General features: G+C 54.5%; 4 protein-coding genes across 11 annotated transcripts in view; all 4 read right to left on the bottom strand.

Moving 5' to 3' along the window:
* The window catches only part of TNFRSF1B (TNF receptor superfamily member 1B), a 33,324-nt gene extending 23,033 nt beyond the window's left edge, over positions 1-10,291 (bottom strand). Inside the window, exon 1 of one of the 2 annotated variants that reach the window (XM_059375706.1) lies at positions 10,122-10,291. In XM_059375706.1, the coding sequence (XP_059231689.1) occupies positions 10,122-10,199 (78 nt within the window). In that variant the 5' untranslated portion in view covers positions 10,200-10,291. The remainder of the gene's footprint in view (positions 1-10,121) is intronic. The other variant, XM_059375705.1, reaches the window with a different exon arrangement.
* Positions 10,292-30,794: 20,503 nt separating this feature from the next.
* On the bottom strand, positions 30,795-93,272 carry TNFRSF8 (TNF receptor superfamily member 8). Of its 4 annotated transcripts, none has more exons than XM_059375644.1 (15): positions 92,967-93,272; positions 79,820-79,907; positions 71,833-71,949; positions 63,912-64,064; positions 60,017-60,086; positions 59,488-59,648; positions 56,533-56,649; positions 53,422-53,571; positions 47,432-47,525; positions 47,078-47,223; positions 45,556-45,657; positions 45,379-45,432; positions 38,605-38,630; positions 36,287-36,494; positions 30,797-32,788 (listed from the first exon to the last, which is right to left on the bottom strand). In XM_059375644.1, exons 1-15 carry the CDS (start codon positions 93,027-93,029, stop codon positions 32,544-32,546), a joined length of 1,794 nt encoding a protein of 597 aa, XP_059231627.1. In that variant the 5' UTR covers positions 93,030-93,272; the 3' UTR covers positions 30,797-32,543. The 4 variants fall into 4 exon arrangements, with proteins under 4 accessions (XP_059231629.1, XP_059231627.1, XP_059231628.1 ...); XM_059375645.1 differs by having other exon boundaries at positions 59,488-59,645; XM_059375647.1 differs by lacking the exon at positions 30,797-32,788 and adding an exon at positions 32,823-32,954.
* Positions 93,273-119,604: 26,332 nt separating this feature from the next.
* Positions 119,605-127,016, bottom strand: MIIP (migration and invasion inhibitory protein). 2 transcript variants are annotated; one of them, XM_059375640.1, is made up of 10 exons: positions 126,916-127,016; positions 125,519-125,706; positions 124,934-125,269; positions 124,424-124,508; positions 122,407-122,515; positions 122,274-122,326; positions 121,464-121,593; positions 121,245-121,341; positions 120,210-120,344; positions 119,605-119,941 (listed from the first exon to the last, which is right to left on the bottom strand). In XM_059375640.1, the coding sequence occupies exons 2-10, from the start codon at positions 125,630-125,632 to the stop codon at positions 119,864-119,866; spliced, it is 1,137 nt and encodes a 378-aa protein (XP_059231623.1). In that variant the 5' UTR covers positions 125,633-125,706; positions 126,916-127,016; the 3' UTR covers positions 119,605-119,863. The 2 variants fall into 2 exon arrangements, with proteins under 2 accessions (XP_059231623.1, XP_059231624.1); XM_059375641.1 differs by lacking the exon at positions 126,916-127,016 and adding an exon at positions 126,726-126,900.
* Positions 127,017-134,844: 7,828 nt separating this feature from the next.
* Positions 134,845-139,767, bottom strand: part of MFN2 (mitofusin 2) — a 26,259-nt gene continuing 21,336 nt past the window's right edge. For all 3 annotated transcript variants that reach the window (XM_059375630.1, XM_059375629.1, XM_059375631.1), the window contains 3 exons: positions 139,239-139,435; positions 138,278-138,412; positions 134,845-136,888 (listed from right to left, as the gene is read on the bottom strand). In XM_059375630.1, coding sequence (XP_059231613.1) covers positions 136,819-136,888; positions 138,278-138,412; positions 139,239-139,435 — 402 coding nt within the window. In that variant the 3' untranslated portion in view covers positions 134,845-136,818. The remainder of the gene's footprint in view (positions 136,889-138,277; positions 138,413-139,238; positions 139,436-139,767) is intronic.

The raw sequence follows: 139,767 nt of genomic DNA, 5'->3' as shown, positions 1-139,767 counted from the left end.
GCCAAGCCCGCAGCATGGCTGGGGCAGCAGAGGCTCGTCTGCTGTCATGGAGAGAGGGACCACATCAGAGGCGGCGGCCCGGGGTGACACTTCCCACTCTATGTCTCCTGCCTGTGATGTCGCTTCCGAAGTGAGTCCAGGGCAGACAGGAAGCCTGGGCTGGTATCCGGCTAGGGGACCAGGCTTTGTGCGGAGCACCAGGGCTCCAGCTCCCTCCCTTTGGGTCCCCAGGCCTGTCAGATGGACCCCACGCCACCTTCCTATAGCCAAGCTGGCCCTTTGAAAACCATCGGCTCCACTGCCCTCGGGCCCAAGCTCAATGCCCCGAGCTTGGGACCTGGGCATCCCTGCCATGGCCTCCCTGGTTCTTTCCCGCTCTTCCCATGCCTTCCCGTCACTCCTGCCGTTTCCTCGCCTGAACAGGACCCCCCACACCCCTGGCTAACTCCCCACTTCTTTCAAGAGTCCTCTCCAGGAGCACCTGGGTGGCTCGGTGTGTTGGGCCTCTGCCTTCGGCTCAGGTCATGATCTCATGGTCTCAGGGTCCTGGGATCGAGCCCTGCATCAGACTCTCTGCTCAGCGGGGAGCCTGCTTCCCTCTCTCTCTCTCTGCCTGCCTCTCTGCCTACTTGTGATCGCTCTCTCTCTGTCAAAGAAATAAAATAAAATACTTTTTTTTAAAAAAAGAGTCCTCTCCACTGTCACCCGAGGGAAACCTTCCCCAAACTCCCAGATGGGGCTGGAGATCCCTCCTGAAGGCCCCAGGCACAACCTGGGAAGATCTCTATAGTGCCCGTCTAGACCACTGTTTGGTTCATTGTCCATTCTGCAGTGTCTCCCCCTCCAAGACAGGCTCCAAGCCCCTCTCTACACACAGTAGTAGGAGCTGCGAGCCAGACACCCGGGTTTTAGTCCCAGCTCTGCCATTCTGCAGCCTCACATCTGTGGTCTACAAAATGGGGACAAACACAGTCTCCGCCACATAGGGCCATTATGATTCAACAGCAGTAAGAGCCAAATGTTGCTTGTTGGGTTTTTATTACTCATTGCTCCAGGCCCGGGGCATAGGACACAGCAGGTGCCTAATAGATGCTGAACTGTTTAACAGAAGCAAAAGTCTTTGTTTCCAGTTAGTTGAAATGAGCTGGAGTCAGCATGAGAACAGGGCAGGAAATGGCTCACAGAGAGAGAGGGAGAGGTGTGTCCCTAGTTGGGGGAGACCAACTTTCAGATAAGGTCCCTCAGAGCCACCGTGACCACCGTTACATCCGGGTGGTGGTTTCCTCGGGAGCCTGACCATCTGGGGTGGAATCTTGGCTCTGCCTCCAGTGAGCTGTGAGCCTGGGCACAGGGCTGAACCTCTGTGCCTCAGCTGCCTCGCCTATAAAATGGGGGTAGTGATTGTCCCCCTCCCCAGGGGGCTGTGAGGACTCAGGGCTCAGGGCAGGCAGGAGACCCTTGCCTGGCCCCGTGAAGCACGCCCCCCACCCCCGGATGTCAGCCCTAGCCCTTGGTTCACTGCACTCCCCCAGCCCCAGTGGGAAGCAGCAGAGACACTTTTATCCCCACCTTGCCGAGGGGGAAAGGGGAAACTCCGAGAGGAGCTCAGAGTCCCCCGGGACCCTGGCAACAGAGCGAGGACCCCCCCAGAAGTCCTGCCCCCCCCGCCAGCTGGGGGCACATCGCATCTCACACCACACCTGGGATGAATGGGCCAGCCTGCCCAGTCTCAGAGCACCCCAGCAGGAGCCCAAGCGACCGAGGCCAGGGTCACCCTGCGGCTCCCAGTGACAGCTCCAGGAATGCATGAGGCTGACCATGACCAGAATCGCCGGGCTGGGGCTGGGGCAGGGCTGAAGGCAGACGTGCCTTGCGTTTCAGGATGGAATGGAGAGAGACAACTCCTCTTCCTCCTGAGTATCTCTGTCCCACACTAGGTCTTGGGTCTAGTCCAAAGGCTCCTTTCCCTACCTGAAGCCTTCGATCCTTGCTTCCTATTCTGGTGCGACTCTGGCTTCAACTATTATACAGTCTCCACCTCACTTGGCCTGCCCACCAAGGCCAGAGTGATCTACACTCTCTGCTCTATTCACTCCCTTGCTCTAAAACTATCAGTAGCTCCCCATCGCCTCAACCCCCGATAGGAGGTGAGCACAGGTGCCAAAAGAGGAACTCTGGAGTGAAGCTGCCCGGCTTTGAATTCAGACTTGCCCCTTATTAGCATGAGAGTTCTTTTGTTTAAGAAATGAAGTTAATAAACATCAATCTTTTCAGACAGTGTACACTTCGGGGGTCTACTGTGAGGAGTGAGTGAAATAAGACAAGTAAAGTGCTGGGCGCCCGGGTGGCTCAGTCGGTGAAGCATCTGTCTTCGGCTCAGGTCATGATCTCAAAGTCCTGGGATCGAGCCCCACGTAGGGGTCCCCAAGCAGGGAGCCCGCGTCTCCCTCTGCTTGCCGCCCCACTGCCTCATGCTCTTTCATATAAATGAATAAAATCTTAAAAAAAAGAAAGACATGTGAGGTGTTTAGTAAACATTCCCCATATCACAGGGCTCCCACGTGACATTTTTTACTACTTGCATTAACGGCCCGAACAGCTAACAGCCTCGTGGGCCATCCCTTCTCCTCATGAGGCTTTCGCTCCCACAGCACTAGTCCAGCTACTGTCCCCTCCATGCCTCCCTCCACACCATCCCCCCTCCGGTGCCCACTCACCCCCATCCTGCCCACCCTCGGGGCTCAGCTTTTAGAGGCATCCCTGTGGGGTCACCCCAGAAGGAGGACCCGGAAGAGGACAGGATGTGTGGGCAGAGCCAGGAAAGTGACGAGAAAAGATGAGGGCAGTGACCAAGGGGCCAGGCCTGGAAGACAGTGAAGCCATCTGGGGTGCGGGGGTGGGGGGGGGGGGGGGGGGCGGGGGGGACAGGGAGAGAGTCGTGCTGTGAGGTGAGGGAGGGGGCTCCGGACCCCTGGGAACGCAGGACAGGAAGGGGCAGGAGGAGAAGCAGCAGGCAACAAGCTCGCCAGGAATAAGCCCCACCCGGAGTCTCTGCGAGTGGCAGACAGAAGGCCCTGGTGGGTCAGCAGGAGGAAGGGGTGACCAGGGGGCCCAGGATGCGGGGTGGGGGGCAGGAGGGGGCAGATCCTGTGAACTAAAGTAAAGTCCTGGGAGCCCCTCCTGATCCTTCACTCCCAGGAGAGTCACTGTCAAGTCCAGACCGGGGCCTTCTGAGTGGGGGCCACACGGGCGCCAGACCTGCCCGCCACGCCCACCCCTGCACCACCTCCCCCAGCCTAACACGTGGGGCCAAAGGACACAGAGGCAGGGGTGTGCGAGGTCCTTGCTGTTCTCAATTCCCAGCCCGGGCAGCTGGGGCTCAGGGAGAAGGAACCCGGCCAAGCCTTCCAGAGCAGGAGGCCGAGGCAGGACCAGACCCCCAGCTCCCAGCCTCACGCTCCAGTCCCTCTGCAGCCTCTGGCATCTGTCCTGATGAGTGTTAGTCAGGGCCTCCCACGGACACCCCAGAAGATACCGGCACACAGCCTGCCTGTCCCCAAATCCCTCCCCACTCCGCACCCCCCACCCCCGGCCAGGCCCACTCAGTTCCCTAGGCCCGTGGCCACGGCCGCCGTACCCACTCAAGGCCAAGCTCAGAGTGAAACAGAGGGTAGGCCGCTGTCTGGACAGCCAAGGAAAACAAACAAAAGCCTCTGGGGATTTCTACACTGTCTCTGGCCCCGTGAGGTCCCAGCGCTCCAGAGACAGACCCAGCCTGTGCCCCCTGAAGTCAGTGCACACTCCACACTGCCCATCTCGCCCACGCGTGCCCACCCGGCATCTGCTACAAACGCGGGGAGGGCGGTGGCCCCCCGGGGCCTGGGAGGTGGGTCCCGCAGGCTCCCTCCGTGCCCACATGCCTCACGCGGTGTGAAAGAGCGGGCTGATGGGCCTTCCTGTTCTAGAAAGCGAACCAACAGTCTAGTGATCGTAAACCTGCCCAGGTGACACCAGAGACATGGCCCTGCCCCTCTGCAAAGATGATGCAGAGGCTCAGAGGGGCAGGACGGTGTCACGCAGGATGAAGGCAAGACCACAGAGGCAGCCTGGGGCCTCCTGGGCAGCTGCCCCCCTACCCCGTTCCCCCAGCACGGCTCACATTTGGGGCAGAAGGAAACCTGCTCTTCCGAACCCCAGTCGGTAAACAGACACTTCCTCCGACTGGGTGCGCAACCTGAGAACCCCAAACCACAGTGACGTCACTGCCCCATCCCGTGACCTCACAACACGCCATGGTGGAAAATGACCGCAGGCCCCACAGGGGTGGGGTTCAGCGTCCTGGCCCCACAGTCGACAGCCCAGCAGAGGGGGACAAGTGCCCACAGCCCTGGGCTGTGAAGGGGCTGGCAGGACTCCGAACCAGCGGGGAGGGCCTATGCCCACGTCAGGTGACAAAGGGGTTCTTTGAGGAAACCGTCCCTCCCCACCCAGCTTCCTTGAACCTGTGGGTTCGCAGACAGCAGGCGCCGCAGTGGATGCCCACAGCTCTGCCTCACCCACAGTCTGGGGCCCCAACAGGGCTGGCTGCTGAACTTTACCAAGGGCCAGGGAGGCGGGAAACGCACGAATCCTGTTCTGCCTGAAGGTATCCGAGTCTTGTCTTGGCAGCAAGCTGACGGGCCGCCAGGAATTCTCGGTGCCTGAGCTGAGGAAAGCATTCCAGGCACAGCAAGTGGGATTGAGGTCAGCAGGAAGACGGTCTGGGAAGCCAAGATATGAACAGTGGGGAGTGCTGGGCTCTCCTTCCTGGGAAAACTTCTGGAACCCTCCCCGCCTTGGTCTGCAGCCTTTGGCAACCCTGTGCAAAGCTGGCGCTTCCCCAGCATTCCAAAGACACCGTTGGGATCAGGGGTGCGAGGTTTGATGGATGGGGATGCTGAGCCTCAGAGAACCTAAGTAACCCGAGCGAGGTCACACAGCAAGCCGGGGAGCTCTGCTCTCCGGACACCCAGGCCAGCGCTCCCTCCTCAGGGTCTTGCGGTCTCAGCAATCCCTTGGGGGCTGGAGAAGGGACGGCATGGCCTCCGGGGATCCTCCCTTCCGGATCACAGAGGTTAGAAATGGAAGAGGTCTTAGAGATAGCCTGAAAGGCCCATCTTGCAGACAGGAAAGCTGAGGCCAGGACAACCCCTTTATGGCCAGGACATCCCCTTCACAGCCAGACCATTAGATACCTCTGTACTGCACCAAATGTGACCCCAGCTCACCCTCAAGGGACACAGAGCACCTGTAACTCATGGACAGGGTAGGGTTGAGATTCCCTGACCCCCTGGGCGTGGCCACATGCTCAGGTCAAGGCCGGGCAGCTGGACAAGTGCAGCAAGCAAGGAGCACTAAGGTAGGAAAGACAGCCAGGAAGAGGCAGGCAGACTGAGCTGTGCTCAGGGACGCTGGGCAGAAGCTCTGGGTAGCTGGAGGTCTATCCCCCACACCCTGGGGCCCCGCGGCTCAGACACTCCATGGTGGTCCCTGTCGCAGCCGGAGCACCGCCCCTCCACCCAGAGTCAGGTCAGGCCCAGCACAACCACAGATGCTCGGCTCGCCGCTCGGGAGCCCTTGTGGCCCGTGGATCACATTCAGCCCTGACCGCCAGCCATGGAGGCGGGGGTTGTTCCCCGATTTACAGAGGGGAACACAGAGACTCCCAGAGACAGAATGACATGGCCTGTAAACAGCAGAGGAAGGATCTGAGCTGAGGTCTGCCTGGTTCTGAGGCCTGGGCCCTTCCCCTAGGTCATCAATACTGCTTCCCCCTGGCCCGTCAGCGCATCCGGAACTGGGACAGGCAACATCTCTACTCTGTTCCCCTTCCCCTGGTGGCACCCCCTCTCCTCCCTAACCCCCAGCTTCCCTCCCTGCCTGCTTCTGGGCAGGTCACATGCCTACTGGGGCCCTGAGTCATTGCCAGTGGGTGGCCCCGTCACAGGCTCGGGTGGGGAAGTACAGGAGTGGAGGGAGCACTTTAGGGAGAGCACCCCAGGCTCAGAGGACCCAAGCACAACATGAAGAAGAGCCCAGAGAAACATCCCAGCCAGAGGGTGACACACTGGACCCCAGCCCTGCCACCCCTGGCTTTTCACTCTTCTGTCTTATTCATAAAGCAGGGCCATAATAAAGGTCAAAGGAATGTTGTTGCTCATTTATTCAATATTTTTTAGCACTTACTACATGCCAGGCCCTGTTCTAAGCCAGGGCAATATCTTCCCCAAGGGCCATTTAGCGATACCTGGTGACGTTTTTAATTGTCACACAACAGGGGGGAGTTACTACTGGCATCAAGGGGGTACAGGCCAGGGATGCTGCTTAACACCCTACAAGACACGGGACAACCCCACGACAACTACGTGGCCCAAAGTCAGGAGCACTAGAAACCCCGTTCTAGGCTGCGAGTCTCCAGTGGTGAGCAGGTGCCTGCACTTACTGAGCTCACATTCCAGGAGGAAAGCACAAGGCAAGCGAAAGAAACAGAACAGGTTGATGGGTGTTATGTAAGAAAACAAAGCAGGTCAGGCAAGGGAGAGCTTTTATAGGCAGGGTGGTCAGAGAAGGGCTGAGAAGAATTCATCTGAGCAGAAAGAAGTAGAGTGAATGAGACTAGGGATCTCAAAAGGAGGAACTTCCAGGATGAAGGGCAAGGCAAGTGCAAAGGCCCTGCGGTAGTTGTTGGTGTGTGGCACACTCAAGGACCACAGAAGCAGCCAGCGTGGCGTAAAACTGAGAACTGGCGTTCAATGTAACACACACATATACACAAACACACAAACATACATGTACCATGGTTGGCATCAAAATTCCCCACCCAACACACAACCTTCCTGGCTATTCCTCCAGGAAGCACTAGGTGGTCAGGACCATATAATATCTCCCAGCCCTGGGGAGGAACAGCACTCCAGGAGCCCCTGGCTCAGGCTCCAGGATGGCAGTGAGGGTCACCACCTGACAAAAAATGCCAGGCAGGTTCTCAGCCATCCGTGCTGCAATGTCTTTCATACCCACTCGGCTCTGTACGGAGAGCAAGGCGGGAAATACTCTCCGTGCCCACAGACAGGAAAACGGAGGCTCTCCAACTTGGCCCAGGTCACGAGGTCACGAGGGCAGGTAGGGGCAGAGCCCAGGTCCGTGACCATTGGTGATGCAGCTGCTGGAGGACTGGAGCCGGGTCATGGGCATCTCGACGTTCCCAGAGCCCAGCACGAGGGTGGGCTTGGAGTAGGTGTCCATGAGTGTGGGGGGATGAATGAAGGGCACGCGTTGGGAGTGCCGCCGGCTTGCCCACTGCCCTCTGACGGAGAGCCCCCACCATCAGGCCACGCTCTCACTCAGCACCCAGGTCCCCCTCTGGGATGTCAGGCAGGAGCCAAAGGGACATCCTGGGACCGCAGGAACACTGCTCACCCATCTCCACACCAGAGGCCACCATCCCCAGGCCAGTCTGGGAGCCCCAACCTCTCTCTTTAACTCAAGCTGGCCCCGGGCCCCCGGGGTAATGAAGAGGCAAGTGGTGAGCCCTCAGCCTCAGGACTTGCACTGGGAGGTGGGCCCGACCCCATCCCCGCCCACGAGCAGCCAGACAGACAGCTGGGGACCCTGCCCACCACCATCAGAGGGCACCAAGGGCTCACTCACAGTGCCGGCTCTCCTGCCCTTTATTGGCCGAATGAATGAGTGAATGACTGGATGCTGGACAGAGCGCCGATGCATTCCACAGCGGCCAGCAAATGTGGCTTTTAAAGGAGCCAAAAGCCTAATGGCAGTGAGTCAGCCACCCCCGCAGCCAGGTCTACTGGGGGCTCCTTCAGCAGCTCCACTGAGTCACAGCCCGCATTCCTGAGTCCACAGTGAGGGCGCGGGACCTGACGGGTGCAGGGGGGGCATCCAGACACGGCGAGGGTACAGCAGAAGCTCTGCAATCAGGCAGACATGCACGCAAATCACCGCAGCCCCAGACCTACTCCCAGCTCTGCAATCCTGGGAAATGTCACCGCCTCTCTGGGGCTTAGTTTCCACACCTCCAAACGCAAACAGCCGCCAGGCCCTTTCAGGAGTTGCTGTAAGGAAGCTCTCAGTGAGGTTCTGTACAGGAGGCCTCGGACAGTGTCTGGCACTCGGTTCCAAAAAAGGAGCTACTGCGGTCCTAACCAGGAAGAGGACCCCACAGGCCCCGCACTCCAGAAAATTCCCATCGGTCGAGGTAGATAAGACACAACTAGATTAAAAAGCAGAACAGAGTCTGTCCTTGGGAGGAACAAAGAGCCAAAGAGCCAGTCCAGCTGGGAGAATGAGGAAAGGCTTTCCTGGAGGGGAGAGGCATGTGGGACCGGCCCTGAAGGAGAGGGCAAGGGGAGTATCATGAAAAGGGGACAGACAGCTCAAGGACCACATCTCACTGGATGTGGGGTACGGATGCAGAAAGATGGCAGAAAGAATCCAGACCCTTGACTCACTCCAACCTGGGACCCTGGGAGGAATTGCTGCCTCCGCCAATGGGGGCCATAGGAGGCTTCTCAGGCAGGGAGAGAGAAGTGAGTCCGCCAAGAAAGACCAGTGGGAGAGGCAGCAGGGGCCAGGAGACCAGCCCCAGAGGCTATGGAGATAGTCCCGGGGGGAGGGAACCTGTTGGTCAGGAGGGCTGGGAAGTGAGAAACATGGAGGACCCCTCACACTACTCCAGGACTCGGGCCTGGTGCCCCAAAGAGAAGCCCTTCCCGAGGGGCTCCGATGACCCCAGGTTCACCAGCGCAGAACAACACCCCTTGAGGCCTGAGTCTGTGACTTGATTCTGCACTCAGGCTCTCAGATCGGCACTCTCTCCTGACCCTCCTCTGTTTTCAGGACAACCTCTGGGGCAGCCCCCCAGGGCACATCTCGGCGCCCACTGCTGCTGAGTCAATTCTGTTCTGACAGCCTCCGTCCCCTGCCCTCAAGAACTGGACTCGAAAGAAGCCTCTAGCCGCAGCCAGTGAATCACTTCACATTACCACATGAGCCAATGCCACCTGCCACTCTCGTCCCGGTCAAGAAAGTCACCTGAGTCGGCACACTGCACGTCCATCAGGGTAAGGTCATGTGGAGGGAGAAATGTCCCCCTTTAAAGGAAGAGTGCCCCCATGCCCTTCCATGAAATACAAGTTCTCTGAGCCTCTGTTTGCCTCCTCTGTGAAATGGGGTTACTCTATCTTACCAGACTATGGAGACAGCCAAAGAAGGCAAAGGGTGAGCCAGCCCACTGCAGACTGTACCTTGCTACTGGACGCAGGTACTGACCTTCATCTCTGGGGCCTCTGTTTTCTTCATGTTCCTGGAGTCCCTAAGGGACCCCGTCTGACTTTAATAACCAGCCCAGAAGTCCTCCCTCACCTCCTGTGCACCCAGAGCTCAGCCCAGGAGAAGGTGAAGACACTGTCTCCTCCCCATCACCCAGAGCCCACAGAGAACTGGCTCTGAAATGGTCCCCAGACACCCCAAGTCGGTTCTGGGGAGGGTCTGTGTAAAGAGCTCAGGAAACAGCCGGCGGTCCTCCCGTGCTCTTATTAGGCGCTTACTGCACACCTGGCCCTGTTCTCTCGGGCGCGCAACCCTGGTATTTCTAAGAAAGAGGAAAACCATAGCCCGGAGGAGGAGGAAGTCTGAAGAGAGTGCCCGCGTCCGCAGTGGGGACAGCGCCCCAGAACGGAACCCCCTCCCCCCGCCGCGGGAGGCAGGCAGGGGTGTCCGAGCTGGGGTCCGGGCTGTAGCGGGGATCAGCCCAGGGCCGGCCTGCCAGCCCCCAAACACCCGGGCCTGCGCGGGCGGAGGCACCGGGCTGCGCCGCGGGGAACAAAGTTCGGGTGGCCCGAGCGCACGTGTGCCACACCGGCCTCGGGGACCGGAGGGAGAGGACGCCCAGCAGGGGTCCAGGCGCGCGCGCGCGCGCGCGCGGCGTCCGTCTGGCCGGCGGAGGGCGGCGCCCCGGTGGCCCCGAGCCCCGGCACGGCGCCCCGGCGGGAGCGCGGCGAGGGCGCCCCGGGACGGGGGTGTGTGCGCGCCAGCCGGGGAGCGTGAGGGCCGCGCGAGTCACCCACCTGGACAGGCACAGCGTGGCCCGCGCCCCAGAGCTGCAGTCCGACGGCCAGCGCGGCCCAGACGGCGGCGGGCGCCATGGTGCGGGCGGCGGCGGCCGAGCGCGGGCGAATCCGGCTGTCGGGGACTGCCGCGCCCTCGCGCCTCCTCTCCGCGCTCCGCAGCCTCCCGCGCCTGGGACGGAAAGCGAAACCCCGGGCGCCGGCGGCTGAAGGGAGGCAGGTGGCGGGGCGGGGCGGGGCCGGCGATGGGCGGGGCGGGGCCTCTCCGCCACGCCTCCTCCCACGCCCCCTCGGCCGCGAGCGGCCCCTCACCCCCAGCCGGGCTCTCCTCCCACCGCGGGGCCCAGCCCGAATCCCTGATCCACCCACCGACCCATCTGCGGGTCTGTCCCGCCAGCGCCAGCCACTCCCAGCCTCGGGCACCCTCAGCCTCCTCGGACCCCTCCCTTGCGAGTCCCCCTCCCGCCAGGCTTGTTGCTGCCCCCAGGCTAGGCCTCTCAAACCCGGCCTCCGTCCCCATCTCCAACCCTCCCACCTCCCGCAGGCTCCCCACTCCTGAGCCGGTGGGGCACTAACTTGGAAAAACAGCTCACAGAGGTGACACTAGCTCTGGGGGGGACCACGGGTGTTCTACATAATTCAGTCATTTAGACTACAGCCGCCTGAGTGAGTCTCTCCATTAACCTCATAGGGTTACATTTTCTGAAAATTAAAAAAAGCTATCTACCACATACAGTATATATGACATATGTGTGTATGCTTGCAAAATATATCTGTGACTTAAGGAACTGTATATTGTATTAGCTGCTGTCACTATCATTCATTTGCTCATTTATCCTTAAACTTTAGGTAGGCTCCTTGCCCAGGTGGGCTCCAACTCACAACCCTGAGATCAAGAGTCCCGCACTCCACCCGGTCGGAACAGCCAGCCTCTATCATTAGAGGCCGGGAACGCCCAGCCTCTATCGTTAAACATTCTTCAAGCCCCTCTGAGAGTGAGTCAGACGCTGTACTCTCTTCTTGTCTCTTGTCCAGGTGGCAGATAAGGAAACAGAGGCTGGGGCAGAAAGCCATCCAGGAATGGAGGGGGCTCAGAGCGGGACTGACCCAGGCCAAGGGCCACGGGGGCTGGTTGGCTTCCCTGGGGCTCACCTCATGACTGAGCCCCTCCTCTAGCTGCCATCTGGACCTTCTCTCTTTGAGTGGGAACTCTACTGCCAAGGCCGGCCCTGTGGGGCCACAGGGTCTTCCCCCAGCCCTGGAAGTCCTTGCCCGCAGCAAACAGGGCATTTCTGAGGAGTGAGGGGGGCAGGGCAGTAGAAGACTATTCTGTTCCCCCGTTCCCTAACAGCAGGCTGCCCAAGAGGCTCAGGGACCTCACCTCTGGGCCACCAACGCCATGATGGAGACAGCCGGCATGGAGCTTCTAGGCGCTGAATGAAAAACTGAGAAGTGACTTGTGGGGTGGAAAATCCCACCTTCTGACCAGGAGTCTGGGAAATTACCTGGTTCCCAAACATTTCTGAGTGATAGCCCATGCTGAGGTTGTGGCTAGCACAGCCCACAAACCGAGCTCGCACAGAGTCAGTCTCTAAAGCTAGCAACAAGACTTCTTCTCTACGGCCATTATGAGCCTCACCTGGGAACGCTGAGGACTCCCTGATCCGCAAGACAGAGATGTAGACTCAGAGTACGGTGTCACCTGGTGGAAGCAGGGGCAAATAGTTCTCGGTGGATGATCTACACACCTCATACCCAGTGGGTCCCACAGAATGGGTCCCAGTGAATGGCACCTTCACGCCCAAATGTAGGGATCCTCTTGGGATCCTCTTGGGATCCTCCCTCCATCAGCTGGACCAAGGGGCAGGCAACAGCCAAGTCGAGAGGAAAGCAAACCCTCTGCCGAGTGATTCTCTAAAGGGTATTTGGGGGCGTCTGCGTGGCTCAGTCGGTTAAGCACCGACTCTTGATTCCAGCTCAGGTCATGATCTCAGGGTCATGAGTTCGAGCCCCTCGTCAAGCTCCGTGTTGGGCTCTGAGCTCGGTGTGGAGCCTGCTTGAGATCCCCTCTCCCTCTGCCCTTCTCCAACCTCCCCAACCCCACGTGCACTCTCTCCATCTCTAAATTTAAAAAGAAAAATGTAAAGGTAACGAAAATATATATTCTAAAGGCTATTTAATAGAGAGGAATTAGTTACAAAGATGTTAGAGGAATTAAAAGAACAATTAGGGGAAAGGAAGACCACCCAGAGATTAGCAACCTGGAGAAGCCGCCACCACCTCTGGGGCTGGAGACCAAGGTTCCTCAGCCAGAAGCGAGGGTATCGGGGGAATCTGGAACCACGGAGAAGTCAGAGCCTCTGGGGGAGACACAAGAAGCTCAGAGGAGGGAAATGTCAAGTCCTGTTGGCTCCTTCCTGCCCCTCCCGTCGCTCCCATTCACCTCCTCCTGGTGCCTCCCACTGGCTGAACCTAAGGTGGGAAACATTTGACAAAGGAACTTGGGAAATGTAGTTTGTGGGGTCAGCCCATTGCTGGAGAGCAGAACAGGGGCACGGCAGCCAGCTGGCACTGGTCCGAAGAAGAAGCCACACTCCACCTTCAACTTGCTGTGGGAGTCTGCCTAGCCCTAGCCTCTGCATGAAATCCTGGGCAGGTCCTGGAGCTTTTCCAGGTGTCTCAGGCAAGAAATGACCCTCAGTCCTGTCCTAGGAACTCATCAGAGCTCCAGTCTCTGGCCAGGGGGCAGCTTCGCCCCTTCTCCAGCTGAACCCAGGCTTTGAACCTGCCTCAGAGAGGGAGGAGCTGGCAACTTCTCTCCTGACTCTGCCAGGTATGATCGGGGAGAAGCTCCCCCCAAACTCCCCCAGCCCTCTGTTCTGTGGCAGCTAAAGGTGTCACCCCGCTCACATTGGAGCTTTTTTTTTTTTTTTTTTTTAAGATTTTATTTATTTGACAGAGAGAGACACAACGAGAGAGGGAACACAAGCAGGGGTTATGGGAGAGGGAGAAGCAGGCAGGGAGCATGATGTGGGGATTGATCCCAGGACCCTGGGATCATGACCTGAGCCAAAGGCAGGTGCTTAACGACTGAACCACCCAGGTGCTTTTTGGAAGCAGTTTGTGGCTCACTCTCTGAGGCCTTTTGAAGGCTTTCTTGGTAATCCCTCTGACCACAGCTCCCCTCACTGGAACTGCCCGAGCCTCCTGCGGGCCACAGCTGTCTGCATCCCCTTGCCTCCAGCATGAAGGGTGGTCCTCCAGGCTTCTCCTGATGACGGCTGCTCGGCCAGAGTTCGAAGCACCTTGGGTTAGAGACGCCCCAAAGCTGGCTTCTTCCCTGGAGTCCGCGGTTGCCCTCTGCCCTTCACCTGTAGCCGCTCAGCTCACAGCTCAGGTATTCCATCTTGCCCCGAGTCGGCCACCTCGGGCCCATCTACCCTCAGGCTCCCATGTCCCACACCTCTATGGAGCACCTCCAGTGAGCCTGCCCCGGGGTGCTGGGCACTCAGTGCACAAAGCGGACAATAACCTCCTATCAGGCCTGTGGGCCCTAAACTCCTTGGATACCGAGCTCTCAGAGTGGTCCCTTGTAGCCGCCCTGCCCCCGCCCCCCCCCTTTTGCCCAAGATAAAGGGAAGCATCCCCTCCCCCAAGAGGCGGCATGGGGCGCTCAGCACAATGGCCACACCCTTCCCCAAACCCCTTCTTCTTCGGGCTGGGGTTGGGCAGTGGCAGATTCAGTCACTCAGCCCAGCTCCACAGGTGGCCCGGAACTCTCTCTTCAAGACGGGCTTTGTACCTGCCATTGGAGGATCTGGTAGAACTCAGCGACAGCACAGGGAGTTCCCTTAACACCCTGCTTCCGCCTGGATCACCTGGCCCTTTCCTCCTGCCCCACAGATCGGCCCCTGCTTTGGCCTTGGCCGTTTCTCACTTGTGATGCTCCAGTGGCCTCCCAGCTGGTCCTCTGACCTCCAGGCTCTGTCCGTCTACTCTGTTCTCTGTGGTGTGGTCAGGGCCAGCTCTTGGAAGCACAAGGCAGTCATGTCATTCCCGCCCCCAATGCAGTAGCTCTGAAATCAAGGGGTGATTTTCACCCTTTGCCCTGCAAGGGACATCTGTCCATGTCCGGGGAACATTCGGGATTGTCACGATTGCAGGGGGCAGGGTGGTGGGTAGAGACCCAGATGCTGCTAATATGCTAGGACCCACAGAACAGCACCCAGCCCAAACTGTCTGTGGGTGCCAACCCTGAGACCCCCTGGGGTCCTCCCCACCCTAGCCTGTGGCTCCCTGCAGCCTTCAGAACTAAGTTCAGTCTCCTCGGTGAGATGCCGGAGGCTTCACACCCTGGTCCAGGCTGTCTCCCAGCAGATCCCCACCCCTACCCGCGCCCAGCCCATACTCTAACCACCCTGGACTCCCTGGACAGCCTTGAGTCCCCACCTCCGTGTCTTTGTCGACGAGGGCTCCTCTGCCTGCGAAGTCCTCCCTTTCCATCTATTTGGTGATCAGCTACTCGTCCCTTCAACGTGAAGCCCAACTCCCTCTTGTGAAACTTGCGCTTAACCACGTCCCAGCAAGCCAGACAGGGTCTGGTAGAACTTTAGTAAAACACTCGCCTGGGGATGGCTAGTTGCATGTCCCTCTTTCTTAGTCATTGTGATACTAGCGGTTATTGGACATGTCCCCTGGGCCAGATGATTTATGTTGTCTCGCAGTAGAAGAGACAAGCTTTAGAGCAAGCTTAGACAGCCAGGACAGGGAACAGCGCCTTCCAGCTGCGTTTTGTCCCCGCACAGCCAGGAACCTCTGCTCAGCCAGCGGAAACATGGAGGCATGTGGTCATGGTCCCTGCTGTGTCCCCGGTGGCCAGGCGATACCCAGAGGAAGGGGCTCGGTAAAGCCGGCCTGCACCACGGGTCTGGCGTATGCAGGAGGAAACGAAAGGATGCCGAGGTGAGCGAGTGAACGAGTAAGTGGAGGTCAGAGTCGAGGCCCCAGGAAGCGAGTCCGTCCCATCACTCCCAGGCCCCACCCACTCAACGTGGTGTCCCAGGTCACGCCTATCTCCCCCAGCAAAGCCTGGCCGCGCAGAAAAAGCCCACTGTCGGGGCGCCTGGGTGGCTCAGTAGGTTAAAGCATCTGCCTTTGGCTCAGGTCGTGATCTCAGGGTCCTGGGATCAAGCCCCACATCGGGCTCTCTACTCGGCAGGGAGCCTGCTTCCCCCTCTCTGTGATCTCTGTCTGTCAAATAAATAAATAAATCTTTAAAAAAAAAAAAAAAAAAAGCTCACTCCTTTTCGCTCCTTGGCAATGGGGAATAAGCAGGTTCCGGCAGACAGGTCTGTGGCCCTCTGGTCCCCAACACAGGGCCATAAGCCCAGGATACACTCTTGGCCTGAGGCTCCCTGGAGACTTTCCTCCCTTCCCCGGGAAGCCGGTGGCCCTCAGAGAGCCCCCTGCCATCTCTCCCCACCGAGCTGACGACTCTGCTTAGCAGGCAGCTGGCATGGAAGGCGGCGGGCCCAAGAAGAACCTGTCCATCTGCTGACATTTACTGAACGCCCACCGTGTGCCAGGCTTTTGGAGGAAGGACTCTCCAGCTTCAGAAAGCATCAGAGTCAGCTGGAAGGCTTGTTAAACATGCAGATTCCTGGGCCCCACGGGGCCTGCTGTGTCTGTGGAGCACCTGGCTGGTCTGGCTTTGGAACATACCCTCAGGTGACTAATGGCTCTCTTTTGGGAAACGTAGAGGGTTTAGCAGGTGCTGCGGCCAAGGGCGGTTTGGAAGGCAGAGCTGTGGCTGGGCGGGGACCGGCAGCTCACAGCTGGGGAGGTCTCAGATCTCACCGCAGGAAGCCAGCTCCCTCCAACCGGGGCTGGGGGCCCCTGAGGGATCCTGCCTTGCACGATGGGCAGCCTGAGCCCCTCCCCTTCCCCACCCAGCTTGGCCCTCAGCCAGGCCAAGCAACCTTCTCTCCTCCCACAGTCTGCCCAGCCCCTTGATGACTCATGTCCTAAAATCACGAACAGGAAGTAACACTTGGTGGTGGCCAGAGCGCTGAAACTGCCTCCTTCATCTGAGCCTCTGCCCTCCTGCCCAGGGCCACATCTTGGGCTAAGCTGCCCATATCGAGCTGCCAGCCCCTCTCCCCCAGCCCAATTCCCTTCCAAAGGGGAGGAGGGCCAAGGAGTGCAGCTCTCCCCCAACCCTTCCAAAGCCCTCAGTTTCTTTCTTTCTTTCTTTCTTTCTTTTTTTTTTTTTTAAGATTTTATTTATTTATTTGACAGAGATCACAAGTTGGCAGAGAGGCAGGCAGAGAGAGATGAGGAAGCAGGCTCTGTGCTGATCAGACATCCCGATGTGGGGCTCGATCCCAGGACCCTGGGATCATGACCTAAGCCGAAGGCAGAGGCTTTAACCCACTGAGCCACACAGGTGCTGTGACCCTCAGTTTCCAAGCCCTGCAAGTGGGGCCAGCTAAGAGTCGGGGGGGGGGGGATTTCCCATTCTAGCCCCTCCCTGTGTGATCTTGCTCCCTCGTTTCTCATCTATAACAGGAGGGAGCTGAGCTAGGTGGGGCAGAGCGGCTGGCTTCATTGTCCATGCCAACTCTGCCCCAGGGCAGCTGCCTAGGTGGCGTCTCTGTGTTCAGAAAGGCTGTGAGCCCCCATGGGCTCTGTAAGGAGGGATGCCTGGCCAAGGAGCCAGGTTTCCGCGGGGTGGGGGCGGGGGAGGCAACCACAGCACAATCCCTGGGCTCCTCTGCCATCTGGGAACTAGGACTAGGACCTAGGGCCTCTCGGGTCCTGAGGTTTGAGGATTGGGATTATCCAGAGATGAGGGCAGGTAGGGAGGCAGTAGGGCTGAGGCGGATTCGAAATCCATGCCTTGAAAGGTACAAAGAGGGTGTGCCTGTCCTGCAGGAATGCCCGGCCCTAGATCCCTCACCGGACCTCCCCGGCCTAGCCCTCCCTCTCACCCTCCTGCACGCCTCCGGTGGCTGTATTTTACACCCATCTGTCTTCTAACCTTACATTTTTTCTTTGCTTAAATTTTTTTTTTAATTAAAAGGAAATTAAAAGGGCGCCTGGGTGGCTCAGTGGGTTAAGCCTCTGCCTTCGGCTCAGGTCATGATCTCAGGGTCCTGGGATCGAGCCCCGCATCGGGCTCTCTGCTCAGCAGGGAGCCTGCTTCCCCCTCTCTCTCTCTGCCTGCCTCTCTGCCTACTTGGGATCTCTGTCAAATCAATAAATAAAATCTTAAAAAAAAAAATTAAAAGCGTACAATCAGAAACACCCATATTCCCACCACCCGGGACTGAGCAAGGTTGACATCGGAGGCTGTCTTCATGCCCCTCCGACCTCGTATCGTCACCCCTCACCCATGTGCCCCCCTGGCTGGTCCCAAACACGCAGTGCACGTTCCCACCACCCGACCTTTGCAACTGCGGTCCCCTCTGCCTGCATCACCCTTCCTCCAGATACCTACATGACTCACTTCCTCGCTTCCGTCCAGCCTCTGCTCAAATGTCACCTCCTCAGACAGGCTTCTCTGGCCCCCGAACTAAAATAGCTGCTTTACTCTCCTCTGAGCATGTCTAGAATTTCTGTTGCTGAACTGTCTGTCTCTCCCCCGATGGCAGGGACCTGGGCTGGTTTGCTCTCTCCTGTGTCCGCAGCTCCTAGAAAAGCAGCAGACACCAATTATGTATGTGTGTGTGTGTGTATGTATATATATATGTATATTTATATAAATACATATATTTAAAACAGTAGGTTCTCAGTAGTTGTTGAATTATTTTTGCTTCAGATTATTTTGTAATGAAAACCGAAGCCCTTCTTGACCTTCTAGTTCTCATTCCTTCTCCTTCTCCCCCAAGGCAACTGTTCCTCTGACAGCGCCCTTTTTCTTTCTCGACCCATCGGGCAACACAGAGCATCCTTCTGGACCTGTGCCTCTGCATCTACCGCAGTGGTAGAAAACCAGCCGCCTCCCTGTTCTGGCCCTTGCCTGCTTCCCCTCCCCTTGGCTGTGTTTCTGAGAACTTTCCATGTTGATGAGTTCAGAACGGGCTCATTCTTTGTACCTGCTGTGCTTTGCTGGCCGCATGCCTGTGCACCCTCCTGCCCCCCACCCCACCCCAGTCTGCCTGCTTTGGGACTCCCTCCCCCGGCAGGTGGTTGAGCTCTGCTCCAGGCCCTGCTCGGGGACGCCCATCCTTTGCCTGCCTCCCCGAAACACAGGATTGAGCACTTCCTAGACTCCTAGGTCATAAACCTAGAAAGTTGAACTGCCAGGCGGTGGGGTTTGCACATCTTCATTTTCACTAGGTCCTGCCGAGACCCTCTCCCAAGGGGCTGTACCCAGTGACACTCCCACCAGTGGCCTGTGGGACTCCCACGTGCCCACATGTGCGAGGACCTTTGATCTCGTCCGTGGGTTTCCTTTTATACCTCTTCATATGTTCAGACGGCTTTCAATTCTCCTCCCGGCTTTCAGCCTCACCTGGCCCTGCAAACATCCTTCTCACTCGAGGCATGAGTGCCCCAAAGTCTCCTGACCCCTGACCCCTCTGCCCTCCAGCCCCCAACCTCCCACCCACCCTCCACCCCATTCTCCAAACCCCCTTCCTCACCCCATTTCACTGTTTCCCTGTCAGGCCCCAGGGAAGCTAGGACACAGCTGGTCCCCACTTTCTATTTAAAAGACGCAAAGATAGATACTATGGCTGCCTTCTGCCCTGCTCTCCCCAGGCACACCTGACCCTGCCTCAGTTTCCCCGCCTCCCCTGGGTCCCCTTTGAGTTCTCCACCCCATGACAAACTGGGCCGCTCTGTCTTGGACAGGAGGGGTCTCCCCTCAAGAGGCTCCTCCCCCACCACCCCTATTTTGTCAATAATTCCCAAGTATTTTATAATCTGCTAGCTGGTATGAATGGACTTTTTTTTTTTTTTTTTGCCTAACTTCTCTCTCTTTTTTAAAAGATTTTATTTATTTGACAGAGAGAGAGATCACAAGTAGGCAGAGAGGTAGGTGGGGAAACAGGCTCCCCTCTGAGCAGAGAGCCTGATGCGGGGCTCCATCCCAGCACCCTAGGATCACAACCTGAGCTGAAGGCAGAGGCTTCACCCACTGAGCCACCTGTCACCTCTCCTGCTGTTTGCTGGCCGTCCCCTAGGGCAGTTGTAGTCAATCACGGTCCTCTACGCAAACCTCCGTGCGTGCTTCCTTTTCTCCCCAATCCCTGCTCCCATACCCCTCCCACTCCGAGCTCAACCCTGTGGCCTCGTGGGGGGTTTGGGTCTCTCTGCAGTGGGACTGCCACGTCTGGGGTAACCGTGTACCTACTTCCCTGACACCACCAGAAGTCGCCCCAGGAGGGCCACATCAGCGGGGGTAGGGGGGTCCCACTTCCTCAGGCTCTCCCCCGAACTCACCGCCAGCCAGCGCTCTGATTTTGGCCGACTGAACGGACCAGGACCGGTGTGAAGTCCAACCCACTCCGGTACAATTTGCATTTCTCTGAATATTCGTGGGTTTGAGCACCTCTTCGTTACTTGTTAGTCATTTGGGTTTCCCCTTCTGTGAACTGCCTATTCACATCCTCTGACCGTATTTCTATTATTTCCTGTCTTTTTCTTGTAGCTTTGCAATAATTCCTTGTATATTCTAGATATTAATCCCCCGTCATTTTTAGACATCACAAACACTTCTCTCATTTTGTCACGGGTCTGGTATCCTGGCTTAGGGTTGTTAAAAATACATACACACGCACACATCTCTCCTTTATTTTAACGGAATCAAACCCATCAATCTTCTTCCCATTTAGATGTTTGTCGAAAGGTCCTCCCCCACCTGTAGAATAAAGAGGTATTTTGCAGTAATTCTTCTCATTCAGTTTTCTGACCTCCCATCGAGGTCTTTAATACAACCCAATTGTATGTGGTGTGTAAAATCTAGAGACCCAACTTGATTTCACTACGGAGTGAGCTGGTTGCTCCGAATCCACTGGCCAGAGCCCACCTGTGCTCCCTGGTCATAATTCCCAGGGTCTGTGGCTGGATAATCTCTTGCTCCATACGTCTTCCTGCTCCCGGGATAGTTCTACACGGTTTTAATGAGCAGAGTTTTAGAGACGGTTTCGGATCTGCTAGAGTGAGTCCCCCCGCTCTTCTTTTTCGAAATCGACTGAATCATACAGGGTTCTCTACTCTTCCATCCTCGTTTTGAAATACACTTGTACGTTCTTTGAGCTCCAGCTGGGATTTGCACGGGATTAACAAGTGAATGTGGAAGACAACTGACTTCATGGCAGCATCGAAGTATCCCACTTACCATCCTGGTGTTTCCTTCATTTGTTCGGAGCATCTTCTAGGTCTTTTAATTTTTTTTTTTTTAATTTTTCTCTGGGCGTCCGGGTGTGGCTGGGTGAAAGGTGTCACCAACTCCCCCAACCCGTTCCCACCTGATCTCTGCCCTGTCTCCAGGCGCGCTGAATGGCAGAACCTAATAGTCCCGTGAGATGATCGAAGAGATGATCTTATGTGGCTCACCTAAGTCCCCACAGCCAGCAGAGTGTGAACCCGTAACACAGAACAAATTGGCACTACAACCAATATCATTAGAATCTGAAAAATTCTGAGTCATAAGGGATTTGCTGGACCCCCAGGCAGTGGCCTATTATGTTAGGTTGGACCACTCATTCGAAAGAGGCTGCACTTCATAGTTGGAGAACCTGGGGTTCTTCCTGTGCTGGGAACACTAGGCTTTCTCCAGGCTGGCCCCCAGGGAGAGCTGGGATTACAGGCCCATCTGCCCACATCACCAGGAGCTTGTACCTACTTGGTGGCCCCAGCTCTTGAGACAAGCCTGGCCAGGAGGCAAAGACCATACCTGTCACATCTTCTTTGGCCTTTCCTAGAGAAAACAGCTTTCCAAAACCTGTCCTTACCTCACTCACCTTCCTCCAAAGTGCCTTCCTGAGGGCTCCCACCTGGACCCCCAGGTAGTTCTGGCATAAATGTTCTCACATTGAAATGGGATCCCTTCACAATGCAAAGCCATTCTTCCCAGCTTTGCTCCAACCCCACCTCCTCCTTGAAGCCTGCAAGATGTCTCCAGTCCACAGGGGTCTCTTGTCCACTCTACAGGAAGTCTGGTGTTGGAGAAAAAGGAAATGAGCTAAACCAGAGACTTGCCAGAAAATTCTTGGTTCCAGTGGAATCTTACATGGAGAGATAACTCAGTTTTCTCAGATTGCCGGGGTCTGGATCCTGACTCTGCCACTCACTGGCTGTGTGACCTTAGAAGAGTCACTACGCCTCCCTGAGCCTCAGTGTCTTGATCTGTAGAATGGCAGCAATAACTACACTTGTCCCCAAAGCTTGCTGGGAAGAGTAAATGTGACGATACGTGAAAATACCAGGCGCAGAGCGATAATGATGACAATTAGGATGGAAACCTAGTTGATAAAACAGATCCAAGGGCTGCTACTTCTTCTGAAGGGGGCTTGGAAAGGCCTGCTCCCCACTGACTTGGATCACTCCTGACTTAATCCCCAGAACCCTTAAATCCCCAATGTGCCTCATTTAAAACTGAAATAGGTAGAGGTGATTCCTTAATACAGCATGGAGTTTGAGAAGGAGCAGGTCTCTTATGTAAAATAATAGAACAAGAGGGGCGCCTGGCTGGCGCAATTAGGAGAACACGCAACTCTTGATCTCGGGGTTGTGAGTTCAAGCCCCACATTGGGTGTAGAGATGACCTACAAATAAAATCTTAAAAAAAAAAAAAAAAAGAATGAGAACTAAAAGCAGGAACCCTCTGGAAGTTCCATTTAGAACTGCTGGAGGCAAATCCCTCGGTGGGGGCTCCGCTGAGGTGAGGGGGCCCCCAAAGTCATGAGCGGTCAGTGATTTTTAACTGTGGGGTGGAAATGGTTTCACCTGTATGAGGAGAGCTACAGGTTGGGAACCATAAGTTGGGAAGTTTTGTTTTGGTAATAAATCACCAAAGATAATTTTTTAAAAAATGACTGAGAAGGAAAGAAACCAAAATGTTTGAAGTGGTTATAAGGGGTACAGGATCATGCATAATTTTTATTATTTTCCTTATACTTTTGTTGTGTTTATTCTTTTCATCCCCCCCGATTATATTTACTTCCTTATTTGTAAGGATTTGGGGTTTTGTCTTAATATATATTTTTTAAGATTTTGTTTATTTCTTTCAGAGAGAGTGTGGGGGAAGGAGCAGAGGGAGAGGGACCAGCAGACTCCTCACGGAGCACGGCGCCCCATGCAGGGCTCCTTCCCAGGGCTCCATCCCAGGACCCTGAGCTCAAGACCTGAGCTGATGTCAGATGCTCAACTGACTGAGCCACCCCGGCACCCCTCGTTTTAATATTTAAAGCACCAGCAACCGGGGTTCTAGTCCTGAGGCTGGTGACTTCAGACACGTTTCCCATCTCCAGGCCTCCAGTTTTCCCATCTGTACCCTGAGAGGGAGGGGCTGCATGGGGCTCTGAGGTCTGGGGGTCCCAGCTGCTCCTGCACATCAGCCCTGCCCCGTGCACCCCATTTCCCTCAGGCGATGTCAGGGCGCTGCCTTGCTTTTGGGACGCATCAGCGCAGATGGCCGGCTTGCCGCCAGGTGACCCCGCGCATGTTTTTCTCATTAGCGAGACTGTGGTTTGGAGCCGGCACAGCTGGGGAGCGATCTGGGGGTGACAGGGCTGGGAGTGGGGGGTGTGCAGGGAGTGGGGGGTGTCCTGCCAGGCTGGACACCACGCTGCTCTGTGCCTGTCTCTCTGACGCGGTACCCAGCACACGAGACCTCCCTTTGCTCATCAGCAAGGAGCGCACAATACCGGTCACTGACCTCATCTTCCCGGCAAGTTTTCCCTTCCCCCATTCAAAAGAAGGAAGAAATAAATAATTTCTCCCCTGGTACGATTTCTCAATGTTCACTCATTCAGATGTTTATGAGTGCACGTCTACGGGCCAGAGCTGGGCTGGGCGGGGCCAGACGGGGCTGGTGATTCAGTGTAGGCACAGCCTCGACCGAAGCTGGGAGGCAGAGAGCTTGGGGAGGGACAGAGGACCCCGGCTCGGGATCCGAGGGACTTCTTGAATTAGAGGACAGTGACTCGGCCACCCCCAGTTCAGCACGCGGGTGGTGTCTGTCTACAGGATCGCACTCCCCCAGGCCTGTCCTGCCTTCCCCACAGATGTCCCCCACATACTCACACTGAGCACCTACTGTGTGCCAGGCAGGTTCTCGTGCCACTTGGGGAGACCCTGCTCCAGCCTGGTGCCCAAATGAGGATCCCAGGAAACTGGGAGCGCCTAGCAAGGACGGTAGAAATCCAAGCGCCAAGAAGGCATCAACTTCACCACTGCCTAGATGTGGGTTCAAGTCCTAGCTCATTTACTGGCATGTGACCTTGACTTTGGACAAATCACTTCATCTCCTTGAGCCTACACTTCCTCATCTCTAGGATGGGGATAAAGAAGTCCCCTTTGCAGGGATGCTATAAAATTCAGAGTTTGGGAGTCCACAGCACCTGGCACATAGTAGGTGCTCAACAAAGGGAGATGCCGAACTTGATGGTGGCCATACATCCCGCCTCCAGAATGGAGGCCTGGGTCCCCCAGTGTGCAGGCAAAGGTTTCCCTGTGAAGTTCCCAGAGGGTGATCAGCCTCCCTCTTCCCCTCCACACTCAAAGGAAACTCCCCTCATGCCTCATTCCCCTGCAGCTCCCCCACCCTCAGGAGGCTGTTGTAACTTCCCACCAACACCCAGCCCTGCCCTTCCAGTCTCTTTCTCAGCTCCAGCACAGGAACAGCCCCCCTAGGACACGGCCCTGCCTCCACAATCCTTAGATACTTCGCCATGGGAATGAACTCGTCTCTGAGAGTCACTAGAGCCCCAGCAGTGGTCACACCCTCGGCCACTGCTGGACTCCAGTCAGGCCTCCCCAGTTGGACTTGGGAGTCGCCGAGAGCAGTACCATATATCCCCGTCTCCTCCCTGCCCCACTGTGTTTCCCGGCACAGTTCCCGACACACAGTAAGTGCTCGGTACAGGTTGCTGCTCAAATGACTCAGTGAGCGACTAAAGGAATGGACAAATTCATCTTTTCACGCAGAGTTATTTCTTGGGAGCCTGCTAGAACTGGCCTCCAACCCTGCTCACAGCCAGTGCTGAGGGAACTCAGAGGACACAGAGGTCTTGGCCCTGGGCCAAGGAGAAGGTTGAGGACGGAGGCTTGGGAAGCAAAGCACTGGGCTGAGATTTCCTGGGGAGATTTACCTCCCACGCACCCTGTATTTGGTGATGGTTTGGATACAGGAGCTACAGAAGGTAGCAGGACCTGCCTGTGAGGGCTTGATCGGCAGACTTTGGCTTACAGGTCCTGGGGAACCATCGAAGGTTCTGGGAGAGAGCAGCCCGGTTAGAGCCAGGCTTTGGAAAAGACAGGCAGATGGAAGCTGGCAGGCAAACACCACTCACTGTGCCGTTCCTGAGCCCGGCGGACCCCTGGGTGGCGTTCCATAGGGCCTGGCACTCGGGGGCGGAGCCGCAGCACAGTGGTGATCCCAGCCTCAGCTACAGTGGACCAGTGGTTGGGAACTTGGGCTCCAGCCAGGTGGCCTGGGTTTGAATGCTGGCTGCCCCCGCTTAGCAGCTGTGTGACCTCGGACAAGTGACAGAACTACTCTGTGCCTCTGTTTCCTTGCCTGCAGCATAGGGATGACAACAGCAGTTGCTGCCTCGGGCACTGTGGGGTTTCAAGGAGAACCCAGAAAGCCTCAATAAGTCACAGTTCTTACTGTCTTTCTGATGTATCACTTCTTGGATGGTAGGGATGGACCCTCTTCCCCTTCTGTCAGAGCCCAGCTCGCAGGGGCACAGGGAGGCTCTCTGAGAACTTCCAGTAATGAACCTGGACAGGGCACAACATCTCGAGATCTGGTCCATCTCGAGAGTGCCCCAGCATTCACGTGGGGTCTTCTGCTGCTGGGAGGGGCCCTCCCTTGACACCTGCCACGACACCTCCCTCCCTCCACACCAAGGCTGTGGGTATTTCCTGGGTGAAGTGTAATCGCAATGAAAAACAATGTCCCTGCGACAGCCTCTTGCATAATCTGCCCACAGCTCTCTGTGATTTCCTGGCCAGGCTGGGTACAGCCCCGAGAGGGGGGCCCCCATCCTGCCTTGGAAGGTGCCAGACCCTGCCCCCCTTCTTAGGGGGCAAGAGCGCTTGCAACCTTAGTTTCTCCATCTGGAAAATGGGGTGTTGGAGCCAATTAATTTGAAAGCCTCAAACGTTCTTGAATCAAACAGAAGTAGGCTTGATTTCTGGCCCTGCTGCAGTCTGCCTGCAGGGGTTCCTGAAGGCACAGGGTGTCCCCATGGTCAGATCTCGCTCTGGACACAGGCCAACTTCAATTCCAATTCCCACTGGCTGACCTTGGACACGTGATTTAGCTCCCTTGAGACAACTCTGGGAGCAAGAGCAGTTCGGTTACTGCGGGGATGAAAAGAGGCAGGAAGCAAAGTATTAAGTGCAGTCCCTGTCACATGGTAAGATCTCAAAATTCTTTGTGGGCTCGGCGGGGGTCTGCAGCCCTTCCCCTTGAACCTGGGCTCTGGGGCTGCTTGACCAATAGCATGTGGCCACAGTGATGCTGGGCCCATTGCTGGGCCCCTGTCTTAAGAACCTGGCAGGTCCCGCTTCCTATGCTGTTTGTTCTAAGAAGGCAGCTGCCATGCTGTGAGGAAGCCTCAGCCTCCCCAAGAGAGGCCTGTGGAGAGAAGCCCACAGCCCACACCCACTTGCCATCCGAAGGGCGATCCCTGGGGCCAGCTGTGAACAGAGGCGAGCTCCCCGCACCTCTGAGCCCCAGCCAAAATGCATGCAGAGCTGTGAGCAAAATCAGTTGCAGATACTGCTTTGAGCCACTGAGTTTTGAGGTGGTTTAGGATGTAGCAAGAGATCATCGGGACAGTTCAGGTCAGTTACTAGCCACTCAACGTCACTGTAAGGGGCTCAGCGAGTTCATCGGAAAGCGTGGTCCCTGAGAGCGGACATAGCAAGGCGCGGACACGGCCTCTGCATGGAGCACGATCCGGACAGACAATGACGCCGCCCCTGAAGGAGCAGCCTCCTGATCTGGGAGACCCAGTAGAAAAGGAGAACCCAGGCACCTTGTTCAAAAATGCACAATCATTTGGACAGCATTAAATTTAAATGGAGCATTAAATCAAGCGCTGGCCCTCCAAAGCAGACCGGCCGGGCTGCACAAGCTTCGTGCCTGTGAGGCTGCAGACAGCTCCTGTGATCTAGTCTATCTGATTACGCGGACCCCCTCGACACCTGCAAAGCTGCCTTATCCATAAGGACCTAACTCACTGCGGTTACTCTTGTGTCAACACCACACTGAAAGAATAAATAAATCAAGGGCAGAACCAAGAGCAGCAAGTCCCCTTTACCGATCGCCCGGACAGAACAGTGATCTCCCTGCCTGCCGTCCTGTTCTCCCCCAGGCGGCACGGAGCTGGGACCACAGGGCAACCCACTTTAATCCCTGTGGGGCTATTTTCCCATCTATGATCTGGGGAGGTTTGCTCCTGCCTCGTCTTCCTTCCAGGGCTCCTCGGGGACGTGGGGCAGAGAGTGGGGTACGAGGGGTGGCTGAGAGGATGCCCGGCTCTCTACGCTGTCTGCGCTCCCTGCCCCGGGTCTCCCCTGAGTGAGGCCACCTGGGGGAGTGCAGATCCAAGGACAGAGGTTCTTCCTGGGCTGCTCGGGGTCCTTCCTGCCCTGCCAGGGGGACTCAGAAAGCCACAACTGGTCTGCCGCTTGAGCTCGGCAGGTTGCCCAGGCTCCCGTGAAGATCTCTGCCTCCCCAGAAGAGGAGGGCTCAAACCGACCTCCCTCCTACCTCCGAGCTATGGTGAGCTGGAGGCAAGGAAGCTTGTCCAGAGGGCACAGGGCCTGAGGATAACCTTGATATAAGTGCCCAACCAAGCGCAGCAGGAGCCTGGCTCCGTGGACAGGAAGGCACCTTCCTGGCTGTGTGACAGTGGGTCAGTCTGTGTGCCTCTCTGAGCCCTGGTCTGTAAAAGGGAGCACTGACCCTCAGCCTTTCAGCCATTATTAATGAAGCCCAGATACAGAAACCATCAGGTCTAAAGGCCCCGAGATGCCTCCATGGGCCGCCCTGTACCAAACAGGGAAGCTGCCCAGCGCCAGGCCAAACGCTTGAGCCGGCTCACCCCAGCACCTCACAGCCCTCCTGTGAGGGGGTTATCACGTCCGTGTTGCAGATCTAGGAAACCGAGCTTGGGGGGCTCTGTGGCTGGAACTGCTCGGGCTGGAAGTGAACCCTGATGGCACCGCGCCCTTCCAGGCACAAGCTGGGCCGATCAACAATCAACGGAAGGGGGCGCGTGCAGGCTGGCTCCAAAGAGGCCCCTCGCCCGGCACCCAAACACAAACAAAGTTTCCTCCCTCCCCCAGGAATTTTTGTTGTGGTTTTTACTCTCCTGGAAGCCAGCCAAAGAAAGGGGAACCTAGACCCGCCTGGCTCCCAGCCCCAGCACAGTGACATCGGCCCCCGGAGCCAGGAACTGCTCTCAGCCAGGAATGCAGTCTGAACTCGGCCTTTTCTGAGAAAGCCTGGACATCGGCCCCTTGACAGCCGGCCCCCACTGCCTCTTTCCTAGATTTCCCTCAGAAATAGGTTAAAACAATCTTTGGCGCCTCTGTTTTGGCCCTTCACGCCTATTCCTGAGATAATACCAGGATGTTGATTGTTCTCATAGAGAAAAAAAGACATAGCCTTGTATACCAGATTTGATGATAAAATCTAAGTGTCCTCCAGCAGCCCCACACGCCCCCTGTGCGCCGCTGGCTTCCCGGCTCCCCTCCTTCTTCTCTCTGCCCTGCTTCTCCCACTGGGTCGGGTTTCCTGAATCTCCAGGCCAGAAGCACTCCTACCTCAGGGCCTTTGCAACTGTGGTTCCCCTGACTTCCCGGAATGTTCTGTCCGCACGTTCCCCGTACCCCCTCTTGTCATGTCACTCCTCTGAGCTCAGCCAGCCACATGGCTGGAGCTGGTCCTCCCCTGCAGACACTCTGCCACACACCCCTGATGGGGGCTTCTCACAGCACACAGAGCAGGATGGCTTCTGGAACCACCTTGTTCACCGGTCAGTTATGCACTGTCATCTGTCTCCATGCACCGGACACAGACCCACGCAAGCGAGTCTGTCTGAGTGCTCTGTGCCCTCTGGAGCGACACGTGGGCCTGGCTCATCACAGGTGTTTTTAAAAGGATGGGAGGAAGGGAAGGAGGGGGTGAGGGAGGCCCCCGGAGAAAGATCTTAGGCAGCAATGTGCTGGAATGCACTAGAACCATGAACAGGACGTCCCCTACAGAGGGACCCACAGCACATGGCAAATGCCCGAGTGTCAGACATCTAACAAACAGCCCAGTCCTAGGACTTTGACTTGAGGGGTTTCTGGGGCACCCCACAGACCAAGAAGGGGTGTATCCACCGTGGGGTTTCCCACACAACCTGGCCGCAAAGGAACCCAGGTTCCAGGAGAGCCTGAGGGCCCTGGTGAACCTTGCCCAAGCCAACACAGGCTCCCTAGAACCAATGAGCAATCACAGCGCGCTTTCGAAGGTGACCTGCAGCTTCAAAGGTGACCTGCAGCTTCGAAGGTGACCTGCACGGGAGTTCTGCCAGCCCCCCCGAGGGCGCACTCGGTGGTAGGTGGCAGCTACGCTGTGCCCAGGACACAACTACTAGCAGCAAGAACAAGCCCCCGATCCCCGGCCTCCAACAGAACCCCGTGACCCTACCGGATACGGGCTGACACTCTTGCCCCGCAGACCAGGAAACAGCTGGACCCGTGTTACCTCTGCGCCTCACATAACCAAGATCGCCTTGCTGGTAAGTGGCAGAGCCAGGATTCGAACCCCAAGTCTGACCTGCACATCTCTGCAGTTCTGTGTCTGCTCCGAAGAGCAGCAGTCGGGCCTCTCTGCCTGTGACTTGCTCACAACCACTGGGGACCTGTGCTCCTCTGGTCCCTGGGCATGGCCCCAGGGTATGAATCCAGCGTGGGTGCCAGACCCACGGGAGGGGGTAAGAGCCGGGGTGGGCTCTGCCAGCTCCTCCTCAGGACAGAGCTGACCTCGGTACTTTTAATATTCTCCCTCTGGCCTCCAATCCAGCCTGATGCTCCAAGTTCATCTCTGTCTCAGGCCCTGCTGCCTCCCTCCCACCCGCCACCGCCTCCTCCACTGTTATCTCTTAGAGGACAAGGTCGAGAACGCGGGTGGGAGGGAAGGCACCCAAGAACCTGCAGCCAGAGAGCCGCCTTGTCCGTGCACAGAGTTTCATTTGTTTAACCCAACAAGCCAGTTCCCGGTGACCTCTTCAGGCCCGCAGCCCTGGAGAGGGGGCAGAGGAGCCCCCAGGCTCTGGAGATGCAGCCTCCTGTTCCGTTTCGGGGAGCGGCCCTGGCCTGAGAGATTCTACAAACGGAAAACGGCTTACAATCCACCAGACTGCCGTGGGAAAGAATACGTTTCCTATGAATGCAAGAGCTTCCTTAGGACACATCACTTACCGTCACTCCCTGAATACAACTGTTCAGGAAGAGGGACGTTATCCGTGCATGGGAGGGTCCCTCTTGGCCTGCCCTCTGCCACCCTGAGCAGCAGGGGACGTGTGCTCTGCTCACCTGGACGTCAGAATGGACAGAGGTTAGGAGGTGGACCCTGATCACTGGGCAGGGCAGGGCAATTCTCCCAGCTCTTGGACCAACTGCGTGGCAGGAAAACACAGTGGGTAACCGGCTGGGTTTGATCAAAAGATCTGGGCACGAGCTGGAGTCCTGGGGATGGGGTGGGTGAGGTCTGACCACGGCCCTCTGTCTCTTTCCTCCACCCCAGGGGCGGCACAGTCAAGAGGGGAGCTCCCGGCCGGCTGCCTGGGGTGGGCACTAGGGCCCCCACTGGCCCTGAGCTGTGATCAGGGCTGCAGGCTGGGCCCCTCCCAGCTCAGGCCCCAAGTCCAAGGTTTCCATTTACCCCTCAATCCTCTCCTTGCCCCAAAGCTGGACATTCATGCTGCTACTTTGGGATTCCCTTTTCCCAAGCTGCAGGGGCAGCTCCTCCCAGCCCAGAGGGTGGGCCACAGAGAGGCCCAGTATCTCTATCTGCAAATACCCACAGGAAGCCTTATGACAAGAGGTATTTTCTTTTAAATATCCTCAGAGGACAGGTCTTAGCCCAGCGAGTGGGAATTACGTGGAGGAAGGTTTGCCCCAGCAGCAGGCAGGCTCCGTGCTGCAGACCTCTGGGTCCCAAGATGCCTCCCCCCTGGAGGGGACTGGTAGGGACACTGGGAGACAAGTCAGTCGACAAGAGGCTCACTGTGGGGGCTACAAGAGGAGGGCTGGCAGCACCAGGACGGTCTCACTTGGCCCCAGAGGGGCTGGGGACCAAGCTGGGCACTCACCTCGACACAGGGCACAGAGCTCAGAAGCTGGCCGCCTAGGTAGTTGGGTGAAGGAGGACCCCCCGCCCCATTCTGGGGGAGAGGGACTGCCCAGACCCTTCCTGCTCAGATGTTCTCAAATATTCTCACTCTCAAAAATAGTTTCCTGAAACTTACAACTGGTATTTTTAAGGAACCTTACACATTTTCTGAGGATCAAAATTTCAGAGGATCAAAGGTTTTGTGAAGGGACTTTGGGCAAGGAAGTTCTTCATTTCTCCCAACAGGGGGACCGCATCTTCAAGTCAAGACTGCCAGGGCCCTGCTCAGCGGGGTGGGGCGTACTCAGGCCCCTTCCAGCCAGAGCTCCAGGCACAGGCACCCCGGCCGTTCCCGCACGGCACATCTGGGCAAATACTGTCCTTCACATGGCAACGTCTTCAGGTTCCGACGTGAGTCCCTCTCGGTGTCCTAGCCCCTCCGAACATCTGAGCAGTTTCAGAAACTACCCTGTGATTCCTGGCCCAGCCCCAACTTCCTCCAGAGAATGAGCAAGCTGGCGGGTAAACGGCCTGGACTCCAGCGGGTGAATTCCTGGGGCCTGCAGGCAGCTGAGGTGGAATGGCCTGAGCTGTGGGCAGCCCCGTCCTCTGCCCACACATCCCTCTCCAAGGCTGGCTCATGTTTGTTCACATGAGTCTGAAAGCCCTGGGGAGAGCAGGCCAGCCAGACCCAAGTCAGGACAGCTTTACTCCTTAATGTGAAATGCGAAAAGTCCTCAAGTCCAGACGGGACTACTAGTTTTTCTGAGAATCCGGAAGAAGGCAGGAAGTCTGGGCGAAACCGTGTTGCTTTCTGACATCCGTGTCCCAACCATGGGTGCTGAGCAGCTGGAGGGCAAGGGCAGGGCTGGGCCCACTGGGCTCCGGATGCATGGTAGGTGTGCGGAAGGCGCATCACCCTGGGACAGCAGAGGGGCCACAGAGCAGGCAGGCACCCAGGAAGGGCCCAGGGCTCCCCACCAGCAGGCTCCTCTGCAGGCAGCAGCTGGGTGGGCAGGGTCTCTGGCTGCGGGTGAGGCGCGGCAGCAGCTGAGCGTCTGGGTCCCAAGGAGCCTCCCGCGGAGGTGACAGCTGGGGACCTTGTGAAACAATCAGTGACCCCAGACCCCTCGCCCACCGTGGGTCTACAGAATAGGAGGGGGCTGGCGGCACCAGGAGGGTTTCACTTGGCTCCGGCATGGCTAGGGGCCAGGTTGGGCAGTCACCTGGATGTGGGCGCAGAGCACAGCGGAAGGGGTTGCGGCGGGGGGGGGGGGGGGGCTGTTGCCAAGGGGGGGCCAGCCCATGACAACTCGGCCCCTGACTTCCCTTCAACCCAGGACAAACCACCACAGGTGCTGGCTCAGTGCCCTCAGGGGCCACAGTACACTAACTGGGGGCTTCCAGCATGGTGGGAAGGTCTGGGGGGCGTCACTCCCACCGCCCAGGGTGAGAGCTGAAGGCACAGGGCCAGGGCCTCCCGGCCTCTGCCGTCAGTGAGCTCTGGCCCCCGTGGCGCGTGTCTGATGCTTGGGGCTCCGGGGGCAGTGGCAGGAGACAGGTGCCCAGTCCCTGCTGTCCGTCTGCCGCTCCAACAAACACTGCCATTCAGATCCCGCCCCTGGGTCGTCTCTCCTGCACAAGCCCAGGCTTCCCGAGGGTCTGGGCTGGGGGGCAGCAGGGCAGGGATGCAACGAGAGGCCCCTGGACCCCCCTTGCTCCAGGCTGCTCTACCCCTGGGTGCTGGAACCTCAGTTCTGGTCACAAGGGCTTCTGCCCCCAGCCTGGTGCCACCAGGGCCACCCTGGCTGGCACCCCACTGTCCGCTCAGCCCCAACCCAGGCCAGGCTTCATTTCTCCGTGACGGTCACGGGCAAGGAGGCCTCCTTTCCTTCCTCTTCCACCGAGAACATGGCGTCCCCACAGCTGTCCAGAGGCGGCTCTGTCTCCTGCTCTGGGAAGCGGGGGGCGTGGTCCACTTCCAGATCCTCCTCGAACTCAGGCCCCGCCGGCCCCACCAGCCCCCGGCCCTCGGGCACCTCAGTCCTCACAGTCCCCACAATCACTGTGTCAGCCTTCATGATGTAGATCTTCTCTGCAAGGCAAAAGGGAGGGTGAAGAGAGGGGACCGGGGCCCTCGCTGGGCAGGGCGAGGGGGCAGGGGGCGGTTCAGGTTCCAGCTCTGTCTCTCCTGCTATGTGGCTTCGGGCCCGCGACCCAGTCTCTGATGCACAGGCGGTCCCATCAACCTCACAGGTGTCCTGAGGCTCAAAGGACATAGAACAGCTACAAACTGTGTGCCGGACTGAAGGACTGGCCCGCTTGTGGGAGAGGCTCATGACCGCCCCAGCATTGAGGAGGGGATGGGGTAGGGAAGGAGAGAGCCGCGCTGGGGAGAAAATGAGCCCCGGGCAGAGAAGGGGGCGGCTGCAGCCCCACTGAGCAGCAGAGGCGGCCCGTCCAGACCCTTCCACACACGACTCCCGAGTCCTCACAACGCTGCCACGCAGCGAGCAGTCTGTTCTTGTCCCCGTGGACAGATAGAAAGAACCTGAAGCCCTGAAAGGTTAAATGACTGGCCCAAAGTCACCAGGCAGTTAGTGGAACTCTCAGCAGAAACTCCCACCCGACTGGCTACCCTTTCCACTCCCGTCCGCGAGCCTACATCAGACACCTGGGGGCGTGGGGGGCAACGTGTTCTGGTTGGCCTGGGCTGCTCCCGGTTTTTGTAGTGAAAGACCTTTTCAGTTCAGGTAAACCCAGACAGTTGACAGTCTGAGGAAGCTCAGGCCTGTTAATAATGAACAGCAGCCTGTGAGGCTTTGCTCGGGGCCAGATCTCAGTGTTTATTACTCATGGCCCGTGTCCCGCCTTCACAGCTGGGCCTGGCCGGTGCATGGTAGGGCTGCCTGTGCGTGCTGCTTGGAGGAATCGTGGCTCCTGAGAGGCAGGACCCTCTGCGGTCCTCACCATCATCTGCTGGGGATGGGGGAGGCACTTCAGAGGCTCAGGGGAGTTAAGGAAGCTGTCCAAGGAGCTGGGAAGGGAGAAGCCTGGCCTACACTCAGCCTAGCTTCTCTGATGGCCTTGAGCTCGGGACAGGGTCCCAGCTCCAGCAGCTTGGCTCTGGGACTCTCTCTGGAGTCTCAAGAGGGAACTTGACAGCAGGGGTGGAGCAGGGGGCTCCTGACCTGCCTCTCTGCGTCACCCAGTTACGCCCCTCTGATCCAGGAGCTCTCCAAAGATCCCTGGGGGCCTTACAGTGGCCACCCCATGCATCAAGCTAGTCCTTCTGTTTTGGCCTTTCACACTCCGGGAAAGAGGGAAGTGTTCAAAATAGCAGCGAGGACGAGAGAAAAGCTGCGAGTGTCGCAAGCTGTGGGTTGGGGGCCCCTCACACACCCCAAAAGAGAGAGCAGGGCCCCAGGCCCCGGCCAACACCCTCCACCGAGGCCTGTAGGCCCTTTGCCCCGGGAGCCTTTGCAGAGGGCCTAGGAAAGAGCGGGAGCCAGAGGGGGTGAGAGAGAAGGGACCGTGGGGAGGGCGAGAGGGCCCGGAGCAGCCAGACAGGGCTGGAAGAGAAGACGAGGCACAGGGAACAGGGTGGGTTTGTCCGAAGAAGCCGAAGCCAGGGGCCAGGCTCTCCCTCCCTCACATTCCGAGGGTCCTGATTGCTCCAGCTCTATCCGTCATCACCTGCCCCGCCCCCCAAGCTGGGAACAGAAAGGAGGGTCTTTCAGGGGCTGCTCGAACCTTCTATCCCACCCACGGCTCTAGAATCCAGGGAAGTTATCTTAGTGGCCTGGGAGGTGAGGGGCTCCCCCTGCCTGGTGCCCAGGGGCAGAGGGAGATAGCTCGGGCTGGGTGTGGTCCCCCCTGGGGTACTAGATGGGTTTTGTGGGGCAGGGGGTGCTCCTCGGGGATGGTGTCAGAAGGATGAAAGGTTCCCGAGCAAACCTCCAAGGCCCTCTCTCCCAACAACCCTGCTCACCAGCAAGGCTAGCAGGCGGTTGGAGCGGGCTGGCCACACCCCAGCTGTCCTGGAGCCCAGTACGTCCCTCCGCCTGCCCCCGCAGCTCCGGACACTGCACTCAGCACAGATCCAAACGTTCAAGTTATGACTTCTTAGGAAATTTAGAGGAGATGCCTTGTGGGTGGTATTACCCCAAATAACACTCTTCTTAAATAAAACTTGCTGAGAGCTACAGCGCCAAAAGTTTTGGTTTCGTATGAAAGACCCTGGCCCAAAGAGTTCTACCCACCAATGCCTCCTGTAGAAATGTATAGGATGATTACAGATGCCTCTCTGGTATTATCCCGGCAATGCTTAACCCTCCAGAGAAGAAAGAGATGGAGCTCAGTAAGGCCTGCCCTCAGGGAGCTCACAGTCAGATGGGAGCGAGGCAGGGGGCAGAGGCCACAAACCCAGTCATACTGCGGGAGGCTGAGGATACGGGGTCTGGAGGTCCGGGGTCTGAGGGAGCACAACAGAGGGGCATTGGTTTAGACAGGAGAGTGGAGAGGGCCAGGAAGACTTCCTGGAGGAGGAGGCAAATAAGCAGGGGTTTCAGGACATCAGGAATTGACTAGATTCAAAGGGGGAGTTGGCTGTCCCAGGTGAGGAGGCTGCTCCTGCAGAGAAGCTCTGAAGGGAGAGAAGGCTCTGTGAGCTCTGGAAACTGCCAGTGAGTGGGCAAAGCAGGCTGGAGGGTTCAGGAGGCAGGGGAGTCTGGTCGGTGGAGGCAGCTCGTGGGCAGTGACCGATATGAATGCCAGAATAAGAGTGCATCCTGGGATTCATCCTGACAGTGACCGGGAGTGCTGAAGTGGGGTGCAGAATGGACAGGCATGTATTTCGGTAGAAACACTCTGCTGTACCAGGACGGAGAGAAGCCGGAGAGGAGGCAGGGAGACTCTTGAGAGGCCAAAGCCGAAGGCCTGCCTCGGGTGGAGGGCAGCCGAGGCTCGGGAAGGGCTGGTCTCTGCAGAGGTGGGCCAGCCACGGGGTTCAGAGCCCCGCAGGTGTGGGATGGGGCCGGGTCCTGGCGCTGCCGCCCGCAGCTGTGTGACACGGACAATCTCCCCGCACCCACCCGACAGTGCCCTTGCCCCGGGTGTGAAAAGAAGAGGCAGGCACTGTCCTCAGAAGGCCACATGACGACGAGAGAGGACTTCCGTCCAGACAAGGGGCCGGCCGGTCTTGTTGTCACTGGAATGTCTCCTCCTGTCCCCGCAAAGGGCTCTTTGCTGGGGGTGGGGGAGGCGTTCATGGCTCACTTTAAAGCTGGCAGCCCCCCAGGCAGTGGGGAGCCCCTCTCCCCGACCCTCACCCGCCAACACAACTTCACAAGCGCCTGCAATGGCCCTGTGGGGGCCGGATCACTACTACACCCATTTTACAGAAAGTTAAACTGGGCTGCCAAGATGGAACAGGCTTTAAGTCTCTCACGAAAAGTTGTTCCTACTTACGAGGGTGGGCGGGGGAACCCACCCCCTCCTCACCAGGCCTTCCTGCCCCAGGGGGTCTGGGTCTCACTCCTCCTGCTCCCTCAGTCCTGAGCACACAGGGACCCCCCCGAACCAGCAGACTCACCGATCCTGTTGTTGGTATGCTCCGAGGTCACCCGGGGGGGCTCGGGGAGGTCCCTGGGGGACGAGGGGCTCCCGGCGGGAGGGCTGGCTTCCAGCAGCCGCATGCTCTCTCGGCAGACTGCCCCGCCGGGGGAGGCCTCCGCAACCGGGGGGCTCAGCAAGCCCAGCTCTTCCGTGCCCGGCTCCACCACTGACACACTCTTCAGCTGCTGTGGGCACAGAGGGGGTGGAGTTGACAAAGGGTGCCCCCAACCACCCTGGGAAGCCCCCGTTTCTTCACCTCCAGACTCCAGTGAGTCTCCCTCTCTGCCTGAAGGTTGCCACACACCACCCACGGCTTCTCGGCGTGGAGAGCCTGGTGCCCTGTGCTGAGTTTCAGAAGTCCTGTTGCTTTTTACACCTACTAAATAACCAGAGCAGCCAGCATCCCCTACAGCGCCCACCGCGTGTGTGGCCTCAACACGTGTGAATCCTCACGACCGCCCTGTAAAGTGGCTAATACCAGCACCCTCCCACTTCACAGACCAGGAAACTGAGACCCAGAGGAGTCAGGGAATTCGCTCAAGGAAGTGTGCGGGCCAGCCCTCGAACCCCGGCACCTCGCTCTGGAATCCATGCTTATCAGTCTGTGTGGGTTAAGTGTGCACTCCAGGCCCACCGCAACTGCCCAGCCCTGACCTCCTGGGACGGCGACTGGTTACGATTACACTAACGTGTTCTAAAACCAGCTATGTCTTCAGTTAAACGGTGGTTTCGTTTTTGACTTTCATAGTTAAGTATAAAGGAAGAGTGGTCTCATGGAATGTTCTAACGCATAATATGTACCTTCAGCCTTCAAAATAGAATGGGCTCGAGTGATTCACAAAATAGAGCCACACAGCCATGACTGTCCTTTCACAATCATCTGAAGTCCGAGAGATGGCATTTTAAACAAGTTTCTATGAAACCATGGACTCTTGTGGCCAAACAATGTTTGATTATCTCACAATCATTAAATGCCTTTTTCATCAAATTTCCTGGTATTGTAATAGTCACTTATCTGACCCAAGCATATTTGTGAATGTGACCTCCCATAATTTGAAACTGAACTCACATTGTGGTTCTGGCTGTTGCATTAAGAAATTAAAGGACGGAAACCTCTCTCCATGTATGAATGTCTGAGTTGAAAGAAAGTCACGGAAAGATTGATAAATGGAAAAAACAATGGGTGAACCGTACACAGCTGAGATGTAGCCGCATGGAGTGTTTTGTCTTACCCCATCCCTCAGCCCCGGAGGGCAATACCCCTTGTCTTACCAAACCCCTCCCCACCCAGAGCGCTCCTGGAGGCTGGGCCCAGAGCAGGGCACCCAGTCCAGCCCGCTGAGGGCCAGGTGTCTGGGCCCCTCCCTGGTCACTGTCAGTCACCAGCAAAGCCCCTGGCCCAGCACCTGCCCACAGCAGGAAGCTCTTTGTCAAAGGCAGGTGAAGAAGTCCTTCCAGCTCAGGGCAACAGTGCAGGGTACCAGCTTTGAAGCCCCACAAACCAGGGTTCAAGTCATACCAGGGCTTGCGGATCTATTTTCCAATCGCGAACCCAGCTCTCCTGTCCGTGCCTAGGTTCCTTCTTTTGTAAAATGAACGACAGTACCAACCTTCGAGTGCCGTCAGGACCACCCGCGATAACTGAGGAGCATAGAGCGAGGAGCCTGCCTCATGGCAAGTGGTCCACACAGGATGGCTATGTGTTCACACTTTTTTTTTTTTTTTTTTTTGAGAAAGTGAGAAAGAGAGCATGTGCAGGAGAGGAGGGGCAGAGGAAAAGACGGAGAGAGAATCGAGAAGGCTCTATGCTCGGCACAGAGCTCGAGGTGGGGTTCGATCTCACAACCTGAAATCCCTCACAACCCTGAAAACCCTGACCTGACCTGAAACCAAGAGTTGGACGCTTCACCGACTGAGCCACCCAGACACCGCTGTGATGGCTGAGTTTTCAAAGAATCACGTTATGGATTTGTTTTCCCAGTGGAGTGAAGGAGAAAAGGGAAATGAGCCCATCTGGCACCCAGAGTAGCCCAAACCAAGTCCATGGTCTGCCAGACCCTTCTGGAAGTCCCCGGCAGGATGAGCCAGGAGCCAGAGACTACTGAGGGGGTGGGGCTCCCCGTCTGTGCTCAGGACACCCCCCCGTGGAGCAGACCCAGCTTGAACTTGCAGGGGGAGCTCACACCCCCATCACCGTGGGAGGGGAGGGACCCACCAGCAGCTCTCAGAACCAGGGGAACAGTCCGATTTAGGGGCACAGAAGTGAGGGAGGCAGGACGACAAACGGCTACTTACTGTCGGGTTCCTCCCAGGCCTGGAATCTGCAAAAAGAAAAAGAGTAGTGACTTCACCAAGGAGAGTCTGGCAGCTGCCTGGTCTGCCCAGCCCACGTATGGGAGGCAGTGACATCTGTTCGACACTCAGGCTGGACGGCAGGGGACAGTTACAGAACCCTCGCCCATGCCTGGACACGGAGGCTCACTTCCCAGCGCTCGCCTCAGCAGTAGCTGTGGGAGGACTGGGAACCACCTCTCCCCCAGTCAGGAAGCCAACCAGGGCACCAGACTCCTTCTCCAGTCTCCCACCCCACTCAGGCACAGGAGAGGTTCGGGAGCGGCACGCACCGCAGCTGGAGCCGAGGAGACGGCCTATGCTGTCTCAGGACTTGGTTTGGGGCTGCCCCCACTCCCTTGCAGCCCCCAGGGTCTAGAGAACTCAGAACTCCCTGGAGCGCCATGCAAAGCTCCCACAGAGGACCTCAAACCTGGGTGGGGGCAGATGACTCATCCTGAGGACCTTTGCTAAAACCCACACTGGACACACCCAGCGTCAATCGACCCTGAAGGCCTTTGGTGGGAGATGGGGTTTTTTATTACGCGTGCGGAAAGATCCCATGTGACCACCTTTGAGGAGGACAGCGGCTCGTCACCATCAACGCTTACCATCCCTCCGCGGGGCTCAGGAGGGGCTGATTCACTGATTCTTAGGCTGCAACTTTACCTTCTCATCCCAAACCCCCACCATCCACACCAGCACTTCTCTCATATCAAATATGGGGCCAGGACACGGCTAAGCATAGGTTGACATTTACCCATGGCCCATTGGCCACCTGACAAGGCAGGAGATTCGGCGCCCAGGAATCTGGTCTACACTGGGCAAATCAACTCCCAGCGTAGACCGTCATCGGGACACACAGCCCTTGAGGAGTCCTGAGGAGGCCCTCTTGGAGACTTGGAAGTGTTGTTCCAAGCTGCCGTTAGGCATGCATACCTGACCAGAGAAATCTGCTCTGGAAATGCCAGTGAGCTGCATCATCTCCAGAACATTCTGACCTCAGCAACTCTGGGAACCATCAGCCCTGATCCTAGCTGAAACACCCACTGGAGGCCAACCAACTAGGATACTACTAGTAAGACAAGAGGTTTGAACATGCTGTGTAGATATTAGGTCAGTTGGGGGGACACACTTTCATGTGCTTGTAAGTGATTATCAGCATGTAAAATGTGTCTAAGGTCTAAAGAGGAAATGAATGATGGTCAAAAAAAGAACATGTATAAAATGACACAATTTTGGATTCTTTCCTCTTCTTCTTCTTCTTCTTTTTTTTTTTTTTTTAAGAGAGAGACAGTGAGAGTGTGAGGGTTGGGAGAGAGGGAGAGAGAAAATCTCTCTTAAGCAGGCTCCATGCCCAGCATAGGGCCCGACACAGGGCTGGATCTCAGCCTTGAGATCATGACCTGAGCTGAAATCAGGAGTTGGATGCTTGACCATCAGAGCCACCCAGGTACCCCACCTGGAGTCTTGATTTAACAAATGTTAAAGTTTCCTTCGTCTGGTAACTGATGCTCCCAGCAGAGTGGTCACCTTGGGAGAATATGGTTCATTCCCGCTGGGAGGCCCCTGTTACCCAAGCGATCCCTTCGAGAAATGCTCTCTGGCCTGAGGCACATTCTTTTAAATGATGTCAGTGAAGACTAATTTTTCCCTTTTGAGAGTAATGTTGACTTTTGCAAATAGCCAGCTGTGGTTTAGGTGGCCAGGGGGAAAGAGTGTGACAAAGTAACAAGATAAAATAAAATAAATAAAAGTGATAAAACTCAGTCTTGGAAAGGATGTGAGTAAAAAGGAACACCATGGCTCATGCCCTGTGAACGGGTTCCATGTTTCTCAAGAGCCATCTGGCAGTGAAAACCTCACACTCTTTGACCTAGTAAATCCCACTTCAGGGACACACCCTCAGGAAATAACCCAAGAGAACACAACAAGGCTGTCCGCAGAGGTGGTAGTTATAATCAAAAAACTGAAAGCAAACCAGATGACAAACAATGAGGCAGCTTGGCAGTCTTGAAGCAGAGCCCTTCCGAGCAAGGAAGCCCCAACACAACATCTCTCCACCTTCCCAGCTTTAGTTCTCGTGTCTGGAAAGTGGGACACAGCATGCCAACTCTGGAGGGTTTTTATGAAGATGAAATGAGACCCAAAACGCGAAGGTACCCAGTGATCAGTCCCACTGAGAGCACGCGCCTTGACATGATGTGGTAAGAACGATCCTGTGCCCATGTGGTCTTCCTCCCCCAAACCTGCCACCCCACTGTCACCAGGAAGAAAATATTATACAAATTCCCATCAAGGGGCATCCTGTACCTAACGGGCCAGCAGGCCTCAAAACTGCCAAGGCTGGGCACCTGGGTGGCTCAGTGGTTAAACATCTGCCTTCGGCTCAGGTCATGATCTCAGGGTCCTGGGATCGAGCCCCGCATCGGGCTCTCTGCTCAGCACAGAGCCTGCTTCTCTCTCTCTCTCTCTCTCTCTGCCTTGTCCCCTCCCCCAGCTCATGCATGCACGTGCACTCTCTCTCTCAAATAAATAAACAAAATCTTAAAAAAAAAAAAGGGTCTCTTACACACACATACAGAACACCTAAGTAACCCTAGAGTGTGGGCTGCAGTTGAAGGGAATGTATCAGTACGACCTCAGCTACCGGACAGATACACTGAGGCAAGCTGCGCGCAGTGGAGGCAGGAAGGACACCGGGTGTGCACAGAACTCTCTGAACTATCTTTTCAGATACTCTACGCATCTAAAATGGTTCTAAAATGTTAAGTCTGTTGAAAATTTTTAGAAATTTAAATGTGAGAAAGGGACCATTCCCAGGAGGCTGCGGGCCACGCGGCGGGCCCCGGGACACTAACGCAGCGGGCCCCGGGACACTAACGCAGCGGGCCCCGGGACACTAACGCAGCAGGCCCCAGGACACTAACGCAGCGGGCCCCAGGACACTAATGCGGCGCTCATCACGCCAAAGAGAAAACCAGCACGTGACACTGACTCTTGGGAACAAGCATAAAACAATAGAAAGGTGAAAAGACCGAATCCAGAGGTACCAATGTCTATCTACAGGTGCCTGACAACCCACGTGTGTACTTTGATAAAAACCCAGGACAAACTGTGCTGAGAACAGAGGTCAGATTTCCTAAGTGTGCATCCTGGAAAAATGTGGCTTTAGTCCACGGTCTTCATTATCGGTTTCCTCGCTTGGGGGAGTAACTACGATCTTTTCGTAAACGCGTCTGGCACCCGAGGACACGAGTCCAGGGACACACGAGACGTTGGTGGCCCCCCCGGGGACAACTGCATGGTTTCCCCAGGGCTGCCGTGAAGGCCACTCCAGCCGACCCTGTGAGTTCCCACACCGATGCCAGCACTCCCGTCCGCCCCAGCCCCTGCCCCCTCTCAGTGCCAGCTCCCATCCGGCCTGGGGGCCCCGCTGCCGTGGGAAGCGGAACAGACCCGAGGAAGGAGGCTCAGCCAGGCTTTGGCAACGGCACCCCAAGGTTCAGATCTGGCTCATGGGAGACACAGCTGATTCCAGGGTGAAGGCAGAGAAGGACCAGGTAAGTTAGGATCGTCTTAAAGAAGTGCTCAGAACACAGGAGGACGCCAGCGCCAACTTCAAGGGCCGAATCTGAACATTAACTCAATAATGATGGCAAGAGAATAAGACAGAAAGCCACGAGTGCATGCAGATATAAATAGAGACGACGAAGAAGAAAGTGTGATGAGGAACCGGTTATTCAGAGAGCCTCGCAATTGCTCCCCCGAAAGCACTTACTCCTTGCCAAGGAGAAAAGAACAGCCTCGTGCCAGAGCGGCCTGGGAGGCAGTGCTGGCATCAAGTGCTCCCAGCCAGCCACGCCGGGAAAGGGACCAACCGGCTGGAAACTGGCAGGACGGCCGCCACCTGGGGAGCTCAGCAGCCCTGCTGGGATCTTCCCGCCACCAGAGACACACAACCTGACTCCACTCTACCATCACAAGGACTGCACCGGGCAAACCCAAGGGGAGGGACGGCCAAGTCAGTGGGGAGATGCTCAAAGGTAGCCAGGTCACAAACGTGACGGAAAAAACAGGAATGGACCCAGACTGAAGGAAACTCAAGAGATGTGACAACCAGAAGCAACATGGAGTCCTGAACTGGATTCTGCTGCTGTGGAGGACATGGCTGGGACAAAGGAAGGATCTTGAGTGGGGTCTGAGAATTCGTCGGTGGTAACGCACCAGTGTGAATTCTCTGATTTTGGTGGCGTCCCTGTGTTGTATAAAAATACACCTTGTTTGCATGAACACACACTATAAAGTATGATAAGGCATCAAGATACTCACTCGCCACAAAAAGTTTAGAAAAATTAGTTCTTTGCATTTCCTTGTGACTCTATCCTAAGCTTGAAATTATTTCAAAACAACAACAATGAACATTTAACAGATAAGGACTTTGGTGTTCATTAAAATGAAGAAGTTTAGTCTGAGTTTCTCAACCAGGCACAATTCCGACCTCAGACTGTTCTTAACCAACTGAGCCACCCAGGCGTCCCAAAGATTTGCTGATGGTTACAGAACAATTGTCAGAACTGGGATTCGAACCCAGGCAGGCAGCCTTCAGAGACTTTGGACTTAACCGTTTTGCTATAGGGAAGGCAGAGCAGACTGTTCTTAACCGACTGGTCTTAAACAAGCTCCTCGACCTTCCTGTGGACCTGGTTTCTCATCTGGGAAATGGGGACAAAAGCTGCAAGTGCCTCCCAGGTCCACTGTGCACCTGGGCTCTGCTGCCGAGGACACGGGCCACAACGTGGAACGGACTCGAGAGACAGCTGGCAGGCGCCGGAGCTCCAGGGCAGGGAGGGCTGGGGCGCGCATCCCCACCTGGCCAGCCGTCGGTCCCGTGACGCACCTGACGCTCATCTAAACGCCAGAGGGAGTGAGGACCCGTTTCTGGACCCAGCACTTGGACCACGATTTGAACACGCGAATGAGCCAGCAAGTGAACGGACGCTCCCTCGCCCCTTCGGGCCCCACTGCTCTGGGGGGGATCGGGGCATCGACACCCTCTGTCCATTCTCATCCTGAGTCCTGGGCGCTTATCCTGGCTTCGCCTTCCATCCAGCTCAGGCCGGGAACCCAGACCCCGCCAGGGACCCACCGGAAGCCAGAGGGCCAGAAATAGCCCCAAACAGGATGGCTGCCACTGAGTCTCAGGGCTTGGTTTCTTGTAGGTCTAACTTCTTCAGGGAAGGTGCTTTTCTGTCTCTCTCTATTTTTCTCTGTGGCAAAACTGCCATCACGAAGGTTTGAAGAAAAAAATAAACTGACAGCAATGGAAATTCTAATACTAGAAAAATGTCAAGAAAGCAAACATGGGTTTCAATGAGACATTAAGGCTGACAGCTCATGGAAAAAGGCTTGAAACTATCAAAACACAAAAACCCCCCTTGCTAAGATCACAGCAGGTGCTTGTGAAACTCATCAAGTTTGAAACAGGTCTCGGTGGACGGGTTTTGTGCCCAAGTCCAAAAGCTGGCGGCAGTGAGGGTCTCCAAGGGTCCTGGGGAGATGGGGGGCAAGAGGGCCATGACCTGGCCACTGGGCTCCTGTGTGGACACTGGAGAAAGCACGAAGCTTGAGGGGAGGGCGGCAGAGGGGACAGGTCCGAGCCCTCCACAAACAAAGCCCACGATCTCGAGGACCAGTGCCTGAGTCTTGAGTCTCACCAGCTGTGTGGCCCCCGCCAGCTACCCACTTTTGGGACTTGACCCCTCCTTATGGAATGGAGATCATCACCCATCTCCCTTGGGGTTCATGGTGGGACCCTCTATGGGAGCCTGCCTTGAAACCAGAAAGGGAAGTTCACTCCTTCCCCCCTTGGGTCGGGGCCCAGCACACAGTAGGTGCTCAATCAGTGCTTGTGGAGTGCTGGCGAGACCTTGTCCTGCCTGAAAGGGCTGCACAGGGGAGAAGAGGCACGTGGCAAGGATGGCTGGGACCCACCCCCCATCCCCCCACCCGCCAACACACACACACACACACACACACACACACACACACGCACTCACACCCAGGTGAGGGCTGGAAATAGGTCAGGGGCTCTGGCAGGCGGTCTGCAAAAGTTGGCCTAGAAGCAGGGCCAGAGAAGGCTTTCGAACAGCCTAGAAATCAGAAGGCCCTGAGATGCCTGGTGAGGAAAGCAGCCTCCAACACGGGCTGGCCTGTTGGCCAACATCGACCCTCAGCTGCACACAGTCCCCGCCTCAACTGAGCCGCACGGCCGCCATCTGAGGCAGACCTTGCCACCCCCCTTCACAGTGAGGACACTGAGGCAGAGGAATGATGAAACTCACCAGAGCCATGCAGCTCAGAAGTGGTAGAACAGGATTCCAGCCCTATCAGCCTGCCCTACAGACCCCACAGCCCTGGCTGCCAGCAGGAGAGGGGCACAGAGTGGCGGGGAGCAGGGGGAAGGGGCAGAGAGGCCAGAAAGGAAGGGAAGGCATCCAGAAATGCCTCTCCAGGGGGTGGGCACTGTGGAGGGAAGAACGAAAGATGAGATGGATCTTAGACCTTCCTGCTAACCCGCCCTCCGAATGCCACGGAGGACTGCGGAGGACGGTTCCCAACCGCACTGCATTCCCCTTACCAATAAGCCTGTTGCAGAGAGGGAGCCCCAGACCCAGGGCCCAGAGCTGCTGTGTCCCTGTGGCCCGAGGAGCCCCCTCTGGACATCTGGACACTTACCTGCAGGCTCCAGCTTGGGCCGGAAGGTCTGGACAGGGTAGCACGGGTAGAGCTCTGAAAAGACAGCGGAGTTGGCTGGAGAGCCTCGCGCAGCGCCCCCCCGGGGCAGCACAGAGCCCGGGCTGGCCTAGCACAGAGCCCCTGCCCTCCCCCAGGCCCCAAGACCCATGTACTCACTCTGCTGAATCCACTTCCGGCAGGCCCTCCGGTGGCACAGGAGGAAGGACACGGAGCCCAAGACCACCACCAGTAGCACGACCATCCAGAAGAGCACGGGCCCTAGAACACAGAGGCAGCCCTGCTCCCTCCACCCTGATGCTGGGGGGCCTAGGAGCCTCCACTGCAAGCACCCCGGACGGTCCTCACCCTGGACTATGTTCTCCTCCTGGGGCACAGAAGCCATCGGGGCTGGCAGGACGTGGTCCTCCCCCAAGAGGGAACTGAGACCCAGACCCTCTGCCTCCCTGGTGCAGCCTTATCCACCTGCCCTCCCTCCCCTGGCTCGACGGAGCCCGTCAGGACAGGTAAATGGTTGACAGAAGAACAAGCCATTCCTGGACAGTGAGAAATTGAGGAGTCGAGGAGCCGGAAGGAAGGCGCCAAGGTCCAGAAGAATACAGTCTGCGGAGGAGGGCCCCTGCCAGGCACGGCCCAGAGGCGGGGGGTGGGGGGGTTGGGGTGGGGGGGGGCTGGGGTGGGGGCAGGCGAAGCAGCAAGGAGGGTGACGCGGGGCGTCTGGGAGGGCTCCAGCCCCCCTCCAGACGGGAAGATCCCCAAGGCAGGCAGGGGATCTTCTCTGCACACGCACCCACTCAGCACCTCTTTCCTGAATACCACGCAGGCACCATTACCATCTCCTTTTACAAACGAGGGAAACTGAGGCTTGTGAAGTAACTCACTAAAATGGCAAAGGGCAAACCCCAAGAATCACGGCTTGGGCCAGGCCGGGCCAGGCCAGGCCAGGCAGCTCCAGAACCCACACGCGTCACCGCTGTGTGGGTGTGTGTTTCTACAACTTCACTCAGTACTTGTTCCTTTTTATCTTTGGTTGCTTATGAAGATAGTTACTGTTACGTCCACGTTCAGATGTTAAAACGTAGTAGGTGCCATCTATGTGCTTCTCCAGCTTTAACGTGCATGCCGATCTCCTGGGACCATGTTGCAATACAGATTGTGGTTCCTGCGGCGGGGGTGGAGCCCAGAATTTTGCTCCTCTGACAAGTTGCTGATGCGACAAGTCCCAGACCACGCTTGAGCATGGCCAGCTGGAGGGCTGCCGCCACCTAGTGTTTGACACTAGAACTGCAAGCCCTACACCAAAGCCCCTTAGAATGTCCCCAAGGAGCCCCAAAAGGTGATAGCTACACGTACCCCACTGCTTACTGCCATGCGTGGTATGTGCGACAAAACTGAGGCTCAGAGGAATTAAGCAACTAGTCAAGGTCATGTCTTCATTGTCCAAGTGTTTTGTGAGTAGCAATTATGGGGCCACGGGGACAAAGCTCTGAGTACAAGCCCTGCCTGGAAGCGAGGAACAATCAAGAGCAAGTGACAGAGCCACAGCCCCAGCTCAAGAAGCCAGAAAGCTGGGGTCAGCCTTGGTCTCCCCCACCCAGTGGATGCTGCCACCCAGGGACAAGCCTCCCTCCTCCCGGCCCCCTGGGAGGCAGACCCGTCCTTTCTGGGAGGTAATGGTTACCTGAAACCAGAATGGGCCTTCCCGTGGAGGAGAAAGAGATGGGAGTGCTCGTTGATATGGGGGTGTCTCCCCAAGCGTGGGTGATGCCCCTTCCATGCTCCTTACTGATCTGGGGGTCTCCCGAGGAGACCAGAGGGGCAGAGGCACTGCCAGGAGAGAAGACAGAAGTAAGACTGATGGTGGAGATGGAGACAGGGAAGCACGTGTTCAGGGCTCAGGAATCGTTCCCAGTGATGCCAGCCCAGAGTGGTGCACACATCCTCCAGAATGACTTGTGACCTTGTCACAGATATCCAGCCCAGGCCCCACCCCTACCTCCAGCCCAGATGCCCCCAGATAAGGCCAGGGAGTCACCTGGTGGACGTCTTGCTGTCCTCTGGGTTGGTGCTGCAATCAGGGTGGGCCTCAGGGGGAGGTGGCTCATGGGTGGCACCCCTTTCAGCTGTACCTGCAGGGAGAGGTCTTAGAATTGGTATCAAGGAGCCTTACCCAGCAGGACTGGAAACTTCTAGGGAGGGGGCCTGGTGAGGCCGTAAGGACACTGCAGCCAGGTAGACTCGGGCTGATGTCCTGACCCTCGTTCCTTCACCCCTTCCTTCCTTCCCTCCGTGCAACAACTCTTTGCTGAGCACCTGCTATGTGTCAGGGACTGTGCTGACAGCTGGGATGGAGCAGTGAGCAAAAGAGACCAGATCCCTACTGTCAGGGGCTCATGGGCATGGTGGAGGGCTCACAGAGGTGACACGGGTGTCACACAAAGGTACACGGGCTCCCCGTAACACGGCACTTGAACGCGTCTGTCCAGGGAGGCTTCCCTCAAGGGAAGTGTGGGTGGGGCTATCTAAGCAGAGGAAATCAAAGACGGGGTGGCCCCAGGCCCCCTCGGTGGGGAAAGGAGGAGAGCAGGCGCATGGGAGGGGCTGGCGAGCAACACACTTGTGCATACGGCATTCTTCAAAGTAGCCAAAGGGTAGAAACAACCCCAATGTCCATCAACTGGACAAATAAGTAAGATGTAGTGCATCTGCACCCCAATACTGTGTGGCAATAAAAGGGAACCATGCACTAAGACAAGCTGCAGAGCACAGAAGCCTCAAAAGGATCGTGTGCCGTGAGAGAAACCTGACACAGAGCACGGATTCAGGAAATGTCTGGAAAAGGTCCATCTAGAGGGACAGAGAGTAGGATGAGTCCTTGTCCAAGCTGGGGACGGATATGGGGATTGACTACTAAAGCCACAAGGTTTCGTAGATTGTAGTGATGGTTTTATAACTCTGTAAATGTCTTTACAGTCATTGAATTGCACACTTAAATCTACAGATCCTGGGGTATGTCAAGTGTACTGCAACAAAGCTGCTCTTAAAAACTGCTCCCCAAAGTGAGGATTTGGGATCAGTGCAGTAGATTACATCCTGGGACCGCCTCCTCAGATGGGGGAGGTCTGTGTCCCCACATCCCCAATGCCATGGAGCAGGATGGAAGGAACAGAGTGACTGTCCCCAGCCTGGGCCATTCTGCACTCCTGCACGGGCTGTAAGGAGAGGATGCTCTGGGCAGGTAGTGGCCGCCACTCGTTCCAGGAGTAAGAGAAACACCTGAAGCCAATGCAAACCAAACCTACGCGCCCAGGCAAGACGGCAAAGCCTCCAGCTGACCCAGGCAGGACAGCTGAACCCTGAAATGTCAACGTTGTTTGCTGTTTGCCGTCCGCTATGCCTGCAGGCTCGTGTCTCAAAGGATCAAAGTGGAAAAGCCGCCCCTCACCTCCAGCCAACTGTGATCACACAGGAAGGTGACTTGGTGCTCTACACCTCCTGATTTTATGCAAAAGAGAAACCTGATAAATACATATAAATAAACATATGAAATTACTATCTCCTGTTATTTAAAGTAGCTGCAGTTTTTTGAAAGTTCCTTTCTTTTGAGATCAACTATATTAAGGCATAATTGATATAGGAGAAAATGTCCCTTCCGTTGTACTATTCGATGGGTTTTGAAGACTGAGTCCTTCCAATGTACCTATACCTCCATTCAAGATCTAGAACATTCCCACCATCCCAGTAAGTTCTCTGGTGCCCTTCTGCCATAAACCCTCCTCCTGCATTCAGGCAACCACTGGTCTGCTTTATGTCTATATAGATTAGTGTGCCTGTTCCAGAATCTCGTTAGACCGGCTCGGGCAGGAAGTACTCTCTGGGTCTGGCTTCCTTCCCTCAGCGTGTTTCTGCGATTCACTTATAATGCCCAGCACACTCGTCACTGTGGAGATGTGCCACATTTTCCCGGTCACCCGCAGATGGACAGCTGGGTTGTTTCCAGATTGGAGCTTTTTAAAATAAATTATAAATTATAAATAAGGCAACTCTGAATGTTCTTGTACAAGTCTCCATGAGGACATACAATTTCCTTCCTCCTGATACTTCGGAGCAGAGGGGACGGCTGTATGTCACTGTGCCAACCACACAGAATGCCTTCGAGGACCCCCAGGCAGCACCATGAGGAGAGAGCCTCCCACCTCTCTCTAAGGCACCTGAGTCTGAGCTCCCACTGGACACCTGCCGGAATGCAGCAAAAGAACCACTGTCCTGGGGTGCCTGGGTGGCTCAGTGGGTTAGGCATCTGCCTTGGGCTCAGGTCATGGTCCCAGTGTTCTGGGATCAAGCCCTATGTTGGGCCCCCTGCTTAGTGGGGAGCCTGCTTCTCCCTCTATCTCTGCCCCTCCCCCAACACCCACTCATGCTTTTCTTTCACAATCTTTCTCAAATAAGTAAAACCTTCAAAAAAAAAAAAAAAAAAAGGAAGTACCGCTGTCCTTCTCTAAGTGGAGAAGGGGGACCTAGTGCTCCTTGGGTGCCTCTCAACCTCTCCGTGTGCCTCGTACCTCACCTGTAGCCGCCTCCCTTCTCCCGGGGGTAGTGGCCCTCCCCCTTTCCTCTTTCTTTAAATCTGGAGGTGAGGAGAAGGTATTGTTTAGCCCCTACTTAGGCTGCTGCGTTGTCTGGTAAGAGCCAACTGAAAGACAGGGAAAAAAGAAAAAAGAAACTCCCACTCTTATTCCCAATTTAGAACTAAAAAATATAGTATTTGCCAGACTGAAATATTTCTCTTTAAATCCAAACACCTGATCCTTGGGCCATCTGAAGGAGAATGGTCTTAGCATCAAGGTCGAGCGGGTTCTCTTTTTGTGCATCCAACAAGTGCTTAAAATCAGATAAAATTTTCATCTTCATATTTGGAGTGTAGGTTAGTCGGCTTTTTATTTTCCCTAGAGTTCTTAACTGCCTTTTGGTTTTCGTGTTGAGAAGAGAATAATGTGCCTTCACCGTATCATCAAGTTTTTCAAACCTACTACTCAGGAAGTTTACTGTGATTCCTTCTTTCATTCCTGCAGACAGGACAACTCACTGGAGCCCTCCTCCATTTTTCTGTTCTCATCTGGCTCAATTGGCCTGCAGTACAGCTGTCATACTGGGACTTCCCTGCTCTCCTAGGATAGAGTCACTGTTTTCTAGATTCATGGCTTTTTTTGTTTGTTTGTTTTAGCCCCTCATTTAGCCAGATAACATCTTCAAGTAACTTTCTAAGAGAGGACACATGAGAGAAAATCTTCCTGCCCTTTTATGTCTGAAAATGCTTTTTGATGCTTTCAACCTTAATTGTACTTAACCGAATAGAAAATTCTAGGTTCAGAACTAAGAAGAAGCTGATGTGGTCTGGTAGGGAGGACTCTGGGCTGGAACTCAGGATCCTTATGTTCTAGCTCTACCTCTAACCATATGATTCTCTCCATCCATAAAACTAGGTGGGTAAGATCAGGTCGCAGGTGGTGAAAGCCTTTGAATGGGCCCTCAGAAACATTCTGGGTGGCCAGCACAGGAATCTAGTCATCCATCTCCTGGGTATTTACTCATGAGAGATGAAGAAATATGTTTACAGAGTTGTACAAGACTTTTTGTAATTGCTTTATTCGTAATAGCTCCAAACTAGACATAACCCAAATGTCTGTCAACTAGTGAATGGATAAAGACATCTATTTTGTCTAGGTCTGAGTAATCTTCATTCGTCCTGCTTTGCTCTTGGTAGGCCCATCTGAAGTTTCATATTTTTCAGGTCAAGTATGCAAGGAAAGTTGGGGCATCACGGTGGGTACAAGGCCCGGAGCACAGTGACCAGGCCAACATTTGTGAATGTGGAAGACCCAAGGCTTAGGGTAAGGGGTGCACAGGGGAATTATGGCACTTGGGCTGACATGAGGCCCGGAGTATACCAGTGTCCCTGTTGGGAAGGCCACACCAAGGTGGTCATCAGACCAAGGCTGGGGCTGTGAGGCTACCCAGGGACTGTCTACTCTGGGAACATGACTGGGGCGGGCACGACCAGATGTCCCCACCCATGTGCTCTGCCGACAGAGGGCGCAGCAAGAGCAAGAAAAAGCAAATGCAGCCAAGAGAAGCCTCCTTCTCCCTACAATGGCTCCCCAGTGCCCTCTACTGGCAGAGCTCAACATCGCGATCAGGAGGAGAAACGCAGAAGAGTCTGGTCCAGCAGGTGCTGAAGGTGAATGGACCACGGAGAGGCAATACCCAGGAAGAAGCACACTTTCTTAAAAACTTTCTTGGTCCTCTTCTCTCTTGCTATTTCTTTTTCGCAGCATTCTGATCTCTCTCTATGGATGTAACAACTTCTTGAGTTTTTCTGTGGATGCTAATTTAACATTTTAAATATCTACTCCTATTCCTGAAGCCATTTCCATCGCTTCATCCACGGTGTCCTGTGATTTTGTTTTCCTCCATCGTGCAGCTGGTTTCCCTTATCAGTCTGAATGGCTTTACTGCCCACTCCTATTTCCTTAAAGAGGACTCCGCTGCATACTCCAGCAGCTGGTGGGGTTTCTTCTGCTGCGTTGGTAGCACGGCCTTTCCACCTGAGGCCTCTTCGGGAACAGGGGTCCGGCTGGGAACTCTGGGCGGTGGGGAGTGTGGGCTGACCGTCTTCACTTCAGGGGGACTTAGCAGGGGTAGCTTATCGCCAGGCTATACTCCCGAACACACAACCAAAGAGGGCTTTCCACAGGGCGGCGGCCCCCACCGGCAGCCCCATGTTTCTCCAGATACTCCTTCAGTGTCTTCAGCCAAAAAGTCGATGATTTTCACCAGAGGATGAAAACTCGGGCACCATCAGGGTCCGTGGTGTACCACTGTCTCAGATTTTTAACTGTTATTTCCCAGACGAATTTGCAGCCCGCTGCACTGTTCAATTCTCCGCTTCAGCCCCATTCTTCCTTCTCCAGGCCACTCTGAGCCCAGAGCCTCCGTGGGGTCTTGTGAGCAAGGGACCTCTCACTTGTCCTGCAGCACAGGTGGCGTGAATTCCGGGGCAAGGTTTCCTCCCCCTCATTTCATTTGTCACCACCCATCCATCTGTTTTCTACCTTCTAGAAATTTCCTGAAATCTCCTTTCTGCTGATTTACCAGGTTTTTTTTTTCCTCCAACGTCAAGAGTTTATATTTTTCTGTACTCAGAAAAATGTCTACCATCTTTTTTTTCCTTGTTTTCTCTTGTGTTTTTTGTTTGTTTATTTGTTTTTTTAAGTGAGCTCCACACTCAACATGGGGTTCAAACTCACAACCCTGAGATCACGAGTTGCATGCTCTGCTGACTGAGCCGGCCAGGTGCCCCCAAGGCCTACCATCTTGAGTTGGAACGGTCTTCAAAAATTTCATATTGCTCTATCTTGAGTCAATGAAACAGCCTTTCAAATGAGTGAAGATTTTACCAGCCCAACAATTTCAAAAGGAACAATTCTTTTAAAAAATCATCAGTGTCTCTTACTGAGGGGCACCTGGGTGGCTCAGTCCATTAAGCATCTGCCTTCAGCTCAGGTCACAACCCCAGGGTCCTAGGATCGAGCCCCACTTCGGGCTCTCTGCTCAGCAGGGAGCCTGCTTCCTCCTCTCCCTACCACTCCCCCTGCTAGCGCTCTCTCTCTTCCTTACTCTCTAAGTAAATAAAATCTTAAAAAAAAAAAAAAAAAGAATCTCTTACCAAAATGCCAAATCTAGATTTAAGTTTATTTATTTATTTTTTAAGCAATCTCAATGTGGGGCTCAAACTCACAACCCCAAGATCAAGACTGACATGCTCTTCCGACGGAGCCAGCCAGGCACGCCCAGATCTAGATTTTATTCCACTCACCAGATCTAACTATGAAAACAAAACCAAAGCCCAAACCTGACCTAGTTAACAGCTGGGGTTGAAGGTCATTTGCCCAGTGCGGGGTGAAGAGACGTCCAGCTGCAGGGGCACAGACGGAAGCCCACTGGTTGGGGGTGCAGACAGCTTACCCTGGGGTTTGGTGACGGTCCCTGGTGGGCAGCTGGAGCGGGGGGTACAGCGGGCACAGGAGTTGGTGGCTGACGTGGTACAGAACATGCCAGATCGACATTCGCAGACGCGAGAGGAGTTCCATGTGCACGGCGTCTTCTCCACCAGGTCTTCAAAGGGACACAGAGAAGGGTCGTGAGGAGGGATCTGGGATGGCAAGAGCAGAGGGTCCCGAGGACCCCCAGGAGGGCAGAGAAGCATTTGCCTGGAAGCAAGCGCTCATGTGACTATCCTGTCGAGCAGATCTTTCGGCTCAAAATAGTTGGGCTGAGCGAAAGATGGCAAGGGGGAGAAAAAGAGTATGTACTATCTGATCACGTTTACAGAAAATGCTAGAATATGCAAACTCCTCCACAGTGACAGGAAGCAGGATGATTGCCTGGGAATGGAAGTGGGGTGAGCAATGGTGGGAGGGACGATAAGGAACTCGAGGAAACTTTCTGGAAACTTCTTTTCCTTGATTGTGGTGATGGCTTCACAGCTGCATACGATGTCAAAATGTATCAAATGGCACGCTTTGCCCACATGCGTGGCCCTGCGTGTCAATCCTGTCGCAATAAAGCTGATAAAAGAAAATAATCTAGAGAACAGGGTGAGCACGCATGGGTAGAGATGAACCCACAGTGGCTGTGGCTCGATCATTCGTTCAAAGTGGGTGATGTCCACAGCCATTCCTGACTTTTCTCTACTTCTGAATACGCTTGAAATCTTCAGTGCTGGGGCACCTGGGCGGCTCAGTGGGTTAAGGGTCTGGCTTTAGCTCAGGTCATGATCTTGGGGTCCCGGGCTGGAGCCCCATGTTGGGCTCCCTGCTCAGCGAGGAGTCTGCTTCTCCCTCTTTCCTCTTCTCCGCCCTCCCGCCCCCGCTCATGCTTTCTCTCTCTCTCAAATAAATGAACAAAATCTTAAAAAAAAAAAAAAAAAAGAAAGAAATTTTCAATGATAAAAAGGGTTATTTTTTCCAAAATTTAAAAAAAAAAAGTTGGAAGTTTTATCAAAGAAAGCATGTGATAATGCATTTACATATGCTTGGGAATATTTTATGTGCTCTAAATGGGTGAAAACAGAATGACCACATTAATAGATCAGACACATGTGACTGGCTGGGGAGGACTTTCCTCAATCAGCAGGATACTTCACAGACCTCAGATGGTAACCTCATAGTCTCTTCCTGAAACCTCCAGAGAGAGTGGGAACTGGGGAGGGGTTGGGGAGTTTGTGCGGGCAGCAGGAGTGAGCTCAGCAGTGCCAGCGAGGGCTTGGGACAATGACAGCTGTTATCACAATCTCAGCTATTAACAGCACCGAGCGTGGGTGGGACGTGCCTGGGTGGCTCAGGTAAGCGTCCGACTCTTGGTTTCCGCTCAGGTCATGATCTCAGGGAAGTGAGAGCAAGCCCCACTCGACAGGGCTCTGTCCTCAGCGGGGAGTCTGCTTGAGGTTCTCTCCCTCTCCTTCTCCCCCCTTCCCACATGCACACACTCTCTCGCAAAATAAATAAATAAAATCTTTTTTTTTTTTTAATATTATTGAGTACAAACAAGGCAGCCATAATACCATCAGGTGCCTGGGGGGTCTTACTCTTAGCATCCTGCCCTGATTAACTTAGTCTGACCTACTTAATTCCTGCATCAGGTCTTCAAGAGAGTACTATTATCATGGCCACTGCAGATGAGGGAACTGAGGCACGGAGATGTTAAGAAACTTGCTTGTGTTTATAAGCTGCAAACTGGTAGGGCCAAGATTTGAACCCAGGCTCTTGGGCTCCAGAGTCCGTGCTCTTGGCCCCTGTTCTCTACCCAACGGCTTCACAGAGTTTTCATCCTAGAGCTGAAGGAATTCTCTTGTTTCTCTATCTGACATGGTAGCTTCAGCAGATGATATTTTTTCCAAAAATGGCCAGAGCAGCATTTCTGGCCCCATCTGTTCTTCCAGACCTCTGCCTCACTGTTGAGAAGCTTGATTTCTTCTCCTTCCGCTGACTCTAGTGGGATGTGTGACTGCCTCAAGAGGTAAAAACTGGCGGAAAATACGCCATGTGACTTTCAAGCCAAGGTCAACAAAAGGGATGTGGCTTGTCCCCACCCCTGCCCCATCCTTGGAATCCAGGCGCCAGGCCTCGAGGAAGCCCCCAAGTTAGCCATACAGAGGCCACGAAGGAAAGGGCTTTCAGACAATTCTCGCCTGTAGCCTTCACGTTTTCCAGCTGAAATCCCAGACATTGTGCAGCAGAGACCAGCCACCCGCTCAGGGTCCTGTCTGATTTCTGACCCATGGAATTCATGAGTAAACAGGAGGGGGTTGGTTTTGCCACCATGTTTTGAGAAAGCTTATTTGTGGCCTTTGCAACTGGAACAGTGGCCCCAGTGACAAATGGTGTTCTTTCCTCTTTGGGCCTCTGCTGACTTCAGCCACTGTTTCTGTGAAAGAAACCTTGGACAAGGAGACACGATCACGCATCCACTCCCTGCTCCCGTGGCCTTTGTGATGGGGCTGGGGACACAATCAGCCACGGCTGTCTGCGGCCTGGGCAGCTGCCCCTGTCCTGCGCAGCCCTTGTGGATGGATGTCAGGGGGCAGCTGGTGGTGCTGTGAGGCTGTGCTGAGTCGGCCACATACACAGAAGTCACCCAGCAATTGCCTGTCCTGAGAATGTTCTAAGGACAGTATAGTGACTAGCCGAGCCCAGAACCTCCAAGTTGAAACTCTGGCCATGCCGCTCTCGGGGGCCTGTGGCCTTTGTAAGGTCTCAGTGTTCTCCTCTGTACAATGGGGACAACTGTAATCCACACACCAGAGGACAACTACCAAAAATAACAGGACAAGCCTGGAACAGGTGGGTGGTAACGAACGCTTCCTTGCAGGAGTAAACAAATGGAAGCTGTGTGAGAAGGGGTCACCACCATCAACACCCCGCAATCGAGAAGGACACTCAGAAAAGGCCCGCTGCTCAGAGATGCCAGCGAGGGGAGCTAGGCTCCTGAGGGCTGCGCAGTCCCAGAACAAACTCAGAGGCCCCCATCCCCAGATTCTTAGCCAAGAGCCCCTGCTCCCAGGAAGGAGCCCCTTACCTCCAGAACAGGTCACGCAGGCCGTGCAGCGGCCGTCCCTGTCTAGGTAGTAGTCCGGGTCACACTGCTTCCCGCAGTCCGATGACCCCTGTGCGCACGGCTGCTGGGAGATCTGCCCTGGGGAAGGAAGCAGAGAAGCTCCAGGCCGGGCCGCCTTGGCAGAGGCCCCACCTCTGCACCCAATCACCACCCCCAGCTCCACGGCCAGCCCCCAAGCTCCACACATGTCAGATCGATCTCTCAGAGGGAGTCCTGAAGCCCAGAGAGGGAAGGAATTTGTCTAAAGCCACACAGGAGAGCAGCACTCACTAAGCGGCCCCTGCTTCCGGTCCCTTTCCTCTCCCCAGCCTCCCTGCCGTGTCACCACCCTCCTCAAAACTCGGGGGCCACTTTCCCTCTGAGACCAGCCATGAGGTGATGTCTACTGGCCACAGCTTCTGCTCCGTGTGGCACTGGGGATCCAGGCAATTCGGGAAGGCGAGGAAAAGAGAGGAAAGTAGTGGGGTCTGGCGAAGAAGACATCAGGCTGTCATGGACAGATGGCATCATTAAAGGGGACAGATGACCCGGAAGAACCAGCAGATTCTTCGATTAGTAGATTCTTAGATTATTAGAACTAACAAGTGAGTTTAACAAGGGGCTTGGAAATAATGTTATGACATCAAAACTGAGTGCCTATATGTTTGGGTTGAGCCACATGAATTGCTATTTTGGTAGGTGAGGCTGCCAAATATTGGCTGTTCACACGGTTCAAAACAATACCAGTGATGAAGAGTTAGAACACGAAATACTGAAAAAAAATATATATTCCCCTCATCATCAGAAACATCAGGTACCTAGAAATCTAAAACAAAGCTATAAATCTCTCTACACAGAAAATAATACAATATTACTGGGAGAAGGTCAAGCAGACCTAAGTTGAATTCAATAAATAAAAATAAAAGGTTAGGGGTGCCTGGGTGGCTCAATGGGTTAAAGCCTCTGCCTTGAGCTCGGGTCACGGTCCCAGGGTCCTGGGATCGAGCCCTGCATTGGGCTCTCTGCTCAGTGGGGAGCCTGCTTCCTCCTGTCTCTCTGCCTGCCTCTCTGCCTACTTGTGATCTCTGTCTGTCAAATAAATAAATAAAATCTTAAAAAAAAATAAAGAGCGAAATAATAGAGAGCTTTACCATGTACTACTCGATACTGCAAAGATTCTCTCTAAAGTAAGCTGGATTCAGTGTGATCCCAACGAAAAGCCCAAGAGGACAGTTTACAGAATCTGAAAAGTTGATTCTGAAGTGGACACAGAGAGGCAGATGACTGAGAAGAGCCGGTCTAGTGACGAAGAACAAAGGTAGAGACATTGCTCAACCATCCCGATGACTTAATAAAAACCTGTGCCATTCAAGCCCCTGGGGCATCCACACGGTCTAGACGGAAAGACCAACAGAACAGAACATCAAGTCCAAGATCGTGCCCAGGCACATACGGACCTTTGGATACAAAGATGTCTGCAACACAGTGGGGAAGGATAAAAGATATTGGTTCAACTGGACATCCACACGGACCTTCCAGCAGGACCCTTGCCTCATGCCGTACACACAAGCCAAGGCAGACGGCGGGTCTACACATGAAAGGCAAAATGGGAACAATTCTAGGAAGTCGATGCAGATGTCTTCAAGACTTGAGTGGAGGAAAAGAATATAAAGAGCGGAGCATAAAAGCACCGGTCATAAAGGGAAAGATAGATCCATGTGACTACTTTAACATTTATTTTTAAAATATTATTTATTTATTTGAGAGAGAGAGAACACAAGCAGGGGGGAGGGGCAGAGGAAAAGGGAGAAGCAGACACCCCACTGAGCAGCTGAGCAACATGGGACTTGATCCCAGGACCTCATGATCATGATCTGAACCGAAGGCAGATGCTTAACTGACTGAGCTGCCCAGGTGCCCATGACTACGTTAAAATTTGGAAGATCTCTTTATGGGGGCGCCTGGGTGGCTCAGTCAGCTGAACATTGGACTCCTGATTTCAGCTCAGGCCACGATCTCGGGGACCTGGGATGGAGCCCCACATAAGGCTCTGCACGCCACAGGGAGTCTGCTTGAGGATTCTCTCCCTCTCCCCTTGCTCGCACAACCACACACATGCGCGCACGCTCTCTAATAAATACATCTTTTTAAAAAATAAAATAAAAAAACAAAATCTCTTTAGCAAAGACAGTATAAAGAGAATAAGAAGATAAGCCACTGGGTGGAAGGTGGCCGTCCGCACACCACTATAGGATGAAGGGCTCAAACCCAGAACTGTAAGAAGTCCTATTAAGAAGTCAATGGAAGGGTTGCCTGGATGGCTCAGTCGTTAAGCGTCTGCCTTTGGCTCAAGTCATGATCCCAGGATCCTGGGATCCAGCTCTGCATCGGGCTCTCTGTTCGGCAGGAAGCCTGCGTCTCCCTCTCCCACTCCCCCTGCTTGTGTCCCTCTCTCGCTGTGTCTCTCTCTGTTAAATAAATAAAATCTTTAAAGAAAAAAAAAAAAAAGAAGTCAATGAAAAAGACAGACAAGCCCCAGAGATTTCATACAAAGACTTGCTTTTCCTTATTCATCACAGCCAAAAGGAGGAAACAACCCAAATACCCAAAGACTGCTGGACAACCACGGGCCAGCACCGGAGGCCAGTCAGCCATGGCAGGAGTGGACTGAGGGCCCCGCCGGTCGCCGTGGGAACCCGGAGGGTGTCAGACCCACAGCTGCTCCTGCACTAGCACCTCCGCGTCACACACACTCGAGCTGTCCAGCGAATGACTTCGTCCATGACTACAGCCCCAAGAGGCCTGGAGACACTCTTCTCCTCCGACTGGGAAAGATCACAGCCCAGGGCCCCCCTGCCTGGACCAGCCCGCAGGGGTCGCCTGCCAACGAGACGCTGCTGCCCTGGAAACAAGCCACAGCCTCTCGGAAGAACTCACCTGGACCTGGACCGGGCTCCCGCACCGAGGAGGGAGAGCTGGGGGCTCTCGTAATTTCGGAACCGTGTTCCAGGGTGAGGGAAGCGCCCCTTCCGGGAAGCGTGGTCCTCGCCCTGGAGCTTGCTGAGGCAGTCCTGAGGGGCCTGGCCTGGAGGGTGCTGCTGCCAAGAGAAAAGTTAGAAATGGCACTGCCAATTCTCCTGAGGGGGCGAAGTGGGGGGGGTCTGTGCTCAAGGGCAACCATTTCTGCAGAGAAGGGGGTCCCCAGACCCTCTGTCCACAACGTCCGGCAGCCCTGCCGTCAGCTCCTGGGAGCAAGGACTGTGTTTTCTAGGCTCTTCTCTCATATGCTCTGGGAAGACTGAGCACATGGTGGGGCCTCAGTGGCTTGTGGGCTTGGCAGAGAGACTCCCCGGGGTCCTGACACCCTGGGCTGAACCCCAACCCACCACAGCCAGCGGGGCCCTGAGCATCCTATGGGGCGGGACAGGCCCACACCAAGGTCAGCTGGTGGGGAGAGGGGAGTCACCTGGTGGCCGCCCGGTCAGGACTGGTCACTGGGGAAAGTCGCTCACAGATGGTGTCCCTTTCTGCTGTGCCTACAGGGGGGACAGAAATGCAGGAGTGACAGATGTCACGGCGGAGCCTGAGGAGACTCATTGAGACACTGAGAAGACGTCATGAAAGAGCCTGAGGACTCCAGGCACAGATCTTTTACCACCACAACCCAGAGCTCGGAATGAGGTGCTTGGAAAATGTCGCGGCCATCTGATGTTTCAGCCTGCCCAGTGTCCAGGCCCTGTTGCGGTAAAGCACCTTGACTTTCCCCGGGGAATACTTTCCAGTCTCAGCGCCTGTGCTCAGGGCTGAGGCTGCCTCGCCTCCCTCCCTTCCAGGAGCACACACAGACCAGCTAGACCCATCAACCCCTTTGATTCCTCTGACCCCGGTGAACTGGTTCAGTGATGCGCACGTGACCCAAGGTGTGCCCAGGAGGAACGATATCAAGATTTTGGTTTCAGTTCTTGGAAGGAGAAGCCGTCTTTCCACTGGGGTTGGGTGGGAGGCAAGCCAGGAGCTGCTGGTACGAATCTTACAGATGCCTACACATAGGGGACCAGAGATAGCCCGACACTACCCAGGGAGCTCCAGACTTTGCAGTTACAGGAATCAAAAAATTTTGAGATTTTGTTTCCAGCAACCCAAAGATTCCTGAAGAAAAAATCCTGAAGAATTTTGAGATTTTTTTTCCAGCAACCCAAAGATTCCTGAAGAATACTTAAGAATGCGATCAGAAAGAGGAACACCCATAGCACTTTCCGTCCGGCGGATCTGAGCTCACGTGCCGCCTCCATCATCCTCGCCGTGCCCACCACACTGCGTGACGTACAGTAAATGCCTAACCCATAGCATGTCCTTCTCCCCATCTGTACATTGCTTAGAGAGTGTCCCACAGGTGGGATTGTGATCTGAAGGTTTCTGGGCAGGCAGCGTGAGCAATGCGGATGTGTCATGTGCGTCAAGTGTGGTGGGGTGACCACGCCCGGTGTGACCTTCAAACCCAAACTCGGGTATTCCCTGCTCTGTGGCCTGGAGACTTGACCCATCTCTGGACCTCAACTTCCTCAGCTGTAAAAGACGGCTGATTCGGCCTGCTTGATGGCATTCTGAGCCCTTCAGGAGAGAACACCTGCACCAGCTCTGGGCACACAGCCATGGGCCGACTCTGAAGCAGAAACTACTTTCCATTTTACGGCTGGAGAGTCGCCCTGTGGGAGCAGGAGTCAGCCAGCAGCGCTGTCGTGGAGAAACCTGATGGGAATCCCACACATCATCTGAAACTGCCTCGTAACCACATTTTAAAAAGTAAAAAGAAACATGTGGAGTTAATTTACTTAACCTAATAGATCTAAAATACATCAGTAGATATTTAATATAAAAAATAACTAATGAGGGGCACCTGGGTGGCTCAGTGGGTTAAGCCTCTGCCTTCAGCTCAGGTCATGATCCCAGGATCCTGGGATCAAGTCCCACATCGGGCTCTCTGCTCCTCGGGGAGCCTGCTTTCTCCTCTCTCTCTCTCTGCCTTCCTCTCTGCCTACTTGTGATATCTCTCTCTCTCTCTGTCAAATAAATAAATAAAATCTTCTAAAGTAATAATAATTAATGAAGGGGCACATGGGTGACTCAGTCATTAAGCGTCTGCCTTTGGCTCAGGTCATGACCCCGGGGTCCTGGGATCAAGTCCCACATTGGGCTCCCTGCTCTGCAGGAGGCCGGCTTCTCCCTCTTCCACTCCCCCTGCTTGTGTTCCCTCTCTTGCTGTGTCTCTCTGTCAAATAAATAAATAAATAATATAATGAGACATTTTACATTTTTGTCTACTAAATGTTTGAAATCCAGTGAATGTTCTGTCCTGACAGCCCATCTCAACCCAATGGGCCACATTTTAAATGCTCTCTGGCTGCATGTGGCCAGTGGGACCGCTAGGGGCAGCATAGTCCAGGGCATCAGAGAGAGGCCTCTGGTGCCAGCATGTGCCAGTCGCAGGAACACCACGGAAAGGGCCTCCCTGGCAGGAGAGGGTCCACAGGCCTGGCTGGAGCAACAGAACTCCAGGTACTTTTCCCAGATATGCAAGAGTTTCTGAGCTGGAAAGTCCCCCCAAGGCCGTCTACCAACAACTTCACATTTTCCCGATTGGAGACTGAAGCCCAGGATGGGGTGGGAACACGTCCCCCAGGTGCAAATCTAACAGTACTCCAGGGGTCTGATGCCCAGCCCCTAGCATCTTCCACTCCAGCCCGTGGCCCGGCTTGCGGCCCTAGATGACCAGGAGCACAACGGGCATGGTCTAGCTTCATGGAGCTACGGCTCAGGGAGGGAGGCCAGCCCTGATCAAACCAAGAGAGACACAAATGTTCATATCCACGTTTGCGAAGGACGCTGTGCGATAAGAGATCAAACACAGACATGACCTGTGATAAGTCATAGGAAGCCTCCTGACAAAGGGATGTGTGGACAGAGAGCTCAAGGCTGAGGAGCTGACTGAGTGAACAGGAGGCAAGGGTGTCCCAGGCAGAGGGAACCACATGCCCAAAGGCCTGTTAAGAGGGGGAAGCACCACGCAGCCACAGAACTGAAAGCGAGCAGACCAAGCTGAGCCAAGGAAAGAGGGAGACTGGCGCTGAGTCTGGGGCCGGGGGAAGGAGACGACATGGTGCAGGCCGTGTACACACTGTGTCCGGGAGACGGCCTGTGGCAATACGCAGCGGGTGCCCTTTTCCCTAGTCCTCCGACTAAAGACAGCTAAACCATGGGTACGTGTCTAAACAAAGACGACTCTGGACAGCGGAGAGAAGGCCTTGGAACCCAAGGAATGACACGGTGATGAGTCCCCTGGGTTTTCTCTCTGTTCGCCTATCCCAGACATGGAGCCAAATAAGCCAGCAGCCCGGAAATGCCAAACAGCACAGACTTTAGAAAAGAAGTCCCTCCAAAAACCGGTTCTCTTCTGCCAAAGGATCATGGCATTGTCATTAGAGTCATGAGGTGTGTGTGTGTGACAGAGGGAACCAGATTTGGTTTTGCAAGGGTGGCTCCGCCTGTGTGCCACGGGCGAGGAATGACAGGAGGAACTGGGTGTGGGGAATAGGAGACAGAATTAGGTGGACAAATGCTATGGGACCGGCTGTGGCGTGTGCGGGAAGGAAAGGACAGACAGTGGGGGAGAAGGTGGTAAGGATGGTGGAAAGCACCAGGTTAGAAGTGGGAGTATCATGGGCGGGGTGCCGGCACCTTTCTCCCCAGTGGGCGTGGCTCCTCAGATTCCATCTTGCCACCTCCCCAGCCTGGGGCTATGGTCCACCCACTCCCCAAGCCTCCCTTCTAGAACGTGTCCTCAGTACCACCCACACAGCATCTGTGGCCCTTACCTCCTTTCTGGCCATGAGCCTCCTTGTACGGTCAGAAAATTAGAAGCCCAGAGAGGGTAAGGAATTTGCCTGAGCTCACATGGCAAACTGAGAAAGAAATCCAAGTGTCTCAGTAGCTCTAACTCCCAATGCCTCAATGGTGAATTGGCAAAACCAGCCCTAATCCTCTGGGGAACTCCCACGACAGAGTTTGCTTCTTGTTTACCAGGCATCAGAGAACTTCTGCCCCAAACCTCAAACCAAACCCAAGACTTCATCCCGGCACGCCTGTGCTTCTGGCCACCAGAGTCTCGCTGAGCCCAGGACACAAAGTGCAGGGAAGTGGGGAAGGGGGCTCTGCAGTAGCTGGTGCCCCTACAGGATCTCCAAAGGAGACAGCGGTCTGTCCAACAGGAAGAAGGAAGTGGGAGGTCATAGGTCATTTGGAGATCTGGGGCAGGTGCAGCTGGGCCCAGATCTTGGTGCCGGCCTGAGAGTGAGGATACTTACCCTGGAACCTGACGACCTCCCCTGGTGGGCAGACGGAGTGCGGCCTACAGCGGGCACAGGATTTGGTGGCTGATGTGTAACAGAACATGCCAGGCCGACACTCACAGACGCGGGAGGAATTCGCTGAGCATGGAATCTTCTCCACGAGATCGTCTAAGGGACACAAAGAAGAGTCACAGGGGACAGAGGAAGGACAGGGGAAGAGAGCCAGAGAACCCTCATGGCCAGTGCCCGTTTGGCACAAGACAGAAGATGCCGCTGTGGCCTCCCTTTGGGCAGGGAGCTGGCACGCTCAGCCCTTCTTTCCAGAATGTTCCTGCAACAAGGGCCAGAAGCCAGGCAGGGCCAATGGGGCAGACTCCCCTTCCCCACCCAGATGCCCAGATGTCATTATAATCGTATTAAAAAGAAATTAATGGACCCATTTTAAAATGGGCAAAAAAATAAAAATAAAAAATAAAGACACGGAGGAACCCTTCAAGGCCCAGTGCTACACGAAAGAAGTCCGTCTGAAAAACCTGCGTGCTGTGTGATTCCAACTCCGTGGCCTTCTGGAAAAGATCGAACCATCGAGACACTGTCAAGTGGTTGCCGGGGGTCTGGGAGGAGGGTCCTAAACCTGACATTCATGTCACTATTGCTCGTAATTGCCAAAAAGTAGAAACAACCCAAATGTCCACCGATCGATTGTTCAGCCATAAAAAGGAATGACCCTGTTACAGCATGGATGAACCTTGAAAACACTGCAAAGTGAAAGAAGCCAGTCACTAAAAGCCGTATATTGATGACTTTGAAATGCCCAAACTAGGCAAATCCACACAGACAGAATGTCGACTGGCGACTATAAGGGAGTGGAACAGGAGGGGAATGGGAAGAACAGGGCTTCTTCTGCGGGAGGTGGAAATATTCTGAAGTCAGATAGTGGTGGTGGGTTGCATATTGTGAATACAATAAAACCACGGTACTGCACATTTAAAATGGTGAATCTTAGGGGCGCCTGGCTGGCTGAGTCAGCACAGCTCGCCACTCTTGATCTCTGGGTCTCGAGTTCAAGCTCCACGTTGGGCATAGAGCTTATATGCGAGAACAAACAGTTAATATAATTTAATTTTTAAAATAAATTAAGTGGTGAATTTTATGTCAAGAGGAAAAAAAACCAAATCACTGGTATAAGTAATCGGCAAATGCAAACATCCGTGGAAAGCAACACAGGGCATCCTTGGCTATCCGGAAATGGTGAAGGCTTCCTGAAACATGGAAGCAGGTGGGGCTGCGTGGAAGAAGGAGACGGAAACCGGCAGCCCAAAGTATACCCAAGACGGTTATTCTGGGAGAGGCTCCAGTCTCCGAGTGGGTACAGGGCAGGGGCAGGCCCCAGGGAAGCCGATGGGGGAGACAGCAGGAGCACCCAGCTGGGTCAGTCTCCCCACGCTTCTCATCCACTTACGCCACAGGTCCAGAAGCCAAGCATCTCCCCCAGGAGACTCTTAGGTGAGGTGAGCACAACAGTGCCCCAGGGCTGGTCCTACGTGGGAGGAAGGGACCCTACAGAAGATTAGCCACTAAACAACACACGCCCCCATCCCAGCGACCAGATACAGTGTGCAGAAGGGTCACCCGTGGGAGAGAAAAAGAGCTCCAAACTCAAAAAGAACTAACTCTCGAAAGAGCAGATAAAAGAAAAAAGAAAAAACAAAAACCCACAGAACAAACCATTAGAATTAGTACAATTAATATCCTCAGGAATTTGCAGCTATACAACAGAATCCCCTGGAGCTCAAGGAAGAAAGGAAGGACATAGAAGCCATAAAAAGGGATCCTCGGGCACAGAATGCTGTAATCACCAATTCATTTCCTGTGGGCTCACGCAAAGACTACATTTCCCAGCCCCCCTCAGAGTTGGATTTGGGTCCCGTGACAAGATTCTAGCAAATGAGATGTGAACAAAAATGATAGGCGCTTCTCCCAGGCCTGGCCCCTAAAGCCATCTCGTGGGGGGCTTTCTCATCTCTCTCTTCCTTGCTGTAGTGGCCCCGGAGCAGTACTCTTGCCTGCACCCCGGAAGCAGTACTGAGGAGAGCATAAAATCCCGAGAATTCTAGAAAATCTAAGAGTGGTAGACTGAGGGCGCCTGGGTGGCTCAGTGGGTTAAGCCGCTGCCTTCGGCTCAGGTCATGATCTCAGGGTCCTGGGATCGAGTCCCGCATCGGGCTCTCTGCTCAGCAGGGAGCCTGCTTCCCTCTCTCTCTCTCTCTCTGCCTGCCTCTCCATCTACTTGTGATTACTCTCTGTCAAATAAATAAATAAAATCTTTAAAAAAAAAAAAAAGAGTGGTAGACTGAGGACAAACAGTAGACATCCCTGGAAAATTCAGAAAAAAAAACAGAGGCCTGGGCAAAGGTGGGAACAGTGCTGGGACTTGCCAACTTTCAGGAAGGCAGGCCCAGGGGAAATGAACAGAGGCCCCGGGAGTGGGGTACACTTCTTTTCGGGCAGCAGGATCTCTAGATACGCCCCTGATGGAAGGGAAGGCAGATCGCTCTCCCAGCAAGGACAGAGCCGTCTCTGGCTGCACTCTGCCTCCCACCCAGGCCCTCGGGCTCCTAAAATCAGTTTCAAAAGTTAACACTCAGGATTCCTTCAAAAACTAAACAGGATGACCACACGATCCAACAATTCCACTGCTAAGGATATACCCCAAAAGAACTGAAAGCAGAGACCTGAACAGATTATTTGCCGATGTGTGTATTCAACAGCAAAATTCACAACAGCTAAAAGGTAAAAGCATCCCAAGTTTTCACCAACATGAACGGATGAACAAAATGTGGTCGATCCATCCAGTGGTGTATTAGCCTGACACCTGCTGCAGTGTCTTGAAGACACGAGGCTCAGTGAAATAAGGCAGTCACAAAAGATAAATATTTTAGGATGATACTTATATGAACTTCCTAGAGTGGTCAAATTTACAGAGACGGTGAGTAGAACGGTAATTGCCAAAGGCTGGGGGTACCATGCTAGGGAGCTAGTGTTCAGTGGGGACAGAGTTACAGTTGGGGCAAATGAACAGGGGCTGGAGTTGGGAAATAGTGAGAATGTTGCCCCCAAAAATGCGAATGCACTTGGTGCCCCCCCCCCCCCCCACCGCACCCTTAAAATGGTTACAATGATCGGACGCTTAGGTGACTCAGTTGGTTAAGCATCCGACTCGCTTCCGCTCAGGTCATGATTTGGTTACATCATGATCCCAGGGTCCTGGGATAGAATCCCATGTTGGACTCCCTGCTCCACGGGAAGCCCGCTTCTCCTTCTCTGTCTGTCATGAATAAATAAAATCTTTTTTAAAAAATGGTTACAATGATCATTTTCTGTTATGTACATTTTACTACAGTGTTTTTGAAAAGTAACACTCAGCCCCCAGCTGAAGGTCTGAGCTGAAAAGACAAACCAGAGCCCAGGGAGGTAGGGCAGGTATTAAAGAAGTTACGCCACAACAAGCTGCTGCCCCTGCTAAGCTGAAGCAAAAAAAAAAAAAAGAGAGAGAGAGAGAAGAGAGCACTGCAGACACACCGTAGCAGTAAAGAAGGAAGGGAGGGAGAAGGGAAGACTGGAAAAGAAAGAGAAAGATCTAAAGGAGATAGAAATACATTTTGGAAAGACCAAGAACCCAGACTAAAACAGAAGCAATTCCAGGAGTGCTTCACACTATAAAAAAAAGTTAATAAGAATATAAATTCAGCCTGGGTGGTTCACTCAGTCAAGCATCTGCCTTCGGCTCAGGTCATGATCTCAGGGTCCTGGAACTGAGTCCCCACATCGGGCTCCTTGCTCAACAGGGAGCCTGCTTCCCCCTCTGTTTGACACTCCCCCTGCTTGTGCTCTCTCTCTCAGACAAATAAATAAATAAAATCTTAAAAAAAAAAAAAAAAAAAGGAATATAAATCCAGCAAAGGAAAACCTCAAAGAAAAGAGGATCTTTTAAAAAGCATGGGATGAGAAGTTAGAGAGTTAAAGTAAGCAAAGTAAGCAAACTTTGGAGATCAACTTTGGAGATGCAAAGCATCTCCAATAAATTCAATGAATACATTACAAGTGTCCTGGGAGTCCTGGTGACACCTGGAGGCAAGCAGCGGAAGAGATCAGAAAGAAGACGGAGTTCATGGCACGGAAAAAGCAGTAAGAAAATGCCAGTGCATGCAAGATAAAAAGATGAAAGAACACAGGGAAAGGGCGCCTGAGAGGCTCAGTCAGTTCAATGTTTGCTTTCAGCTCAGGTCATGACCTTGAGGTCCTGGGATAGATTCCCCCATCATCATCATCATCATCATCACCAGCACCCTTGGGTTCCCTGATCAGGGCGGAGCCTGTGTCTACTTCTCCCTCTACCCCTCTCCTTCTGCCCTTCTCCCCTGCTCATGCTCGCTCTCTCTCTCTCTCTCTCTCTAATAAATAAGTAAAATCATAAAAGAAGAAGATGATGAGGACAATGACGGCAGAGAAGGAAGGAAAACACAATCAAACTTCAGGATACGAGGCAACCATAAAACTGATACTGAGATACATATTTAACAGAAACAGAAATCCAAGCCAATTTCCCAGAAATGAAGAAGAACTACATCTGCAGATAGAAAAGACATTCCAGGGACACCTGGCTGCCTCAGTCAGTGGAACATGAGACTCTTGGTCTTGGGGTCGTGGGTTCAAGCCCCACGTTGGGTATAGAGATTACTTAAATACCTAAAAACTTGAAAAGAGAGAGACAGAGAAAAGACCTTCCAGGTACTAGGAAGAATTCTTTCCAAACAATTAATATCAAGGCACATTCTTATAAGTTTCTGAGCCCTAAGGATAAGGAAAGTGTTATACTTGCAGTCTCCTACAAAGGGGAAAAAAGAAGACAGATAGCAGACCACGCCACAGCAATATTCAGCAAAGAAGACAACGCACCAAACCCTACAAAGTTCTAAAGAAAATTTCTAGGAATAATCATATACAAAGTTGTCATTCAGGCATAACGGCAAGAAACATTCTCAAATATGAAAGAACCCCCTTTCAGGGGGATGCGCAAAGATGAGTCTTTCCTCAAAAATCCACAGGTCAGTGAAATCTAACCAACCAAGCAATATATCAAAATGAAAAATTCAGAAACAGAGAAGTGGTCGTCAATGTACTCCTAGTGCCCAATGAATAACCTGAAATAGCAGAGTAACGCTAACAGGCCAAGGGACTGAGTCTTCTTGTAAAGAATATAAACACCATAGGCAATAACAAAGGAAAAAGGAAAAAAAAAACGTATGTCAGTAATTAAAGTCAGGAAGAGGTCAAGGAAGCAGCAAGCTAATTACTTCATTTTTCATTACAGGAAACCAACCTACCCTATCCTGTCCAAAAACTGAAACAAGCAGAACATGATTTTACCACAAGAGACAGTTATTCCTTTAATGATTTCCAACTGCTTCTTGATTTTCATAATCTCTTCTTAATTTTAGATGGTTTTATTTTTAGAAACCGTTCTCTTGTGATTGTTGTATTTTCACTTTAGTCTCTTCCTCCTCTGATACATTTGAATAAAATCAAATATGATCACTTGAACATCATAAACAGTAAGAGCCCAACCTCTTAAAGATCCCTTTTCTTGGGGTGCCTGGGTGGCTCGGTTGGTTGAGTGGCTGCCTTCAGTACAGGTCATGACCTTGGGTCCTGGGATGGAGACCCATCTTGAGCTCCCTGCTCAGTGGGGAGTCTGCTTCTCCCTCCCTCTCAGCCCATCCCTACCTCTCATGTGTGTATGTATGTATGCTGTATGGGTGTGCTCTCTCTCTCAAATAAATAAATAACATCTTATTTAAAAAATCCCTTATTTCTATGTATGTATAGACTGTCTGGCTGCAAACCTTCCCATGCTTCTTCCCTCTATATAGAGATACAAAGAATTGTCAGTCAGACACCCAAGGAAGGGGAAGGAGAAGGGCGGAGCTGGCTTTCTTCCTCACACTTCTGTATTGCTTGAAAGTTTTATAATGAATGCCGATAACTTTCATTTACAATGCAGTCATTAATTTTAAACGTAAAGATATGCCAGAGAAATACCAGCGCAGACAAAGAAGAATGGCAATATTGATATCAAACAAAAATTGAATTGAGGCAAATACACTGTAAGGACCAAAGAGGTGTATTTCATGCTGATGAAAGGTCCAACCCACCAAGAAAGTACATTGTACCTAATAACATAGCTTTGACATACAGAGAGCAAAAATAAATAGAACACAATGAAAATCTGGTGAAAAACAAGCATAGGGGAGATGGATTTTACACATTTAACTCAGACATCAGCCATTTGGAAGGTGACAAAAATAGATAAGAATGAAAAAAAAATGCAAATTATTTCAGGGGACCTAGCTGGCTCACTCAATAGAGCATGTGACTCTTCATCTCAAGGTCATGAGTTAAAGCCCCACACTGGGTGAGGAGACTCCTTGAATAATTTTTTTTTTAAGATTTTAATTATTTATTTGACAGAGAGAGCGCACAAGCAGGCAGAGTGGCAGACAGACGGAGAGGGAGAAGCAGACTCCCTGCTGAGCAGAGACCATGATGTGGAGCTCCATCCCAGGACCCTGGGATCATGACCTGAGCCGAAGGCAGCTGCTTAACTGACTGAGCCACCCAGGTGCCCCACCTTGAATAAACTTAAAAATTAGTTTAAAAGAATACATATTTAAAAAAAAAAAAGAACACCTCTTATTTAAATAACACAATTAACAAGCCTGATCTAATGGGTATATAGAGAATTTTGTACCTAACCAACAGAACATCCATCTTTTTCCCAAACACACTAAACATGCTTTTAAAATATGTACATTTGGGACGCCTGGTTGGCTCAGTGGGTTAAGCCTCTGCCTTCGGCTCAGGTCATGATTTTGGGGGTCCTGGGATCGAGCCCCGCATCAGGCTCTCTGCTCAGTGGGGAGTCTGCTTCCTTCCCCACCTCTCTCTGCCTGCCTGCCTCTCTGCCTACTTGTGATCTGTCCGTCAAATAAATAAATAAAATCTTTTAAAAAATAAAATAAGGTAAAATAAAATGTGAACATTTATTAGGGTACAAGAAATCTCCACAAATTTCCCAACCCCACACCACAAAAAACCCACACAAAACAAAACACCAGAGAGCACATAAACCACAACCATAATAAATTAACAATGAAAGTGCTATGGGACGCTTTCTCCTGGAAGCACTTGTGGTCTTAGGTGAATAACAGTTCTGGGTGTCAGACAGACAGCTCAAACTCCTGATCTGCCCCTTACCAGACTTTTCTAACTTTGGAAAGGCCCTTAACCTCCCTAAACCTGGGTTTCTTCACTGTAAAGCAGAGATAAGAAAAGAATTTCCCCCAGGGGCCTGGCTGGCTCCGTCTGTAGAACATGAGACTCTTCATCTCAGGGTCATAGGTTGAAGCCCCAAGTTGAGCATTGAGATTACATTAAAAAAGGAGTGGGGGGAATCTCCTAGAGGTCGAAGTCCCTCTAAAAACGGATGCAAGGGTGCCTGGGTGGCTCAGTTGGTAAAGCGACTGCCTTCAGCTCAGGTCATGATCTTGGAGTCCTGGGATCCAGCCCCACATCCCACTCCCTGTTGCATGGGGAGTCTGCTTCTCCCTCTGTCCTCTCCTCTCATGCTCTCTCACTCTGTCTGTCTGTCTCTCTCTCTCAAATAAATCTTAAAAAAACAAAAAACAAAAACGGATGCAAAACATCAATGGCTGATATCAATTCACAAATACAGAGGGGTAAACTGAGGCACCAGGGGGCCAACTCAGAGTCCAGCCAGGCACCAAATGGGGTTGCTCCCCACCTTCTCTGCCTACAGCCCAGAGGGCTCCCCCTTCCCGGAAGCTGCCCCTGCGTGGGAGAACAGGGCCCTTACCTCCAGAACAGGTCACGCAGGCCGTGCAGCGGCCGTCCCTGTCCAGGTAGTAGTCGGGGTCACACTGCTTCCTGCAGTCGGATGACCCCCGTGCGCACGGCTGCTGCGAGGTGTGCCCTGGGGAAGGAAGCAGAGAAGCTCCAGGCGAGCCGCCTTGGCGAAGACCTCACCTCCCCAGACTTGACCTCTCGTCCCTGAAGCCCCTCCCAGCTCCACCCTTCAACCCCCCAAACACGGTGGTCCAGCTCTCGGGTTCTAGGTGGACGCCTTGCCGGGGAGAGCGCAGACCTCGCCTAAGTTCAGCGAGCAGGCGGGCGAAGCAGCCCGGCTTGGGTGGAAGAGCTGGGCCTGGGGGGGTTCCCACTGCGTGGCTCGGGCCAGTTCCAGTGACTCATGGGCACCCTGAGATTAGCAGGATCCCCCGTTCGGGCTGTTGAGCGGGGTAAAGGGATGGTGAAAATAAGCAGGGGTGCTCGGCGCACCGCAAGCTCCGGAGGGCCCCGGCGGCGGTCATTCGGGCAGGAGCCCTGCTTCCCTGCAGGAACTAGGGAGTCCGGACTCCCTAGACCCTGCGGAGCCTCAGCCAGCCTGACTGAGATGCGCGCGGATCAGCCAGCAGGCCCCGAGTCCCTTTGCACACGGACGGAAGATACACGGCGTGGACACCGACTCCGTGCAGCAAAACGGTAGAGCGCCTGCGCCTGGACCCAGCTCTCGGTCCGGGGACAGCCCTAGCCGGGATGCCTACCACCCACAGCTTGAGCCCGTATGGGCACGTGAGCCAGATAAGCCAATCAGAATACCTCATCCTTCAGGGTGGGCACATGACCCCAAATAGGCCAATCAGAACACCTCGTCCTTCAGGGTGGGCACATGACCCAGCCAAGCCAATCAGAGTCCAGCTTCCTCACCACTCGGCTTCGGAGACACGTGAGCCATGTCCGCCAAAGAGCCTCATCTCTGAGAGCTTCACAAAAGCTACCAGTGAAGACGGCTTCTCTTTATGGTTGGAGTCCTGGGGCCAAGGGCCGTTGAAGTCCCCAGCTGCCGGGTCGTGGCAGGTGCGGCGTGGCCACAGCCTGCCTGAGAAGGAGGTGATTTAGACGCAGGCCGAGCCCAGGACGGAGAGAGACGGACCCCGGAGGGCGTCCAGCCTGGCTTGATGGCGTCACCGACTTCTCTGTGTTCGAGCCGGGTCTTTCTCTCCCCTCACTCTGTTCGGGCGTGAGTGAGGCTGAACCATCGGTCCTCGACATTCCTCGTGCCGCCTAGTCATTCTGCGGAAGCGGGGGACCCGGCTCGGAATCGTGTTTCTAAAGTGCGTACAGTACAGTACATGGGGTGACCCAGGAGCCGCGCTGTGTGACAGCCCCGGTCACAGCGCATTGAATTATTTAAGCCATGGGGCGCCTGGGTGACTCGGCGGGGTGAGCCTCTGCCTTCGGCTCAGGCCATGATCTCAGAGGCCTGGGATCGAGCCCCGCATCGGGCGCTCTGCTCGGCCGGGAGCCTGCTTCCTCCTCCCTCTCTGCCCACCTCTCTGCCTGCTTGTGATCTCTGTCTCCGTGTCAAATAAATAAAATCTTAAAATAATAATTTAAGCGATGGCGCTATCTGTGATTCTTTGTGAACTCATTACATAAAAATCTAATGAGTATCCTTGTTTCAACGTGACCGAGGAGCACGAAAAATGTTTCGTGATATCTGTGGCAACTGTGGCACTGTTGCAAGGTGTCCGGAGGATATCTGACTTCTACTGCGGGGAAAGCTGCAGACCCTACAAGAACGTTACTGTGCTGTGTTGTCTTAATCCACAAGGGAAGGATACATCAGAGGCTGATGAAAAGGAGGGAACTCATTCAGGTCTAGGCCCCCCTGAAATCTACCCATGGACAACTTGGGAGTCCCTGGACCTCAAGGTGAGCCCCTGCTTAGAAAAATATGTGAGAATCTCTCAGAAATACTAGCTTGATGGCTGGCATCCTCTATCTCAGAAAATTTCTGTAGCTCCCCAGTGGTCTTTCAGAGAGGTAAATGTGACCCCATCACCTCTTGCCTAAGACTTTCAAAGCCATCTCATGGCTCCCAGGATAGAGCCCTAGGTCCTTTAAGGTTAAGGAGGTTCTGCCCACCTACAACTCCCTTACTGTCTAATCTCAAGGCACACTGGAATCTCCATGTCCCCCAAAGGGGTCATGCTCCCTTCTGCCCCCAGGACCTTTGCCCAAGCTGGCCCTTTGCCACAAATGTGCCTCTCCCCTTTCCCCTAGTAAACCCTTGCTCAGCCTTCCCATCATTGTCAGGGTGTCACTCTGTCAACAACTTGGTCAAGACCCCTGTTGTAAACCGTCAGAGATCCACATACCTTGCCCTCCTATGCCCAAGTCTGCTGTAATCTATTTAATCTAGATGTGTAATCATACTTATTTGTGGGATACATTGTCTTAGTATCTAAATTCCTCCCATGACTGTGAGCTCCTCAAGGTTGAATCTTTGCCTTTCTGCTCACCAGTGATTCCCCTCTCACAGGGCCTGGTACATAGATCTGATCGATATGTGCTCTGACCACCTAATCAATATGGACCCAGCCTCACATTCTCAGGCCTCCCTCTGGCTCTGATTCCTGCTTTGGCATCACTGTACATGGCTCCCTTCATGGGCTCTAAGCTGCAGCCACCACTGGGTACCTTGGTCTTTTCTCTGGCACTCCTCCTATGTCCTGGAATGTTGTAATGGGTCGAATTATGTCCCTTGAAAGAGACATGCTGAAACCCTAACTCCTGGTATCTCAGAATGTGATCTTATTTGAAGACCAGATCCGTACAGAGGTGATTAAATTAAAATGCAGTCATTGGGGTGGGCCCTAATCCAAGATGATAAAAAGGGGGGAAATCTGGATACAAGACACATGTGCACATGGGAACAGCCAGATGAAGACTGGACTCATGCTGCCACCAGCCAAGGAACTACCAGAAGCTGGGAGAGAGGCGAGAACATTCCCCAGAGGCTTCAGAGGGAGCATGGCAGGCCAGCACATTGATCTTGGACTTCTAGCCTCTGGAACTGTGAGATAACCCATTTCTGTTGTGTCCATCTATCAGTTCATGGTACTTTGTTGATGGCAGCCCTAGGGAATGAATACAAATGTTCTTCGCACAGGCTGATGAATCTATCCATCTCCATTTCTACCCACTGGGGATCCCTCTGAAGCCAACCAGCTCAGGCTGAAACACCATCCCCTGCTGGAATTTTCCTTATCTTCTGACCCCATCCAGTACCCCTCTCTAGATCCCTTTAAATTCACCTCTCAGCGCCAGGGGCTGTTTGGGGCGAACTCTAGAAATGCACTCTGCTCCAGAAAATGTATTCAGGGATTCAAGTGACTCACTTCATGCTGGGATTCTATTTTCACTCAACTCAACATTTATTGACCATCACCTGTGTGCCAGGCACTGAACATAGAAAGTGGAGAAGGTGAGATCCCTACTCCCGTAGAGCTTATCCTCGAGCCTAGAGGAGCAGAGGCAAGCAAGCACAGAAAGAAATTGGCAAGTCAGTTTCCAGTGTGTGAACAAACTTGGAAGAAAATAAAGCAGGAACCAGAAGAGAAGGCAGAGGAAGAGGCAGGAGAGCTCCAGAGGGAGGGATCGGGGAGGCCTTCCTGAGTTCCCAAGGACTGAAAGAGGCAGCTGCACAGAGGGTGTGGGAAGATCGCTCCAGGCAGAAGGAACCACCTGTGCAAAGGCCCTGGGGACAGAACAGGACATGCCAAGAACAGAAAGTCCATGGGGGCTGGAGCAGACGGAGCCAAAGAATTATGAGCCCTGATTCATTCCTATTTTCTTCTTTGCCCATTCTCCACACAGATTTTCTGCACTGAATCACTTTCAAAATCAGAAACAAAAACAGCAGAGAAAGGCTCAGGGCCTGCAGAGACTGTGCTAGAATGGGTCCCTTTGTCGCAATCTGTCTCCAGCCACTCCCCTTCCATCCCAGGGCGCTTTGCTGACTCCAGATGTTCTCAAAGTTTGTGCTAACAATCCTGCACCCTCTCTCACCTCTGGTGCAGCATCAGGCAACCAGGCCCCAGCTGCTTTGGCCAAAGAAACTCTCACACTGAGAACTGCTCTGCACTTGGTCTGGCCGCCAGCCCCTCCTCCATTCCCCCTACATGGCCTGGGCTTGGCCTTTGGCCAAATAAAACCCTCCCAATTCTCCAGCGGTCCATCCTGCTCCCCTCGAGGCCTTTGCATATTCTGTGCCTCTTCCCAGAGCACGCCCCCTCCCCACCTTGGCCCGGCCAACCCCTGCTCATTCCCAGGACTCCTTTTCCTCCAGGAAGACCCCTCAGTCAGGCCACATGCCCTGGGAGTGTGTTCCCATGGCTGCCAGCAGCACCACCCCAAGTTCTAACAGCCTGGGGCAATAGACACGTTTTGGAAGGGCTTCCTAGCCCATAAGCTGCCCTTCTTGGAGAATTGTCCTCTCCCTCAAGCAGTGGCCCAGGGCCAGGGGGAACCAGAGCAGAGGTGGACATCTATACCATTGGATGCTTTCTTCTTGGGCTTTGGAACTGGAACTGGAAGATGTTGGTCCTGTGTCCCTCTTGGTGAACGAGGGAGAACAGACCAGGAAGGGAACTGTGGGTCTTCCAAGCTTGACCAAGGGCTGGAAACCCCAAGGAGGCTTCCGCCTCCTCCTTCCTGCTCACAGCCCTTGGAGAATCCCCTCTGCTCCTGGGACACGATGGGGTACACTCACACAGCCCCAGGCAAGCCATGCTCTCTGTATAACGTGGGACCTGTCTTCACGATGTCCCCCCACGCCCACCAGAAGCAGGCTTCACACTTCTGCAGGATTCCCTCCTCCCACTCTGGGCACTAAGGAGAAGGTGATCCAGGAAGGAAGGGGCAGAATAGGAGGGGGTTTGTAGCCCCCACAGGGGCTCCTCGCTGACATGCTCTGTCTTGCACCAGCTGTCAGCACCAGCTAAGAGGAAAGGGCTCAGGTTTCTGAGTTAGCCACACTCAGGCTTTAAGAGATAGCCAGTAGGGGCTCCAATAAGGCTCCCACAGGCTACTTACTAGCATATGACCGTGGGAAAATCTCTGAACCAAGTCCAAGTTTCCTCTCTGGGTTTCCTGTCAGGATTCAGTAAGCTAATGCAGGTGAAGGGCTGGCACTGTGGCCAGCACAAAGCATGCTCCATCGGCAATAATTGTTGTCCTTGTTATGAAACAGTGAGTGAGCTCCCCGTCACTGAGGGTGTGTAAGCAGAGGACTGGGGAGCAGCTGTCAAGAATGCTACAAAGGGCATCCGTGGCTGGGTGAGAGGAGAGACTCATTGACATCAAAACTTCTCAGTCTCAAAGGTCTCCCAGTTTCCTTCCTCTAGCAACCCACCTCCGGCCAACACTGCCACGGCTCAGCTGAGCCCGATTGCATAGGGCGGGCAAAATGTCAGAAATTTCCCCCAGAGACCGAGGAAGGGGTTTTTGTGGGTTTTTCTCTTTTCCTCTTGCTTGCCGGAAGCACCGGGTCAATAAAACTCCAGCAAAATGCCCCGCCCACCACACCAGCAAGAAGCGCTCAGCCGCCTCCGGTCACTGGGCCACAGAGAGAGAACGTGGGGGGAGGGCAGCCCTCTCTTCCCAAGTCACAGCATCGCTGGGCAGGTGTCACTCTGTCTCCGCCCACTACACCCGGTGGGGACTGCACCAGGCAGGGGTGAAGGAAGCTGGAGGGGCTGGGAAGAAAGTGTCTTTCTTCCTGCAGCTGGAATTATGGGTCCCGTGTTAAGTCACAGAGCCCTGTGTTGCAGTTGTCCTGACTGCTGTTGTCCTGGGGAGAAGCAGCGTGCCCCCCGCCACACAGCACTGGGCTGGTGAGGGAAGGCTTCCTGGAGGAGGCAGTACCGGGACTGCAGGAGGTGGCGGCGGTGGGAGAGGGCATCCCAGGGCAGACAGGCATGTCAAAGGCCTAGAGACTTGAAAGCACAGAAGAAAGGCCAAGGGGAAAAGGGTGAAAAAGGTGACGAGTGACCTCACGATTAGTTGAAGCAATAAACGGTTGTTGGTTGGGTGGGCAGAAGAGCACACGGAAGTGGGAAGGGAGGAGTGGGTGGGTGGATGGCGCCGCATGGGAGGGGGAGGGTGCTGTGGCCCAGCTGTGGCCCCCTCCAATCCACATGCTGAAGCCCTCACCCCCAGTGGGACTTTATCTGGAGACAGGGTCTTCAGGAGGTAATTAAGGACAAATGCGGTCAGGAGAGTGGAGCTTGGATCCGACAGGGTTGGTGGTCCTTACAAGAGGAAAAGGGAAATGTATCTCTTTTCTTGCTCGCACTCTCTCTCTCTCTCTCTTCCCCACTCCTCTCTCTCCTTCAGCCATGACAAGGGAGCTGTCTGCAAGCCAAGAAGAGGAGCTTTACACCAGAAGCCCTGCTGGAAACTTGGTCTTGGACTTTCTGCCTTCCAGAATGGTCTGGAAACAAATGTCCATTGTGGACGTGCCCCACCCCCACCCGCACCCCCCAGCCCCACTCCCCATCTGTGGTGTTTTGTTATGGCAGCAAGAGCAGCCTGAGCCAGATGGGGGCATGAGTGGGGGACCAGTGGCAGAAGGAATGGGGAGGGGGTGAAGGACATAGGACGGGGGAGGGGTGGGCAGGTAAGAGAGTGGGTGAAGGGTTAGGTGGGGGATGGGCAGGCTTATGGGGAGTTGGTGAGGGGGCTGGCCAGTCAGGCACAGGAGTCCCAGGCCCTAAGGGAAACACAGGCGCCCACCTCGTATGTACTTCAAAACCCACACTAACCCATAAAATAAAGGGGAGAAAATCCAATAAATTTCTACTCTTTTCCCTACCATGACAACTTTGAAACATTTTTGGAAATAGAAAATATCCAATTATTTTCCAAAATGTTGTTCTGGGTCCTTGCGGGGCAGGGGGCGCTGAGCTTGGGCTCGGTCCACCCTTGCGGTGGAGCAGAGAGGCTATAGGTCTAGGGACAGACTGGGCTTCCCGTCCGGCTCAGGCCACTTACCCTGGATGATTTTGTGCACCATGGCCGGGAGCCACCCTCCAGACAGCAAAGCTGGCGGGCTGAGAGGATGGCTAGGTGAGCTCCTAACTATCCCAAAAGTCACCCCCCACTTCCAGTGGCCTCCTGTCCTCTAAGCACGAGGCAGTCCTCATGCCCTCCACAGTCAGAATTAGCATCTTTCCCACTCAAGGCTGCACCCGAGATCAGAGACCATAGTTCAGCTCTAGCTCGTGTCCCACCCAGCCAAGGCTACTGGAAGTGCCTTGGGAATTCTGCTAACAACCACAAGGATGACAGCCTCACCACCCCGTTCTGGCCGCTCGCCTCTTCGGGCCAGAGCCGCCCCAGCCCAGTGAGCGAGAGGCAAGCTGATATTCTACTCAGAGCCAGTCATGGTGCTGGTGCTGGGTGAGCCTCCCAGGAATGGGCGCCGAGCAGGGAGCCTGGTTCCAGAGAGATTTAGGGCTCAGCTGGCCCAGAGATAAATGCACGTTCTGGGCTGGAAAAGATGAGGACTGCAAAGGGCTTCCAGACTCAGAAATGAGGGGCAGTCTGGGGGTGTCGAGAGCCCAGGCTCCAGGGTCACAGAACCCTGGGCTCCAGTCCCCAGCCCCCCGCCAGCTCCCCCATTTCCCAGCTCTGTGACCTTGGGCCAGCTACCCAAGCTTACAGCACCCTCGACAGCCTCATCTACAAAATGGGATTAATAAAGGATGCTGTGGAGCTCGTGCAATGCTTCTGAGGCTCTCAGACCGGCGTGCGTATGGTAAGGGTTCTTAAGGGGTCAGCCAGGACTAAGAGCAAAAGCTTCAGAAATCTAGAGCCAATGTGACGATGACAACATGGGCTTTCATCTTGCCCATTCACCAATCACCCCAGAGTTTTATACCATAGGGACAAAAGTCCACCCCCCAACCCCGTCCCTCCCCAGCACCCCCACTCACCCTCGGGGCAGCGGTAACAGCACCTCCCAGTAGTCTGGTCATAGGAGTGGTTGGGGCCTTCCTCGCAGGCGTTCCTCCGAACTCCATCCTGAGGGCAGGATACATTGGTGAGACCAGGCTGGTCCCAGACACAGACCCCTCCTGCCCCTCGGATCCCAGGAGGCCAGGTCTCCACTCACTGTCAGCACCAGGCCTGAGACAGAGCCTCAAGTTTTAGAGGAGAATCCGGACAGGAACACCTGATCTCATACCTGCCTCCGACCCGCTGCATTGGGAGGGGGGAGTGTGATGGCAACTCCAGCCTTCCAGAATTCAGCCCCAAACCTGGCTCTGCCCTCTCCTCTCAGGCTCACATCCAACCCATCAGCAAACTCTCTTGGCCTCTTTGGACCAATGTTCTCCCCGCCCCCACATCCTCCACCTGGCCCCGGTCCCCATCCTCTCTCCCCTGGATTAGTTAATTCAGTTGCCTCCTACCTGGCCTCTGACATGGACCCAGCAATATGGCAAATCTGTTTGTTGTGGTCTAACATGCTCTACAGGAAAGTGCACACATCTCAAGGACATACCCACTGAATTATTCCAGTGTGACCATGTCTCACAGCTGGCACCCAGGTCAAGAACCAGGATGCTGCTGGCACCTGGCACCCTCCCTCATGCCCCTTTCCATGAACTACTTGCAAAAGGCACCGGCTAACCCAACTTCTCTACCATAGACTGGTCTTGTTCAGCTTTTGAGTTTCAATGGGTAGAATGATCTCTGTTCTCTTGCAACTGGCTTCTTTAACTCAACATTACACTTTGTTGCAAAGCCTGTTGCATTACACAGTTTGTTGCAAATGGCAGCTGTTCCTTCAAGTTCATTGCTGCGTAGTGCTGCCTCACGTGAATGAATAGGCACAATTGATTTATCTAGTCTACTCTTCATGGACCTTAGTGTTGTTTCCACTCCTGATCATTATGAATAATGCCACTAGGAACAGCCCTATACATACATTTTGGTGCTCAAATGTACACATTTCTATTGGACTCCACCCCGGGGTGGGGGCGGGAATTGCTTGGTCATAAAGTGTGGTATGCTCAGCTTTGATAGAATCCCCATAGTTTTCTTTTTTTTTTTTTTTTTAAAGATTTTATTTATTTATTTGACAGAGAGAAATCACAAGTAGATGGAGAGGCAGGCAGAGAGAGAGAGAGGGAAGCAGGCTCTCCGCTGAGCAGAGAGCCTGATGCGGGACTCGATCCCAGGACCCTGAGATCATGACCTGAGCCGAAGGCAGCGGCTTAACCCACTGAGCCACCCAGGCGCCCTCCCCATAGTTTTCTAAACTGACCCTTCACTGCTGTGTGTAAGTGTTCCAATCGCTCCCCAATCTTGTCAACACTTGGTAGAGTCAGTTTTAAAAATGTTAGCCATAGTGCTGAGTGTGCAACGGCCTTAGATTATATCCTTTATGTTGCGTTTCTCAGGGGGCATAACGATGTTGAGTATCTTTTTACATGTTTGTTAGCCTTCTGGATATTGTCTTTTATAAGACCTGAATGAGGTCTTCTTCTTCTTTTTTTTTTTTAAGTTGAATTGTCTGACTTTTCTTATTGATGTGTGGGAACTCTTCATATATTCTGGATACAAACCCTTTGGTAAATAAATGAATAATAAATACCTTCTCCCCTTCTGTGGCTGGCCTTTTCACTTTCTTAAGGGATCCCCCCCCCCCTTTTTAAAGATTTTATTTATTTTGTTTCAGAAAAAGAGAGAGAAAGAGCATGTGAGTCCAGGGAGGGGGAGAGGGAGAGGGAGGAGAGAATCCCAAGCAGACTCCACACAGAGCATGGAGCCTGCTGCAGGGCTTGATACTGAGACCCTGAGATCATGACTTCAGATGAAACCAAGAGTCAGATGCTCAACTGACTGAGCCACCCCAGGTGCCACTCTTAAGGGAGACTTTTTTTTAATTAGTTTATTTTTTAAGATTATTTATTTAAGAGAAAGCAAGTGAGAGAGAGAGAGAAAGAGAAGGGGGAGGGGCAGAAGGAGAGGGAGAAGCAGATACCCCATTGAGCATGGAGCCCAATATGGGACTCAATCCAGGGACCCTGGGATCATGACCTGAGTGGAAGGCATCCGCTTAATGAACTGAGCCACTCAGGCACCCAGGGAGCCTTTTGATGAACAGAAGTTCTTAGTTTTAATGAGGGACAATTTATTCATCTTCTCTTTCATGGTCAATGTCCTTTATAAGAAATACTTGGGAGCCCAATGTCATTCAGATTCTCTCCCACATTACCTGCTTGATAATATCCCTTAACCTTCCTTGTCAGGTTTCATTTTGGTGCATGGTGTAAAGTAGGGGTCAACACTCACTTTTTTCAGGAATACACATTTTAACAAGTTCCCCCATAGACTTCCAGGGCTCTTTAAAAGTTAAGTCCTGGGTGCCTGGATGGCTCAGTGCATTGGGCCTCTGCCTTTGACTTGGGTCATGATCCCGGGGTCCTGGGATCAAGGCCCGCATCGGGCTCTCTGCTCAGCAGAGGGTCTGCTTCCCCCCCCCCCCACCCACCTGCCTCTCTGCCAATAAATAAATCTCTCTGTCAAATAAATAAATAAAATCTTTTAAAAATAAATAAATAAATAAATGGATAAATGAATGAATAAATAAGTTAAGTCCCTTTGTCAGAAGGAGCTTGAGAGAAGAAAATCTCTGCTGACATCCTGGGGGAGGAACTTTGTCCTTCTGGTGGAATGAAAGGGGAGCATGGGGTACCTGGTGGCTTGGTCAGTTAAGCATCTGCCTTCAGCTCAGGTCACGATCCCAGGGTCCTGAGATCGAGTCCTGCGTAGGGCTCCTGGCTCAGCAGGGAGCCCCTCTATCTCCATCACTTCCCCCTGCTCATGCTCTCTCTCTCTCTCCCTCTAAAATAAATAAAATGGAAGGAAGGAAGGAAGGAAGGAAGGAAGGAAGGAAGGAAGGAAGAAAGGGGAACATGAAGCAGGTTTCTAAGCTCCAGGAAGGGAGACAAGAGGGAGACGGGAGAGGGAAGAGGGAGCTATGTCCCACCTCTGTATCAGCAGCCCCCCGGGCAGGCAGTGCCTGGCAGAGCCCAGGTGGCCGCTTGTAGGATGAATGAGATGAATGGGCTTTCTTGGTTTGGGGAGAAAACAGAAGCCGTCTCCTAACCCTCCCCCCATAGGGGAGATGCCTGGCTGGTCTGAGGGGCTTCTCTGCTCTTCTCTCCAGCCAAGGGAACAGTGAACACTAATGAATGAGTCCTTCCATCATGTCAGAGAGCAGGAGAAGGCCAGTGTGGCTGGAAGATGGATATGTAGAGTCTTGATCACATTATCCTTTTTTCCCCTCTTTTTGCGCATCTGAAATGTTACCATATAAATGGGAAATCAATGTAACCTGCCATTTGCGCCCCACCAGTCCCGTGGCACTTGTGTACCTCCTTTCTCACTTAATCCAGAGCCCCAGGACTTGAGGCCTCGACTCGAGGACACTGTCTTTACCCACCCACACCCAGTGCCCTCCCTCCAGCAGGACCTCCTTCTTCTCCTGTAAACTGGGGAGCTTCTGCGAGCCTCGCTAGGGACAGAGACCTGCCTGCCCCCCCAACATTTAACCAAGTGAGTTTGGATGCCTACTGGTGGAGCTGGGTGGGGGGTGCAAAAGTTCAGGCCTGCTGAGTGTGGGGAAAATTCTGGGTCGCTGGCCTGGGTTTTCCCCTTCTGGCTGCCCACTCATCTTATTGATAATTATGGACTCTGAGGAGGCTGTAGGTCCAGGCCCTTGTCTCTCCAGGGTCTGGATGGTGGTGGGGGGGGTGCAGCTGACAGTAGCCTGAATTCTTACCCTCCACTTCCTGCTACCACATCCTGAGTCAGTGGGGGACGGTGGAAGGTGCAGAAAAGAATAGGGAATCCATGGTATTGCCCGTCATGCCCTCCACCCCAGTCACACAGCTCCTCCTTTATGCCACTGACAGCCCTCTCGGGCCAGATCACCCCTCCCCCATGATACTGATGAGGAAACTACAGCTCAGAGAGGCTCAGTCACCCACCTGAGGTCACACAGCAACTAAGTGCCAAGAGGATATTTGAGCATCACTGTGTCCCCAGTTCTCTCCCCCTCTCTGGGCCACAGGCTGCCCATCTAAAGTAAAGACAGTCTATTGTGCTGGGAAGGGCACCGTATCACATCTGTGGTTTCTTTCTACCAGAAGTCCATAGTCTGAATCAAATCATGAGGACACAGCAAATAAACCCAAGCTGAGGGGCTTTCTACAAAACAACTGGCCTGGACTCTTTGCGTGAAAGAGAAAGAAGAGCTATGGCATGTTCCAGAATAGGGAGACTAATGGGACAGTGTGGCTGAATGCAATGTCTGGAATGGATTCTGAATCTGAGTGGGGCTATAAAAGAGAATATTGACATAGATGGTGACATTTGAATATGGACTTTATATTGGATTCTGTGTTCTTTATGCCTACATGCAAGGAGAGAGAAAGATAAAGAAATTGTACAAAACCACACCTGCCAGTAACAGGTGCTCAAAAAAGAGATGGCAACAATTTTCGCAATAAACCTTGTCAATCCAAGGCTGCCACCAGGGGGCGCTGGGCCCTCAGCCAGGATGCCCTGGAAGGAGAGTGGGGCCTTGTTCTCGCGTGGGGCTTGTGGAGGAAGAGGGACAGAGGCTGAGTCCAGGTGGAGGCACAGCTCAGCGCCCTCCCCCAGCATCCACCGCAGATGCCCCCAGACTGCTGTGGCTGACCTTCTCCGGCAGAGACAGTGGGGAATTTTTTTGCCGATGACGTCATGCATGGTTTTACAGGTGCCCAGAAATGGGGCCAGAGCAGTGCACACATGCTGTAGAAGTCACAACAGTTGTTGAACCCAACAGTCCTGAGAGGCCCTACTACCCCAGAAACTGATCTCGGAGTGGAGAAGGACCTGCCCAACGTAGGTGGCAGGCAGGATCTGAGTTGGGGTCAGGGGACTCCTGACCACCCCGACCACTCCATGGGGGCGTTGAGCCCCTATTGCCCATCAGAGAGCTGACCTGCTCCCCGAATACTCTCTAGGAGCTGCTGCTCCCGTATGGGAGACAACCCCACCTTCCCATAAACTAGAGAGAGGTGGCATCTGGCGTCCTAAGCTTCACCTATGCAGCGCCGTGATGCCCAGAAGCTAGCCCACTCCCACGCCCCAGAGCCTCACCTCTGGCCCTGCTCTTTCCTTTTCCTCTGCAATCTCCCTGTCGGCCCCCAGGTTGCCCTGCACCACTGCCCATTCACATAGACCCTTCCCCTTCAGCACTAGGGCAGCCCCAAGAAGGCTGACCTCCTGGACACTGGGGCGCCATCAATCTCCCCTGGCCACTGGTCCAAACCCTGGATGGCCCATCAGTTCCTGCTGCCCCTGGGGAACTGGCCTTGGCATCAGTTTCTGATGCCCCTGGAAGAGAAGGGGCATCAGAAAGGAGAGAGTGGGAGGGGGAAGCCCAGGGACTGCAAGGGGGGCTTTTGGGTGGGGTTCCCCAGCAGGCTTGAGGCAGAGCAAGGTGTCCACAGAGTAATGAGCTGTGCAACCAGAGGACTGGGGCCTGACCTTGGTGGCATCAAGATAAAAAGAGAGTGGCCTGAAACCTTTCCATTTCTAAACCTGCCTGTTTTCAGGCTGGTTTGGTTTTCCCTACAAAACCTGGTAAATTTCACTTTCAAAAAGCCCCACCTGGTTTTGGTTGCCTAGAAGCGAACAGGAGCTGGGCTGCACCTGCAGGAACCAAGATACTGGAGGTGGGGGGCTGGAGGCTAGGGGAGCCAGATCAAATGCAAAATGCACAAAGGGACCAGAGGCAGGCAGAGCTGGGAGAACACATCCCACCCTTAGCCCAGGCAATCCCTGCCTCTGTCATTCAAGGTGAGATGCCTGGGCTAGGAGCAGCTAAAGATGCAAAATCTCAGGTCCCAGTCTAGACCATTTTACATCTGTCCCATTTTGCAGGTGGGGAAACCGAGGCACAGGAAGGTTAAGAAACTTGCCTGGACAGTGTTAGCCCCGGAATCTGGACCGACCCATCTTGGGTGGGCTCTGATCCACCACGTTCTGTGTCACTAGTCCTGCCTGCTTAACCCCCAGTGCTACCCTCAAGTTCACCAGCGCTTCCTCACCACCCCCCAGCATGCACTTGCCGGGAGCCATCCAAGGCCCTCCTCCCATCCGCCCCGGGGGCCCTGTGCCCCACTCAGCGCAGATGCCAGACGGATCTTCTCGGACACAGGCCTGGTCTCCTCCCTGCCCCCTGCTGAAGGGTTCCAATGAAACAATGAATAAAGTCCACAGTGCGGGCAGCGGCCCAGGAGACCCAGCTGGCCTGTTCATCCTCCAGCACCTTCTCCCACCTTCTTCCCGTCCCCACTTCTACCCCTACCTCATTTCCTCCCTCCGGCATCCTTGGACACGGTCCTGCCTGACCACCCCATTCTCTCCTTGTCCAGCACCCTCTCCCACTGGTCTTTCGTGCCACTCCCTCAGAGACCCCTCCCTTTTCACCCCACCCCCAAGTCCAGGTCAAGTGTCAGCCGGCCAAAATCAAGGTGTGGGCAGGCGGCATCCTTGCCAGCAGCTGTGGGGGGAGAATCCATTTCCTTGCCATGAAAACCGAGGTCCCACCTCTATGCGGCCCGTCAGCGAAGACCCACCTTCTGGAAACTGCTGTGTTGCCTGGATGGCATTGCTTGGCATACTGCCCCCCTCCTCCTTCTGCAAAGGCCACACTGGTGGGGCAAATCCTTCAGTCACATCTCCCTCTCCTTCCATATCGTCTCTCCCTGACACAGCCAGGAAAGATCCTTCTTTGAAGGATTCTTACGAGGACAGTGGGCCCCCCTGTATACTCCACGCCGATCTCCCCCCTCACGGTCTCTACCCTTAACCACAGGCACGAGGTCCCCTCTTCCAGGTAAGGGCACATATTCACAGATTCCAGGGTTTAGGACACGGATGTTTTAAGGGACCAGTATTCTGCTGACTACAGCCCTGGGTTATTCTGTCTGTAGACTGGGTTTGGTCATATCCCCGTCCTGGGGGATTCTGAGCCCCGCTCTCTACCCACAGGGCTAGCTAGAGCTCCAGGCCAAGAGACCACCTAAAATTGAAGTTGTGTGCCTCCCTAACCCTAAGCACACCCGCAGACACACAGTCCACCCCGGTCTCAGTCAGCCGGCCACATCCCTCCTTGATCTCACGCCCAAGAGCAGGAGACGGGGATGGGGGGGCTCTCCCCCAGTTCCCACCCCTGGCTTCCAGGGGGCTGCAGGGGGTATGCAAATGGCTCCATGCAGCCAGGCCTGTGTCTGGAGATAAACCCAAAGACAGGAGACCCAGAAACAGCCCCCAAGGAGGGGGTCTGGCACTCGCTGGCAGAATGCAAGGAAAAGCTGAGACCTTCTCTGAGCTGGTGCTCACCAGAACAGTGGCCGTCCTTCCCCGCAACTCTCCCCTGCGGGACGGGAGAAGACGAGAAGGCGTCTGTGGTGGGCGGAGGAGCACCCCTCCGAAGATGTCCCCGTCCAAAACCCCAGAAGCGACGATGATACCTCTTTATGTGGCAGAGGGGAACTGAGGTTGCTAACGAGTGACCCTGAAATGGGATGATCCTAGATTATGCAAGTGAGCCCAGGGCCATCAGAAGCATCCTTGAAAGGGCAGGTGAGTCCGATCAGGGAAAGCTGGGGACGATCAGAGAGGGGTCTGCGGCCGGTGTGAAGGGGGAGGAAGAAGCCTGAGCCCCAGGATGCCCCCAGCAGCTGGGAAGGCAAGGCAACGCATCTCCCGCCTCGAGTCTCCAGAGATGCGCAGGCCTGCCCAAACCTCCAGTCCAGCCCAATGCCATTTTGGATTTAGGAACCGCAGATCAGAAAGATGATCCTCTGTGTTGTTCCGAGCCGCTGAATGCGTGGTAATGATGGCCTGGGAGGGAACTCAGCCAGGGCCCCAATCCAGAAGACCAAGAAAAAAGCCACGTCTCCTTCCACTGAGCGTTCCCTAAAGGCCTGCGGGGAACTGGGAGCTGGGCCCGGCGCTGGGGCCTCAGGAAAAGCCAGTGCCGGACGGTCCCAGCTCACTAACGCAGCTCCCGCGACGGGCCCGCTGGAGACACGACGCACCAGCCTGCAGAACAAAGGACTATAGGAGAACCTCGGAGACACAATGAGACAAACGCAGGGATCGCCGACGCCACGCAAGATGCCGCGAGCCTCATGCAACAGGGAGAGAACAGGACCGAGCGGGGGGGGGGGGGGGGGGGGCGCCGGGCCTGGCGGGGGGGGGGGGGGGGGGGGGGGGGGGGGGGGGGGATTCACGACACGTTCTCGGAGGAGGGGCGCTTCCACTTTTTCTCGAAGGCAAGTAAGATCTTGGCAGGAGGGAAGGAAGGGGAGAGCTTCCCCGGCAGAAGGCCCCACAGAGAAGAAGGTCTGAAGAGGGAAAAACAGAGTAGTATGGGAAATCGGCGGTTTATAGGGTGAGACCGTGGGAGCAGAAGGAGAAGAGGCCCAGGACTTGGGGCCAGATGGGCGGCACGTACTCGTCATTCCCCACACGGTGTGCCACCAAACACCGGTTCCACCCACCGTCCTCAGGTGACAAGCCAAAAACCCTAAAAAAGAAATACGACCAACCCACCAAGCCCTGGATTCCATCTGGGAGGTTAACATTTTAAATCTAGGGCCTTTACTGTGCTTGCTCGCTCTCCGATTCTCCAAGGAAAAGTTGGGGGCCCGAGAGACAAATTGTTTCCCAATCCTAGGTGGTCACAGAACCCTTTCCTCATGGAACGCCTGTTCCCTGGAAGTAACTTTGGGAAATGTTACCTTTGGCAATGGGGAGCCACTGAAGATTATAGAGCAACGGAGACTAGACGGGATGGACAGCATGGAGGCAAGTCAGTCAACAGTACCAAGGTCTGGCCTTGAGTCCAAACTCTGTGACTGCTAGCTCCTCACTTCTCACCGACGCCCCTCCTGCCCGAGAGAACCCCCAGCCCAGCTGCCTGAGCCAGCCATTTAGATCACGGTCCTCCTGAAAGTTCTGGGGCGGCAGCAAAGACTCAGGCTTCACGCTCAGTGAGACCTCGGATGGGATAAAGCACCAGCCCTGGGGCTAGCAGACCCAGCAGCAGCAGCCACTGAGGGACACGGCGGCTGCCACGGAAAACTGAATGGCTTTAAAGGATAGGGAGCCCCTCCCCCACCCCTGCCCGGGTACTTTAGCTTTTGTCCGTTCTTGGAGGTGTCTTGGAGGTGTCTTGGATTCATCCCCGTGTCAGCTCACCTGCTAGAAGGGCCAGCTTGTTTCCGGGACCACCTCTGTCATCCCAGCCTGCACAGGGAGGGGAGCCAGGGACCCGGGATGCAGGGCCCCCCCCAATTCCACCACGAGACTGTGTGGACAGAGAGAACTCAGCCTGTCCCAGTGCAGGAACCGCATCTGGCGGGCGCCTTCTGGAAGCCCAGAGACCTTGCATGAAAGCCAACGAGGGAGCTTCAAGAGCCCATGCCCACACCCCCTCGCCGACATGCTGTTCCACCGGGCCATTGGCGAGGACATTGGCCCCCTTCTCTCCTCAACCCCCAGCCCCCGTGTCAAAAGCTTTCTCCCTCCAGTGCAGGTGGAGGTGAGCACGGGCCCTTTGTGGGCTCCCACTGGCGGGGGCAGATCTCCCCACAAGCGCTAGTCTCTCTTCTCTGGGTCCCTCTTCCCACACCCTCGGGGGCAAGGATCGGTTCATCTTCATCCTGTACCCTCAGTACCTAGCATTCACGAGGAGCTTAATAATGGCTTACCTTTCCACAGCACTCCAGCACAGGCCAGGCCCAGAGAAGCTGCTCCTTTATGATTTTATGAATGAATGGGAACTTGGAGGAATATCCCCGAGGACCCAAGAAGTCAGTGAGTAATTGAATTGGGTCGCATAGAAAAGGTCCCTCCCCACCGTGGAGGCCAATGAGAATGCCAGTGATTTTCGACCCTAGACAGCCAAGATTTTGGAATGAGGCCTCCCTCCCTCTGCCCCAACAGCCCCTAGGGGAGATAGCAGGGGAGAGAGAAGCTGGAGAACTGGTCTTGCCTTGCCGAGCTGCCTTTTTTGACATTCTGTCCCTGAGGTCTGTAGCTCTGGTCCCGCTCAGACCCTGACCCGTCCTGGCACAATTGGCAAGACCATCCTCTGCCTCCTCGTCTAGAAAATGGCGGCCATGACCCCAGACGGGCCCCCCCAGGGTCAGCGCATGAGCCCGATGAGGCCACCCCAGCCAAGCCTGGGCTAAACCAACCGTCTGGGCCAATGAACCCCCAGTTTCCGGGGCGACCCAGACCCAGATCTCCCTCAGCCCTGTTTTCCTTCCGATGATGTTCCGGAGGCAAAAGAGGCCTGGAGGAAGGTGTGTTTGAGCTGAAGAATGAATCACAATCAACCCAAGAAACAAGTCTAGGTCAGAGATGAGTGGGAGCAGAGTCAGAAACTTACAGTAAATGCTGCACTTCTTCCAGCATTGACTGATCTCAAGCTGACTAATGTCCCCCCCAACCCCGCTCAAACCCCACTGTGCGCTCCTGGCTGCCCAGGCCACTCTCTGAGGAAGGGGAGGCCCTGGAGTGAGACCAGCCCACACCTCCTCCCCCGCGTCATATGGGTCATCCCGCTCTGGGTCCCTTCTGCCTGGTGCATAGGGTGAAATCCTGCATCGGCACAGCCCCAGAGCGGCTGGAAAAGTCCCCTTTCCCAGACAAGCCGGCATGGAGGTGCCTTCCTGCTGGTGCCTAAAACCCACTATTAGCACTCGGCTGTGTGGGGTCACTAGCCCTGGAAAGCCCTGATGGAAGAGAGACACGTAGAGCTTATGAGTCACCCCAGGAAAGCCTCGTTCAGCAGATCGGAGCCCAGGGGGAGCCTCAGAGCCTACATCTGGGTGCCGGAGGGAGCTTTGTGGTAGCTTTAGCCCTGGGAGAGGATGACAGGAATTTGAAGTCTGCAGAGGTCATGGAACGACCCTGGGCCTCCCTCCCCTGCCACCACCCACCCACCGACCTCTAGGTGACCGGATGAGGGGGCCAGCGGGAGGCCTGAGGGCAAAGAATTCTGAGGATTCCCATCAGAGTGACCCCAGGTCCCTTCACCAAAACCACTCTTGGGGAGACTGTAGCGCGAGGCATCAGAGGCCCAATCTCTTTCTCAGAAGGTGACACACAGCAAGGAGTCATTCTGGCCTCAGGCGTCCACCACAAAATGATGGCGTCTCCAAGCAGACGGTGAGAAAAAAGAATTTAAAATTCAACCCCTGACCTGGGATTTTTTTTCCTCTTATGACGATTTCCTAAAACTTTGCTGGAATCCCAGAGGCGGAAGAAGCCTTGGGGGAGTCGGAGGACGGCGAGGCCGGGCAGGCAGTCCCCATCCCCCACAGACAGCCGGACTCCTGCCACGAAATGCCCCAGCCTGAGCCCATGAGAGATGCAAATTAAGACAACAAGGATATGGCCCTTTTCACCCGTCACATTGACAAAAATAAAAACTCTGATAAGATCAAAAGTCAGTTAGGATGTGGGGAAGTCACTTCGGCTCAGGCACTGCTTGGGGGGCGGGGGAGGAAGGGGGATTGTCCAGCCACCCTGGAAGCCCATTTGGTGGCATCTTATCACCTGCGTACACTTTCGCCCCGCAACCTCTGCCTCCTCCCGTCAGCTTCTTCCCTGGGGAAAGAAGCGTACACATTCCTGCACATTCCCAAAGGCATCCCTGCCATGCGGTCCATTACAATTCCAAACAAACAGACAACACGGTGGGAGGAAACTTACCACCCACCCATCAGGGACCTAAATAAAGAAAACTATGGAGCCCCCATTTGGTAGAATACTATGTAGCATTTCCCAAGATAAACATGGGGGAAAGAGAAATAAAGAGAAACAGGATTGCCGCTGCGACAGTCTTTCTAAGACAAGCTGCCGACGTAAAAGCCGAATGAAGAACCGCACGTTCTGTATCATATATGGAAAACCCGACCTACCCGTCTACAACTAATGGAACATGGGCAGGCGTTTATGAAGTGTGCTTGTCTCCCTTTTCCACCTATACTCCTCCTCCCCCTGCCTGGAGCCCATTCCCCTTCCCTCCTCGCCCCTGCCCGGAGAGTGGGATGGACAGGGCTGACCTCCACAATAGGGCCGCCCTTTTCTGTAGGACTAAAAAGACGGGCCTGCCCTCCCCGCAACAAACCACTGCTGTTCCCGCCTTTTGCGCTCGCTCAGACCAGTGCCCTGCAGGTGTCTCACGGACACTTACTGTATCCACCAGGGAACTGCGGCCAGCCACAGGCCTCTCTCCTCTTCAGACCCTGTGCTCAGTGCCCTTGGTAAAGTAAACCTTGACCGGTCAATCCGAGCTCTGCTCCCACCCCATGCCTAGCTCGGTGCTGGCCACCAGGGAAGGGCTCCGTTTTCCTAGAGCAGTCCCCAGATGCGGTTCTGGGGTTTTCCTCCAGCAGACGTCAGCCCCATCGCTGACCTTTTCCAGGGGCGGCCACCTACCCCGTGCTCCACGTGCTCCAGGGCCCGGGATCCACGCATCGGTCAGACAGGGGTAAGGGCAAAAGTACGGATCTGGCACCCGTCTAGCACCCTCATTCCCGCGTCTCACCCACACTCAACTTCCCCTCGCCAACCGTTTTAGGGACCAGGAGCCGGTAGCAAGGAGAGCCCCAGCACCAACCTCTTCTGGGCACGGAGGCCCCACCTGGGCTGCCCAGGACCCCCACCCGCGAGGAGCCTACCTCCAGCAGGCAGCCCCTGTTGCTCAATTATTGCTGATTGAATGAATAATTGCGGCATTCGGCCAGGGCCGGGGAAGAGAGCCCCCAGCAGCTGCCTGTCAGCCAACCTCCCACCTGTGAATGCTTGCAGGCGCCTCTCCCCCTGTTTGTCACCTGTGCCCCCCTCACCCCAGCTGGGCCGTAACGAGGTGCAGAGACTCCCCGACTTCCGCTGTCCCCCCACGCTCCCCACACTGCCAGGGGCGCAGAGCAGCAGTCGCCAGGCGGGGGCTCCGGACCACGGGCGCCTCCCAGGCACCTGCTGCCCTCTTACCTGCGGGAAGGCTCCCAGCACCCCCAGGAGTAGCAGTCCCAGCATGGTGTGGAGGGGGCACATCCCGGGGGCTGGAAGGCTGAGCCGGCTGGGGAGAGGTGCCCACCCAGGCGGCCTGGGAAGCGCGCTGCGCCCACGTGCCGGGCCAGAGCCGGAGCAACACCTGGGTGAACCTCCGGGCCAGCAGACTTCCCCCAGCGCACCTCCCCGCCCGGCGCCGGCCGCAGCTGTGAAGTCACTTCAAAAGTGGGCTGCACTTTCTTTGAGGGCTCTGCCTTAACTCTTCCCTTCCCCCACCATCCAGAGGTGCACTGGCACCCAGAGCGGTTTCCAAGAACGCTAAAATAAAAAAAGAAAGCGCGGACAAACACGTGCAGAGATGACTCAGGACAAGCCACACTCCCCTCCTGCTCTTTGAAAGACCTGTCCTGATTGGCCAGAAGCTGTTCTCCCGGCTCCAGGGAGTTTGCTGCCGGCCCCCCGGGGCACTGAGGGCCTGGGAAGGCAGCTCCCCCCCCCCCCCCCGCCGCCCCCCCAAGACCCTGCCCACCACCCCTTGCCCCTGGAGGTGGGGGGAGGCACTCAGGAGATTGGGAGGCTCCAAGCACAATAGTCCCGCCGCACCCCCACCCCAACATAGGGCTAGACCTGAGTTGATTGTGACATGGGTCAACCCAGACCTTCTCTCTCGCCCTGGGGATTCTTTTAGAAGGGACAGCGGAAGGCAGGGGGCTGCAGAAAAAGCCAACACCCCTGAATAAATAGTTGCTAAAAAATAAATCAATAGATGAGAGGTGTGTGGGTGGGTGAGGGAACAGCGCACCCTGGAGATGGGTGTGTGCGTGGATGGCCGGGCAGGTGCCTGGATGGGTGGACAGGCCGATGGACTGACTAAGGAACTGTTGGACAGAGTATATAGAGCATTTTGTTGTCAATCCACAAATATTTCCCTGCCCTCTGAGAGTTTTCTGCCTAGAGGAAGAGCCTGGAACTCCTACCTAAAAGAAAGAAACCATACAATTCTCATTCAAGTTCGGTTCTCATTTGCAGGGGAATAATTTTCCCTTCCAGTGCTTCTCCAGCCCACGAGTTCTCTACTGCTTTCTTTCTACCTTCCAAGCATACATACGGAGCATCCAACAGCCAGACTGCGGGTCACGGGCTCATTTGCTTGTGTTGTATTTTTTTTTTTTTTTCAGACCTGGAGACAGAGAAATAGGCAGCCAGTTCTAGGGGCTCGGATGTAAAATGGCCAGTTGTTTTCCCTGAGCCCAGAACGGCCCCGTGGCCCTCAGGATTCTACACCTCGGTCTGTCCCTGCAAGATGTCCCCCATCTTCCAGAAACGCCTTCATCTCCTTGGTCCTAGTGAAGAGGAAAATTACCTAGTGAAGAGGAGAAAGAGCAGGCCCAGGCCAGGAGGCTCCAGAAGATGGAAAGTTACCAAGAAAAAACTAGAGATAACCAGAAGCCCTACTGGAAGTAAGAGATAACCAGCCACTTCTCCTTCCACAAACAGGCTCCCTGCATTGCTGGTCCCACCTAATGCAGCCCCACTCGCCCAGTTTAAACCCACCTACCAGCAGTCCGCATACCCCTTGGAATGTAACTGCTGGCAGTCCCCTGTAAAAACCCCATAACCCCACTGTCCGGGCCCAGAACTTAGAGCACGAGCTCATCCATCCGGGTCCACCAGGGTAAAATAAATCCGAGTTCTCCTGCTTCTCCGAGTGTCCCTTGGTGTCTCGCAGGTCTGATTATTTTTCCACAACACCGCCGGCAGTCTCCTACCAGAACATTCCATAACTACCCTTCCCGCCCCACCCGACTTTCCTCAAGCTCCTGGATTCTACTTGGAAAAATTTCCTGTAACTGTGCATCCTTCCGGAAGACCCCCTTCTGGGCTCTGCCCTGGGGGAGCATGCCCTGGCGTGTTTGAGCTGAGACCATGTCAAACAATTACGTGAGTGATCATGGAGGCGACCACCCTTGACTGTTCACGAGCGAGGCAGGGTCAGGAGCAGCCCAGGACACCTGCTTCCCTGTTCAGGGCTTTCTGCTATAGAAGAGCCGATCCTCTGAATAAATAAATTCTAGTGAACCCCCTATGCATAACCAAACACCACCACCAACACGGCTGACCCAGGGGAAATACACACGCATGTCATTACAAGGTTTAAAAATTCCACCTTTCTAGCAAGAGATGCAAATGAATGCAACCTTCATACCTTCTTGGACTTCTTGAATCATCAGGGTTTTTTGTGTTTGTGTGTGCATGTTGTGTGTGTTTGGTCTTCTTTATTGAAAAAACAACCTCGGTAAAATCCAACCCCAAAATGGTGGCGAAATGGGAGTATGCGTTCATACTCTGCTGGGAAGTGTTACACAACCGTTTTCAGAAAGCAATATGGCAATTTTTAGCAAAAGCCCCCTACAAAACACACACACACACACACACACACACACACACACACACACACACTGTTTACAACTTGTGGCTCGGTAATTTCGCCCTACAAAGAAAAAAGAATCAAGGTAATGGTTGAACTGGAAAAAGATAAAGGGAAACCATACACACAGTGATGTTTCCTAAAACATTATTTATAAATGTTGGAAATACCCCAAGAATGACAGCAACAGGGGCAAAGCGGACTGTGATACATCTGTTTACTGGAATACGACACATCCACAAACAGCGATCAGAACAGCGATGCTCTAGGAACCTGTGTCTCCCCCCACTGCCCCGTGTTGCCTTCCTGGGCTTCTTCAGGGACCTTTCAGCCGTCCTCCCCCACACAGAACCCTTGCAGAGGTGCAGTGGCGGGGGTGTTCTCCCATGAAAAATCAGATCATTTCTAAAGACGTACTGACATAAATAAATAAATCAGATTATTTACTTAATAGCAATAACAATACTGCCTTTTTTTAAAAAAGATTTTATTTATTGGACACAGAGAGAGAGAGCACAAGTAGGCAGAGAGGCAGGCAGAGAGAGAGGGGGAAGCAGGCTCCCCGCTGAGCAGGGGCTCCATCCCAGGACCCTGGGATCATGACCTGAGCCGAAGGCAGAGGCTCAACCCACTGAGCCACCCAGGCACCCCAACAAGAGCTGCCTTCGAGTGCTTACTTTGTGCTAAGATTTTTTTAGGCATTGGCTCCTTGACTCCTCCGGGAAAGCGCATGAGGAAGATCCTTTTTCGTGCCCTTGACCAGGTGAGGGACCAAGGCCCAGCACAGCGAATCCACTGGGCCAGCGCTCCTCCAAGCCAGTGGTGTCGGAGACCCTGCGTCTCCTGGCTCAGTCCTATGGCTCTAGCTTCCCCTTCCCCCGATGTCCCCTGCTCCAGCCACGCGTGCCATCTGTCCCTGCCGTCTCTTTCATGCCTTTACCCATCCCGGTCCTCCGGGAACACACTTTACGACTCCTGTTCACCTTCAGAGCCTGCTCCAAGGTCATCTCCTTGTTTTCACTGTCCCGGAGCCTCCCTCCCCCCTCCCCCTCCCCCAGCCATCTTCCCAGGCAGAATGGCGGTTTCTGTCGTTTTTTTGGTACCTCAATTCTAGAACTGGTCTTTACTGCGTCATGACTGTAATGACTGGTTTGTGTATCCCTCTGTCGCAGGAAACCGTGTGCTTCTGGAGGACCAGGATGCCTCGTGAGTCTGAGACGGTGCCTGGCACAGGGCTGCAGGACCATAGTTGGCCTGCAGAGAGAAGGGCACGCTTGGTGGCCGGAGACCGGGTTGGAGCCCCCGGGGGGTCCAGCCTCTCCTGGAGAAATTGCAGCCTTTGCAGGAAAGTGGTGGCTGGTGAGACTCCAGAGAGCAGGCGCTGGATAGAGCCCACTGGGCACCTCCTGTGGGTTCCAGGCCGCTGGCGAACCCCCTAACAAGCGTGAAAGTGCTTTGAAGAACAGGAGGGGAAGTCCCCGGGCCCCATGCACGGCGCGGCAAGCGGCCGGCCCTGCTGTGGGATCACAGGGGCCATACCTGCCAGAGCGAGCTGCCAGAGCAAAGCCAGTCCCCGGGCCTGCAGAAGGCAGGAAGGTGAGCCGCACCTGCCCACACCGTCTGATCTCAGAGGAAGAGGGCAGAAGGCAGGCATGGCAGGAAGCCCTCCAAAGGACACAGGGAGCCTGTCACCAAAGAGATGCTGTGTAAGACACGAGGTTCCAACCTGGCTCAGGAAATCCAGGGACTTCCCCGACAGCTGGGAACCCTGGTCCCAAATAGCCCCCAAATACCCCCCGGATAAAAGGATTCTTTCTGCCACAGGCAGCAGCAGGCGGTAAGGAAGCTGGAACTCAGAAGAGGAAAGCCTGGACCCTTCTGGTCTGGTTAGCCCAGCTCCTTTTCTGAGTATGTTTCTTGGGAGCCTTGATGGAAGTAGGACTCTCCATTAGGGGGCTTCTCTGGAGGGATCTACAAGTCGGGCTACCTCCAACTCAAACACCCCAGAAGTCTCCCCAGCTCAAGGCTGGATCCTGGTCACTCAGCTCTGGCTTCTCAGGGGGTGGTGAGTAGTGGTGACTGAGGGCTGGAGGCAGGAAGTTCACTCCTTGAAGTTGGGAAAGAACAAACATTAGGGGTTTCCCAGCTGGCTGGATAAGCTCCAGCACTGCAGAGCCCCCAAGCAGGCTACCCAGGCCCTTGGCCAGACATTTAATCCTGGCAAGAAGATTTCAAGTCAGTATTGCTGTCCCCACTTCACAGATGCAAAAACTGAGGCTCAGAGTAGTTAAGTAACTTGCTTGAGGTCACACAGCTAGAGTGTGGTAGAGGTGGGATTTGGCTCCAGTCCTGCCTGACCTTCGGGGCTCAGCTGCCTTCTTTTCTCCTTCTGTCACCCTTGCTTTCCCAGGAGAAAGGGCACTGGTAAAGGAGTCCTGGTCCAGCCATGTCACAAGGTTTCTTTTCTCCGAGCGTTATTAGTTCTCTGTTGCTGTGTAACTCAAAACTTAGCAGCTTAAAACAACAAACATTACATCGCTCTTGTTTCTGTGGGTCAGCAGCTCAGGAGGGTGATTCTGGCTTAGAGTCTCTCATGACGTTGCCATCAGGATGTCCCCTGGGGTCGCAGTCTTCTGAAGGCTTGGCTGGGACTGGATGCCCTGCTCCCAGCGTCAGCCACTCCCATGACTGTGGGCAGGAGACGTCCGAGTCACGGTGACCCAAGCACGCAACAGGGAAGCCGGCTTCCTCTGGAGCAAGTGATCCCATAGAAAAAGATGGAAGCCACAGGGTCTTATGATCTAGCCTCAGAAGTCATGTTTCGTCACTCCCACACTAGGCTGCCGCTTACAGAGACTGACTCTCCCGGCGTGGGCGGGGACTGCACAGGTGCATGAGTACCCGGAGGGGATCCTAGTCCAGGGGTGACAGGATTCCTTCTCCACCAGGCGTGGATTTGGAAACTGCCGGCCAGCCTTCCAAGGCCTGTGATGAGCCCAGAATTAAATTAATTAAAGCAGAGAAATGTGCCCTTTGCCTCACTGGGGACCCAGGGCGCCCGCTCTGGCCCCAGACCTCTCCTTTGGGGACCACAGATGAAACGCTCATAGTCTGGTGTTCCCCTTGCGCAGGGGTGAGTTTACCGTGGCATTCACCGTTCCAGCCCAGAGTGACTCACACAGGGGTTTCGGGCTCCGTGGCAGGTCCACAGGGGAGAGCTCTGGGGTGTCAGAGGTGCCCCCTGGCCCTCCAGGGACGCCAGAGGGGTGACCATCCCCTGCACCTCGGCACAGGCGAGCAGCCTGCTGATCCCCCTGCTGTGGGGCCCTTCCCCAGGCCTCAGTGCCCAGGTCCAGGCTCACTCTTGGCTCCAGCCTGAGAGGTGGCAGCTTGAGGGGTGGTAAGACTAGACGGAGAGAGTAGGGGGCCCGGGTTCCGGGTCTGCATCCAGCCACACGATTATCCCCCTCCGGGCCTCAGTGCCTTCATCTGTGAAATGGGCTGGGATTTGACCGTCTGCTCTAAGTCCTGTTGGTCCAAGGCTCCAGGGAGAGTGAGGCAGAGGAGGGCTGGATCTTATCCGGGTCTGGGGGCTCCTGCAGGACATGTCTGGCTCTGCTAGAGATGCTAGAACCAGACAGCAGACAGCCTGGATCAATTTCTATCTCTGCCACTAACTAGCTGTGTGGATCTGGGCGAGTCACTCACCCTCTCTGCGCCTCATCTTTTTCATGCAAAATATGAACAGTGATCTCAACTGAAGAGGGTAAAAGGCGTATGTGACTAACACCATCGGGAGGCCCTGCTCTCCGGACTGAGCCACAGGAGGTGGTTTTAACCCTTGTGAGATCCTGGGCCTGGGAGCCGGCCAAGGGCTCCCACAGTTCCTTCTAGTTTCCAGTATTTTCTTCCACCTTCCAGAGGGACAAAGCTAAGACCAGAGAGGGAAAGAGACGTGGCCGAGGCCCAGACTGTGGCGGCGATGACTCCGTGGGCCTCAGCTCCCTGTCACCTGTCTCCCCCAGACCTTCCTGCTCAGTAGGGCCGTTGTGAATGGGGGTGAGTCATTTCAACTCTCAGGAAACCAAGCCTGGTCCAATATTAATCACGGAATCAGAGGCTTCGGGTACAAGAAAGAAACAAGCAACTGATGGTGAGAGCGGCTCAGGTGAGAAGAGTGTGCCCCCTCGGGCGTGTCCCCTCGAGCGTGTCCCCACAGAGAGGCCCCCGATCCTGGGTGTCTGGACAGGAGAGCCCGGGGGAGGCCGCTCGACCGCTCCTCACAGGGGCCTTCCTGTCCCCATGAGCCAGGCTTCCCTCCAGGGAGTGCTGTCCCCACCCTGCGGATGGAAAAATCAAGGCCAGGGGTCTGCTGGCTTCCTAGGAGAAAAAGAACCACCCCCTACAGACCCGGGACAAGGATTTGGCTCCCCATGTTCAGAGCCTGGCATGACATGGACATCTGGTTTTTTTTTTAAATGCAGAATTAATGAGTTAAAAGTGCTTTCAAGGTACCTGGCACTGTACCCCTGCAAAGTGATAGGTTTTTTTTAAAAGAGTGATTTTTTTTTTTTTTTTAATCCATGAGAAATCAGATGCTTGGAGAGATAACCTGCCCAAGACACCTAGTTACTGAGGTTTTGTATCTGTTTTTATTTTTTGACAGAGAGAGACACAGCGAGAGAGGGAACACAAGCAGGGGGAGTGGAGAGGGAGAAGCATGCTCCCTGCTGAGCAGGGAGCCGGATGCGGGGCTCTATTCCAGGACCCCGGGATCATGACCTGAGCCGAAGGCAGATGCTTAACAACTGAGCCATCCAGGCACGCCCAGGTACTGAGTTTTGAGAGCCATGATTCAAACCCAAGTCTGTGATGCTAGAGTAAGCCTCTCCCCTCTCCAGGGTGGTAGCTGCACCCCCAGATCGTGATGTCCTAAAGTCCCAGGGGTAGCCCGCACTTCTTGGCTGTCCTGGAACCTGCTCTCAAGCTCCTGGAGAGTCTGTTCTAAAGGAGTTTGCTCTATGAGGACTGGCTTAGTGTTTCTGTCTACTCCCCTTCGTCCCCATATGAGCTGGGTCTCTGGCAGTCCAGCCGCAGGGGAGACTCCCAAGGACCAACCCTGGAGGGTGTGAGGGGGTCAGAGGCACCCGGGGCTCAAATCGTGACTTACAACCTAAACATTCAAGAAGCCAGCTTCACTTTCTGAAGGCTGAGAATTTGGAGACCGAGGAGTGATTGATGAAGGCTCCGTCCGTGGGCCTGCCCCTGAGCCTGAAAGTCCACCATTAGTCATTCCCTTGGGTGGAGGTATCGAAGGCCCTAATGAAAATGTAAATCATTTCTGGGGGAAACCACTTACTAAGTCATTAGCGGGTGTCAAGACCCACATGGCTGATTTCTCAGAAGAGCTTTGGGGGACCAGGACCAGAGGGTCTGATGGCCAAGTATTAAGTAGCTGCCCACTCACCATTCAAGAGGGTGTCAAGGAAGCACTTAGATTCAGAACCAAGCTTCTCTCCTGGGCCAGAAAGACCCCACAGGTGGGGCTCCTGGCCCTCACCCCCACCACCTTATCCCCTAACATATTCCTCACTGGCCTCCTTCTGCTCCTGGGGCCACCAAGCTTGACCCTGTCACAGGGCCTTTGCACATGCTAATTCCTCTGTCAGAAATGCTATTCCCCAACTTCTCAAAACACTGGCCCTCCAAGGAAACTCGTGAGGTGACGGATATGTTCACTACCTTGGTTGTGCTTGTATAGGTGTACATGTATGCAGAAACACCAAATTGTGCCCTTTAAATAGGTGAAGTATATATGTCAATGACCCCTCAATAAAGCCATGAAAAAATAAAATTTTTTATTAAGGTAAACTTTACATCCAACGTGAGGCTTGAACTTAAGACCTTGAGATCAAGGGTTACATGCTCCACTGAGTCAGCCCTGCGGCCCTAAAAAAATAAATTTTTAAAATGCTGCCTTAACATCCTTCAGGTCTTGGCTTAGAGGAAATGGCCTCAAAGAGACCTCCCCCCACCCCCAAGCTGCTGGCACCAGTGTCTGTCACTTCACCCTGTTCACTCCTTTCAAGGAAAGCCTCACACCCTCGTCTGAAACTGTTGGCTGGAAGCCTGACTTTCCCCCTAGGGTGGGAGCTCGTGGGAGCAGGGATGGCCTGTCTTGTCCACTGATAGGAATGGGCTTGGCTTAATGCACATTTTTTGGATTTTTTTGCACGGCCCTGCTTCCTGGGGATCTCTCCTGGGATGCAGCGTAGAGGCTGAGACAAGAAGGCTCAGGAAGTATAACCTGGAACAGAGAGTGTGGGCGCCGTGGTCATGCCACCATCACAGCTTGCCAGTGAGGGATGGGGGGACAGGCCAGGCCACAGTCCTAGCCAGGAGGGACCCTGTTCCTGGCAGGAGCTGCCCATCAGCGTGTGGAGTTCATTCAGAAAATCCCTCTGGCCTTTTGGTCCCCTGAGTCCCTCCACAACACTGAGGAAGGGGCAGGCCTACACCCAGGACATTCTCTCCCTCCACACTGGAGCCAAGAGGTCTTAAAGCCTGGTTGGGCCTGGAGCTCAACAGGCATGCTATTCTTGAGATCTTGGGACACTGAGGCCCAGCCCCAACTCTGGCCTTGGCTGCGTTTGGAGACTGGGACCCTGTTCGGGGCTGAGAAAAACCCTACAGTTGTCCTCCACAGTCCTCAGTCACTCCCTCTTACTGCGTTGCTGGTTTGCCTAAGAAGGTGGCCCCAAGTGTAAGGGCTGAGAAAGATCTGGAGAATGAGTCACTTCCCACCCGCTCTTCTACGGGACTGACACTGACCCTAAGGAGAAGTCAGGCAGCAAGTCAGGGCAGAGACAGTCCCCAGACCCCAGGCTTCCATTCGGAGATCCATCAGGCAGAGCCTCAGGTACATCTGCCTTTTTTTGAGGCGATCAGACAGAGAGGGGTCGTGTCTGAAAAGTCTGACTGTTTGCTGCCAACATCCTCCCCTTCTGAAGGATTTAGTCATCTCCAGCCCCTGCAGACCTGGTCTGCTTCTGCTGGTTCTCAGTTCTGGGGCATCCTCAGCTGGTGCGTGTCTCAGCGAGATCTCGGAGCTGCGGCCCCCTTCACTGCTCGCAGCATTGCTTGACACCGGCCCCTGCTTGGCATGAGGGACTCCATCTTGTTCCCTACAGACTGCCCACAACTGCTCATCACACATCCGTAAGAGTCATGCAGGCATCGAATGTGTCTCGAGGCAGCGTAACAGGCCTAGTTTGGTCACATGGAACAAGGCAGATGTCAATGACTTAGTCACGTTTTCAATGAGAGTTGAACAAAATCAACCAAACCCGAACTGTATGAAACATTAATTGATGTCATAAGGTAAAGATCCCATCAATTCCAAACAAGTTAGTTACCTTAAACTGAATCAAGCAAAATGAAGTAAGGATTTAAATCAGAAAACTCCAGGGCGCCTGGTGGGCTCAGTGGGTTGAGCATCTGACTCTTGATCGCAGCTCAGGTCCTGATCTCAGCATTGTGCGTTTAAGCTCCGTGTTGGAGAAATCAGTCAATCATCAGTCAACAAACTTCAACTCAAATTCACATCTAATAATTAAATTAAGTCAAAAAGAGAGAAGAAAAACCAAATCTAGATTTATTGAAGGTAAGTTAACGAGTTAACAAAGTAATTCAAATAAACAAAATAAGAATCATATTTCCAACAATAGACAGCTGTAAGTCCGAAATTACATATGGAATCTTTGACATCAGCTCTGGGCCCATCTAGAGAAGAATGGAAAGGTTATGGCTAAGCATAGTCTTTTGTGACTTTTCCCTCTTGAATCTCGGGGTGTTTAGCGTTCTAACAGCATGCTTAATAAAATGTACAACAAAAATAATAACTGAAAGCAATAGAGTTTCCCTAATGGATTCCCAAACATGTGTAGAGACGGGATTCCATCCCAATTTAAGTATTTTAAAGGGTTACAGTCAGACCATGAGCCAGAACAAATCATGGGTTTGAAGGGTTTCGCTAACAACTCTAGAAAGGAATGCTCATCATGTAGGTTTTGTATATCTTTGTTCAGTACAGCTAGGTTGTGTCAAGTGCAAAGGCCTCATGCATGGTCCATGTGGCATGTTGCGAAGTGGGTAGGCTCACTGGGTAAGATCTGATGGACTTCTCTGAGTCCTTCTAAGTTTTCACCTAAAAATGTTACCTTAACAGCATACAACATTTTCATACATTCATCGTTTATGGTGATAATAATATCATTCATTCTAGCATAAGGAGAGAACATGACCTCTGAAAAACTATTAATGGAAATTACCCAGTTAAAGAGTCCCATGTCTGGGGCGCCTGGACATGGGTTGAGTCTCTGCCTTCGGCTCAGGTCATGGTCTCAAGGTCCTGGGATCAGCCCCGCATTGGACTCTCTGCTCGGCGGGGAGCCTGCTTCCCCCTCTCTCTCTGCCTGCCTCTCTGCCTACTTGTGATCTGTCTGTCAAATAAATAAATAAATAATAAAATCTTTAAAAGAAAAATAATAAAGTGTCCCATGTCCAGGGGCATTTGACTGGTTCCGTCAGAAGAGCACGTGACCCTTGATCTCAGGGTCATGAGTTCGAGGGTCGTGCTGGGTGTAGAGATTCCTAATAAATAAACTTGAAAAAATAAAGTGTCCCTGTCCAAAAATAAATTTTCAACGGATGTTCTTTTTTTTTTTAAGATTTTATTTATTTATTAGACAGAGAGAGAGACAGAGACAGAGACAGAGCACAAGCAGGGAGAGGGACAGGCAGAGAGAGAGGAAGAAGCAGACTCCCCGCTGAGTACAGAGTCCAATGAGGGTCTCGATCCCAGGACCCCGGGACCATGACCCGAGCTGAAGGCAGTTACTCAGCTCAACTGGCCGAGCCACCCAGGCGCCTCAATGATGTTCTTTTTAAAGGGAAAAGATTAGCGTTAATTTCTCGTTCGTGCCAGGTATAATACCTGGCATGAGACCATTGGAATGCCATCTCTTTGGGTAACAAACATTCATTAAGCCAGGAGTAGAAGCGTGTATGTGTTGCCCCAAGTACAATGTCACCACATCCTTGTGGCACAACATGCGTGTCATATGCTAATAAGCTTTGACCCCCTAATAGTCTTAACCATGAGAGTTTACATTGCCCTAGATTGTCACAACTCCAGGTCTAGAGGTGTCTAATCTAAAAGAGATTCCCTCCAGTCAGAAGAATACATTGTCCCCGTCGCAATGATGTTTCCAACATCATTCCAAGCTCTCTGGAGGCACTGATCCATTCTAGGGCAACTATTTTATGCAGATATCTCTGAGACAAAGTACATTTTGTGGGAAGGTCTGGCCCTTACGGTTGGTGTTCTAGTTAAAATTCCATTGGTAGGCATGGTAACCAGGCGCAGCTGAGACAGGGAATACAGGTTTCTGAATGTGAGGAGATCTTGGGACCTAAACTGACAACTGCATGAAGCAGGGGGTTCATGTGTTTAGTGTTTTGTTGTTTTTTTTTTTAAGATTTTATTTATTTATTTATTTGACAGTCAGAGATCACAAGTAGGCAGAGAGGCAGGCAGAGAGAGAGGAGGAAGCAGGCTCCCTGCTGAGCAGAGATTCTGATGCGGGGCTTGATCCCAGGACCCTGAGATCATGACCTGAGCAGAAGGCAGAGGCTTAACCCACTGAGCCACCCAGGTGCCCCATCATGTGGTATATACATGCACATAATTCCTGCTTCATAGTCTGGACCTCTGCTCCCTGAATTCCAGAGGAAATTAGGTTAGCAATGATGCCTAATCCTACCAGGATTATAGGCTTTCCAAACCTAATCCTATCCATGGGGAGGGGGATGGTCAGCTGGGCCATTTGTAGGTAGTTGTTCCTAGCTCTGTGCCCTAAATGTTACATTCAGGTTGTATATAGCACAAATTGAGTTGTTCTTTCTGGAAGATTATTTCTACGCTCTGTGGCATGGGTTTGTATACAATCCCCAGAGGGTTAGGTAAAATAGGTTCAAACATATTTGGCCTGAGGAGTTGGTAAAAGCAGGTGTCCCTTGGGGCTCCAGTTCTCATACAGCATGTAGCCTTCCAGCATCTTCTCTTGATAATACGATAATATGGGGGCCTGGACTCCTGGGTAACACAGCACATTCATCAAAGCTGGCTCGGTTGGCTATGTAAATTGGTATGGGCGGATGGGTTCTGGGTATATTCTCAACAGGATGCTGTGCTGACCAGTGTGTTCCCGCCCACTGCACACCCAGTGGTTGCGTCAATAAGAAGAAATATTATTTCCATCTGCATCAGTCTGTGTCGCTAAATTTGCATTAAAACTAATTCCCAATATTTCCCACCATGCTGGTGATTTTCTTTGTATCATTGAGGCTTTATTAACCCAAGGATAGATCTTATTTTTTTTTTAAGATTTTATTTATTTATGACAGAGAGATGGAGAGCACAAGTATGCAGAGCCACAGGCAGAGGGAGAAGCAGGCTCCCCACCGAGCAGGGACCCCGATGTGGGGCTCGATCCCAGGATCCCTGGATCACGACCTGAGCCAAAGGCAGATGCCCAACTGACTGAGACACCCGGGCTCCCCTCAGCGATCCTGTTAAGGGGCAGTTGCCTACTTAAGAGCTTCAATTCGGGTTGCAGATGTCAATGGCTGAATATGAGCTTATCTCTCCTGCTCTAGAGCAACTTACTGGTCCATCAGAGTAATGTCCACATCCTGTAATCCAGCGTTTTAAAGTCTGCATTGTTCCAGATGGATAATTTAGGCATGGGTTTCTCGAATATTCAGTGTAAAAATATCCTTTGCGTGTGCTGCTGTAAGGCTTCGTTGGAAGTGTATGAGGATTCGTTTTAAAAGCATTGGCCTGGGTGGCTCACTGGGTTACAGCCTTTGGCTCAGGTCATGGTCTCAGGGTCCTGGGATCGAGGCCCACATCAGGCTCTCTGCTCAGCAGGGAGCCTGCTTCCTCCTCTCTCTCTGCCTGCCTCTCTGGCTACTTGTGATCTCTGCCTGTCAAATAAATAAATAAAATCTTAAAAAAAAAAAAAGAATGTGAGTGGCATATTGGTATGAGATGTTATTACTGTCTTCACTGAATGCGGGATCCGAGCATTACTTCCTACAGGAGCGGGTGGAGAGCAGGGGAAGTAAAATGCTACCTGTTACTCATAAAACTCATAAAACTAAATCAGAAAACAATGTCAAGGAAGAAAAAAACAGGAAGAAGGTGTAAGAAAAAATAAAGACAAATGAACCATCAAGTGAGGAAAGTGATCTAGAAACAGACAGTGAAGGTGTGATTGAACCAGATACCGATGCCCCTCAAGAAAGGGGAGACGACAATGTAGAGATGACCAAGGGAATGATGGATCAGACGAACGATAAAAACATGGCTGTCATGGACGCCCTAAAGGGTGGTGAGTTACCGAAAACCGCCGACTTGTTCCCACATGGCAACCAGCAGATTCCTCACTTGGCTCTTGTGTATGGCAAGAGAGCCTGTGTCTTCATCAAATTATGGAAGCCAAATGCTGTCACCCGAGACAGGGACAGAGCTACTGAAATGCATCCTGATGCAGCTCAGCCTTACAAGTTGTGGCTGAGTCGTGAAGCATCTGCCTTTGGCTCAGGTCATGATCCCAGGGTTCTGGGATCGAGCCCCACATTGGGCTCCCTGCTCAGCCGGAAGCCTGATTCTCCCTCTCCCTCTGCTGCTCCCCCCAACTTGTGCTGTCTCTCTCTCTTTCTCAAATAAATAAGTAATTAAAAAAAAAATCAGGACAATATTGGCAATTATAAGGAACATTTCACCCAGTGGTGGTGTTGGCAGGAAACAAGATCGACACTGCATTTTTGTATCCCATTTGGTGATGTGTGTGTGTATGTGACTTGTCCTACAATGACAAGCGCAAGGTGGGCAGAGGGACGAGAATATATAGCCGTTTTCTGATCTGTAATATGGGGCCTCCCCGGTATATCATTTCCCTCCAGTTATTCTTAAAGTATATCCACAGGAGAAAGATCCTGGATTCTCTTAAGCTGCAGCCATCCTTGGGCCACTGTGGTCCAGTAAGAATGTCTGTGCCTGTGAATGACAATATCCCATGATGAAACAGAATGGTCCTTCAGTTTCTGTGATGAAACGGAAACTGGGATGAAACAGAATGGTCCTAAAGTCACTCCTTTATACGGAAGTCTAGGTCTGCCTACTGTTGCCTGCCTTTTTCCTCTCTCTGGGGAGGGAGGGTTTAACATCTTCTGGGGCCTGTCATTCTGTAATCTGTCTCTGATTTAGCAGAAGGCAAGCTATATCCAGGGCCTGTTGGAAACTCCCTTGTTTTTCTACCATCGTAATTCTGTTTTTAATAATCCATTAAATCTCTCTATTCATCCCAGTGCTGTAGGGTTGTCTCTAGATGGTCATTCCAATGGAAGTCCCATTGATCACGGAGCTTTTTAATTGAGACATCTGTGAAATGAGGTCCCTGATCACTTTCAACTGTTACTGGTGCTCAGGCTCCCCACTGAGCGGAGAGCCCAACATGGGGCTTGATCCCAGGACCCCAGGGTCATGACCTCAGCCAAAGGCAGACGCTTAACTGACTGACCCATGCAGGTGCCTCTAGGTCTGCTTTGATCATCTTCCCCACCAGAGGTGACCATAGTCTCCTGGGTCCTCAGGATGTGGGTCTGGGGTCCCGAGGGTGTTTTGCCCTTTATTTTTAAAAAAAAATTTTAAAGATTTCTTTCTTTCTTTCTTTCTTTGACAGACAGAGATCACAAGAAGGTAGAAAGGCAGGCAGAGAGAGAGAGGAGGAAGCAAGCTTTTCCAAGGAGCAGAGAGTCTGATGTGGGGCTCGATCCCAGGACCCTGATCATGACCTGAGCCCAAGGCAGAGGCTTTAACCCACTGAGCCACCCAGGCACCCTAACCCTAACCCTCTAAACTTAAATTATTCATTGACCCGTCCTTCCTTATCACTCTGCTAGCTAGCTCTTTGCCCCTCTGCCTGTTCTGGTCTAACTGCGAGATGGTTTTTATTGGTAAGATGGGAACCTCCAAAATTAGCACCTGGGACACTAAAGACTTTGCATTTTTAGAAGCCTTCAGATCCATGATTACATCTCCTGGGGTCCTGGCTGTGAGCTTCTTGCTGACTTCTAACTCTGTGGGTTAACACGGGTCTCCTACACAAAGTATGGTGTCAGGCCTCTTGTTCCTCTTTAGCACCCTTTGTACGCATTTAGCTAGTGGCCACATCTTCCTTCTTCGTAACCTAGCAGCTTGTATACATAATTTCTTAACCATGCAGAGTTCTACTTGCTATGTACATCTCGGAAATTCAGATTTTTCCACGATTTTTGTTCATGTCTTTCTGCCAAGTCATAGATTAATTTGGCCAGTAGAGGCTTGTATCTTTGCAATGTTCCCAAATGGTTTAATTTTTCTTTTTTTAAAGATTTTATGTATTCATTTGACAGAGAGAAATCACAAGTAGATGGAGAGGCAGGCAGAGAGAGAGCGAGGGAAGCAGGCTCCCTGCTGAGCAGAGAGCCCGATGCGGGACTCGATCCCAGGACCCTGAGATCACGACCTGAGCCGAAGGCAGTGCCCAACCCACTGAGCCACCCAGGCGCCCCTGGTTTAATTTTTCTTAGCCTTCCAAGTGCCTTGGAAGCGTCCCATGGTCTCGACTTTGGCTAGTTCCACGTCATGCCCGGCATGCCAAGGGGTGAGCCCCGATGGGCCTCCGCTGCTGACCACTCCCCGCACAGAGCCCATCATCTCGGCTGCCCCTGTCCACCCCTGAGGATTTCATCCTCAGTGGGATGCCTGCAAAGTCTGTTTATTCCTCTGTTTATTTATTTTATTCCTCTGTTTACTGCTTTCAGTTCTGCTACGGTCAAGTCAAGCAAGATTCTAGCATTCTTTTCAGATTCTTCTCGATTTTCCAACACACGATGAGTCAACGACATTCTTCTCGATTTTCCAACACACGATGAGTCAACGACATGGAATCCTGCTGGCCACGCCAGCCGTCCTGAGCACGCGGAGAAGGCGTGCACGCGAGTCGTATCTTTCCACGATGCCGGCTTTATTCCATAGTAAAGCAGGTCCAGGATTCCAAACTCAATGACATTTTACCTGCTGATTAGCTTGGCTTCTTACAGGGCACAAGAGCAGAACACGAGACAAGCCACACAACAAACAGGAGGACAGAGGGCGCAGGAAGGTGATGGACCAGCCGTGAAGTCCGTCTGCCGGCGTCGGGTTGAGATGAGACCTCGGTCCAGCCCGGGGCAGGGCTCAGCACTCACTGCTTCTTATGTTCAACTGAGAAGCATCTCAGTTCTGTTTGGAGATCCGTCGGCAGGAGCCTCGGGGACAGCTGCGTTTTTGAAGCGATCAGACAGAGAGGGGTCGTGTCTGCAAAGTCTGACCGTTTGCTACGAACATCCTCCCCTTTTTAAAGGCGCTTAATTGATCTCGGGCCCCTGCAGACCTGGTCTCCTTCTGCTGGTCAGTTCTGGGGCGTCCTCAGCTAGTACGGGTCTCGCGAGATCTCAGAGCTGCAGACCCCTTCACTGCCCGCGTCATTGCTTGACACGGACCCCCCTTGGCATGAGGGACTCCATCTTGCTCCGTCCAGGCCACCTAAGCAGATCATGACAGGGTGGACATGGTGGTCAGAGAGGGCTTCCCTGAGGAGGTGACAGACAGGCTCAGAACTGTGGGGAGAAAGCACAGGAACCCACAGAGAGCGGGGCTGCTGGGAAGACCTCGGCGAGGGCAGTTAGGGGGAACTTCCAGTGGCCCCATGGGGCCCACGTGTTGCTGAGGGCGAGGAGAGCCAGCTCCAGATGAGGACAGAGGTGGGCAGGACCCTGGGCTGCTTAGTCAGCACCCAGAAAGGAGGAGGCTTGGCCCTCCAGCAGCCCAATCAGACCGAGAAATGTAGATAGGTAATAAATAACCACCGCTGAGTCATCTCAGGCCCTGATTTGTGAGCCTGCTTTGCAGCTCTCCTCAGCCTGCATCCTTCCCAGGAGGGGCCCCAGATTTCAAAATGACCAGGTCAGGCAGAACTCAGCACCCCCGGGGCCCCTGTGTGGGAGCTCAGCCCTGCAAGGGCCCAGGAGCCAAGGTGGCTGCTTCTTGCAGCAGCTGCGTCCCTATCCCCTTCTCCGGACTCAGCAAAATGAAGAGCATATAGAAAACCTCTTTCACGTGACCCGTGCTGCAAATTTAAAACAAAAACTATAACAAAACACCACCACCACCACCAAAAACAATAAAATGCAATGTTGGAGGTAGCCAGGTGTTGCTGAAAAAAAAGAAGAGTTGTTTGGGAAAGCCAAACAAAGCTGGTTTCAAACCGCTCCGCTGTCCCTGCCACCACCGAGCCAGCTGGAGGGAGCTGGTTAACCTCCCCCGACTGGCTTCCCCACTTCAGAGGGCCCTGCAAAGATGAAAGGAACTGATGAGTCTTCCATAGCGCTGGACCCACAGGAAGCTCTAGAATATTCATTGGCCAGCTACTACGAAGATGGGGATCTATTCTAAACATGCAAATGTGTGACCCTCCAGGACAGAGAAGGCCCCCAGTCTCCCTGCAGGCTCCCAGTCTCCAGGGTTCCAGGAGGAAGCCGTTACCCAGAGAGCCAAAGGACCCCCACGGAAGCACGATTCCCGGAGGGCAGGGAGTTTTGCCCCATTGGTTCAATGCTTCCCCTCCCCCCCACCCCCCACTGCCAGGACTTGGCCCTGTAAGAATTTGTTGGTTTAATGAAGACAGCCCCCCTGGGTGAGTAATAATGTCGTACAGTCCGGATTGGCAGCCTTCCACTGAGTCCGCTGCTAAAGACAAGGAGCCCAGAGTGCTTTTAGAAATTTCTTAGTCCTCTCCGTGGGGCGGGCAGCCAGGGCCACGTGTCTGAACAGATGCCCTTGCTGAGCATTCAGTAGTCACCTCACAGTTTAGGAGACCGCCCCCACCCCCGCCATCTCCTAAGACTCAGCCTTTGTCCTACAGTAACATTATTTTTATGATTTCCCAGCAGTGGAAGCCGCATTGAGGCCGAGGGTAAACGAACGTGTTCCCTGACCCACAGGGAGGCAGGCTCGGTCCCACAGCTGGAGGTGGTGCAAATAGACGGTGCAGGACAACAGCTGACCTTGGATGTGCCAGCACGGCAGGAAGAGTGACCTACCCACCAGACCGACTCCCATGCATAGAGCGGGGACTGTGCACCTGCCAGCCACCACGGGAGCCCCACTATTAGCTCGCTGCTGCTGTTGTAAGAGACCACCATGGACCGGGGGTGCTTCAGACCACACACCTGTTTCTCCTAGTCCTGGAGGCTGGAAGCCCAAGGCCCCTGTGTCAGCAAGGTTGGCTTCTCCCAAGGTTGCAGACCCCTCTCCTCTCTCCTCGGCTTGCAGACAGCTGCCTCCTCAGGGTGGCCGCACGACTGCGTTCGTGCACGAGGGGTGCACACCCTCATGTCCGCTTCCTCTTCGGCCCACTACTGGATCGGGGCTCTAAGGACCCCATTTAACCTTACTTCCCTAGAGGCTCTGTCCTCGCATACGGTCACCTTGGGGGTTAGGGCCTCAAGTCTGGGCTTTGGGGGAACACAGGTCCGTCTGTAACTGTCCTCACCCACGTGGGCTCGTTCATTTTTCCCCGTGTCCCCGGGGGTGGGTAGCATTACAACAGCCAGCGTATGGCTATGAGATCGAGTTGAGAGGCGAACTGTCCAAGAAGGGAAAAAAGAAAGCACTTTTCTGCTATTCCAGAGATGAACAACCCTCCTCTGCGGCCCCTGCCCGCCGGGTCCACCTAATCTGGAAAGGAAGATGGGAGTCCAAGGATTTGGGGTCGGAAGAGTCTCAAAGCAGGAGGGCTGTTTTCTCCCACGGATCGTTCTAAGACTTTCCACCTAGCACCTCTGAGTTAAGGAGGGCACAGAGTGCCTGCCCCTGAGCCACTGCTGGCAATGGCAGGAGTGCACTTGACTCCTGCCTGAAGGAGAACCCTAAGCCCGGTGCCTGGGGGAGGGGCGGCACAGCTGGGGCAAACAGGTGTGGCACCCCCTGGGGGAAAGCTGTGCGATCAGCTGGTGACCCCAAGGCCCTGAAGGGGCTCTAGCTACCACACTGGGATCCTCTGTGCCCCAACTTCTCGAACTGCTCACAGGAACCCCCAGCTGAGGACGTTGCATGACACCCTTAGGGTCTGTCCACAAGCTGGGGCCCCGCGGTGAGCTCACTTCTCACCCTCACACGTCCTTCCCCGTACCCCCCCACCCCCCCACCTTCCACTTTGCAAACAGCCTGGGGAGCGGGGGTGGGGGAGGGGCTGACAAGCAAGGCCCCCTCCCCCCCCCCCCCCCCCCCCCCCCGACTGGACACCTCAGAGAAGCAAGAGCTAAGCCTGTGGGGCCAGAGCTACAGCTTGTGGAGCAGTCAAAACCACAAGAGAGAGACACTGAGAAAAAATCCTTCCCAGTCAGAATGAAAAGTGAGACCGAGAGAAATTGAGTGAGAAGCTCTCGGCAAAAGAAAAGCCAAGCGTTGGCTTCCATGAAAGGAACGCAACCTAGTGGGTTGTTAAATGACTAAGTGTTGGGGCCACAGTGACAATGACAGGGCCTTCTGCAGCACGTGTGTGTGTGTGTGTGTGTGTGTACGCGCGTGTGCACACACGCACGCAGGCACACACATGGGAGGATGCTGAGTGTGTGGGGGGAGTGGGAGGGCATGTGTGCCCCGGGGTGGGGGTGGCAGTCAGCCAGGGCTGCCCTCACCAAGCATCACACACCGCGTGGCTTACACAGCAGAAGTGTGTTGTCTCAGAGTCCCGGAGGCTGGAAGTCCCAGATGGAGGAGGGGGTGGCTCCCTCCGTGGTCCTGTCCTTGGCGTGGAGGTGGCCATCTTGCCGTGTCCTCACACGGCCTGGCCTCCGAGTGGGTGCCTCTCGGAGTCCAAATTTCCCTTTTTTAGAAGCACACCAGTCATGCCAGATGGTAAAGAACTTCATCACCTTTTCAGAGACCTTATCTCGTGATTCAGTTACCTTCTGAGGTGCTGGGGTCCCAGCCCCAACATACGAATGGCGGGGGGGTGGGGGAGCACCACACTCGGCCCATAACACTGAGGATTTTGCTTTCCCACGAAAATCAATTCCTGAAGCTAAGAACCGAACTGTGGACGGGAGCTCGCCTGTGAGCAGCTGTCACATGGGCTCGCCCAGTGCGGGGCCGGCCTCACTCACCCCGGACTTCTCGTGAATTGTGTTAGTCTTCTGGGGCAGCCATGGTCACCACAGATGGGGTGACCTGAAGCAAATGAGATGGGTTCTCTCATGGTTCTGGAGGCCAGAAGTCCAAAATCGAGGTGTCAGGAGGGTTGGTTCCTTCCAGAGGCTCTGAAGGAGAATGTTCCAGGCCCCTGTCCCAGCTCCTAGGAGCCACCAGCATTCCTGGGGTCCTCAGCTTGTAGACGGGTTACTCCAGTCTCCCCCTCTGTCGTCACATCCCCCCGCCATGTTTCTGTGTGCCTTCTTGTCTCTCACAAGGACGCCTGCTCCTGGAGTTAAGGCCCTCCCTCATCCAGAATGATCTCATCTCGAGAGCCTTACTTCCATTCCATCTGCCAAGGCCTTATTCTGAGGTTCTGGGAAGATAAATGTCTTTGGGGCCACCATCAAACCCACTCTGTGGACCCAGGGGTGCTTCTGGCTCTTCCTAATGCTGGTGGCCACCATGTCCTCCAAGGGTATTGACAAGCCCAGGCCGACAGGGATAAGCAGCTGCCAAGGACCACTGACCAGAAAGCCCCAGCCAAGCAAGGCGAGAAGATCCGATGAGCCCACCTAGCCCTGGTCAAGAGACATGCGGAGATGAAGGCCAACAAGGTGGCCCGGGCAGGGGCGGCTTCCAGAGCTGGGGGGGGGGGGGGGGGGGGGGGCGTGGGTCCAGGCAGGGAGATGGGGGAAAGGTCTGGACAACAGTTCTCGAAGGAGAGAGGCTATGGCTGAAGGAGATGGACGGAGGTCACTGCACACCCTTGGCCACTCTCTTCTTATGCTGTGTCACCCAGTCCCACACTCTAAATTCTGACCCAGGGATTCCTGGAAGGGCCTGAATGGTTTCCAGGGCTTGGGTCAGCCCAGCCTTGTTGTTCTCAGCCGCCTGGCCGGCTCTCCCAGGCACGCCGGCCGATGGGGGACCCGCTCGGTAGGGCTAGGGGGCCAGGCAGGGCCCTTTTTATCAACCATTTACTAAGAAATTACCCAGGATTTCCCCCTCCCCTCCCTCATTCCTGTGTTTGGGGCCTGGGGGGAGGGGGCCGACTCCCCAGAGACAGGCCCCCCGACCCTGCAGGACACGTACTGGCCCTGCTTTCAGTCCCAGTGTCTGACATGGAGTCCGCTCTAAGCTCCGGCTGCCACACTGCTCATCTCATAAACTTAGCATCTCGTTCAGTCCTCAAAAAACGCCTTCCTTGGGCAGGCAGCATTAGAACACCCACCCTACAGATGAGGAAGCTGGGGCTCCGGGGCCCACGGACTTGCTCTGAACCCCAGGCCCATGGCTCCAGGCCCAGTGCTCTGTCCACTTGGCTGGCATGGACCCCACCAATCTGGGATGGTGTCCCCTCGAGCTGCTGCTCCCTCTCCCAGCAGACTCTGGCTAGGGGGACTGGGAAGGCTGCTGGAATTTGTTGGGAGTGGGAAGGATGGCTCTCCGTCTGGGCTGGGGTTTTCACATTCGCACAGCCCTGAGGCCATATCCCCTGCGTACCACATCTGAGATCTGGGAAATTCTCAGAGCCTCTCCCCTGGCCTTCTTACCCAGCTGAGATCCCATGGGCCCCCTGGCTGGCTTGGAGCTGGGGCCTACAGCACCAGATCCCCCAGCAGGTGCCCTGCCAGAAGCCAGAGGGGGCTGCTGGGGGCTTCTGGGGATGGAGACAGAGGCCCACTTCCAGCCAGACAAAGAGGGCCCGAAAACAAGTACCCTGTGGTCAGGGCTGAGCCCAGTGCCACGACAGGGGATATCCCCGAAGGCCAGCTAAGCCACCATCGGGCACCTAGTCAGGAAGGCCCAACCTCACTGCACGGCCACAGCACCGTCCCGCGGAGGCTGGCTTCCCCTCACGACTTCCTGCGCAGCTTCACCAGCCGCCTCACATGCCCGAGACGCTGGCCGTGGGGAAGGCCCTGGTCACCCGCAGTCCTGTGGCCGACTCCACCGCCCGTCCTCCTCGCTGTGGGCAGGGCCCAACGACAGGACTGCTCTGCCCCCTGCTCTCGGCAACGGCCCCCCGGAGCAGCGGGGGGAGCAAGGCTTTAACCCCATTTACTCCGTACTCCATTGCTCCATTGAAGGGGGCAAGGAAGCAGGAATTCAGAGAGGGCACCACACCCCATTCCAGACGGCGCTGATCTTATGACGGGAGGGGGCAGGGGGCTTGAACAGCCGGTGACAGCTGTCGCGTCTTACCAGTTAGGCCCCTGTTAGGTCAGCCTCCCCACCCCACCGCTGGCCCTGTCACCCTTGACAGAGGGTAGGCCGAGCTGGAGTTATGTGACATGCCCAACGTCATGGTCAGAAAGCCGCCAAACAGCACGGGGTGGGGGAGGGGGTCTGAACCCCGATCTCTGACTTGGGGTGCCCAGTAGAAATTTTCATTGTACCAAAATGTTGTCGATTCCCAGAACATCAGAATGCTGAGTTCAAACAGCACACGGGGAGCTAATTCTGGAAAATCCAGCTTTTTGCTATCTTCTGGGCCACACGTGGTCCACCTCCATGAGGACAGAGGGGTAGGAGTAGGGCGGCTGCTCAGGCCCTCCAGGGAGTCACCCTCCGGGATGGCAACTGGGAAAGGCTTCTGTTCTTTGGGAAGTTGGAGGGGTCCCCTGGGAGGCCAGCTAGCATTCATTCCTTCATGCGTTCCCCATCTGCACACCAGGGACTGGGGCCCACAGCTGCTGACAGGTGCAGGAAGTTTCTGGGAGGGAAGGGTCACTCCCCACATGTCCTCCCAGGAGGCCAGAACCCCCCTGGTTTGGCAGAGACGCATGACAACACGACCCACTGAAAACCAGTGACAGTTCTCATTCAAACCGGCAGAGCCAACGTCCTGGGACACGTTCTCTTTGGGTTCCAGTGGCCTCTGCCTCCCCAAGACCTAGGGGCTCATCCATTCAGTCACTCCCCCGCCATCTGACATATGCCTCGTGCTGCTCTCGGCTACAGCTGAGCACGAGTCCGGGCCCAGCTCCTGCCCCCAAGCGTCTCACTGTTGAGAGTGAGGGGGCTCTGGTGGGTAAGCAGAGGGGGCCTCAAGACACTAGCAGTCGTACCCTGTTCTGTGGGATAGGGAAGGCCTCTGAGCTCCGGATGTGGAAGCTGAGGCTTGGGTGGGAAGAGAGTGCGGGGCAGAGGGAGCGGCGTGGATCAAGACCTGGAGGCCAAGGTTGGCCAGCGGCTTGAAGACTCAGAAAAAAACCTGGGCTGGAAGATTGCTCTGGGGGTGGGAGGCAAGGGGTGGGGTGGGGGGCAGTGGTCAGCACTCACCACCCCGACATGTTACAGTGTCAGCTTCTCCTGCATGGGGACTCTGGGGGGGGAGGGGGGCAGGACCCTGCTGTCACTGTCGCCTGGTTCACTGCTCACTCTGCGGAGCCCCAAACAGTGCCTGGCACACAGCAGGACCTCAACGTGGTAACCGAGTGAGCGTGTGTGTGAATGAACGGCCCCCGTGGGTCTGTGTATCTACGCAGTGATACAGGCAACAGAGGTCAGACTCCCCATTTTGTTTTGTTTCTAGGTTTATTTAAATAATCTCGATCCCCAACATGGGGCTCGAACTCACCACCCCCCAGATGAAGAGTCATGCACTCCACCAACTGAGCCCCCCTTTCTTAAGTGACTGACGCACATCAGTTTGGGAAGAAGTCGGCAATCTTGCTTTTTTCCTTTGGAATTTATGCCACATACTTGGACGGGGAACAAAGAAAAAGAAAGTTATTCATCTGCAGGAGAGGGGAGAAACATGCACGGCCCATCAGTGTGTGCACCCAAACACGAGGCTCCTTCGGCTCCGGGAAATTAAAGCCTCAACGCAGGTGGGAAACCAGGCAGGAGAAAAACACCAAACCCTGACTACGGGAGAGCCACTACTTTTGAGAAAATGAAACAAAACAACCCAACTAAGGAAAAAAGACCCTTCCACTCTCACAAAACTACATGCCAGCAGGGGAGAGAGACACAGAGCAAGGAAGCTCATGATCAGGGACTTAACCTGTAGGGCCGAGATGGACAAGAGTGGGGAAGAGAAGCGTGTGACGGGGGGGGCAAAGGGGCACCTGAGGGGCACAGCAGTTGAAATGTGGAAGGTTAAGGGACAGGAAGAGATCTGGGCGATCCTACCGAAGGGGCTGCAGGCTGAGTGGAGTGGGCCAGGAGACACGAAACACTGTCCAGGGGTGGCTCAGTCGGTTAAGCGTCTGCCTTCAGCTCAGGTGGTGATCTCAGGGTCCTGGGATCCAGTCCCCTGTCTGGCTCCCTCCTCAGCGGGGAGCCTGTTTCTCCCTCTGCCTCTGGGCTCCCTCCCTGTCTCTCAAATAAGTAAATAACATCTTTAAAAAAGAATAAAATGAAACAATTTTTTAATTTAAAAAATAGACATTGTTGTGTCTCATTCATTCTAAGTAGCAAATCCTTTCACATTTTAACATCTCTGAGAGTAGCACAATCTCACAGGCTGGGCGGCAGAGCTTAGACCCACTTTTCCCGGTGGCGGACAAAGTAAGGGCGAGTCTGACTGTCAATGGGGTCACGGTGTTGGGAGACCATGGGTGTGGTTTCTCGTACAGAGGAGTGACTGGAAGTAAACTGGTGAAACCTACATTTTCAAAAGAATTGTGTTTCCAGAGAAACCACCTACCTTGAGGCTTTCATGGACCCAACAGGCAGTCAGGACTTTGATGGGAAACATCTGTCTCGGTCCAACTGTGGCTTTTTGGGTCAGCTGAACTTCTAAGCTGATCTTAGCTGTAAATTTGTAACTTTTGTTTGGCTGAAGGTTTCCAGATTCTCTTTTCCCTCTGGCCAGAGAATTTCTAACAAAACCACTGACTCCCACAGGCCCTATGACTTAAAATGACATGTGAACAACATAAAAAAAAAAACCAACAACAAACAAAAAAACCCCAAACAACCCGATTTAAAAATGAACAGAGCACTTGAATGTACGTTTCTCCAAAGAAGACATACAGATGGCCCATAAGCCCAGAAACAAAGTTCCCCATCACTCATCATCAGGGAAATACAAACCAAAACCACAATGAGATACCAATTCACACCCATTCGAATGGCTAGCATCAAAAAAGCAGAAAATAGGGGCGCCTGGGTGGTTCAGTGTTTGAAAGCCTCTGCTTTCGGCTCAGGTCATGATCCCAGGGTCCTGGGATCCAGCCCCGCATCGGGCTCTCTGCTCAGAGGGGAGCCTGCTTCCCTTCTTCTCTCTGCCTGCCTCTTTGGCTACTTGTGATCCCAGTTCTGTAAAAAAATTTAAAAAAAAAAAAAAAAAAAAAAGCAGAAAATGAGCAGGGATGTGTACGCGGACAAACTGGAACCCACAGAAGCCCCTGAGAGTTGGCGGGTCCGTCAGTTCCTGCAGCAGAACCTCCCCCGCCCTGACTAGAACGTGAGCCACGCGCAGCAGGCAGACCACGCTTCCCGGGCGTCCCAGCTCCCGTGGAGGCCACAACCCTCGTTCCAGCCCTCTGAGCTGAGAAACCTCAAAAAAAACCACGTGCCTCCTCTGGGCTCCGGCCTCCCACTTATGCCATTTTTATCCTACAAAAGCAGGAATTGCATCATGTTCTACCTATGAGGAGGAAAACAGATACTGGCTGGTAACCCAGAAGGAGATATCCGGACCCTCTGCCAACCCGGCCTCCAGCTCACCGCCTGGCTCTTGGCTTCCATGTCTGTGCCTGCGGTGGCTCTCATCACCCGTGGCTCCCAGGCTGGGCTAGAGAGGGCAGGGGGGGAGCCACTGGCCCAGGGACTTCAAGAGAGGCTCTCAGCAATGGCCCCCAGCTTTAGGGACAAGGAAGAATGGGAGCTACACAGAGGACTGAGCTTTATTTATAAACATGCCACAGAATCCTCTTCCCCTCACTTCCCAACCCTGGAGACCCCACCTCTGTCCCCAGGAAGGAGAAAGGCCTGGGCCCATCCACCTGCCCAACTAGGTGGGGGGGGGACCCAAGTCCACCTCCAGCTGAGGCCAGGCAGGGCTCCCTTGTCGTGGGTGCTCCAGCAGAGGAGAGGGGTCCCAGGTGACAGTAGGGGCTCTGTCCTCCTCCTCCAAGTGGCCAGTCCTCAGGGCTTCAGCCAGGGGGCGCGCGGCTGGGCTTCTGACCAGATTGGGGTGAATGGCGGGACCCTGGTTGGCAGGGCCTGGATGGTAAATGGGGAGGTGTCAGAGGAAACCAGGTGAGAGATCCCCCTCGGTTCCCACCTCCTCCCCTTCTGGATCAGAGTCAGGTCACCTTCCTGCGTGGGGTGCGGGAGCTGGCAGGGAGCAGGACAGCCTAGAAGGGTGCCGTGGGCTGGGGGGACAGGCCCCTTCCAAGAGATGCTTCTGGGCTCTGCAGTCCCTGCCCCAAGCTGCCCCCCAAGGCCTGCTCCAAGGCATCTGTCCCTCCTGAGGCACCCTGGACCGTACCAGGTGGGAAGTATTGGCAGCTGACAGCTTCTGGTGCTGGGCCTCGGAGAAGACACAGGACCAGAGGTCCAGGCTCTTGGGGGCTGAGCTCTTCTCAGACTTCGGAGGGACAATGTCCCAGCCCAGCAGGCAGTGCTGTGGAGAGCGAGGGGTTAAGGCGCCCGACCTGTGGCAGGGCTACCTTCTGATGAGGTGCACCCCAGGGAGGCAGCTGTGTCCCCCCCAAACAGTCATGACGTGCCCCGGAGACTGAGGCTCCCCCAGGGCAGGCCTGTGTCCACCCACTGGGTTATCCCAGGCCTTCCTTTCACTACGGACCCAAGCCCTGGGCCCCTGGCCTGAGACAGAAGGAGGGAAGCCCATGGATGCTGACAGAGCTCTTCCTGTGTGCCAGACTCTGCCCCACGCCCCTGACATGTACTGATTCACTGAGGTGCCCTACTCATCCCAGGACCGAACGCTGTACCCATTTTACAGATGAGCAGACCGACTCTCCTCAGCATCCCTTCTCCTCCCATAATCCCAGCTCCCCCAGCCTCAACTGAGAGTGGGGTCCCCACGGACGCCCCCCCTACCCGGGCGACACAAAGAACGCTTCCATGGGAGGCACTAGGAAACACAAGGACCTGAGTTCAAATCCCCACTCTTCCACCTGCTGACCCAACACCTGTCACCTCCCTCGGCCTCAGTCTCCTCATCTGTACAGTGGGATGGCAACAGGGCCCGCAGTCTTGGGGACTGGGAGCGCTCCACAAGCTCATCCTCCTAACAATGCACACAGCACCCCAGAGCTCAATCCGTGAGGTTCGTGTGCGCAATGCGAGCAGCGGGCAGACGCTTCTGGAAGTGTTGGGGTGGCGGGGGCGAGGAAAAGGGAGCGAGCACAGTCACAGGTGACGGAAGGAGCCCAGCCTGAACTCTGGAGACCCACGTGCTCGCTCTCCTGGTGCCCAGCCTCACTCTCTGGGCCCCAGGATCCCCCTGGGGGCCTGGGCTCTGAGCCCAACTCCAACCCCGCCCCGCAGGGCAGCTTACCCGGGGCAGGGCCAGCGTGTCGGAGGCATCAAAGCTCTTCCGCCGGTGGATGCGGTACCGGTGCGGGGGGTCCAGGATGGACAGCGGGATGCTCACCCTGCAGGGGGGCAGCAAACTGGCTGCTAGGGGGTCCACTTTGCCCTCCCGCAGGCCGGGCAGGCCTCAGGCTCGGCTCTTCTCCACCTGCCCCGAGGTGTCCTACATGCTCGGGCCACTCACCTGACCTGCGCCGGCGCCGCCAGAGTCTCAGGACGCTTCTGGTCCCGAGGGGTCCGGCACAGGCGGCAGGGGGTGCCAGGATCGGAAGGCACCAGAAACAGCCGCCGGTTGACGCGATAGCAGTACACGCCTGCAGGGCCGTGAGAAGGAGCATCTCTTCTCAGCTGGGCCCCCAGATCCCGGCATGCCCCCGCCGCTGCCTCCAACACACAGGCCCGCCAACACCCCACCAAGGCCACATGCACAGGCACGCACAGGTGCACACATACAGAACACGAACACGCACGTGCGCCCCAGCAGGACACACACTTGGATCCTGCACACGAGCGCAAACAGGAACCGTGGCTTCATACAGTCACAGTCACAGACACACGTGCTTATGCCTAAACGGGTCATCACACGTGGGACGCACACACAGGTGTTCACGTGACCAGCCCTTGCCTGTGACGTACACACGCATGCGCACCACATGCTGCAGATGTGAACCCAAAGCAGAGACTCAAGTGCTCGTGTGATGCAGCCAGCGCCCCCACCCCCCAGAGTGCGGGCAGCAGAAGTGGGGGCGCACGGGAAAGCAGGCGGCTGGGGAGGGGTGATGGGGGGGCGGGGAGGGACACAGGGCCGGCCCTCATCCCCAAAAGGCCTGGCCTCTGCTCCCCCCACCCCACTCCCCAGCCCCCATCTAAGGCTTGCCCCATCCTGTCTGGACCTCAGGCCCCCCTCCGAGTCCCCTCCACCCCAGCTGCTCTCGCAGGCGCCAGAGACCTCACCGGCCAGGCTGCGGGGTGCCTGCCGGGAGCTTCGACTCACATTCATGGTCCTCCTCCACGCCGCTGCTCTCCCGCGGGCCGAGGAACTGGGAGCTGTGAGGGGAGAGGGGTGAGCAGGCTGGGCGATGGGGGTCCCCCAGCCGCCCTGCTCACCCCTCGGCACCCCTGCTCACTCGGGGTCACTGTTAATGCACAACTCCTTGTTGGCTTCCCGGAAATCCTGTAGCTTCGAGAAGAAGGCCTCGGGCTTGCTGGTGATGGGTGAAGTGTTGTCCAGAGACCCTGGAGCGGGCAAAGCACCGGGAGCTGCTGTGTGGCCACCGGCCGAGACTCGGGGCTCTTGGCACAGCCCTCTAGTCTGCACTATCCCTACTCTGTCTCGTAGAGACCTGGAGGGGACGCGCCACTCGCTGTGACTTCCGCTCCTGTCTCCGTGCGTGTCTACCCTCACGCACTATCATCCGTGCAAAAAATATTAAAACAAAAAATAATTACAGAGCCCCTCCTAGGGGACGCAGTTTTACGTGCCATGGGGAGAGAAGGGAACTAGACAAAGCCCTGCCCTCAGGAGCCTTACAAAAACAGTGACAAGGGGGGTGCCTGGGGAGAGCTGTTGGTTGGGGGTCTGCCTTTGGTTCAGTCATGATCCTGGGGTCCTCGGATCGAGTCCCGCATCAGGCTCCCTGCTCAGTGTGGAGTCTGCTTCTCCCTCTCCCTCTGCCCATCTCCCCACTAATTATACTTTCTTTCTCAAATAAATAAAATCTTTAAATAAAATAAAGAGAGAAATATTTCATCGGGGTAGAAAATAACAGGTTGCAGCTTTACTGCTGAGCAGATGTAAGACTTCGTGAAGTGGCTCAGGGCGGTGGTTCAGCCTTCTCATCTGTCCACGGGGACAGGGGACAACAGCTGCCCCGGCCTAATCAGATCATTGAGAAGAGCAGAGGAGTTAACAGGAGCAAAGCCGAGGGAAGCTCATGGAACACCATAGATAACAGGCCTGAAACAGGCGCCCCATAAAACCTACGCTCCTCACCCTTCCCAGAGCTCGCATGCTGGTGGGACCGACCAAGGAGGAAGCAAATCCTCTGGGAATCCAGAGGGGATGGGGCAGAGCACACAAATGCAGGGACAGGCCCGAGATGGGAGCGTTCATTCCCTCAGGAAGGAGAGTGAGCACAGGGACAGGGCAGGCAGGAGGCGGGTGGCTCCACTTTCCAGAAGCAGGAAGCAAGGCAGTGAGCTGATAGGCCAGGAAATCCTGGAGACAGGGCCTGCGTCCCCACCACCCCTGGGTCCCAGCAACCCCACGGAGTACCTGCCTCCAGAAGTAACTCAGCCTCTCTGTGCCTCAGTTCCCCCTTTGTGAAATTGGGGAGCCAAACAGCAGAACCTCTTATGGCCATTCACTCACGCATTCGACAAGGGTTGCGTGAGGGCCTACTGTGCGCCACATGCCTCTAAGCCCGGGCTCAGGAGATACAGCAAGAAGATGGCTGTGGCCCTGCTTGAGTGAAGCTTATGTTCTACTGGAAAACTCAGCTAAGAAACAAGGAAACAGGACGATTCCTGAGAACAAATGATATGAATATACAAATGACTGATGCCACAGGCAGGGATGTTGGGGGTGGGTTCGAATCCCCACTCTCAGGTTCAGAAGCCCCTGAGCTGGGCCCTCAATGATGAAAAGCAACCAGGGAAGTGCATTCAGGCAGTGGGAATGGCAAGTGCAGACTGCAAGTGCAAAGGCCCTGAGGCAGTCATGGACGGCACAGAGGCCTATGAGGCTGGAGCAAAGAGCCAAAGGCTGAGAGTCAGAGATCATGTCACATGGCTAACTGAAGCCAGGTCTTACCTCATAAGTCTAGAGAGTAAGTAAGTCTAGATAGATTTTGGATTTTATTAAAGTGCTAATTACTCGGATTTCCATGTTTAGAAATTCATTCTGGCTACCATATCAAAAATAGATAGTTAGGGGCGTGGACAAAGTCAGAGGGAGACCAGTCAGGCCACTGAGGCTGCTGGGGGCGGGGGTGTGGGGCGATAAGCAGTTCGATGGAAAAAGAGATGATATGCACACAGAGTTTTGCAGGGCCCTGGCATCAATACACACTAAATACCGTGGCAGCTCAGACTCCTTCATTCAGCACCGGCAGGGCTCGGGCAGGCACAGGGGGGTGGGCATACCTGCAATCCAGTCATAGCCTAAGTACGGCCTGAGGCGCCAGCTCTTGTCAGGCAGTGCAGCCTCCTCACTGAAGGTCACTCTTGACTGAGCAGGGAGACAAAAAGGGGCAAGGGCTAGGCAGGCAGGCCCGGCCCAGGAGGAGGCCCCACCTTGTGGGAAGGAAAGGGGCCAGGTCTTAACTTACACCCTGACATGGGCCCCAGGGCTCAGCCAGGGGCCTGGGAGTTGGAAGATAAGAGTTTGGCCCCCAAGCCCCCGTCTCCGGGTCACTCTGAACAAGCTTAGCCTCTGAGCCTTGGTCTTCCCATCTGTATAATGGGCTTAAAGATCACCTTCTTCCCAAAGTGCTGAGAAACAACAACCAACCACCACTTTTTAAGTGCTTCCGTGGAGCCAGCCATGACTCAAGGTATCTCCGGGAAGCCTCCCACCCTGAAGGGAGCCTGCCAATGAGTACTTTGTGAGACAGGGAGACTGAAGTTCAAGGAAATGCTGTTCTCCCATGTTACCTTGGACAGCCTGCTTTGCTGATCCAGGGTGGAGCTCTGGGCCTGGGACTCCTGAGGCCCGGGACTGTCCAGCTCTGCTGAAACCTCTGGGTCATCTGAGTTTGAGCTGGCCAGCAAGGGTGCCGAGTAGGGCCTCAGAGAGCCCAGGGATGCCTGGTGTCCGTACTTGGCAGATGGCAGAGAGATCACTCCAGAGCTGGTCCTATCAGACCAGGACGTATCACAGGGATCACTCTCTTGGGTGTCCTGTAGGCTGGAGGGTCTGAAGGCCATTAAAGACGTCTCCTGGGACGATGGTGTCTGGGAGTCATAGCTGCTGGTGGAGTCCTGGGCTGACTGGAACAGGGAGGACCGGTCACCCAGGGAGCAGCCCAGCCACACACTCAGCTGACCTGCTCTAGGCACAAAGGCCTGGATCTTCAATCCTCATCCCCACTCTGGCCTCTGCAGTGTCCCAGGCCAGTCCCTTCTTGGCTGGGCCTCAGTTTTCTCCAAACTGGATGCATTGCACAGGAGGCCTGGGACCTGCCTGGTTGGGCAGCCACTTCCGCGCCTGCCTTGCGAGTTCTCAAGGTGGGTGCTCACCTTCGAGGCCGCCTTGGCCACTGACCGCCGCACGGCATCCTGCCCGGCCCACAGCTGCTTCAGGAGCGCCAAGTTGAGCTGCCGGAGCTGCACCAAGTCCTTGGTCTCCACCATCCCAGGTGTACGCCGTGGCGTCCCCCTGGGCTGCAGTGTACCCTCGGGCTGGGTTCCAAGCCCAGCTCTTCTACCTAAAGCGAAGACAGCACGACACCAGCCAAGGAGACTGGGTTCGAATCCCCACTCTCCTACTTCCGCAGCTGTGCAGCCTCAAGCAAGTTATTTAATCACTCTGTGCCTCAGTTTCCTCATCTGCCAGATGACAACAGACCTCCTGAGATTACGCAGGGATTAAACGAGGTAACGCATGTTAAGCCTTAGTTCGGTGCCTGGTACACAGTGAGCATTCGACAAATGTCTATTATTAAACAGGCCAGAGTGTGTTTACTTACATGCCCCAAAGGGAACGATCCCCCTTTAGCAACCTTAACTATGACATCAGTTTAATTTGTAGAAAACAGTGAGGGCACGTCTACAAATGTAAGTATTCTAATTTGCGAATCCGACACAGATCAGGCTTCTGAAGGGAAGCGTCCCCCGGTCCTGCCCGCCCTTCCATCTTCCCTTCTTTCTACAAATGAAGAAACCAAAGTTCAGAGGAATTAACCAACGTGCCCCACGTGACACCGCTAGTAAGTGACAAAGCCTGGATTTGAACCCGAATCTGGCTCCAGGACTCAGGGTCACTCCAGCCTCTCCCTTGAAGCAGAGAGGTGCCTGGGACGCCACCTCCTCCTCCTCCTCTCTCAGCCTTTTGCCCCCAGGGACCCAGGCTGGAAGCCACACCGATGCCTCTAGAAGGAATTTCTGCAGGCTGGGGGGAGGGGGCTTCCTAATCCCCTCGGGGGTCCAGGTCCAGGCTCCCCCCAGAAACTCGGTCTCCCTCACTGCGCACCAGGCCGGTTCTAACACCGGGTCCGGCCAGACCCTGCTCTCAGAGAGCCGGCCCGGCCCCCCGCCCGCCCCAGCCACGCCGGTCAGCTGTGGACCGCCCACACCGGGAGCAGAGGCCGAGCGAGGCCAGGCTCCGGGGACAGTGCTCCCTCCCCCCTCCCCCGGGCACAGACGACCCTGGGAGGGCGGGGAGGGTGCGGACGAGGGAGGCAAACAGCCTGACCCGCACCATCGGGAGCCCCGGCCCCGCCCTCACCCGAGCGAAAGACCCGGGGTCACAGCCTCTTTCTCAAAAGAAAAACGGGGGCGACAAAACTGCCGGCGGGTTCAGCCTCCTCCTTCCTTCCCATCGCGGCCACCGGATCCTCCGCGGGGGGGGGGTCGGGATGGGGGGGCTCCCCCCGAGTCCTTCCTCCCCCCGCCAGCCGCGCCGCTCCCGCACTCACCGCCCGGAACCCTGGAAGCCCGCCGCCCGCCGCTGCTTTCGCCGCCAGGAGTTCCGCCCGGCCCACCCCTCGCTTCGCCGGCTGGGGGCGGGGCCCGATGCGGCCTCCCTGATTGGTCAGATTGCGGGCGGAGCGGGACGCTTCTGCGAGCGTTACTCCGCGTTCAGAAGCTGCAGTTTCAATGTTGGGGCGGGACCAACAGCGGGACTCAACAACTGATTGGTCAACGTTCGAGACTGCGTCCTGGTCGTCGATTATAGAAATGGGGGGGGCGTGCCCCAGAGAGCGAACTCCGATTGGTCAGGACGGGGCCGCCGGCCACGCCGGATTGGGCGGCGGCAGTTTCAGAGTCTGGACCTGAAGCCGCTCGCAAATGGCCGAGCCCGGCCGCGCGAGGCGGGGCGGGAGTGGGTGGTCGGTGGCTGGAGACCCGTTCTTCCCCACTTTCTTCCCAGGATTTGTCGTGCCTACTTTGTACCCAGAGGCACAGTGCCAGGCACAGGGAGGCAGAGAAGAAGGGCGAGGGAGAGAGAGGAGTGGGTTAAGCACCTGGAATCCATGCCAGCCCCATTTTACGGAGAAAACCCCAAACGAGGTGGTACCAGATGAACTGACTTGACCAGAACGTTTTAAAACCAGTGCAATTCAGCAAATTAGCAGGTAGGGGGAAAAGGATAGTAGTGACGGAGGACGGAAGGAAGGGACTAAAGCAAAGTGGTGGGGGGACCAGGAGGGACGATTCTGGGCGCTGGACACGCTCTGAAGCGGGGTTGTGGTGCAGGCTGCACAACTTTGTAAACTCGCTAAAATGGTTTGCTTGTACACTTAAAATGAGTGAATTTAAGGGTGTGTAAATGACACCTCAATAAAGCTGTGCTGTTGTTGTTAAGTTCATACCCACTGCACGAGCCATTCTACTCCTAGTCATTTATCCAAGCGGGAGAAAATTGTCCCTACAAAGATTTGCATAGGAGTGCTCACAGCAGCTGTTTCCAAACACAGGTCAACAGGTGTCTGCCGAATCAGGGCATATGCACACAACGGCTGCTATCCTGCCATGGCCATGAACGAACTATTGATACGCACAGTACGGATGCATCTCAAGATAATTATGTTGCCTGGGAAAGAAAGGGTACGCACCGTATCTTCCATCTGTATAGAACTTTAGAAAATGTGAACAGATGTATAGTGATAGATCAGTGGTTGCAAGGAGCGGGGATGGAAGGAGGAATGACAAGGGGGCATGACGGAGCCTTGGGGGTGATGGGTGTGTCCATTGTCTTGGTTGTGGTGATGGCCTCACGGTGCATACATATGTCTAAACTTAATGTACACTTTAAACATTCAGTTTATTGTGTATAAATTATATCTCAATAAGGGACGCCTGGCTGGCTCCGTCGGTAGAACATGCGACTCTTGATCTCGGGGTGGTGGGTTCAGGTCCTATGTTGGGCATAGAGCTTACTTTAAAACAAATAGATTAATTAGTTAATTAAATCTCAATAAAGGTGTTAAAAGATGTGAAGCAGGACGCCCGCGTGGCTCAGTTGGTTAAACATTTGCCTTTGGCTCAGGTCGTGATCCCAGAGCTCTGGAATCAGTGGTGTATCAGGCCCCCCACAGAGCAGGAAGCCTGCTTCTTCCTCTCCCTCTGCCTGCTGCTCCCCCTGCTTGTGCTCATGCTCTCTCTCACTCCGTCAAATAAATATATAAATAAATAAATCTTAAAAAAAAAAAAAGATGTGAAGCAAGTAAAAGAAACAAATAAGAAGTTGGTCTCGTTGGGCACAGTGTGTTTGCACTAGCTGGAACAGAGAGCTGTCACTCCTGTGTCACCACCAACCCCTCTTGGGAGTGGCCCTGAGGACAAAGATGAAGGCCAGTCCTCCCATTGGACACAGCTGTGCACTGCACACTTGGTCATTCATGCATAAAGAGGGATGAACGGCCGGAGGGAAAGGCACACACCACCACCCTGGGTGGTGGCTGGTGATCTGGCTGGTGCCCAGGAGTTTCAGGGAGAAAGTTTGGAAGATGGGGTCCCAGGAGAACTGGGGAGGCGGTAGGAAGATAAGCCAGTGAGCACCAATGGGAGGGGGCACAACAGATGAAATCCATGTCTCGCGTTTCAAATCCACCCAACAGAGATGTCCAGGGCAGGGGAGACAGTCAACAAACAGGTGGAATGGGAGACGTGCTGGTAGACATCAGCCAGCCTCCCTCCGCAGCCTCCCTGGTGTGGGTGCAGAGGGCCCAAGGACAGACACGGTGGCCATGATGACAGGAGTGAAGGGGCCTGGGCTCCTCTCCTGAAGGCCCCAGGAGGTCCCGAATGCCTGGTCTGCCAAAGCAAAACATCTCCAGCCAGCCATTGGTAGCAGGTGGATTGCATCCGGCTTCTGTCTGCCCTGGAGGGGGGCAATTTGTACTTACTGAGATTGATGCTAATCCACGTACCGTCCAGCCTACAGGGGGCTCACCCCGACCACTGTCTTAGGGCTTTGGATTCCCCGATGTAGTGACGTGATATACACACATGGGCTCACACTAAGGGACCTGTTTTTGGTAAAATGTGGAACAATGTGCTTGTGACCAAAGGATCCACTGATCTTTTCAGGAACGCCAACACCCACGTGGCATTGCCTGGAAGGACCAAGCTCAGGGACCATACCTCACAGTTCTGCTCTCTGAGCAGCTGAGATAGGCCACCGTGTCCCCTGAGGCTAGAATATTCGGGGACAGGAAGTAGAGGGTGTAAATAGAGGCCCTTCCCTCCAGCACTCCAGTGACCCACTTCTGGACTTTGTGTTTCCTGTGCCCGGAGGCAGGAAGCTTCTGCCGAGGGACACGATACAGTCCCATCGAACTTGAAGATGTGGCCATCCCCCGGTGGCTATGCCTGTCCTGCTGGTGGACCAGGGGACAGAGTCGCCGTGCTGCTGGGGAGAGATTCTGATCCCCGTGAGGAACCAGGGCTGCTGCTATGCAGTGGGACAGAGGACTGTTGGGAACACCCTCGAGTGTCTGTTCCTTGGTGTCTCTACACCCACTACACCCACTGGTAACCACAAGCGGCAGTCATGACCATCATGGCCCAAGCAGGACCAGACAGCCAAGGGCTCGGGTCCCCTGGGATGAAGTCTGGATCACCACACCAGGAACCGGCACAGCTGCGGCATAGGCTGGGACAAGGGCAATCCAGAATGGGGCTGGATGATGGACCGGCTGGACCAGGAGGGCCTGTAGCTTTGGTCACTAGTCCCCCGAGGCAGAGACCTTAGGGCTCGTACCGCCTCGTAGGGCTCTGTCAGGTCAGACTGAGATCTCCCCTCCCGGGGAAGAAGGGAAGGAAGGCAAATGCAGCTCTGGGTGATCTGGGGGGTAGAATTTTCTACATAAACCCTCTCCTCCGCCTCAGACCCTCTTGGCCTCACTTGCCTGTTGCTCCAGCTCTGCTCGGACTGAGTGATGCGGGGCAAGCACGACCGGCCCCACCGGCCCCCAGCCCACACCCGCGCCCCTCACCTCCGCCACCCCCACCACCACTGACCCCAGTTTGGTGCCCCAGCATTCATATATGCAACGCAGAAATACTCAGTGTCCCAAGGGGCAAATCTTCAATCAGCAGGAAGAGACAAATAGTGGATAAATTCTTCCCCCCACCTCCGTCCCCACCCAGGAAAGGTACGAGATTCACCTGCGGGGCTTCTCAAGGTCACCGTCTGTTCATCTGCAGGCCCCTCCAACTGCGGCCAACTCTAATGCGGCCTTCTGCCGGCTCTCCCTCCTTCCGACTTCTCTCCCCCCTCCCCGCCGGCTCCCCCTTGGGGTTGTTCCGCAGAAATAAAATGAGGGTGCGTGAGCCCTCTCCTTGAGGCTCCGCTTTCCGGAGAACCCTGGCCAAGGGCCATCCATGTGCTGACTCCCAAAGGCATATCTCCAGGCCAGACTCTGCCTGAGCTCCAAGTTCTCGTGTCCAACTACAGAAGATGGGCCTTACAGGTAACAAGTCCGAAAATGGCGTCCTGGTTTCCCCCAAACGTGCTCCACTGAAGCTGTCCCTCTCCTACCATGTGCCCAGGACCCCGAGTCACCATGACTCACCCAGTCCGTCAGCACAGCCCATCATTTCTAGCTTTATATATTTTTTAAAGATATGTCTATTTATGAGAGAGAGAGAGAGAACCCCAAGCAGACTCCGCCCAACGCAGGACTTGATTCCATGACCCCAAGACCATGACCTGAGCCAAAACCAAGAATCAGATGTTCAGCCAACCTAGTCATCCAGGGACTCCCATGTGATCTTTAAAAGGACTCCAGAGAGCGCCTGGGTGGCTCAGTTGTTCAGTGTCTGTCTCCGGCTCTGGTCATGATCCCAGCGCCCTGGGATGGGGCCCCACATGGGGCTCCCTGCTCAGCAGGAAGCTTGCTTCTCCCTCTTCCACTCCCCTTGCTTGTGTTCCCTCTCTCGCTGTGTCTCTCTCTCTCTGTCAAATAAACAAATAATATCTTAAAAATAAATACATAAATAAAAGGACTCTAGAACCCGACTGCTTTTCACCACCTCCATGACAGTCACCCGGCCCCAGGCACCACCCTCTCCTTGGAACACGGGTCACATTGTGACTGGTCCCCCTGCTTCCATCCTTACTCTGTTGTCTTCACAGCAGCCTGCGACCCCATAAATAGGGGGGTGCCTGGGTGGCTTAGTGGGTTAGGCCTCTGCCTTCAGCTCAGGTCAAGATCTCAGGATCCTGGGATCCAGCCCAGGATGGAGCCCCGCATCGGGTTCTCTGCTCAGCAGGGAGCCTGCTCCCCCTACCCTGCCTGCCTCTCTACTTGTGATCTCTGTCAAATAAATAAATAAAATCTTAAAAAAAAAAAAAAAATGAAAGGCAGCTTATGGGACTTCTCTGCTCAAAGCTCTCCAATTGCACCTACCGCACTCAGAGTAAAGCCAAAGTCCTTACCTGTGAGATGCCCATCTGCCTCCAGGTCCCTTTCATACCTTGTCTCCTACTCCTCTTCCCCTCCCTCACTCTATTCTAGCCACATCAGGGTCATTATGTTCCCTAAAGATAATGGGCATGCTCCTACCTCAGGGCCTTTGCACCTGCCAGTCCCTCCATCTAGAATGCACTGCCCCAGGTGTCTACAGGATTTCATTCGCACTGTCATCCTTCAAATGTTGTCTTCTCAGAAGGCCTACCCCAACCACACTGTTGTAACGCCCTCCCCAAACTTTCCCAGCCTCATTTCCCCCCACAGTCCTTATCTGCCGATATACTATGACTTTTACTCAACTGGGTTTTTTTAAAAATGATTTTTATTTATTTGACAGAGAGACAGAAAGTACACAAGCACGGGGAGAGGCAGAAGCAGGCTCCCCGCTGAGCAGGGAGCCCGATGTGGGACCAGATCCCAGGACCCAGGGATCATGACCCGAGTCGAAGGCAGACCTGAGCAGAAGGCAGAGGCTTAACCGACTGAGCCACCCAGGCGCCCTATTCAACTGGTTTTGCCTGTAGTCCAGCTCTCCCCGCTAGCATACCAGCTCTGGAAAAAGACAGACGCTTTTATCCACATGACTCAATGCTGTGTCTCTAAGCTAGGCACCATGCTCATCAGCACACAGTAGGCACTCAAATGTTTTGATGAATTCATGAACTCCCTCATCTGCACAGAGACAAACAGATCACCGAATGTCTGAGATTTGGGTTCATGCATATAAATGTCCGACACGTGCTCAGCTCTCCTTTAACATAGGCTGTTCTAATCTCAAGCCTGATGACTCAGAGCCAGAAATCCGTGTCCTGGAGCACAGGGTGAATTCAGCTGACGTCTGTGAAGAGGGCTCAGACTTGGAAGAGGGGCACATTCTGGCCACTTTGTGATTTTACTTTGTGATTAAACAGGGACACTATTACTGGAAAACCAAAAATCCCACCTCTTGGATTCCCCAGAACTCTCAGTGGGTGGGTGAGGTAGGCTGAGCAACCACAGGCATCTGGTCTCCACGGGGCACAGAGAACTAGGCGGTGCTAAGTGAGGAACAGGGTGTGGAACACCTTTTTCCAAACATGGCAGGAGCAGCTGGTGAACAACTTAGTGGGTTGTGAACAGCAGCGGAAGAGAAAATCCCTGTGCATCACAGGAAAAGGGCATTGCCTTTAGATCTTCGGCTTTACCTATATATACACACGTGTGTGCTGGTTTATCATGTATTTCTAATTGTGGGTAAAGAAGAAAAACAGAAAGACACACAGACAGAAAGAGAGAGAGCGAGAAAGACAGAGAGAGAGGGCGGCGCCTGCGTGGCTCAGTGGGTTAAAGCCTCTGCCTTAGGCTTAGGTCATGGTCTTAGGGTCCTGGGATCTAACCTTGTTATCGAGCTCTCTGCTCAGCAGGGAGCCTTCTCCCCCGCCCTCCCGCCTGCCTCTTTGCCTCCCTGTGATCTCTGTCAAATAAATTAAAAAAAAAAAAAAAAAAAAAAAAAAAAAAAAAACCTTTATAAAAAAAAGAGAGAGAGAGCTGAAGGAAGGAAGGAAGGTTGGAAGGTAGGTAGGTTTGAAAGCCACTGGGCTTTGGGAAATTAAGACTTGGGCTCCAATCCAGGACCCATCAGCCCTGAAGCTGTTGACATTTGAACATCTGAAAGCCACTAGCCCCATGCCTACTCTTAGGGCGTTTCCAGTACCATTTCATTCTGGGCCCCAAGCCTGGAGGGCTGACAGTATGTGGACTGTGTTATTAGGACAGACCTCATTAACTCAGCAAGGATTAATGCTGAGTTCTGATTCTGGGCCAGGCACTGAACTAAATGCTTGACATTATCAATAAGCAAAACAGACAAAAAGCTCAAGCCTTGCAAAGCTCGTGTTCTAGCAGGCGGACATATCAAACAAACCCTATTACGTGAGGAGGATGGCTAGTGGGAAAACGTGCCTATCCCAGAGGCTGCAGGGCGAGGTCCTCAGAAACGCCAGCAAACAGGGAAGGAAAGAAGGATTGTACGCAGGGTGGTCTGGGTAGACCCAGACAATGAGGGAACATCTCAGGAGGCTTGGCAGTGAGAGGGCTAGCTGTGATGTCTAGAGGAAAAAGAGGGTCAGCCAGGGCCAAGACCTAAGGAGGTTATGTGCTTAGCACTTTCAAACAGCAAGGAGCCAGTGTGGCCAAAGCAGAGGGCCCCAGGGAGTAAGGGGTACTGCAGACCTGAAAGGGCCACCGCCAGGATCTGGGCCCATTCTGGGTGGGACAGGAGCCAAGGCAGAGGAGTAGCATGAACTGAGTTCTAGTTCAAATCTATGGCAAGGTCACTCTGGCTGCTCGCTGCCTTGAAACAAGCACCTGAAGGCAAGGGTCGTAGGGACACGTTGTGTGGCAGTGCCCAGGGCTGGAGTGGGGGCTGTGATGGGCCGGGGAAAGTGGTCAGGGTCCAGAGGCATTCTGAAGGTGGAAGCAAGTGCCCCTGGAGTCCAGGATGACACCCCAAGTTCGTGGCCTAGGTTTAGGGAAGGATGAGGCTGCCATCGAGCGCGGTGAGAGGAGTGGGGGAGGCAGAGCCCGGGGCACAGGTGTCGGGGGCCAGGGTGGCTGACGAGTCACTGCCGAGGGCCCTTCAAAAAGCAGAAAGCTCACAGCCAAGTTCTCAGAAAGCAAACTAGGGTGGGCCAGTCTGAGTCATTACTTTTTAAGTGAAAAATCAATGGCTTGGAGTTACAGCGAAATCTGTAAAGACATCACTCTAGATTTCCTGGTTCTTAAAGATCGGTTACGCCTTTTGTTCTCAGAGTATGAGTCCTTCCAAGAGCAAGAGGAACCCATAGGCAAATCACAATTGGAACTTCCCCTGAACAAAGTTAAGGTCATTTCAAAATACAGCCTGCCGTCGTGGTTTGCCTAAGAACAGTAAACTGAGGCCCTGCAGTATTTCCAACTAGGTTTTATTTTAGTGCCAGTATTATCAGCAGTGATACAGGAGTAATTCAGGCAAGTAGATCACCTTAAGTACATCAGAGAAAACACTCACTGTGTCAAGCACGTCTCACACTCTAGCAAATGAACGTAAAACCGGAGAACAAAGTTAGCAGCATCAAATTAAAGTGCTTTTTGCCACACTTCTGTCCGAGCCTTTCCCTCAGTGGGATATATTTAATTTCACTTACTGTAGAAGAAACTCAAAATTCATTCATTGCCCAGGGGCTACATTCAAAAAAATTCATGTTTAGTTATTAAATAATTTCTTTTTCCCCAAAAAGCACAAAATTCATTGGAATCGTGTGACAATGATTTCTCCTGACACGCTGTGAAGTGACCATGTAGGCCTGGCAAAAAGCTCGAACATCCTCCTGCCGTGGGGCGATCCCGGCAAGGTCCCCCACTTGGTTCCACACAGCAGCTGCACTACGGGTCTGAACGAGCGGGCACCAGACAGGATACCACCTGTGTGGCCATCTACTGGGGAGCAGAGGCCACCAGCTCATTTCCCGGAACCTCGGTGGTGGCGGGGCGGGGGTGGGGGGGGATTTCAAGAGGACAAGCCCCAGCTCTTTCTGGGAGAGAGAACCTGCTGGTTTCTAGGAAGTTCTCCGACCTGAACTGTGAAGGCTGTTTGCCCCAGTTAACACCCTGGAGACAGGAACCTGCCCCCACTTCAACCAGTAACAATCCCAAACTCAACAGGGAACATTTCTCAAAGTCAACACGAGGTCAAGTGAGGGTCAGCAAGAGGCTGTGGGGAGCAGGGAGGGCGGGAAGACCGGAGGAGGGCGGCTGGGTGTCCCACACCGTCTCTCAGGCAGCAGCAGCCTTCCTGGCACAGGAGACTTAGTCCAGAGGTCCGGAGGTCAAGGGCAGCCTGAGCCAAGGTAGGGGGGTGGGGGCAGGAGCCTTTCTTAAGGAGCCTAACAGGGACACAACCGAGCTAACAGGGTGGGCTCTCGGACCCCGCGAGGGCTCTGTTCTCCGTGGAGGCCACATTCTCCAGCCATCCTGGATCGGGCCCACCCCCCTCCCTCCGCCTTCTTTCCTTCAACTACATCCTCGAACGCTCTGGACCAAACCATCTCTGACCAACGGAAAAACCAGACTACACGGGCTAAGGACCAAAACCAGAACAAGGGACGCCATGAAGAGGAGGAAGGCCAAGGCCCTCCCTCATCAGGGACGTGGCTACCTGCTCTCCCCACGCGGCCCCTGCCCTCAGCTACTCTGACTCCAGTGGCTTCTACAACACCTTCCCCCTCCCAGCACGAGGAGGCTCCAAGACCAACCGAGGCGAGCCCTGCCCCCAAGACAAGTCTGAAATGCTCTGCGGAAGGAGCGAGGCCCAAAAGCTGAAGGGCCAAACTGACACACACAGGCAACAGCCCTTCTGGGACGGACTCGGCCTTTCTGGAACTTGTTCCAGCGCAACCTGGGAAGAAAACCCAACCCTCCCTCAGGCGGCCTTTCTCCACAGGGGTGCTGGAGCGCGCTGCAGGCGGGTGTGCGCGGGTCAGTGTTGGTGCTGGCCGGAGAAGGGGGTCTGCCTGGTACCCCCAAAAGCTTCAACCAGGCATTCCGTGGGGCAGGCAGATCCCAGGACCTCGTCACGCACTCAAGTGAGTCTCAGTCCAGGGCTCCTGACAAAGCAAAGACTCGACTCCTTGGTGTCATGCTGTCCACGTCGTCATTAAAGTTTCCTTTAGGGGCACAAGCCAAATCTTCCTGCAACAGCAGGCAAAGGGTGGGGGAGAGAACTAGCGATCAGGGGCTCAAAATGGCATGAGACGGAGGTGCTTTCCCTCTCACAGTGGTGGCCACGGGCAGGAGCTGCGCGTGACCCTGCTGGGAGGCCCACACACTGGCGGCACCGCCCTTGTCCACACGGGCTCCGGCTCGCGGCGGCCCACTAGCCCACTATCTGCTGGGCTGCAGGTACTGGTGCGTGAACATGTTGAGCTCGCTGTCCAACCAACCGGCTTTGTTCCTGTGGAGAAATGGTTACTTTGTAGCCCTCGGAGCTGATCACAGCAGAGAGCAAGACAGGCCACCACGCATGTTCTTCTAAGGACGCCTGAGCAAGACAGGCCGCGCGTGTTCTTCTCAGGACGCCTGCCGTCTAACCTTGTTTACTCCTCCAGGCTCCCCCCACTGCACAGATAAGGGAAAGAGGCCCAGAGAGGTCTCGTAACTTCCTATAGTCAACTGTCGTGCCAGAGCCGAAGTCGGGCTTTTCTGACCCTCCAGCCCTATGCTGGCTTCACCTGCCCACAAGCAAGTCCCCAAACTGTCCGGAACTTGGTTTTCCTGCCCATCGGCAAGGGGTTGGGTTGCTGGATAAGCAGCCCTTACGGGTTCCCCCGTCCCTGTTGATGACAAGGGGCAGAAACACGCTCCACCACACACGCCCCCCCATGAGAGGTCCCACATGTCCCCAGAGAAGGCCTGAGCCAGGCTGGTGGGTGGGGAGGGCCCATCTGCACTGTCAGGGAGGGAAAGTCCACTAGTCGCTGAGGGGACTAGCGCTGACGTCAGCAGCAGGGGCAGGAAGCACAGGGTCCCCGCGTGCTGATGTTATCTTGGGCCAAGCGGGCCGAGGACCTTTGCACAGCGCTTTTAGGTGCAGCTCTGTGGCTCTGTCATGAAATCCTGCCCTGTTCTACAGATGAAAACAGTAAGACCAAAGAAAGCTCTGTGACCTGCCCTAAAGTGAGTGCCTGGGCACGAACCCAGGCTTCCTGCGCCTTTGAGCCATCCTCTCCAGCAAAGCACGGACAGAAGCTCTGACTCTCAACAGGGACCCCACAAGGATGGTGTGCCAACGTGGGCCCTGCCAGAGCTGGGTACCCAGCTCTCCTGGCGGTAAAGAGGTTGACCTGCCCGTCCCTGGGCTCAAAGAGAAATGGAGTAAAGCATGTGGCAGGTCTAGCCCAGAGGCCCAGCACACAGTAGACAATGAAAGATCATCAATGTGCAGAGCCACAGCCTGCTGGGGCACGTGTGCCTGGAGTTGTCTACTCCTGGCCTGACCGCTTCCCATGGAATCCTAGGCAAGTAACTTCTGGAGGCCCCAATTTTCCCTTTTAGAAAAAGGAAATGGGTCGTACAAGCTTGGAGAGATGCCCAGAGCTCAAGTGCCAGCCACGGGCTGCTACAAAGACACATACATCTCGGTTCCTCCACTGCCACCCCAGGCCCGACTGCACGCGTCTGGAGGCCGGTGGCCCTCCGTCTCACTGGCCCTCCAGCGGCGTGCCATCTAACCTCTCCCACGCAAGTGAGGTCCATGTCCACACCCAAGACAGAGCCGCGCGGAGGCCCCCACAGCACCCGGGCCGCACACCGGAGCACCTCTGGCTGCCCAGGCTGACCTCACCTGAGCAGTTTTGCTTTGCTCTGAAGTGAGTCAAGAACCTCAATCTTCTTATTCATGGCAGCGATTTCCTGCTCCAGGTTCTCCCGGGTGACATCGACTTGCTGGCACAGATGAGCAAAGGTCCCAGACAGCTCCCTAAAGGAGAGAGACTCTGGATCAACCAGGCCACGTGGCTGTTTTGCCGAATGCCATGCCTGGCTAAGTCCCACCGAGTGTGGGGCAAGCAGGTAGCCCGTACGTCAGCCACTGACAGTTCTGCTCTGCGCCACCCCCCTGTGGCTCCCTGCCGCCAGCCGACATCTTGTCACAGCCGCCACCCACACAGCATCGCCACAGGGAGAGAGCCAGGAGCACCCTGCCTTGGGCACAACCGGCCAGGATTCAGATCCCAGCTCTGCTGCTAATCACCCAGCGGCAGGGGAAAAGGGATGACTCTTCCAGTCTGTTCCCCCCCAAAAAAATGTCGATGCAAACAACGTCTATGTCAAAGGATTCCCAGAGAAAATGAGAAATTAGGTGCCAAGTGCCGAGCAAGGGGCCTGCCACGGAGCAGCGTTCGGCAGGCCGCACTCCCATGCGCCCGCCCCGCAAGCGATCCAGTCCCAAGCTGCCCAAAGCTATGCCAGGAAGACAGGCCTGCGACTTCGCATGTCAAAGCTCTGCCTGTAAACCAAGCCCTCCAAGGCGACCTGTAATAAATGCTACAAGTAGTGTCCCTTGCTTTCCCATCTCCTCCTTTCTTGGGGGAACAGAGGCCTATGTGGACCCAACCCAGGACACAGGCGTCCCTAGCAAGACCCCTCTCCCCGTCCCTGGTCTCAAAGCTGACACTGCACAGCTGAAGGCCAGTGGCAGAGGATGCTTGGGACCCAGTTGTATCCAGGCCCGGTCCAAAGGGAAGCTACAGGGCGTCCTGAGCCACAGGAGCCAGCACCGGCCCCGGGGCAACGGGGCCACTCACTGTTGGACTTGGTGGCTGCAGTTGGAGCCAGTGTAGCTGATGACAAGCTGCAGCTTCTCGCTGGCGTACTCCACAAACTGACGCTTGAAGGCCCTCTCCTTGGCCTTGGTGGTCCACGTCAGGCGCTCGTAGACATACAGGAGGCCATAGAGTCCAAAGGAGAGGGCGATGAGCCGCCAGCCCACCGCCTTCCACACCTGCAGAGGCACAGTGATGAGCGGACACAGACCCTCTGGGTCTCACTGCCCATCCTCTCGGCTGTGACCACCAGGACTTGCCCAAGGGTCCCAGTTCAGAAACAAGAGGAACTTCGTGTTGACCACATAACGTAACTCATGCAAAGAAGACAGGGGGCAGGGAAGGTGGCCTTAGGACTAGAAGCATAGACACGGACACTCAGAATTCTTAAAGATGAATGTAGGCATGCTCTAAAGTGACATTCCATTCCAATGGCACTGAGAAGTAGGAGTCTGCATTTTGTTCCTCAGTGGGTGGCTTCTGTTGGCCTGGTCTGTAATATTTCAGTTCA

Source organism: Mustela nigripes, chromosome 14 (assembly GCF_022355385.1).
Source record: "Mustela nigripes isolate SB6536 chromosome 14, MUSNIG.SB6536, whole genome shotgun sequence".
NCBI classification, from domain to species: domain Eukaryota; kingdom Metazoa; phylum Chordata; class Mammalia; order Carnivora; family Mustelidae; genus Mustela; species Mustela nigripes.
Note: the sequence above shows the minus strand (reverse complement) of the source record. Positions and strands in the feature narration are given on the sequence as shown.

Coding starts and splice junctions, on each gene's coding strand:
- TNFRSF8 (XM_059375644.1), bottom strand. CDS start 93,029: ATGTGCCCCCTCCACACCATGCTGGGACTGCTACTCCTGGGGGTGCTG. Junction 79,908..92,966: donor TGCTGGGAGCCTTCCCGCAG/GTAAGAGGGCAG, acceptor TCCTGCCCTCAG/GATGGAGTTCGGAGGAACGC. Junction 36,495..38,604: donor GGCCTGGGAGGAACCCGACA/GTAAGTAGCCGT, acceptor CTGTGCCCACAG/CAGCTGAAGAGTGTGTCAGT.
- MIIP (XM_059375640.1), bottom strand. CDS start 125,632: ATGGTGGAGACCAAGGACTTGGTGCAGCTCCGGCAGCTCAACTTGGCG. Junction 120,345..121,244: donor ACACGCTGGCCCTGCCCCGG/GTAAGCTGCCCT, acceptor CGCTCTCCACAG/CACTGCCTGCTGGGCTGGGA. Junction 119,942..120,209: donor CTGCCAATACTTCCCACCTG/GTACGGTCCAGG, acceptor TTTACCATCCAG/GCCCTGCCAACCAGGGTCCC.